Raw genomic sequence first — 142772 nt, 5'->3', positions numbered from 1 at the left:
TGTCCTCTACTCATGATATCCTCTTTCCCTTAATCCCAAAACCTTCGGGTCCCTGAGTCTGAAGGCAGCTGGCGATCTCCCAGAGGACACTTAGGGCAAACTCTCTCTCTGCAGCAGCTGCAGGGGCACCTACAGGATTCACCTAAGACACCAGGGTGGTGCTCGGGATGAGAGCCTGGTACTGACCTTTGCCCTTCACATCCCACCTCCTGCTTTCCTGGGTGCCCTTGGGCTCCAGGGATGAGGACCTGCATCCATGTAAGGAGGAAGAGCCATGTCCTTCAACTATGAGAACCCATTCTAGTTTTCACAAGACAAGGGTGAAGCAAAGCTCTCGGGGTCTGCCTGCCCACCATGCCAGTGTCAGGGAACTGGAAACGTGCACTGTGATGAGGCATTTGCTCCCCAGCCTCCACCTGCAGCTCTGTGGCTCCTCCCAAGGGCAGGGGACACTTCCCACCCTTCAGGCTTAGCTGGGCTGGGTGACCCCCTGGGCAGCCCTGGAGCAGGCAGAGGTCTGAGCAGCCTCTGTGCTCCTGCTGGTGGTCAGTGCTGCCTCTGGAGGCACAGAGCAGAGTGGAGTGGGGTTTGTTCCCATTATATGTCTAATGCTAACAGAAAGATAGTGGGATATAGATGCATTCATATGTAGAGATTATATATCAGACATGATATATGGAGATTATAAATATAAAATCCCCCAGCACATATATAAACATGTCAAGAGGATTTTTGAAGTACCCTGGCATGACCCCAAGACTGCCACCATCCCACATCTGCTGTCTGAGCCACCAGGGACCAGTTCCTCTACTGCCTTTCCCTTCCTCTCATCTGCTTCCAAGTGGAATGTCAGCCCCCACAGCTAGTTCCCCTGCCCCTCCCACCAACGAGCCCAGGACACTTCCTCACAGTCCCGTCCAAGCTGCGTGCCGCATGCCAGGTCTGCCTGGAGAACCCCAGCTGGTGCTGACCCGTTAGCTACCAGTTTTAAGGGAGGTTTTATGCAAACTTTGGACATTCACCAGGCAGACAGAACATGCTTTCAACAAAGCTGCTCACTGTCCAAGCAAAACAGCGCCAGACACTTGACGAGGCAACTGACTCCCGCAGGGAGAGAGAGGCGCCTGTGCAAACGGACTGCACTGTAGCTGGGGAGAACAGAGGAAACTGGGGAGAACAGAGGAAACAAGTGGGCTGTGGGGAGATGGAAAAGCACAGAGCGGATGAGTGGGAATGACTGCAGACTGCTCCGCCAAGTGGGCTGGGACCGAGCGTGTTCTGTGCCTCGGCAGCACTGTGTTTTCTTGAGCAAAGACTCAGCACAGGGGCTGGGGTCACCTTTAGGGGCACAGCCTGGTGTGGGTTGAGGCCCAGCTGAAGCATGGTCCATCTTGCAGAACACTTGGGCAAGCCATCTGCACCGCATGCAAGTTAATAGTTCATGTTACAAACACCAAAACATGCTTGTACTAGTTTCCTATTGTTGCTGTGACAAATTGCCACAGATTCATGGCTTCAAACAACACAAATATTTTACAGAACTGGGGGTCATAAGTCTAAAAAGGTTTATAGGACTGCCTCCTTTTGGAGACTTGGGGACAGTCCCCAGGTGGGACTCTTCTAGCCACTACTCCTTCCTCCATCCTCACAACCAGCAGAAGAGCATCTTCTCCCTCCCCCACTGCTCTGTCCCCCCTCCTGGTCTCTCCCCACTGCTCTGTCCCCCCTCCTGGTCTCTCCCCACTGCTCTGTCCCTGCCTGGTCTGTCTGATTCTGGCCTCCCTCACCTGCCCTCAGAAGGACACATATGGTCAGACTGGGCCCATCAGGGCTGCAAGATGATCTCCCATCTCAAGACCCCCAGTCTAGTCACAAATGCATAGTCCCTTTTGCCATGTGAGGTGACTTACTGAATGTGGGCATCACTGGGGGCATTATCCTGCCTACCATAGTGGTTAAGAAAGCAAGCAAGTGCTAACAGTCCTCAGGTGCAGCCCTACGTAGACCACATCATAATCTCTTGGTGTCGGGGTGCTGTGTTTTACCTCCAGCATCTATGATTGAGAAATAGGGGAACTGTTTCTGGCAGTCTTTCTGGCTCCTACAATAGAGGGAATTTTGAAAGTGTATCTAGCCCCCTGCACAGGGGTGTCTCTCTCGACAAGGGACATGTGTACAGAGACACACAGGGCCCAGAGGGGCTGTGGTTCAAAGTGTCCTACAGTGGGCCATTTCAGGATGACTGTCCTCCAGGCAATTTTGGATTCTTTATGTTTTTATATTCTTAAGATTCCATGTGACTAAACCAGTGATGAACCAGCTATCTATGGTCTCAATAATGCTTAAATAACTTCTAAACTAAATGGTTTAACTGATCTTAATCTCTGATTGCACCCTTTAGCATACAAATTCTGATTAAGCCAAAGCAAATCCAATCCTTGTTGGTGTTTCCATTTCACCTGAGTTTCAGCAGCACAGTTACAGATCCGCTATGGAAACACCTGTGGAAGCTTTCTGGTTAGCAAGCCATCAGCGTGCTTTTCTTTCCTACTAGGTTTTAGAATAGAAATCATTTGGTGTGAGTCATGAGGAATAAAATGCCCTCTGCTTGCATCTCATACATAGCGATTCACAGTGGGAAAGTATTATTTAGGATTTTGAATAAGATTGTAGCATCTCATAATAAGGCAGTTGCATGTAATAGTATCTGAAAATGGAACATAAGTATCCCCTGGTAGACTTGTTTATGTTGCTCTTTAACTATTTAAGGTAAATGAATCAATAGTACTCTGTTCACCGAAACAAAATGCAACGACAACAAAATAGAAAGATAGTGTAGAAAGGGCAAATGGAAGGTTCTAGAGTCAGACATGGGAGCTCAACACCTGGTCCTATCAAAGCAATAGATTTGAGATCTTGGGCAAGGCATGTGGCCTTTCTTAAACTTCTTCCCCTGATTGGCAAAATGGGAGGAATGCCATCTATGCATAGCACTTAGATTCCTGGCGTCTGAGCTCCCTCAGTATTTTGGGGGTCGGCTACACCAGCCTGAGGCCGACCCTCGGACTGCTTTGGGGGCAATTCCTCACTTGCTTCCTGAGTCAGGGAGCCCAGAGGAACCCAAACTCCTCTCACCAGTCAGGCGGCCCAGTTTCCAGGCAGTGATGTGTCCAGGCAGGTGCACAGGCGCTGGGGGCACATCGCTGATTTAGACCCTGGCTCTGTGGCTTCTAGCTGAGGGTGGTGTGTTACTTTACCCAGCTCTCCTTCAGCTGCGTGGGGTAGGAACACATTTTACAGGCTGTTGTGAGGATTAAATAGATTAATAGTGCTAAGAAAGACAAAGCAACCGGTATACCACCTGGTTCAAAGGAGATGCTACATCCTTGTCTGATGAATGGAGGAACTTGTTCTCGTGTTCCTGGATCCGGGCCTCTTGAACGACCCGCCTCAGCTGCTTCTCTGTTGCTCCATCTCTGTTGCTCTGCTTCCGAGTCTTGATACAACCAGCTGGTAGTCCACAGGCTCCCCTCAGGTATGGGACTTGCTTCATGGCACCAGTAAGAAGGGAATGCCAGCGATGACAAGCAAAAACAAAAATCATGGGTCTTCACATAACAAAAGTCCCGTTTCTCACTCACACAGGCAGCGGTGGGTGGGTGGACAGCTTTCCAGCAAAGATCTGTGCTCCCTGCCATACTGCAAGAGTTTGCTGAGAAGCTGCCGCCACCAGGAACTGCGTTCATCAGCCAATCTTGCAAGGCTGAACCTGGGCACCTCACTCCCAGCCGGTGGAGTGTGGGCAGCGTGGCCCCAAAGGCGTCCCTGTTGATCCTCTGTCCACTCTGGCCTTGACCCATGGGCCCCTGGGCATTGATGGGGCTGAACTCCGTGGGTCTCAGGGAGCAACCTGGAGCACAGCTGCATGTCCTTCCAGCCGGGTCCCTGCCCGGGACTCAGCACGAGAAGTCCTCAGCGGCTCCCTCACCGGGAACACACCTGCGCTCGTTTGCTGCGATCAGTTTGATGGTCTCAGCTCAAGTGGGTTCGACCAGAAAATAGGAAGACAGGAATGTGTGTTGGTGTGAACTGTGACATTCTGGGATATTGGTCTACTGTGTCTCTTCTTCTCCCACACCCAGAAATGTCTAAACATGAGACTTGTGCTTCTAGGATTTAGGAATATTTTCATGATTGGTATTTATGTATGATCTTGTCCAGTACATTGTCTGAAGGGAATATCCTATCCCTGGCCTAAGAAATATATCCCTGTATCTAACACATAATTTTTAAAAATAATTATTTTTATTTTTATTTTACACACATGTAAGGAAGTGCATAAAATGTAAATGCGTGGTTTAATGAATTTTTATATGAACACTAATGGGCCACCATTCAGGCCAAGAAATGAAAGCATCTTGTGTGTAACTTGTCCTGATGTCAACATCTTCCAGCCAAACATCACCAGGATACAAGATGGCTTATTATTCATTTAGGGGGAGAACACACCATAGAGGAACAATGGAGTTTTCCAGTTAGACAGACCCTCCTGTAGGGTTTGGTATATTCTGTAATTTTGGGTAGTTTAAAGAAGCAAGGTTTTGCTCTGGGCTGGACACCCAAGGAGTTCAAATTTAGGTGTTTTCTTTTCCTTTTTCAAGTCAATATTGAAACAATTATTTCATTTTCCTCAATTTTTTAATTAACTCAAGAAGCAGACATTTAAAGATAGAAGAAAACAATCAAATAGATTATCACAACCTCTCCAGGATATATGCCTTCACTTTCTTAACAATTCTTTATATATGACTTTTGAAGGGCCACCCACAACTTGATGTGTGGTATGTTGTTGCCTTTAACATTTCTCTGCCTTTAATTCCATGCTAAGTGTATCTAGTCTGTGAAGATATTAAGAAAATGATATGCAATAGACAGTCCTAATACTCAGCTAATTTTCAGCTGGAAATCTGCTTCAAAACCATATAAAACAAATTATCTTTATTTGGCCATATTGTAGCTAATCTATAACTCCTGTGGTCAAAAGACTTGTGTGTAATGTGCTGTGTAACCGTGGGGACATGGTCCCCACCTGTCATGTGGGGTGATAAGAGGGCCTTCAAGGACAGACGAGGTAACAGCTGAGAACACACTATGAGTTCTTCATAATCGCTTCATGTCTTACAGTGTCTCTAACTTACATTTACAGATTTAATCTATGTCATAGTCTTGTAAAGCAGTTATTATTTTAACTAGGATGAGTTCAACCATAAAGTGGTTCAGCAATTTGCCCAACTAGCTGTGTTAAATCCAGGAACCAAACTTCTTCTTTTCTTACCCTAAATCTTTGTGTTCTTGCCCCTGTGCTGCTGAATTTTTACAGCATGACTACTCAAGGCTTTTCTCCTAAAGAAATTATGCTAAACATTCCTTAAGTCTCTCATTTGCATACAGCAAAGCACTGCAGTCCAAAGGTAGAAACACAGCACATCATCCCGTGGCAGGAAGTCTACAGCCTTTGGTCCAAGAACCCCTGCAGTGGGGACAGCAGAGATGGGGATGGAGCAGGTCTCCGGGGACTTGAATGCGGCCTTGCTGGTGCCTGCTTCCCAGGTCAGTACACACTGTCCCTGGTAATCCCTGAGCACCATGCCCACTTTCCCAGCATTTCCCATGAGCAGAGCCACCTATTCTCCTTTTATTATTAGGATTTGGGGACAGTCTGAGGAAATCTGAAGTGGAAAACCATTAGGCACTAATCAAAAAAAAGAGAAAAATATGCATATATTCCAACACTCACCTCAGAAAACATTCACTGTCTGCAGACGCTCTCAGACTACTCCTGGCAAAAATACAAAGAAAAAGTGCATTTTTCTTTCTTCCTATTTTATCTAAAGCTAGATATTCTCATGAATATTATATATGTAGGAAGAGCAAGACCAAACAACATATAACAAGAGACATAGGACAACTAATTCAGGGATGGAGACAGAATTACCGCCAAAGGCAAATGTGACAGACATTTCTTCACTTCAAAATTAATGACTAGAAAGAGGTCGGGTCTTAAGGCCAAAGAACTAAGACTCAGCCCTGGCCCTGCATTTATTAGATGGGACTCTGGGCTAATTACTTAACTCCCAAAGTGTTCATTTCTCATCTACAAATGGTGATTTTATTACCTACTAACTCCAAGGGTGGTTGTGAGGATCAATGGTTACAAACTTTTGTTCTTAATCAATCTTTATTTTTCTCTTACTTGCTGAGAATTCAGTTTAGAAGTGGCTCAGATTATCTTCCTAATCCTAAAACAGAGAAAATGTGTGGCTTTTTGCCTTTCCTATTCTCTAACACAGTTCTTATCCCACAAACCCTAACGACCAGCTGCAGGGAACTGATGATGTCCCAGGCCTTTCCTGTATGTTATCATTGTCCGCATTTTACTTTCTGTGATTCATCTATGGGCCCTTTCTCCAGGAAACACACACACACACCCCTCCTCAATTTAAGAACACTTGTTAACCATTTATGTATATTTATCAAATACTCATTGAGCACATAATATGTACTGGGCACCACATACCACATACTCATTTTCTAGATTTACAAATGAGGAAACTGACTAAACAGCATGAGATTAAATAGCTAGTCAGTTCCAGAGGCAGAATTCAAACTGGGGACTTTCTTATTCCAAAGGCCTGATGTGTTGATCTTTTTCCAAGAATCCTACCCAGTAACAGTGAGTTGTCTTTATATTTTCAGTATAAAGGCAATTGAACAGAATCTTGGGGGAAAAATTCTGTCTGGCTCTGGGAACCACAGTCTGAAAATGTTTTTACTAATGAGTAACACAAGCAAACAATACATATTCTGACCCTCAAATCAGGCACCTAAGACCATCATATTTAAGGTTGGATCCTGTCTTGCACTGTTACTTTAGCCAAGGAAAGAGCTGCCAATGTAGGCTGCTGTGGTTTTATGGCGGAATAAGGCTGGAAGTAAAAGATGGGGACCTGGTCCTTACTCTGTCCATTACTAGCTGTGTGCCTTTGAAGAAATTGTTCAACTCAGAATTTTGGTTCTATTATCTTTAGAACAGATGATGAACCATTGCATGTCTACCTCACAAAGGCATGTGGAAGCATATTGTGAAGTATGATGCTCTTCAAATATTAAGAGTCATCGATCACAGGATAAAAGGCATTGCAAGCACTGATTAAAGCGGAGCTTGAAATCATGACTTAAAGCAAGAAAGTCTGCTCAGCGAGCACAGAAAAAGAGGTCATGGCTTCTGTCACAGCAGGGTTTGGGCGCTGAGGTGGCTGGCGCGGACAGTGCTCTTGAGACCAATGGTTGTTTCATGAGCAGAATCAGCCTGAGGTGGGGGCTAGATCACGAGCAATCAAAGTGAACATCAGCTGTGATGGGACAGACTGGAATCATTCAGCATCCCGTAGGGCGCCCTGAGAAGGACACAGAATCCCTTTTGTGATGTACTTACAGAAGATGCACAATCTAAGTCAAATTAGGAAAAACATCAGAGAACCCCAACTGGGGGACATTCTCCAGACAAGACACGTGAATGGCCATCCCATACATGAAAAGATGCTGATCACCAGGGAAATGAAAATCAGAACATGAGATGTCACTTCACACCTGTTAGGGTGGTCATGATAGCAAAACAAATAAAAGGCGCATGACGGTGAGCATCCGGGAACTGGAGCCCTCATGCGCCTTTGGTAGAAATGTAAAATGGTGCAGCTGCAAAACAGTATGGAGCTTCCTCAAAAGATTAAAAACAGAAGTTACAAAAATAAATGTTGTAGCAATAAATATACTTATAAAAATACATACATTAAGCAAGCAACTCAAACAGCTAGAACGAGAATGCAAAACAAATTAAAAGAAAGTAAAAGAAAGATATTATTAAGGGCAGAAGCAGAAATTAATAAATTAGGAAAATGTGGAACTAAGTATATTAAAAGCTGTGTAGAAAAATATCAACAAAATTAATAAGCCACTAAATAACATATTATAGAAAATTGAAAAGGCTAACGCAAATGCGTAAAGTAAGTTATAAAATTAGTGGGCAATGATAACTCCACTTACAATAGTAAAAGTAAAATAAAATTAAGTAAAATTTGAAATGTAAAACTAACAAATGTTTCAAACCTAATGGAGAAAACTATAAAACTTCTAAAAGACATTATGGTAGCCTAGAACAAATGGAACAAAATACCACCTACTTTTTCAGGGAGATTAAACATTTTAAGATATTAGCTATCCTTAAGGAAGTTTATTGTTTTCATGTGACCCTAATAGAAACTAGACAGGCACCCTAGAGTTAATGACTCTTAATTCATTCTGAAAATCAGTAGCCCGGGTAGACGCAGCTGCATCAGCTTCCACACTGCGGCCGGCGGAGCGCAGGGCCTGGCCGGGAAGCTGCAGGTGTCGCTCACGCCCCTCCCGCGGGGCTTTCTAAGTGAAGGCGGCACAGTCAGCCGTTTTAGGCGTAGGAAATGTGAGGATAATAACATTTGTAGATAGTAAAACCTGTGGAGAGTTTTCATATGCCCCATATCCAGTTTTTCCTATTATAAACATCTTACATTAGTATGTATGTTGCAGGTAATGAACCAATGTTGATACATTATTTACTGAAGTTCATATTTTATTCAGATTTGCTTAGTTTTTCCTTCATGTCTTCAAATCTGTTCCCAGAGCCCTACGGAACATAAGATTACACAGTGGTTACAACCTATTAAACTCCTCTGAGCTGGGACAGTTTCTCAGACTTTTCTTGCTTTCGTGACCTCGGCAGTGCTGAGGAGCGCTGGTCAGGTATTTTGTGCAATGGCTCCTAATGGGATACGTGGCCATTTTCATGACTCGACTGGGTGAGTTGGTTTTGGAGCAAGGCCACAGAGGCATAGAGCTGTGTTCGTCCCACCCCGTGTCGACATGACCTCATGTTACCTTGCATCACCTGTCCCAGGAGTGTTTATCAGGTTCCCTTGCTGTAAAGTTAATTTCCCCCCTCATGAAGAAAGTCATCCTCAGCCCACATCAAAGGAGAGGAGAATTATGTTCCGACTTCTTCAGGGAGAAGCACCCTAATGACCCATAAATCTGAGCCTGTGTGCGCTCCTGCCGTACTGGGGAGTGTAAAGACACGCTGCAGGGTAAGTTTAAGAATTCACAGAAGGCAGGCCCTGCTGTTTGCATGTGGCTGAAGTGTTAATCAGAGGCAGACACTCTGAGGCCAGTGTCGTGTGTCTGCACGAGCCACCTCTTCCAGGATTATAGCAGTGGTTCTGTTCTCCCCACTCCGAATTTTCCCCACTCTATAACCAGCACACAAGGATAGGGAGTTACTAACAGAAGGAAGTGTGCCCGTATTCCTGGTAAGGGAGCCGCTGGGGTATGGAGACCAAAAGATAGCTGGGATTTCTTATACCTTTGTTCTCATTCCCAAAATACAGCATTGTGGACACACAGGAACAGGCTTTCTTTGAACAGGCTCCTGAGTTTAAAACTGGAGTCAAGTTCTTGGATGTTGGCTGGTGTCTGCAAAGCATTCTGTGAGCTACAGGTATTGCTGTAAATCTTACAGCTCGGTCTGGTGAGGAAGACCACCGCACGGCTGTAAGCTCAGAAGGAAGCCCACAGCTGAGGACAAATGACGGGGAGAGAAAGAGGGGAAAAGCAGAGGACAGGCCTCCGGGCATCACCGTGGAGCCAGAGGGCCTCCAGGCAGAACATTTTGAGGGGACATCCACTTCGTGGTCTGGCACCCTAATGACTTAAGAGGCGGCATCTCTCTGGCCCTCCCTGTGAATCTCCTGGGGTGAGATCTAACACGGAGAGCAAAACGACCCCACAAAGCCACAGGCCTGGGGGCCAGAGCACATCGCCCCAGTCTTTCTTTTCAGTAGTTTGGCTCTTGGAACCTGAGCAAACTCCTGACTTTCCCAGGGCCTCAGTTCCTGCATCTGCGATAAGCTGGGCGAGATGAGGGCACGGGACACTAAGCCATGTGATGGCAGCTTCAGGAGGTGCGGCTCCCAGAAGGATGACTCCTCTCCCCCTCAGCAGAGAATCCCTGCGCCAGGAGCCCTGCAGGCAGAGGGAAGATGTCCACTCCTTACAGATGTGGTTTATCAAAATCACATACAAAAGCATAAAAAACTTCCATTTAACTAAACATAGGAACAGCACATAGAAATAGTTGAGACTGTGAGGCATCTGAATCCCAGAAAGCCAAACTAATAAAGCCCCATAAACTGGGCTGTCCTGTTTCTTCACATGGACAGACCAACCCCCAGACCCTTACTTGTTCTTCTCAGGGAACCTGTTTTGGGTATTTGAAGCTCTGTGATCAGCTTGCCATGTTCATATGATCTATTCACTCCAAGTTTCCCTGCCAATTTGTTAGAACATAGTCTTTTTAAATTAAAGCTGTGTTGAAATTATGTTAGCTGCCAACCTGTTTTAACAGTGGGTTGTAAAGCTTCCACTCCTGGGGCACCTACCTTGTTCTGGGAGGGTACATGTGACCTGTCACTTAAGAATTTGCATTTGTAAGCCAGAGGTGATTTCCCATAAACTCCAGGTGGTCATTTTCTTTGAAAGTACCCTGTTGGTCTGCCAACATCCAGCAATGTGGTTTCATTCTCAGTGGGTTAAGTCAGAGCCGAGCCGACACCGCGGGGACATAAGCTCCCAGGGCTGAGGCCTGTGAGGCGAGACGCGACCTGTAGAGGCACAGGGGGCCTGTTCCATCAGAGTCTCCGGGCCTGTCTTCTTTTCTCTCCTTGGCTCCCTCTAAAATACCGAACAGCATGTACTTCCTAACTCACGGGAAGGCGGGCAACTCTGGTGACAAGCAGGCCATGGTGTCGCTCCCCTGGCTGTCCCAGGCTGCTCTCCGGGTTACAGGTTCACAGACCAGATGTTCCTCTACTCCCGTGCTTATTCCTGGGTTACCCCAGCCACGTGGGGCACTGGGGAAAAGGGGGTGATGGAACAGGCCCCCTCTCCCTAAGCAGCCCTCTGGGCCGGCCAGCCTCGTCTCTCAAGCGCGGGCGAGCGCTGTTCCTGGCTGCGGCTCCTCTTTGTCCTTTGGGAAAAAAAAACCTCCACGGACTTGAATATCTTCATGACACCTGTGCCTGCCACTCACGCCCACTGCGATTCCAGTGCAGTTCAGTAGTCTGCTTGCTCAAAGGCCGGGGAAAGTTCTCTTGGCATCTGCGAGGTGGTTTTATTTGCCCAAGATTTCTGTTTACTCAAAGAGACCGAAAGCTGAACTGTAATTTCTAGTCAAAACTAAGCATAGCTAAAGATTGTTTTGATTATGTTCCTCTTTCAACTCTTTATTCATGACATTTTTCTTTTTTAATTAGAAGTTATATTTTCATAGTATATATCTGTATTTTCCTATCTATAAATATAATATATATTAATAAAGAGCAATGCAAGAATTGTAGAGTGGAGCATATAAGGCATCTAAACCCACCACATAAGGGGCAGACATCACTAACATTTTAATGAATAACTTATCTAAATTTTTATTAATTCTTATGTCAAATGTATGATTGGATAAAAGTGAGACTATACCATGAGAAATGTTGGATAATATGCTTTTTAAGTTTTCTTAAGTGTGTAACTGAAAGGTCGCTATCATAAATATAAGTGTAAATCTACTTGGGTACACGTTAGTGGATGTTCCCTCTTCTGCTATGTGTTTGCTTCATGTTTATCATCCAACTTACCGATAAACATTTAGTTATTGGCATTTTTAAGCTGTGATGTTCATAAACTATGTTGTAGTTCTAAAAATGTCAAATATTCATTGAGTAATTACTATGTGACAAGTTCAATTTATTGATTCATTTTATCTTTGCAAATATAATGAATTATTTTAAAGTCCTAGAATTGAAAAACTTGAGTCACACAGAATGTATCTTTAATGGTTTAAATAGTTTCTCTTTTTTCTCAGAATAGTTCCAGCAAGTTCAAATACTTTTTAAAATCTAACAAATTGGTTCTCCTGATCCCACTTCATTACTTTCTAATCTTTTTAGCTACCTTTCCATCATTTGCCTCCATATTTCTAAATCACAAGCCTACACTAAGGTGTGTGCGTGTGGACACCGCTGGTGGGATCCACGCGAGGGTCTGTTGCCACCCACAGTCTTGGGATCACTAAAACCAGCACAGCAAAGACAATGATCTCTGAGCATTAACTAATGGTTTTCTTGCAAAGAAGCTGCTGTATGCTCATGTCCTCCTCTGTGGGCAGTCATCACCTCGGTCCTCCAAGGGTCCAGGCAGAACCTGTCTGCATCCAGTAGCCTAACTGTTGTTAGACTGCAAGGAAAAGTCGGTGGGAAAGGGAATTATTAGAGCAGGCAGACAGGGATTCCCAGCCTTCTGAAACCCCAAACTCTTGCTCACTACAGTTTTCATACATTTTTTTATTCCTATGGTTGTTTCAGTGTGGATTTTCACAGTTTACACCACCTGGAATGAGTCCTGTCCGACAGTAGAATTCTCTTTCCCTTCTTGCACACACATTCTATTCTGATACTACCATCTTCAGAATTTGCTACTGTGAAAATTAATTCAAAGCTGAGAAGTGATTTCAAGTCCTGAAATAATCTGGTACAAGTCAGGTTTCTGGGAACAATTATTTTTATTTCTAATACTGATTGGGGGGAATATCTATTTCAGTTTCAGATATACTGATATTTTCTGTATCATTAATTGTCCCACTAAGAATTAACAACACTTTAGGCCTAGATCAGAACTCTGTTATTGTCTAGTTCATGATTCCTCAGTATGCTACTCATTAATTAGCGATGAGTGTATTTTTGTTTTTTGAGTCCCTCAGGAGATTCACATAAGCACCCAGCTTCGACAGTCACTGAGCAGGACCCCCGTCACAGGGAGGAGACGGCAGGGCAGGGGTCGGAGCTGCGCTGGTGAGCACGAGTAGATGGCCACACGCTCTGCTGCTGGTCATGTCCGGCATCTCTCCCCACTGGCCAGCGGCCATCTGTGCTGTGTCTGCTTTCACGGTCAGTGCCCATGGTTGTTAAAAATTTCAAGTACACTCACATTTTGCAGCTAGTAAATGAGAAAATTGAATTAGCGCCCAGCTCACCCTACCAAGAAAGCAGTAGTGACTGGACGCTGTATTTCGCTGACACCATTTCTATATAAAGTTTTGTTTGCAACCTGATGACTAGAACGCATCTTGTTCGTGTTCACTGAATAGTTACATCTTTAAACAGATGAACATTATTTCACCTTTATCATTCCCAATAATTAAATTTGGTGTTCCTGGCTAGTGTGCCTTATAAACTGGAAGACTAGTAACATGAGGGAAAACTTAATAGCTAAAATGCAGGTCACTTGAGGAGAAATCATTTGGGCGTTACAGAGGCACAGCTTCTTCATCATCAAAACAAAAAGCTGGTAGCTGATCATACATGTTCCTGTTTGCCCAGCAAACCCCAGTATGTCTTCTGTCTAATAATTGTACCTGTTGTCCAATTATTATATCTGTTGTCTAATCATTATAGCTGTTGCTTAACTTAATCTGTTGCCTAATTTTTGTATCTGTTGTCTGAATGTAATTATTGAATGGCCCCTTTCACTCTACGGTCTCCAGACTTAGGTAATAAATTATTTGGTCACACTATTAATAGGATATTTTGTATATGTCAAATGACTCAGAACTATTGTCAGGTCTGGGTGTAAAAGACATTCAGGCAGCCCGAGGGATAGATGTCAAGGGAACTAGGCTCTCTCCATTGACGCCAGAGCCCATTTGGATAACAGGACTGCATAGGTAGGGCTTCCCTGGACTTCTGGCTCCATGCGCTTTCCTACAGAATCATGTGCTTGGGTGAAAAAGAATTTCATGAAATGCAGAGGACTCTTCCCGACAGAGAGTGAATGTGGCTCACGGGACAGCAGAGCCCGCAGGGTCCCCAGCAGCAACTGTGTTGGATTCCTCCGTAGTGGTGACCTGGCATTTAGAACTAACACTTAACTAACACTTGCCTTAGGAACTCGGCGAGTGCGCTACATGCATGGCCTCATTCAGGCCTGAAGAAGATACTGTAAGTTAGGTTTTGTAATTCCCACCCCACATACAAGAAAATAAGGCTCAGAGAAGCAACTTCCCTTAGGTCACAGAACTGGCAAATGGTAACGTCAGGATCTGAGCTGAGATGAGAGAAAGGGAGTGAGAGAGAGATTGGGGAAAGTGGACAGGTCACAGAGACTGAACAGGAGGCTTCCGGAAGGACAGCAGGTGGGGATTTGAACCCTCACTCAGAGAATACGTACTTGCCTTTCACTACATTCCGGAAGCTCTGCTAGGTTCTCGGGCACAGTCTCTGCAGTCAAGGAGGCTCAGCCACGGAGGCGATCCCGGCCTCGCTCAGGAAGTGCCTTGCAAAGGTCAGAGCCGAGGAAGACAGCCCGTTCCTCCCAGAGCCCCAGGTGAGCAGGAGAAGGAAGGAGGCACATGCAAGAGGGAAGGGCCGCCAAGTTCAGAGCCGGCAGAAGGGCGCCCCAGCTCAAGGAGTGCGGGGTCGGAAGGTGGCCCGGGAGGGGCGGCTGAGGGGGCAGCGCCTGCCGGGGCTCATGTTTGCACGGCGCACACAAGGCTCTGTGCCGTGCTGAACAGCCTTCAAGGAGAGTTTGATGAATGAATGGAGGAATGAGGCACCTAGTGGATCATGGAATACATGACCAGAGCTGGTATTCGGATTTTGAGTCATAAGCCTTAAAGGTGAAAGATACATAAACAAAAGTTAAAAAGAAGTACCTGGGGAAAAGCAATCTGGGAGAGTCCACACGCTCAGCAGCCTGCAGGTGTGAGGGTGCACTGTCTTTTTATGATTCCTCCATACCTCTGCCAGTTTTATCAAAACTCCTCTAAAATACCTGATACTTGAGAATTCTGGAATGAGGAGAGAAAATGATTCTCTTTTCTCTCTTTCTGCTCTCAAACCTGCACAAGGCCCTCCTGGATCCTCGTGGGCTTTTTCAAGACTGTTCCTCACTGTGTGAACCTGGGCACGTCCCTAAGTTTCTCCTTGTCTCATGGTTCTCACCAGCGAAATGAGAAGCTGGATAGCTGTTCTGATTAAATCAGCGGTGGGAGGAAAACTGCTCAGTGACTTACATACTCTTTAGTTTTAGCTATTGATGGACATAAACTCAGCTTTCTACATTCTTGTTTTTCTTATAGCTACTGTTACTTCAGTGAATGAAGCCGCATGATATTGATGGTGGCACCAAAGGACAAAAGCCAAATGCCCAAGAACCTATGCCCACTGGTCTCTCGCCAATGACTTGCTGTGCAGTTTCTGAGGGTGTCTGCTTTGGTCAGTGTGTTTATCAATGCTGCTGGTTATTTTGGAAAACAGGTGTTTGCATTTTGTTATTTGCTATCACTGCAACCACTTTCTTTAAATTCAGTGGTAGTTGGAGATGCAAGGTTTTGGAGAAGAATTATGAGAATCTTGACCTCAGGGCTTCATTTCAATACATTAAAAAATAAATCTAATTATTTAATGAATCTAAACGTTGAAAATGTAAATCAAATACTGCCTAAGGATGGTTAGGGTGTTTTTAAACAAATCCTTCACATCCTTGACACTTCAGAAGGCCTGATAATCCCGTCTGTTTTCTCAGGGAGCTGTATTTGCATAGCAATCACCCCTGCTAATTAAATGGAAGATCAAACAGCATAGTTTTAGTAATTCAGAACCTAGGGATTGGCCCTAGGAAGTCCAGTAGCTTTAGGACCGTGCACTGCCTAAGAATCTCTCTGCCTACCATTTGTATATAGAAATATAGGGATAATAAGGGGAGAAAGGACCAGGTCATTCTGGACAAGGAGTGACACCAGGACCTGTACTAGTCAGTTAGGATTTCTATAGATATAACTGCCAAAAATGCATATAAATTAAACACATTTGTCACCTAAACGGTAAATCAAATGTTTATGTGAGGTCAAACCAAAAATGTTTACCAAAGGGTATCGATGATGCAAAGTTTGAGGCCTGAGCCTGTCAGACTCAATGGTGTGTGATGAGTTAATTGCAAACTAATAAATGTATTTCTTAAGTTTTACATCCTCTCAGGTGTCAACGTGTTTTTAATTTCATGAATACTTGAGCATCTTACTCATGTCAGAGTATGCTGGAGGAACACGAATGAACAAAATGCAAAAACCATCAATTGAATTGAGCACATAAACTTCCTAATAGTGCACGTTAGTTTAAGCACTCATGAAAATAAGTGCTAAATTTATTTTTCAATTCTGGTAATGTTCTTCAACACAGGTTGCTCTAGAATGGTGCACACCTAGCAGCATTTGTTTGCTTTTAAGCTTTGGCCCTAAAGAATATTTTATTACTATTACCACTTCAGAAAAATGAACTTTAAAAGCAATTGCTGAAGAGACAATGCCTTGTTCTGCACTTTGTTCCACAGGCTTGACTATGGCCAGAAGTCAATAGGAGTTACAGCCACCGTGCTGCAGGCACAGAGGAGACTGGCCTGCCCAGGGAGCCCAGGCAGAGAGCGGAGGGCGCAGCAGGGCCAGGGCCGCACGGGCCGAGGGGAGCGGTCACAGCATGGAGGAGTGTGACCACACACCCAGCCAAGTGTAAGGAAGGTTACTGGAGTTAGAAAAAAAATTCTGTGTGACGTTCCTTTGGAGAACAGCAATTTTAGCGTGAAACAAAATGTCATGTTAGACTGAGCAACAGAGGTGCGCCTTTGTGCGCGCCGCCGCCTCCCCGCCTCTGCCGGACGCCAGCCATGATTGTGTCATGAGCAGGAGGCTCAGCACATTTAAACTCGCTTAGTTTGCTTTGAGCAGAAATACATCATTTAGCAAGTGTTGACTCTGACAGTTCCCTTTGAAGACTGTCCTGGAACTTTCTCTGCTATTCAGCACTGTGACCGAAACAGGACACTGCAGATTAGGCGATTAGAGAGAAGGAAGTATTCTGATGGAAGATGGTCAAAACCAAGGGAGAACCGTTTGATCTATGATGAATAAAATAAGATCGAATAGGAAATCTTAGTGAGCAAGAAGCACTATTTGCATTGGCAAATCTTCCTCATACCCTATTACTCAAAGTTATCTAGCTGGGCACTCTGCTTGCTTTCAGTGTAAATTATTTCAGGTCCACAGCCACCTTTTGTTCTCTGACTAGACCTACTTCAAGGCAGTATAACAGGGATTAAAGAACATTCAAGTTGTGCCCCTTTCACTTGTTTAAAATCTTGGAGCCTCAGTTTCTTTATCCATAAGATGGGGGTAATAACAGCCCCTACTTCACAGAGTTGATGTGAAGAACAAGGAAGTAAAAATAAGCAGAACACTTGGAAAATGCCCATTAACTGTGTGAGTTCTGGGAAGACGGAAGCTGAGACCATTAATGTAATTTCCCAAAGTAATTCATGAAGAGGAGGCCCAAAGGTGTAGACCCTGCAGTCCGGCTCCAGAGAACTCTCTCAGCCACACAGCTGTCTTGGGAGATGTTTAAAGGTGAACTGAAGTACTTCTAGTCAACAGTTGCCGGCTGGGTGCTGGACTCTCAGCTACCTGAGGTCAGGACGGTCTTACTCAGGCTTCACCTGGGAGCTCTTCATGGATCAGGCACAGAGAGACGACCGGCTCCCTCGCCGTGTGCTGTGCGTTGCGGCAGATGTTACGGGGTGCGGAGAGGGAGCAAAGCGCGGTCCTGGAAGGGTTTCTGACCACAGACCGACCCACTTGCCTGCCAAGACAAACTGAGGGCAATAAAATACCAAGTGTCCACAGGCTGCTGTGACTTGATTCTCCATAGAATTTTTCTGGGAAAGCTTATTTCCCATCAATGACTTTCTTGTTGTTATAAAGAGATTTACTAAATGAAGGAAGGCTTGCCAAGATCCCAGAGACAGGCTCTTGTACCAAGAGATGAAAGTATTTGTTTATCATCCTATTCTTTACTCATATCCATGAAAGTTTCCTTCTAACTGATTTTTGGTTAACATTGTTAAGAGCCTAGAACTTAGAAAATGAGGAAAAAAGAGACCCTGCTAAAGAGTTGCACAAAAGATTTGCTTCTCAAACTCACCTGGATTCCAGGGCAAGCTTGCCTCTGAGGAATCACAGGACTTTGGCAAATCCTTTGACCCCCATATGTGAAAGGAGAGGCTGAATCATATTTTGCACACCTCTTTCTACTTAAGTTTTCTGAAACTATTTGACTGATGGGTTTCAAAGAATACCCATTAAAGTGGTTAAGAGGACTCTGAAGAAAAGGTTTGACCCGGCTGCTAGTGTCAGAGGCAGATGTATCACTGGGCACCACTCTCGGTGTGTCAGAGCGCCAGAGGCCTCCAAGCTGGCAGCTCCGAGTGGCACGGGTGCTTCTGGGGGCTGCGGCTGTAGTAGCTTCACCCCTTTTACGGCTCTGCGACTCAGCAGAATTCCTCTTCTGGTTGTGGCCTCAGTAGAAGGAGAGTTTGAGTATTACCACATCGTCATCAGTTCGAGTTCCAGCACCACTGAGTCCCTGGGTCCCCTTTATCACCCAGAAGAAGCCCAACGGGAGTGTCCCTAGCCCCTCAGGATGAACACACCGGCACAGCAAGCTCGCTCGGTAAGTACAGCACATGGTCTCCCACAACGCTGCCATTCCATTGTCGTCCACAGTGGGCCGACTGAAGGACAGAAGGAAAGCACATAAAAGGGTGAGTGTTCTGAATTCAGTGCTTCAAAATCTTTCTGCCCCCAAAGTCCCTGATAGCTTCATTTGCTCTGTGCATGTACTTGAAGATTTCCACATTTAACTCATGATTTTGCAACAGAAATTTTTAAAGAAATTCTTGATACTATGTTATCATTGAATTTCAATTCCAAGTGTGCCTGCGAAAGAGCCTCATAAGCCTTATTGGGGTCTTAAACATAATCTTCATTCATTACTTAGCTGCAAGAGTAGCCACTACTGGAAATTTACCATGTGTCCTATACTGTGTGAGCTGCTACTACCTTGTGACCTTGTCTATATTTCACAATAGCACTAAACCTGAGTATAATTATTCCCACTTTGCTGCTGAGGAGACAAGCTTCTGTGATCGGCAAGTTTTCTCAGGGTCACATAGCAGTTGTCAGAAGGCAGCACTGGGGTAGTTTTCTAGATTGTCTGACTCCCAGGTCTGGACTTCCCTTCTTTGTACATTGCATTCTGGCTTTTAGGGTTACCTGTTTAGGTCAGGAACATATATGTGACATGGCACTATTCTTTGCAAAGGCTTGCATAGCTTGAGAGGTGACAGATAAGCAGGCCTGAAATGTTAAATTAAAAATGGGTGGTAATGCACATAATATAGGTAGGTCACGGGGAAGGCAGTATAGCACAGAGAAGACAGTAATGACTCTATAGCATCTTACTACGCTGATGGACAGTGACTGCAATGGGGTATGGGAGGGGGACTTGATAATATGAGTGAATGTAGTGACCACAATGCTGCTCATGTGAAACCTTCCTAAGATTGTATATCAATGATACCTTAATAAAAAAAATGGGTGGTAATGTTTAATTAAGAAAAAGATGAAATTTAATTCTGAGGAGGTTGGCATTGCTAGGAGAGGCCATGGTCACGAAGGCCCCATGTGGGAGGATCAAGCTACCCCTGCACCAAGCGTAGGATCTAGACCAGCAGGCAGAAAGGCAAACCTGGGGGAATCTTCAGAGTGATGGGGAGAGGGACCAGGAGGCATACCCCCAGAATGACGAACAAGCACATTTGCCTCGATTCAGAAAGTGTGTTGAGAAGTAGGGGAAATTTGAATAATAATCTAGGGTCACAAACTAACAGCCTGAAGGCTGATCAGGGCCCAGAGAGATGCTCCTCAGGCCCACACAGTGTGTACAAGCAACGTTCAAGATTTGGATTTCTTCAGGTGGGATGTATCCTATCTCCTTTGTTAGAGGTCCTTCTCTCTTGCACACCTGGCCACTTACATGTTACCTCACCTGCTTGCACACCTGGCCACTCACACATTGTCTCACCTGCTTGCACACCTGGCCACTACTTACATGTTACCTCATCTACTTGCACACTTGTCCAATTACACATTACCTCACCTGCTTGCACACCTGCCCCACTTTAATATTACCCGAGGATATTAATTTTGGTCCTGAGGACATTTAATTCTGTGACATCTAACTAACAAAGACATTCATGGCATATTCAGTATTAGTCATCCTAATTAGCAACTGATAGTATAAAAAGGTCATTTTGCTATATCTTTCAGGACACCTAAGAGTCATGAAAATAATAAAAATAATAATCTCTTACATCAGATCAATGTGATTAATGTTTATACAAGATATTTGCACTTATGTTATTTCATTTGCAATATAAAAATTGTTTTTGATGATCAAAAGATATTCCTTTTTTAATGCATTTATGAAATTATAACTTTAATGTACATCTTTTCTCTGCACTTCACTTCTTTTCTTAATTAATATGTAGATTAATATAGAGAACCGAGAATGAAAAAAATCCATTAAATTGGCGGAGGATGTGTCAGTTCCAGGCTTGTACTTAACACTCAGTGAATGATTCTCACATGAATAAACAAATGAATGAACAGATAAATGAACAAATCAGTGAGTGGTTAGAAGGATGGCAGGATTTTAGTTAAACTTCCAGGGAGGGGCTCTTCTCTAGAGAAGAACGTGAAAGGCATTCCAGGTCAGGGAGGCGCGGGCACCGGGGAGGCACGGAGCCAAGAACAAAAGGCTCCCAGACGTGGGCAGCGGCCGCCCTGCGGTCTGGAGCAGGCGCTGAGGAGCTCAGAGCCTGAGGGGAGGGCAGAGTGGAAGAGGCCTCAGCACGGCCAGCACGGCTGCCACTAGGCCTCAGAGACCCCTGAGCAGTGACGAGGGTGATGCTTAAGTGATATTAATATCGACACAACAGCGACAGAGAAAACTGAGGAAGGAAGACTTGAGAAGCAAGTTGGCAGGCTAGACGCATTCAGAATTTTGGGCACAGGTTTGCAAGAACCTAGATGTACGTGATGGCCAGGAGAGAAGGAGAAAAACTGACTTGAACTATTTTAAAGGAAACAATGATTTTTTTTAAGTGGGGAAAACTTAAAGGATAGAGGGAGAAATTCAGAGGAGGATGCCCGTATCTTTCAGTAATCATTTTTGTTTCTTATGGTGATATTTACTAGGGTGCTATTGCAGTTCTGAGTCTCCTACCCTTAGTTTAGAAGAGCTAGGGCCTTGCAAAGCCCAACCTACCAGAAGGCTGGAGAGAGGTGAGTGTCAGCGACAGCAGGGCTCACAGTGACAATGGCAGCAGTGTCTGCACAGGGGTTTATGGCTCCCACAGCATTTTAATGTTTCCCTTTTTGGATTGATGCTCTAGTATGTATTTTTCTTATCATTGAGATTCTGTGCTTCTAGTCACCTGGAATCCTGTCAAAGCACAGAAATGTGTGAGCAGAAATGAGACTTGCTTGCATAGCCATTCACGTGAAGAAATACATCCTGACCTGAGTGGCTTCGGGCTGCACACGTAACGGAAGGTGGGACCCAGTGCTGGCATGGGACTGGCTGTGGCCCCTGGCTCGCACTCTGACACTGAGGGCTTAAAGCTGCATGGCAACAGGCTTCGGACTTGCTTAGGATGGTACAGCTCATTGAAATGAATGGAGCCCAGAGCCATTTACTCCACTTTCCTAGAACCTGGTCACAGGCTTGCAGAGCAAGGCTGGCGCCAACCCTGGCACATCGCCTAGGCAACCTCACAAGGAGGGTTCTGAGCGGGAGCCTTGGGCTCTGGCGTCACTGCCACGCAATGCCCGGTGGTCAGACATGTGCTTCACCCCACTGGCCTCTGTTTCCATATCAGCCTTGCTTTTGGTTCTAAATACCTAGGAATAAGTTCTAGAAGGCTGTATTTTCTGAACTAAGCTGCAGTAATTCCAAATTAGCTACTTACTGAAAGTACCTTTCTAGATGTGAGTGATTAAAAAAACCTCATTGTCTGTCTCGCTGAGGAGCACAAGGAAGGCAACGATGGGAGGCGATGCAGACAAGGACTGACCGGGCGAGCGGGCAGCACAGGGCCTGGACACCTGCTGCGCATGGTGGTCCCCAGGGCTTTGCTGACCACTGCAGCTGGGACATTTCTTCCTCCTCAACATACAAGCACAGGAAAGCACTGCATTGGGCTTATTCTCTAAAGGAAGTGAGGGATTGAACTTGCAACATTTGTAACCTTGTAAGGCCTCAAGATTTTAGACATAAAGTATGTGAATGAAGAATTCTAGCACTGCCTATGAGCTCAGCTCCTGGTGCTGGGCCTCGAGGAGGGCAGTGGGAAGCGTCCAGGGTGGACATACCATCCGCATAACGGCCGTGGCACTCCACACGCCATTCACACCTGAAGGCATGAGCTTACGTTGCACACCCAATTGGGTATCACACAAAAGAAACATGTTGCCAAAGACCAAGCGCCCTGCGGTAGGGCAGCAGAGCAGGGGAAGAGGTGGGAAGCTCAGAGCAGATTCTGGCCACGCCTGTCGGTAGCCGCCACCGTTCCAGGAGGCCAGGGGAGACGTGACTCCCTGGCCTCTGCACACCAGTTGTCACTCCGCGGTGTGCACACGTAGAGATTCATCACCTTTAGACTCCTTATTCAGCTGTTGCCCACAGACACGGGACTTCATAGAAATGGAATATATTTGGTTAAAGAGTGAAATTGACAGTTTTCAAATCAGTACGGAATTATGACTGCAAGAAAGTAAGAAATGTAAGTGTATGAAAGGTAGTGTATGAAAACCCCAGTTACTTTAAGGTGTAAAGAGAGTACATGTTCTTAGAAGTTAGACTTGAACAGATGCTCACATCACTGGGATTTTTATTTTGTCACTGACATGCTACTTGAGCTACTTCCTGGCTCTGACTTGGCCCAGCCAGGGACACATAAACCTGTGACCCTGAGAAGACTCCATCTGCAGGTGAGGACATGGGATGAGGCTTGGTTTGCCTGCCAGTGCTGCACAGATCACGGACATGCCCGTGCTGGGCCAGGTGCCTCCGGACCTAGCCATCTGAATATCAAAAGAATTAAATGTACTACAATTTTATTAATCAGATTCTTAAAATGTAATAAGGAATAACAATAAGATATTGAGCTTAACTTCTTTTCTGCTAGAGTTGTGAGGAAAAATGCATAGGTAGAAAATAAAACTAAGTATTCCAAGTTATTTGAGACATATAATAAATAACAGCTTATGGAACTTTTCAGAGAGTAAGGGAAAAGGGTAGTGGATTTATTTTGGAATGAACTTAAATAAAATCATGACAGTTGCTCAAAAAAAAGGGTGATAGCAGTGATAGACTTCCTTAAGGGAACCAACTTTAAACTCTTCTGAGAAGTAAATCTAAGCACAAATCCTGGGCCAATCAGAGAAATAATCGGACAGGTCCTCATTTTGGTTGAAATCTAAAGGGGCTTGGATCTGATTTTAAAATGCAGACTCACCTTGCCTACTCTTGATTACTCTGCTACCAAGTCCTTGAAATCATAGTAAAGACACAATAAAATGAGAGCAAATTTATGACATAATGACAAATAAAGAATGTGGTCAGCAAACAGTTATAGAACTTTCTGAAAGATAAAAAGCAGATGGGATTTGATTTAAAAAGAAATACAGTGTGAAAAAAGAACAGTAAACGAAATGGCGTATCCTCCAATCTAGGTATTCCTCCTCGTTGATATTTACCTACAGAAATGCTCACACTGATGGCTGCATTATTAGACACAGCAAAAAGCTAGAAACAATCCCAATGTCCACTACCAGTAGAGTGGAAAAGTTGTAATAAATTCACACAATAGAATGTTACATAACAATTACGGTGGAGAGTGCTGGCTAACCAAAACCAGAAAAGAAAGAAAACGTACTTATTTTTCCACCAATACATAGTTGAACAACTGGCAATAGTACTTTGTTCTGACCACATAGAAGCCAGTATGGAGTTACTCTGGGGGAACAACGAAGGGGAAAGCAAGGTTTCTGGGTGCTGCTCGATGTTCTGTTTCTCAGTGTTGGTTCACTTAGAGGTGTGCTCACTCAGTGACCTTTCTTTGAGTTGTACCCTTGAGATTTGTGCAGACTATGTGTGTATGTTACACTTGTGAAAACAGTATTTACTGAACACAAGCAAAGAACAGAGCAGCAGACAAGGTGCAGATGAAGAGTGAGTCAGCAAACTGTAAGACTGAGAGGGCAGATTGTTCCAGAAACCAGCACAAACGAGATAGGAGAGGGGAAGGGTGAGAACACGCTCGGAAACAGGAAGTAATATGTAGTAGTTCCCACGTGCGTGCAAGTAACTCCTAGGAAATGTAGGAAACAGATTTTAAGCCAACATCACTGGGGCATGTTGAAGGACATGACGCGTGTAGGCGCATGGTGCCAGATGGGGGCATGATAAAGAATCACGAAGACAAGCATGCCAGAGTAAGCTCGATGTGATTACAGATGCAAACTGAACATCTTCTAATTGTTCACTTAAAGAAGGATGATGTAGAACTTTAATTCCATATAAATGGAGCTAAATACCCATGGGAGCTTTGTAACCACTGGCTGGATGCCTGCATGTATTCAGTAACTTTTTATCAATAGCAAAAAGCTTTTATTCATAACTGCCAAAATTTGGAAGCAACCATGATGTCCTGCAGTAGGTAATGGATAAATAAACTGTGGTCCACCCAGGAAATGGAGTATTACTCAACACTGACAAGAAATGAGCTACCAGGCTATGGAAAGACAGGAAGAACCTAAAATCCGTGTTACCAAGTGAGAGAAACCAGTCTGAGAAGTCTGCACATCATGTGGCTTCGTCCACATGGTGCATAGGGAAATCAAAACGATGGAGTCGTGGAAAGATCCGTGGGGATCAAGGGTGTCGGAGAGGGAGAGATGTGCCAGTGGAGCACAGGGGGCTTTTAGGGCCATGAAACCACTTAGTGCGTGTGACACCGTAATGGGGGTACATGTCCTTATGCATTTGTCCAAACCCACAGAAGGCAACACACCATGTAACAAAGTGACTTTGGGTGATGGTGGAGAGTCCATGTGGGCTGACTGATGGTGACAAGTGTGCCGTCTGGTGGGGACACTGTGGGGAAGGTGGTGCAGGGTGATAAGTGTCATATGGGAAATCTCGATGTTTTCCCCTCAATTTTGCTGGGGACCTAAAACTGCTCTAAAAAACAATGTCTGTTTTTTATAAAAAGCTAATTCTATATTTATAAAATGGTGCGTTCCTTTGAGTCAAGATTTTTCCCCGAGGATTTGTGATGAGGATGGGCTCTTCAGTGGGTCCTCCCACTGGGCAAATTCACCACAGGGTTTGTACCCATATTAATCAGGTAACAGACTGTTTGCTAAAAAGTCTCCCTGCAACTACTTTGCTCAGCAGGATGGGACTCCAGGGAAAATTCCAGACTTGCATCGTGATGTGAGTTGTTGAGTAGAACTGGATGTGTGGGTGTGTCAGTGAGCCAGGTCAGCTGCGACAAGCCCCGCACGCTGGGGCCTCGCAATCAACCGACACCGGTTCCTCACAGTTCTGGAGGCAGGGGTCCTGGTGTCAGCAGGGCCGTGTCTGCTGAGAGCCCTGCTCTGCTCACAGACTGCGGGGCCTGCCCTCCCCTGGCAGAGGGAAGAAGCAAGCTCTCTCCGGACTCTTCTGCAGCGCCAGTCTCATCACGAGGGCCCACATATAATTCTGATCATTTCCCAAAGGCCCCAGCTCCAAAAATCAGCACATCGTGTGGTAGGGTTTCAACATATGAATTTAGGGGGGACACATAGTTTCAGTCCATAACAGTGGGCTCAACGGCTGATTTTACGTTTGCTTTAATGGTAGAGAAATACGGGAAGCCTGAAATGATGCCATCAGGTCTTTCTCTTGAAAGGCTTCTTTCCCTCTGTCCTGCCCCGTGCTTCAGGAGACTGACCCCTGCCTCTTCCAGCAGCTCAGGCTGCTCCTTGTGCCTTCAAAGCCCAGCGTGAGAGCCTGCTAAGAGCAGTTCTGGACCCTTTTTCCCTGCAGTGAATGCAGGGAGCTGCTGTGTAGCACTACAGACCCTCGGTTTTAGCCAGCAGTTCTCGGGGCTCCCTCTAAACCCAAGGGGACACCTCCAGGCACTACACAGTCTTGTCCTTTCTGCCTCTGTGGCAGCCTCTTCCTGGGATCGAGGTACAAGTGAGGAGAACGCAGTTGGGTAGCAGGAACAGTCCTCATGTAGGGGGCAGCGCTCCAATTTAGCTGAGTTACAGAGAGAAAGAAGACAGAAAGGAACTGAAGCCTGCATGTCAGATAAACCCTCACCTGGGGCCCCCTGGCAGATAGTAGTCCCAGCAATGGACAGCCAAAGTGTCCCCAAACCCATAGAAGGCACCGCACCTTGGAACAAAGGGACTCTGGGGTTAGGAGGCAGGGCCCTGGAAAAGGAATGCCAGACAAGATTCAGGGAGAGCCAAGAGATTTAGACTAATTCTAATGTTTTGCCACTTCTTTCCAAGACAATTTTGTCCCAAGAAATGTAACAGAAGCAATTGGAAAATAGTGGAAAGCAATGAGCAAGACTTAGGAAGTGGGAGAGCCCTGGAGCCCAGCATGGGGACACCCGGGGGCCCTTCCCTGGGAAGGGCCTCCCGACCCCTCTTGTGGGCCCCGAAGCCGAAGCCACCCTGCGACCTCTGCAGACTTCCATCATTTCACCAGAACCCAGGAAAACATCAACGTTTGGGTGTCTCTGAACGGCCTATTTCTCCAAGTAGGTCCTGCGTGCTCTGGATGGAGTGTTTCTGAAGCTGCCAGGAGCTGGTGTGTGTGCCTCCTGCAGTAGAAATGCCCCACCTATGGCTGGAAGGGCACCCAGCTAAGGCAGCCCACGGGCGGAGACGGGCGTAGTAAGAACGGCTGATCCCACCGTTACAGCTGAAACAATAAAAACCTTACAGCCACATGTGAATCAATACTGTCTCACTGTAGCTCAAACACAAGAAATAGAACCTGTAATTAGGAAGCTGGAAAATGGGGCATAATAAAGAAAGATGGCTTGCCTTATAATCTGTGTTGCCTGTGAAACAGGAAGAAAATTGGAAAAGGAATCTGTGTATTCGTACCAGAACTGAGAAGAAAAAATGAACTCCTGATGCCTCATGCACCTAGTATTTTGTAAGGGACTTACCTTCCAATTTACTTTCTGCACCTTTCACTGAGGAGTCAAGGTCCTTCTTTGCATCCACTACGGAAGCGCTCGCAGCGATGGACCCTTGGATTCGCCCGCTTTATTTTCTAGGAATGTACAAAGGGAGCAGAATGATTTTCCCGCCTTGAAGGTCCGTCCTGATTCAGTATGTGGATGATTCACTGGCAGCTGCTGACACTGCACATGCTTGTGAAGAAGATACCTGAGGCTTTCTAGATATTTTAGCCTCTAGATGAACTGCAGTCTCGTAGATAAGCCAGGTATTTGGGACCTCTGTTGTGGGCTGCCGGAGAGACAGTAACTCCATCCTGAACCAGCCCATTTCACATTAAAGCAACCTTCCGGGAGAAAACAAGACACATGAAACAGCTGCCAGTTTTAGGAGCTGGTTTTCAGTAAAAGCTAAGCTTCTCTCCGAAAAGTTGCATGGCAATCAGAGAAACTTTATTGTGGCCAAAAAAAAGCAGAAAGCTTTCAGGCCCCTAAGACAGCCTGTTTCCCACCTGTGGCACAGTGCTGGCACCTGTGGACACGGGGGCGGGAAACGGCTGTGCAGCCGGCTCAGGCTACAGGCATGGAAGTGACTGCAGGCTCACTTCTGTGCTGGGGATGGGAGTGTCTGCAGGCAGCCTTCCCTCTGACCACAAAGGGGAGGTACCACAGCCTTGTCAGGGCACTGCTAGACCAGCTGTGAAAAAGCCAGGTCAATCTAACATTCTCCCCGGCAGGGCTGCCCTTTGGACCAGCTTGTCTGTTGCCAGATCCTGGTCGCCTCACAGCCCTGGAGGGAGAGGCCCGCCCTCTCTGGTTCCTCGGACGTCCTGGTCCCAGGGCTGACTTGACAGGTCTCACTAATGGGTTTTACGTGAGAGACACACAGGGAAGGAGGAAAACATATTGTGCAGAATTCCGACTCCCTGAGATTTCAGGGGCTAAGTTCTCCCTGACGTAAAATAGACACAGATGGCATGCCTCACAGCTGTTATGCAGACTGCTAAATTTGCCACTGGTCTTAAAGTAAAACCTATGCTGGTGGCTAATGCGTGTCTGGGGACCACCATGCCATGGTCCACATTTGGAAGAAGAGAGGCTTTCTAACGGGGATGTGAACTAAAACAGCACTGGGGGAACTGCTGACTTAGTAGAGTCATTGTGATTCCCCAACAGATTCCTGTGACGCTGAGCGGAGAGCAAGCTGAATCTCCACAGCAGGCAACCATGAGGGTTTGAGCTGGGAAACTGGACCCCATCCTCTGCCCCACTGTCAGCAAGATGCAGCTGTCCCCAAGTTAGAAAGCTGGAAATGGAGAAGAGCTATAAACACATAGGAGCACGGGAGGGAATACCCCACGGAATTCTTCCCGCCCCAGGGATGTCGTGTCTTCAGGTGGCTTTCCATGTTACCAACAAACTAATTCAAACAAAAGAATATGCTGAAAATCTCAGAATCTTACCACACTTGTTCTTTAATTTGTAAATTAAGCACTCTGTGCCTACATACTGTATATATTAACTAAACTTTATGATAAACTTTATCATAGGTGTGTATGTATGTATAGGAAAAACACAGTATATGTAAGGTTCTGTACTATCCATGGTGCGAGGCATTAGGGGTCTTAGAACGTGTGCCCCCTGGTTAAGGAGGGAGTACTGTAACCCCCTAATTATCTGGAATCCGATAGGGGAGGCCCTTTTATCTCTATGGTAATTTAGGGGCTTTGTAAAATGCTGTAAATACCTATAACTTACCATATTCCTTATCACGCCAAGCTTATGGACAGTTGGAATGATTAAATCAGACCATAAAGAATTCTTTGATTAATTTACTTCACACAAACAACTTGCAGTGGCCCAGAATTATGCTGTTTGCTCAGTTAAAATAAGGTCAGTTCCTTCTAGAAAGCATGCTATTTTTCCCTCTGAGTCAGTGTTTGGAGATCCGTGAATTTAGAACTCAAGCCTGTTCCTTACTTGACACAAGGGAAAACCCTTGTGTACAATAAGCTTGCTTCTCCCCTAGGTTCCTGATGCCATCATGTGGCCAGTCGCTGGGCAGCGCCCCCAGGAGACGGGCCAGCACCAACCCAGTGACCGGCTGGGCTTGGGGTGACCAGTGAGGCTGTGACTCCACTGTCCAAGTGAGGAGATACAGCTCCGCACATGAGCTCAGCACCTGTGACTGACTCGTTTCACACCCACTGGAAACCTGGAGGCCTATTCCCCAGGCAGCCCTCCAGATCGCACACTTATAATCAGGAATAATCCTTACTGCAAAACTAGGCTGTACAGTGTTTCAAGAATGGAAGCTATCTAGTTATAAAAATTAATAAAAAACCTTACAAATGATGAGCTTTTAAAAATTAGAAAACAATATTGTCACAAGTTAATGATGAATGACACACTGATTGATATAAACTGCCTGAAAAGTAAAGCAGCAATATACATTTGAACTATTAAAAAGTTTATCTTCTTTGACTTATTAATTCCACCTCACAATATCTAAATTCAATGGTCAGATTTGCTTAAACTTATTTATAGAAAGATACACACAACAAAAAAAAAGTAAAAAAGAAATAAAATTATTCAAGGGCCCCCAAATAAAGAGCTGGTCTGAATACATTGTGTTTTGTTAAATGAGATCTGATTTAGTCAATAAGTGTCATTAATATTTTTGATACATGTTAAGCAGGAAAAGCAGGGTTTACAAAGCCCATGCGCCCAGCTCACACATCCCCGGCTCCCGCCTTACCAGACACTGCTGGCTGTGCCCCGTTACGAGGCGTCCCTGCCCTGCCAAGTCCGGTGCTTAGGAAGCAGGTGGCCACTTCCTTCCCTGCAGGCCCTCTGCAGACCGGGTGGTGCCCAGTGGAGAGGCCATCGGCCCCTCTGAGGTGGCCGATGCAAGGGCTAATCTCACCCAGAAACACCCGCACAGACACACCCAGGAAAAATGCTTGATCTGGGCACTTCTCATCAAGTTGACACACAGAATTAACCATCAAAATGACATTAATCAGAGAAGCATTATCCAGATATTATAAGAAAGCAACTGTGGAAAGAAAACGGCGAAGTTTAATTTATATCAGGAAAAGTTGTGGAAATTAACCTAATACCTGCTAAAATATTCAGCACTTTTTTCTTTGGTCTGGAATTACATATTAGACAAGCTGAAAAAGAAAAAGGCCATTAGCCTGATAGCTAAATAGCCACAAAAACACAAACCGAAATCTATAGCAGGTATAGACGTGGAGCAACTCTTCAGCTAATTTCTTTCTCTTATTTATTTCCTATGCAGGAATGAAATTTTGATTGAGAACACGTCCAGAGTGCAAACAGAAGCAAGCCTACCGCTACAACGGAGCCAAGGTCATGAGTGTCCCAGAGTGAGGCCGGCAGACGGGCCACTGTGCCGACACGGGACCCAACACACGGTGCTGGTCATGGCACAGGAAGGGCAACACCAGCCTTTTCCTTCCTAAGCGAGTTTTTGGTTGTGCATCGGCCGGAGATGAAAGGGACTCGGGAGCCAACACAACAGAGAGATGAAGCCACGTCCCCAGACCTCCCAGGCGTCCCTGGGATGGGGCGTGGAACTCCGGACAAAGGATCGGGAGCGTCCGGTGTGGATGGGAAATGAGCAGCAGCCTGAAGACGGCGTGAGTAAGATCCGCACTTAGAATGGTCGATCCCTACACCTGCCTCGCCCTGCCCATAAGAGCATTCCCCCTGCGGCCAGCAGCAGGGACCCGCACTCAGGCACCCGGAAAGTTCTCTGCGGAGAAGGGACACAGCCGGGCCGTCTTGGGAGGCATCTAGGACATGATCAGCTCCCCATCAAATTACCCCAAAGGAACCCGTACAGAAGCCTTACTGATGACAATGCAGATTGTGTTCATCTTCTAATGTGGCACTATTAAATGTAACAGAAAATAAAGGATTGGCGGACATTTAAGGGAAACTACTTCCAGGAAAAGAAATGAAAGTCAGGCAGAAGATGTGATTATCCCGGCGGATTAACCCGAAGCAACATGCGATGCAAATTTTTAGGTAATTGTTTATCTACCAGCTCTGTTTAGGGTTTCAGCCATGCAAATGTACCACTTTGATTTATTTTTAATTAGTAGGATAAACCATATGAAACTGACATTCTTATAGGTAAAAACAATCTAATATCAGCAATTTCATATATTCAACATAGTAGTTTTTAAAAATAGGACGGAACTAATTCAGTATCTGGGCCAGCACCCAAGGAAGAAACAGGGATTTCTTCTACAGTTAAATAATAACGGCAAGAGCAGACTTCTGAAGTTTACAAAACAGGCTGACATAATTATCATTTGATCTTTAAACAATCCTGTAATTAAAATTATTAATATACCTAAAAAATTCAACTGATGAGACATCCAAGACCAAATACATGCAGCTACTTGCTGGGACACAGCTTTAGTTTGTCACGTAATGTGTGGGAAAGGCGCCAGAATCCAGGCTGACTGGATCCATGTCCTCCACTTCCATTACCCAGAAGGAAGCCGAGATGAAATCGGGAAGGACGTGAGACAGAGGCGCTGGGGAGAGCCCGCGAGCAGAGGGTGACGTGTACACAGAGGCAGGAGAAAGGGGCCTTAATCACAAGAACACATGTGCAAAGAGCCAGAACTCACAGGAGCCCGTGTAATTAGAGAAATCATGTTAACAGTAGACTCTTGAACTGACCCAGGGGGAAAAAAACATTCACGACACTGATTCCAGGGATAAACTTGAAATATTCCAGATGCGAAGCTGGAAGGAATGACCCAGATAACCGTGCGAATGTCCCCGCTAAGGAGTTACAATGAATGTGTATCTACCCACATAAAATACAGGAAAGGAAAGGCTTGCACTTGTCAGATTTCTGGAGACTGAATTAGCAAATGTGCTTGCACACACGTGAGGAGACACGCGCACCCACACGCACACACATTTGTACATATCTTTGAGTACACAAACGCGCATGCACACACCCGTGCACACGCACACATGTGCCGTGCCATCCAAGCAAAGGAGAAAACAAGTTGCCTGGCTGTTGGAGGTGTGCCTGGCAGGACTGCCGTCTCCACTGGCAACCTTCCCCTGCGTCCAGGCCTGAACCTGCTCGCACACTACTGTGGTGTGCTCGTTGAATCCAGCTCAGCTCCTGATCCTCAGAGGACAGCTCTGTGACTCACAAAACCTGATTCTCTTTCATTTTCTCCTACAGCCTCTTGGAAAGGAGAGGCACAGAGTGGCCGGTGGATGTGTTTCTGGGAGATCTCCGTTTCAGTCCCAGCAACTCACACACTTCACATGGTGATCAAGGTATCACTGAAAACCGGAAAACACAGCTGAGTCACAGCTTCATGTGGTGGGCAGCGTGCAAAGAGCAGAAGCCAAGATGTCTTCAGAAGAGGCCAAAGGCCGATGTTTTCCCCGGACACAGAACACTCTATTTATATCGAGTCCCCACACCCACCGCTTGTAACTTCTGACAGATCCCCCGCTATAGAGAAAGAACAGTGACCCTTGGGCGGTACCTCCAATAGGCCCCGGCCTCTGCCCAGTGCCCGTGCTGCGCGCCAGGGACTTGTCACTCTTCGCACACATGCCCCAGGGCCCCCCAAAATGTCAGTTTTATGATGCTGTGGCCAATGTTAATGGCTCCTAGAAAAAGGGAAAATGCATGCCTGTCAGTTGTGCACAGCCCAGCGTCTCTGGGCTGAGAGGCACTACTCCTCCCGGTGTGAGCCCCTCACACCCACGGGTGGTCACAGAAACTGTGCTCTGACGTGCAGCCGTCACCCAGTCTCCTCAGAGTCTTCATTCCATGTGCACACAAACCTTCTTGACCTTTCAAATGATCTGTTTTGGAAATGCGTAAAAATAAAACAAGTTGGAACCATGGGACCCACAAGAAAAAACATTCAATTTCAGCAGAGAGCCCTTGTAACCTAGGGTGTGTCGGCTTGCTAATGTCTGATTTCAAATGCTCATACACTGGCAAGTCAGTCAACGTTGTTGTGCAGGCAAAACAGTGGGACCAGCGAGATGCTGTGTGTAGCGCAGCGTCGCCAAGCTTGGAGCCTGGCGTGTAGGTTTATGTGGCACCAGCCCTGCTTTTAGAAATGTGTTTAGATTTTATAAATTTTTCCTAGATTTTGTTATGTAAGCTTTATGTACTAAGAGGTCTTAATTGAAGATTTTAAATGTTGAGTAAAATGTCCACCCGTCTAGTTTGTAATATATATAATAACCCTGTCATATGATTTATTTTCTTTAAAAACATCCTTCTTATACAAATTGCCCATGGAACTTTTATTTAGAATTTAAGGTCATTTGGAGCTTAGTGTCATATAAACAAAAATCTCCAAAATGCTAGGGTACTTTTTGGGGGCTGCATTCCTATGAAATGTGATCCGGCCAGGTTTTGTCAGCTATTGGAAACACAAATCCGTCTTGTGCTGGGACCACAAATGCCTACAGCCACGCTGAACTTTCCCACTGCTGAGTCATAAGTTCCCACATGCAGCGTATTATAGAAAATTGGGCACACCATCAGCTTCAGCATTCTGGTCTGACAAAGGCTTCAGATATTTCTGTTGCTATATAACTTACAGAAAGGCTATCATGCTGGAGAGCTGTGGTTCAGAGAAGAAAGCTGTGGACAATTTGCTTTCTGTGCCCTGAGCTTATGAAGTGATTGGACTTTGAGTGAAGAGGGACAGGGGAACAGTTCCACATGCACGAGGTTTCAGGGCTTAGACATACTTCTCTGACCTTTGACCCAGCCAGAGGAGTCAGTACACTAATTCATGCAATACTGGGTGTGAGAGGGCAAAGGCAGAGACTCTCGGCCTTCAGAGGGCCACCCGGAACTGCACAGCTGGAGAGCCTGCATGAGGAGGGTGGTCAGACCCCAAAGAACCCAGCACTGTTCTGTGCCTCTCTGGGACCATCCGTGCACACTGGCAGCCTGTGGTGCAGTGATCCCCATGTCTGTCACCTCTGCCACCAACCACAGCGCAACTTAAAACACGGGCAGCAGCTTACCCTTCATCCCACCAGGCCTGGCTCAAGACTTCCCTAAAAGCTTTAGGAATAAGAGAACAAATGGAGCAGATACGAAGGGCACCACTCCATCGGCCTTTCCACCTGCCTCCGAAGGGCCACAGTGTTTGTGTGTGAGCCCTGAGGGGCCCTCGCTGCAAGGCAGGCAGGCCCCAGGGGCCCCTGCAGCCCAGCCTGCCTGGTGACCCCTCCCTCACATGGCAGCGTGTAGGTCTCACACACCAAGCTAAGTCAACTGCATCTTATCCAACTGAGGGCGGCCTGTACATCACTTAGATAAACTTTGTGTATCTACAGGGAAACAAACAGGATGCTATGTCTCTTAAAGAAAATATGAAAATTATTCCATGGTTTCCAAATACTGCTCCTTCCAGGGGAAGAGCGACTATTGTATGATCTGCGCCGCGGTTCCTCCAGGAACCTGAATGTGAGCTGTTCTAAGACAGAATAATATTTCAGTTAAACAACTCATCAATAGAAATGTGACTTTATTATAAATATTTGGAAGTATTTTTATTTTAATTTTTGCTTTTGTAACGTAAAACACACATAATCAAACTTATTTGGGAGAATGTGTTGTGGCATTCATGCCCCAAATAGTTATGTAGCTTTTATAGGGAGCTGAGTTGGGTGATTGGAATTGATCGAATCTTTCCTGTGACAGGCAGCCTCTGAGACCGGCCCCCAGTCTGGTCTGGTGTTCACGCCTTTGCGTACATTTCTCCCGTTAGGGTGGGCTGGACCTAGTGCCATGCTGGTAAGTAGGATATGGCAGAAGCGATGGGATGTTTCTTCCAGGCCGAGGCTCCAGAAAAGCTCTGGGTTCCGTCTTGCCCTGCTTTCCCATTCGCTCACTCACCTGCCCTGAGTGAGGCCAGCTGTCATGTTGGGAGCTGCCCACATGGGAGAGGCCCATTGGCAGGGAACTGAAAGGGCCTCCAGCAAATGGCCTCCAGCCCAACAGCCATCGGAACTGAGTCCTGCCAATATCCACAGTGTGAAGGCCAAACCTTCCTCAGCTGAGCCTTCAGGTGAGGTCACAGCCCCAGCTGTCAATACAACTGCAGATTTGTGCAAGGCCTGAGGCAGAAGCTCCCAGTCATGTCACCCCTGGATTCCTAAAGCACAGAGATGTTTGTTGCCTTAATCCACTAAGATCTGGAGTAATTTGGTATGTAACATTGAGTAACAAATATATTCCATCCCCCTGAATTCTTACTTTTAAGAAATATCCTCTGAAGTATCTAGGGATAAAGTTTCCAACTTATTCTCAAATGGTTCAGAAAAAACAACATGTACATATATAGAACTATATAAAGATACATGAAACAGTAAGAAATGGAGCAAAATGTGAACAGTGGTGAAGTGGGCAAAGGACCCTTTTTGCTACCCTTCCACTCATGTACCTTACATCAGAATGAAGTTATCCAATGGTCAACATAAAAGACTGGTTTAGGAAGGGAATGGCTAAAAATTATGAAAGTGGAGCTTAACAAGGTTGTATACATAAACAAAAATACACAGACAATAAAAGCCCTCATCACAAGAATAAAATATGTTTGTGACTGTGGTGACATGCAATAACTAGACTTCCTGTGATGACCCTTTTGCAATGCAAAACAAATATCAAATCATTAAATTGTGCATTGGACAGTAATAATGTTATGTCAATTTAAAATCTCAACAATAAAATTTTTAAAAATAAAAATGAAAGATTTAAAAAGAAAGGAATTATATTAGAACAACCAAATACAAACAGGGGGCTTTTATTTTCCATTAGCTATGAGTGTTACCAGCATGTGGAGTCCTGGGGCCACATATCAAGGGTACAGGATTTTGGAATCCTTATTTCTACTGATTTGTATAACTTGTTAAATAATTTGTATTTATATCAAAAGGTTTAAAATACAGCCTTTGACAGTATTTTAGAAATTTCCCCAGGCAAATACTGTGCTCCAAGAAAAATTTAAACACAATGATGCAGATGACATATACAACAGTGAAAAGTTGGAAATAATCCATATGTATAACAAGAAATGATTTAGCAAGTGGGATAAAGCAGAATGTTAAGAGCAGGAATAACTTTAAACACAGACAAATTTTAACATCTAAAAAGTAATGTATGAAAACAGTACTGCCAAATGCAATCTCAATCACTTTTTAATTCATATAAAGACTTGGAAGAAGCACTATTTTTTACTCCATACAGTTATTTCCAAATGGCTTGTGAAAGTATTGTAGTCATGTGTATAAATGCTAAGAATAAACAGTAGTAGACAATACTCCACTATCTTGTGGGAGAATGAGAACACTTACTGATGTTTTCTTTAATAGTTAAGACAACTAAGAAGATATGTCAGTTGTGTTAGATATCATTTATTTATTTATTTATTTTGGTAAACTATAGACAATTTGCTAAAGTGAACAACAGGCAAATAATTAAAAAGGGTTTTTGTCATTTTTAAAGGTGTGCACATGCCAAAATTCAAGAGCAACTGCAGATGTTTCTTCTTAAGAATAGTTACAAGTGGTCTAGAGAGAGATGTTCTAGCTTTACATTGTTAGAGTTCAGCACGCATGTCAGATGTAACTGAAATAATGCTAAGCTAGTTGTTTTTCATACTAATGTTGGCTCAAACCACTTGCTGATAAGGCTTTTAAGTAGGAAGGGTTTAAATTCCTCTAAAATCTCAACGTTTTCCCTTGGAGTCGCTTGTATCCCAGAAGTCCGGCCAAAGGAGAGTCTTCAGCGGGACAGGTGGTGGGCGGCGGGCCGGGCACGAGAGTCACTCGGGGTCCGGGGCGGTACTGCTGCGTGAGGGCGGCCTCGGCAGCCCAGGTCCTCGGTCCCGGACGGCAGGTAAGAACCCCGGCGCGGCGGCGCGCCCGGGGCTCTGCGCGGCTCCTCGGCCGCCCGGGGGGCTGAGCACGCGCCACACGAGGGCGCGCCTGGCGGGTGGAGGCCCGCGTGCGGCGGGGATCCCGCCGTGCGCTGGGCCCGGGAGGAAGCGCTGCGCTCCGAGCGGCCGCAGAGCCTCCGGACCGTGGGGCCCGGCCGCGCCCTGGGCCCTGATGTCAGTCGCCCCCACCTCGCCCCCCACCCAGGCCGCTGGCCGTGGCCCTGAGCGCCCTCGGCGTTTCTCCCCGGAGCGGGTTGCGGGGCGGCTGTGTTTCAAGGACGCCGACGGGATCCCGCGCTCGGCGGCGGAGGCCGCGCGGCCCGGCGCCCGGCGCCGAGGACCCTCCAGGCAGCTCCCGATGCGGGTGGCTCCCAGCCGGGCTCCGCGCTGGGCACATGTTCTGCGGGAAGTTTGCCCTCTTCCCGGGTGGGGACCTGGGGGCGGCTGTCGGGTCGAGCACCTGCGTGTGTCCTGCTTTAAACAGCCCGGCCCCGCCCCGCCGCGGGGCCACCGCGCCACCGCACACGTGCCACTTCCGGTCTAGGCCCGCGCGGCGCCCGCAGAGAGCGCCCCCTGCAGGTGTCCGCGCTTCCGCGTCCGTGGCCGCCGCCGCCGCCGCGGAGCGTGGATGCGCGCTGCCCACGCCGGAGCGCCCGCTGCGAGCGGCCTGCCTGCGCCTCACGGCACGTGGGCCTCGTGGCGCGTGGACGGCCACGCCCGCCCGCCACCGCGCCCCGGGCAGCTCGGCCTCGGGGCTGCAGCGCAGGACCAGGACCCCGGGCTGCCCTCAGCGTCGTGGTCTGACCTGGGCCCTCAGTTCCCTTCGGAAAATATCTGACTCCTAAAACTTAGCAGCTTTCGGGGACGCCAAAGAGAGGGTTATTTTGGAAAATTTTTTGATCTTCCAGTTTTACATGGTCTTGGCCCTACTGTGGCCCATAGAGGCAGTTTCCCATAGCTAATCACATACCAAAGCCTGAGGAGCAGCAGATCAAAAAAAATGAGCAAGCCTTGAAATAACTTCTTGCTAGCTCACAACCTGTGTGTGATACCAAAGTAAGTGCGACTTATTCCTCGCCGGGCCCCTGTGGCTGCCGTGATCGGCTCTGGGCACGTGGGAGGGCAGGACGGGGCGCCGGAGCCCCTCCGTGGCCAGCGTTTCTGCAGAACTGCGGGCCCCGGGCCCCGCCTCTGGTCGTGCGCACCCCGGTCTGGAGAAGGGAGGAAAGCTGCGCAGACACGGAGGCGCGCGTGGGGAAGCAGGTCCGGAGACCAGCCTGCCTCTCACGCTGAGCGCGCCGCTGACAAGCCACACGGCCGTGCACAGCGCCGAGCTCGCCCGACGCCGATGCGTCAGGCTCGAACCAAGCTCGGAGCCCTTGCTAACGTCCTCTCCACCCTGGCAGGCCGTTCGTATTTTCCCCCACTCGCGTCCGGTTCTTGTTCGTACGTATAAAGCCCACTCGCCTCATTTTAATCATTGCTTAGAAAAAATATCCTTATGGCATTTATTTCACGTTCTGTTATATTGTAAGGACTACAGTGTGTTGCCACATGATTACATTTGATTTGGATTATTGTGCAATACTCTAAAGGATGACTCTGCCTGATTCCCTTACATTTACTGCTGCTGTTGGGCATTTTGGTTATATTATTATAATTCACTTTGCAATGAGCACTTCTTAATGTTTCATTCTCCCTTTAGATTTTCTTGAGATACATTCTGTATGTCCATATATTTCAACAAGTAATATCAGCAGTAGAGCTTTTACTAGCTAATGTATATTTGAAGGGGTTGAAATAACTTGATTTGAACCATCCTCATACCTGAGGTGGAAAAATAAGGGCTACATGATGGTTTCCCTGTTTTTCGATGTGTCTCCTCTTTGGGCATCCTTTCCTTCCTATTCCCTTTGGGAAATATGCACACAGATGATGTCCGTCTGTCTTCAGAACCACAGCAAGGCGTTGGCACCCTGCCCGCCACGTCAGCCCTTTTCTTGGCCACCTTCACAGCTGACTCTTCACTGGCCTCTCTTCTGTGTCTTCTACACCCTTGCCCCATCCTGCCCCACACACACTCCAGGCGCTGACGGTTGTTCCTGTCAATGTTGTCAGTGGCTTGACACCTAGACCTAAGGAATTCCCTCTGTCTTTTCCTTACCTGACATCCAGGGCCAGCTGGCCCTGCTACTACCTCTCATTTTAAACTAGTTTTCTTTCCTGGTTTTTACTTCTTCCGGGCTTTCCCCTACTTCTCTGGCTGCTCATAGCCAGAGTCCTGCTCAGCCCATGGTGGCCTCCCCAGGAGCTGGCACTCTCTATTCCTTTGTATTCTTCTCTGGGCAAATGCATGCATCCCACCCTAACTCTTCCTGGGGTTTGCACATGCACACCTAGTTCTCCACTCGAGAGTCCCCTTGGACGTCTACAGGCACTTGGGACCTCGTATATCCAAAAGAGCTTCTCTGAATGCCCCCTCCCCCCTGAAGCAAATGGCACCCTTTCCTCACACTTGTTAGGTCCCTTCCTCTCATGGGCAGCATTCCATCCATGAGAAAGTCAGCGGTGTCCACAGTCATCCCTCTGGGGCCCTCTGGCCACCCCTACCCCCCACCCCTGCTCCTCCAGCTCTAGAGCACATCAGATCATCCCATACCAGAGATCTTGTGAAGACCTGAGACTTCACATCTTGGTCGTATAGCCCTAAAACCCAGGCCTCTTTAAAGCCTTTTGTCTCAAAGAGGACATGTGTTTGCTCTGCCTGGTAGGGGTCCTTATGTGTTAGGATTAGAGTTTGGGGGCCACAGAGCCATGTGAATTGGAACCCCAGATTGAAGCCCTGTGATTAGGAAGACCCCAGAGTGGTTTTTTTATTCTGTTTACCCCTTTCACTAGGATTCAGAGAGGTACATATTTCTGTGAGGTTGGTTTTCTTTGCAAGCACTGGGGTCATCCCCCTTTGGAGGACCTGAGTTTACAAAGGTCATTTCCACCTCTTGCCTGGGGTTTACACACGCACATGAAGCCCCATGAAAGTCCCTACTTCGGCCACCAAGGATTAACATTTTCTTGAACCAGTTAAGACTTGCCTGTCCTTGCAAATCAGACTTCTACAGCTTATCTTATTTTTCTACATGCTCAGCCATAAAGTTTAAGTGGGTTTTTTTTGTCTCCATTTTTCCTGGAATGTTTGCGTACTCTGTGCAAGAGGGGCCCCCTAATCCAGGTACGTCATGTCCGGGAGTGAGGGCTCCACCACCTGTTGGACATTGTGGTTAAGGATTTAATGAGATCCTCATCCAGGATTCTGTCAAAGAAAACCGAACCCTGGCTAGGTAAGGAGAGTCTTCCTTTGGGAAGCTATGTCAAGAGGAGGGGACTTTGTGGCAACAGGGAGGACTTTCTGACCCCAATCTTCAGCATCTTGTGGTCAGGCACAAGTGGGCTTTGCCTTTCTGAGGAATAAACAAGGCTAAACAGACCACTGTGGACAGCAGACAGGCTGAAGGGCAGGAGGCCAGAGTGCTTTTTACCCCGAGGTCAGCTGTTTCCTGGAGAACAGTGGGGAGGAGTTGTTCCTTATTCCAGTACCAAAGGTCGGGGCCTGGGGAGAACTTTGGCGAACAAGCGTTTTGTTTCATAGATCAGTGGAGACAAAGCAGTTCAGCTGAACCTTTATGGGTCAAAGAACAGAAATTTGGAGGGTCTGTGTCCAGCCTTGTTGCTGGTCAACAAGGGACATCTGTGAGCCTGACCTAAGTATGTGGGGAGGGGGTTCTTTGCAGTCAGCCCTTCTTTGGAACTCAGAGTGGGAAGCCCAACCCTCGCTGTTCAGGAGCCTAGAGCCTGGGCGATGTGTAGCCTTGTCATCGTGGATTGTTACAAAACTTGTTTTTATCCAGGATGGATTTCATTCTGTGTCCAGAATTTAATTTATGTACTTGATCTCTGTGCTACATTTTGTAGAATTCCCTCTCCAGGTCCCATATTACCAACCAGAGTGGCAGTTAGCCCAAAATGTGTCTATAACCCTGCTTGTGGGAGTTTGATCTCAGGGCTGGGCTGTGCTCACCACAGAAGTGTGGGAAGGGCCTCTGTCTTGGGTGGAAATAACACTTCTTGGGGCCTAGATTGAAAATGGCACTTCTGTTTGGGGGCATATGGGAGCCTTAGTGAGACCATTATAATTTGGGAAACAGAAGCTTAAGGATTTTCATCACTTTGTTCCTGGAATTATGTAGTTTGTGCCTGTGTACAAATATCAGGAACCAAATCTTTCCCAACTAAATATTTTAGAGCATTTATAAAGACCTGTATTTATGAAACCCTTCAAATACTGTTGGAAGTCAGGCACCTGGACCAAGCAGACCCACCTCACCACTGAAGCCCCGTGGGGCAGGCCCAGCAGTGTGCCAGCTCCAGAAGAGGGGCCGAGCAAGGGCCCTCCTCCACCCTGACACAGTCGCCGGAGCAGAGAGGAGTTCTGCTGAGTCGAAGACCGACACAGGCTCTTGATGATCTAGAACGCCGGGTATCTGTGACTGCACTTGGAAACGCGCCGTCCAGCGTGTGAGCTAATGTGCACGGCTCGGTTCTCCAGTCGTGCTGTGATTGGTTTGCTTCTAAGGAGCCACAAAGGTCAAGGAAGGTAAGAGGTGAGTTGCTCAAGGGAAGGTCTCTTTTTCAGGGTCTGTGTTACAACTATAATCTCAGAGCTGCTGGGAGAGAAATTCCAGCTAGCTTGGCAAAGAGAAGCCAGAACAAAGCGAGAACAAGAGCATATCCTGGTCATGTTTACTTTTACCTTTTGGAAAAAAAACAACTTCTATTTGAATTATTTCTTTTAGCTGTTATTATTACTAAAAAAATAAGAGGATGTAAACTGTCAGACAAAGAAAAATCTCACTGCACAGCCTCTGCACCTAACACACAACCTACACCTTTATTTTCCCTCCCAGGCTCTGGTCACACACACATCTCGCTCGGCTTCAGCTGAGACGCCCGTGAAGCGGTGTGCCCTGAGTTCTCTCTGAGTGGTATGTCGTGAGCAATTTTCTGTGTTACTATCATAATCATGATTTTAATGGCTGGGTAGTAGTTCAGAGTTTCTCAGTACTGAAAAACACAATGTCAATATGGCTTTGAACAAAATAATATTGACCGTAATGGAAGAAATACAACCTTAAGCTTCAGGCACTTAAAAGTTTAAATGTTATTATTTTCATGGCCAACAAGGGCTGGCTTTTCTCCATGTACTTTGAAATTCACAAAGTATACTCGAATAAAATCAGTTTATCTCATTCCTGAGCCCTTAATTTCTGGCCAATAGACACAACCCCGTGCGTGGGCCATCTTGCCAGGGTCTGTACATTGGAACAGAAACTAAGCTCTCGCTGCCTGTCATCCTCTTTTCTCCAGCAGGGTCCCCACGTTCCCACAGCTTAAAGTCTATTTTAAACTCTATCCTTTCCCATGTTCTTTGTTTCTCTTAGATATCATGTGTGTAATTATGAAAATAAATCCAGACCGAGGCTGCCTTTGGAGGGATGGGAGCATCGCAGAACAGCCACGTCTGTAGGAGCTGTTTCTCCTTGGTGCCGTTCTGTGGAAATGAAGCACTGCGATCAGTTTAGAATAATTAGGGGATAAAAACCCAAAGCACTGAGTAAAAATTAGCTCCGTCAGTCTGTTGTTGGCTTTTGAGTTCCCCCAACACGCACCATTTGTACTCATGACTTCGTCTGCCTCAGCGTGGTTTTCGTAGTCTTTCCAAGAATGCAAGCTTCCAGACTCACATCAGCTCAGCCGAGCGTTCTGCCGACCTTCCCTGTACAGGTGAAGGAGGCACAGCCTCCCCATTGGGCTTCACAGTGGTCAGTGAGACCACTGGGAAGCAGGACGGTACCAGCGGGCTCGTTTATTGGCTGCTGAACACTTGGTATAAGGTGTCCACGGTTGGGGGAGCCGGGCAGGGAGATTTCACGGGGGCTGAGGCCTAACAGAGACCCGGATGAGGCTTGGCTCCATTTCAAGGTATAGTATCACAAAGTATTAGCTTCACCAAATATTGCTTCTAATGAATTCCTGAACTCTTTTTGTAGACCCTGACAAATGACAGGAGTGCTGGCAACTTCTTTTTAGCACCAGGGCTGGAATGCTTTGCCTGCAGTGTCTCCTCAGGAATCCCCACACCACTGAACAAGGACAGGGATGTCTGCCTTGAACAATGTCTGGTGCATAGTAGGTATTTGATAAACCCACGTTGATTGAATGAATAGATGAATTGGCATTTAACATAATAGATTCTTGCATAAAATTCTGATAGGAAGTGGTCTGAATACATATGCAGGTATAAAATATTAGCTTGTGAGATTCCTCAAGGGAGGAACAACCTAAGACAGGCACAGTCGCAGGGGGGCCATCAGGTGAGAAACTGGGGATCAACAGTGGTGAGGCTTAGAACCTCACACCCCCTGTTTTGAGAGAAATCTGCATCCGTGGATGTTTTAATACCCTTGTCTAGCTTGGATTAACACATAGTCTACAGGCACACACCTGATCATCTACATTTGCTCTCTTACAACACTAAACTATGTTTTCTACCTTTATCTTGCATCTATCTACCACTTCAGCACTTTATTAAAAATAAAAATAATAATAATAATAAAGGGAGAAATGTGGGATCCACATATAAATCAAGTATAAAAATCAGACGAATATTCATATTTGACCTGATTGTTTATAGTTCATGATGCGTGATCAAAACCGAAAGTTTCTGTGATGACTGCCCTTGTACTGTTCACCGTGTAAGAACTTATTCACTATGTAAGAATTTGTTCTCCATGTAAGAACTTGTTCGTTATGCTTCAGAAGATTGGAGACTGACAAGAATTAGGCCTGGGGTGGATTAATGATTGTGCATTGAGTATTGACTCCCCTATACAGAATTTCATTGTTGTTAACAACCATTTGATCAATAAATATGAGAGATGCTCTCTCAAAAAAAAAAAAAAATTAGCCTGTGAATGGCAAGCCTTACCCAACTTCCATTTCTAACCAGCATCTGTGGTTCTGCGCTGCCTCACAGGAAGCATGCTGACAGCGCGCAGCAGCCGCCGAGCTCTGATGCGAGGGATGCTTCCATCCTCTGCCTGGTGGGGAGACCAGACCTGGAAACAGGCATAGAAGGCACAGTGCACATCAGAGGTGAGTTCAGTGAGAGCAGACGAGCCCCAAAAGGCTTGGCACAGGGCGGGTCCTCTGTAAACACGTCACAGAAACTACAGTGAGAACCAGAAGGTGCCCCTGAAATCCTTGGTGTAGAGACTCCTGAATCAGCAACCTCGTGTGAGGCTGAGTGGGCTCCCACCTCTATTTCTTGATGGCCATGCTAGCAAGAGGCCATAAATAAAATGCCACAGTCTGACTTGTGGCTGGAATCTGAGTGGCCAGCTATATTTAAGCATGTTGATCAATGTGATCACCAGTTAAAGCTGGAAATATTTTGCAACAATAGTCACGATAATACTTCGATAAGGTCCACTGAGCATTTTCTGGGTGCCCACCATTCAATGAGATTATGCATTATTTTATGCCTATTTTTTAGTGAGAAACCTAAGACTCAAAGATGGTATGTCGCTGGCATAAATCACAGGGTTTGTAGGCAGCAGAGATGGCCTCAAACCAGGCAGTGAATTCCAGGCTGGCAGCTAACCACTGTGCTTGGCAGTCTAATCATAGCATAGTTTGCTGACTTAACATTTAGTGAGTGTACATAAATTACTTCATGTGCATGCAGGGGTATCATGAAGAGCCCCTGGTGGCCAGTGACTGAGAGCCTTCTCAAGCAGAGTCATGCAGGTGACTCACTTCTGAAAGTGAGCATGCTTCTCCCACCCACAGCTGGCTGGAGTCTCCACGTGGGTCTGGGACCAGCACAAACACCACTTGCGGCTCCGGTGGAACCACCTACTGGTGGCGTGACGCTTGGCAGTAAACTGCAGTCCTCCCCCACTGTCTGCACGGTGACACTGTACCCGCTCAGCTGGGAGGGTTAGATGAGAAGGGTTTGAGAGGGCCAGTGAGCCCCGGGGCCCGGAACACACGTGATGTTTCTACTTGGTTTAAATGAAGCGTGCACCTTTTTATACATTAAGGAGAAAACACTGCTCACCACCTTTAATCAACATAAAATCATTACATGAGGTTTAAAGTTTTTGTTTCCTTGTTGTTTTGTTCCAGATTCCTTAATTACTTTCTCCTCAGTATGACAAATCATACTTACTCTGTGATGCATACATACCCACTTATTCTGTAACCCCGGGGATTTTGCTGCATCTGACAGATCGGTCTGTCAGATACTAAAGTGGCCCCACGGAATTTATCTGAACATGAGCCTTAACGAAAGAGGAATGCCAGCTTTTCAAATGTGGAAACCAGATGAAATCTGGAGATAGGGCCAAGAGGAGCTATGTGGTAAAGGAACCCCTCAGGGCTTTGTCCTGGCTGAGGAGGGGGGAGGCCACTGAGGCTCATTTCTTTTTGTTTCAAACTTATGTCAAAGTAGGGGTAGCTTTCCCAGAAATGTCATTTAGTACATGGCCCAATTGCCTAAGGACTGCAGGGAATCTTCATTTCCCTTCAGACCCCCGGAAACTACCCCAACACAGCCCCAAACACGGCCTGACCCAAACTCAGTTTCCACTCTCTGCCCGCTGCTGAGGTGGATGAGAACTTGTGTCTGAAGACAGGCAGCTTTGTTCTAAGACAATAAAAGCACAATTATGAAAAAATATAAACGTGCATATAAAAACATACAGAAAAGCCAAACACAATAGGGACCCAGCCAAGCTCAGCAATTTAGCCATGACCCCCAGGAACACCAAGTACAGACTCAGTCCTTCAGGCAACACTTAAAAGCATGCAAACCTTTTTTAGAAACTCTTTATGCACAAAATTCAATTGCAGTTGTATATTTTTTATTTTGAAATAATTTTAGACTTAGAGAAAATTTGCAAAAATAATAGATTTCCCACATACCCATCTCCTAAGACTAACATCTGATGTAACCATAGTATAATTACCAACCTACTAACTAAACTCCAGACTGTGTGGATTCATGGTTCCCCTCGATGTCCTTTGTTCCAGGAGCCAGCCAGGGCCCCATGTTCCTTTAGGGGTCCCGTGTCCTATGGTGCCTTCAGCTCCTCCGTGTTCTTCGTCACCAGAGGGCCGTTCTGGAGTTTAGGCTGTCTCTCAATACCTCTCTGCTCACCGCTGACACCTGGTCACTTGGCTACAAGCCTGCCCGCTTCTCCGTGTAAGGTTGCCACTTTGCAGTCAATCAGTAACTTGGGGAGACACTTCGAAGCTGTGTCTGTATCTTCTGCCCACCCACCTTCATATGTAAATGATGCTGCCATTGCTGTGATGTTCAAATGGCTATTTTATATTCTTTTACATTTATTAATTGAAATTCTGTTAGGAAGAGCCCTTCTCCCCTATTTATTCAATTACTTAATATCAATTTGGACTCATCAGTCTTTATTTTATGTTATGGGTGATGACAGACTATTTTCCTTATTGTTCTTGCTCAGATTACTATCGCTTAGTCCCTGGGAGCCCTCTGTAGCCCCACATCCCCAGTCCCCAGGTGCTTGCAGCTCTGGTCCCTTCCATTGGCATTTAGATGGCATTTTAAGGGTATTTAGGATCTGGGGGCTACGAATGCACTTTCAGGGCTTGTAGGCAATGCCCACACACACATTTATCTGTGTGGGAACGTTTAGAAGGCTCACTGTGGGTTCACAGTGAGGTGTGTTTCTCCTTGTTCGCAGTGTGTTTTCCTGCGTGTTCAGCCCTGGTACAACCGTACGGTGCATCCCACACCAGCAGACAGCAACTGGCTGACTAGAGTACTTGTGGGCAATTTAAAAATATGTTTGTTTCTCATCAGCCTTGCACCATGTGGTCAAAATACTGTCACAGTTACATAGGTTGGGAGCCAGATCTTTCTCTCCCCACCTCTGCTGTTTGGACATGCCGTTCATTTGTAATGCAGTTCTATTCACTGAGTGTTCTTTCCTCTCGTTTTGTCAGTTTTATGTTCTATACTGTTTAAAATGATACTCTATTTGCATGAGATCTCTCCAAAGCCTGATGGTAAATTGTGGAAAACTGCTCTTTGGAGATGAAGTTAACATTTTGGCATCTTTGGTGTTGGTGTGGATATGGAGGCATTTCCAGAAGTGCTGTGTAACAGAGACTGGATTCCAGGCAGGCAGAGGCTAAGTCCAGACGCTTCCAGGTCAGACACAGTGGTTGTCTCTGATCGTGCCCAGAAACGCCTTAGGGGCCTGTGCTCTTTACCCTGTGGCACTGCCTCCACGTTCCATTAGTCGTTCAAAAACTTCAGCTCCAGGTTCACGTGGAGACTGGAAGGATGAGCGCCAGGCCAGGGAGGCTCCGGCCGGCCAGCTTCTCTCAGCCCCAAGAGGAGAGTGCGTGTGGAGGTGGGTTTCCTCCTGCGCAGCGCTGCACACGGTGCCCCTCCCAGGTCGGCAGCCACACTGCCTCCCTCCCTGGAACCCGGGCATCCCTCTTTGGCGGCTGTGAGGGGGGCGTCCCCCGCGTTTTCCTGTGCCGGGCGGTAGACTCAGGGCTTCCTGCAGGCCTCCAGGAGCTGCGGGAAATCACGCAGAACCCTGCTTTTACCAAGGTTCCATAGTTTTCCTTGAATAGAAGTTTCTCAGCTTAGGCCACTGGTTATTTTTCAGATTTAAGAAATGGCTGTTTTTGACAATTTTGAGAAGCTTTTACATTGCTTCTTGGAGAGAGGATTTGCCGAATTTCTCACTCTGCCTTTCTGCTAATCGCCAGCCAACACAAATAACATTTTCTTTCCTTTGTCAAAGATAGATTTTCACTGAAGATTGTGAGTCAAGAGGATGGAAATTCTTAAATCGCCATGTGTGCTTTTTTAAAACTATTCCTCTGCCACTTGTGTTCGTTCAGTGTAGGGAACAGGCCGCAGGGAAGGCAGAGATGCTGGCTCTTACTTACCCTCCTTGAATTATATCCCATTGGATTTGGCTTTGTGCTCTAGTCTAAAGACATTTAGGTACTTAGATGTCATTTTCCATGTTTTGCAATTCCTGCCAAATTTGCTTAATCTAAGAACATGATCAAGAATAAGTCAAGGCTTTTGTACTGAAACGTTTATACTGAAATTGATAAAATGCTAATGAAATTTTGAGTAGGAATAGGCCCAGGAAAGCCAATTATTATTCTAATCATCCATAACACCAATATTAGTCTGGGCCATTGTGTTTCTCAGATTGTGTTTATTTATAAGGTCCCAGATTTGACTTAAGTGAAATTAAATCTGTCATGTTTTGCTGATTGTTCATGGCTCATTTCCTCTGTGCCTTAGAGAAGATGAGCCAGCCCTGAAGCCGACTTTCAGATGGGTGTCCATGGCTGTGGGACCTCCTTCAGCAGTTCTAGGGCACTGACAGCATCTCTCCTTAACGTCAGCCTCGGGAATCATCTGAATCACACATATGTGCCATATTTTCTTAAAGGCAGGTGTCTGGATCTCCTAAGGGACTGTGTCTCATTCATCATGTGCAAGTCCACATATTTTTTTTTCACCATATTAGGGAACCATCTTCCTTGTTATGTAACACTCCAAAGGGAAACCTTATATTGGTATCTTAAATGGAAAATTGGAATCATTTGACATAAATACAAAACAGCAAATATTTACATGTAAGCTGGAGTACAAAAAAGTACTTTTTTAATAAATAAAAAGATTTTAAAATATTTTAATATATATATATTGGGTTTTACAGAATGAAACTTAAAGATATTTCCCAAATGAGGAAAAGTAGAGATTTACAAAGAGTTAGCAACAGATTTTGAAATGTCATTTACTCTAGGGTAAGGACAAATATGGCTCTATCTCCGAAGAGAATTAAATTGTTTGGTTTGATGTTAAGCCATTCTCCAAGTATCAGTTCATGGTTTTGAAAAGTCACAATTATTTTATCAGTATGTCTTATTAATTTCTTATAAATTTATAACCAAAATTAAGAAAGTAACTATTTCCCAAAATACTTGTTTTCCAAAAGCCTTCCAGAGCAATGGATTGTTCTTTTGTGTATTGAGCTATTTAAGGTATTCAGAGAGAGAGCATGTAAGTTCTGTTTCTCATTCACTACTGCCACCTGGTTTGAGAAAATATTTATGAAGTGCAAATTTGAAATGTTTTATGTGACTTTCTATAAAATTGAGATTGTAATACCTGCTCTTGACATACTAACAATTTTATTTTTACTGCTACAGTAAATCTTCAGCATGATTCCAGTGGCTCGGGTGTCTTTATGCATCCAAAAGCAAGTAGGATTTTGTTGCTGTGGAAGCTTTTCATAGTGAAAACGACCCGCAGCCAGAATCGGTCTTCCCCGTATCGTGGTGCGGATCCCAGGGTGCGCATGGACACGAGACTCAGGAAATACACGTTTTTTTATTATGTTTCATTCATACGACCCAAAATTCAGAACATAAGCAGCGATTTGTTACTGAAGTTTTGAAATATTCGCCTGTATTTAAGCGCGCATCCCCGCCGTTTGTACGGTCTGCATGAAGTAGGTTTTTAAAGACTGCCTTTTACCTTATTCTAACAAATACATCTCTGAAACAATGTGTTTTGGGTGGCATCTATATATTTTTCTTCGAATTCATAATGAATTTTTAGTACTGATAAAATCATAAAAACTGAATTTTTGAAAATTGATGAAAACTCCGTTATCAGCAAAAGAAGGCGGCGTGTACGCGCCCTGTGGCCTCCGCGCGAACTCCGAGGGGCGCCACGCGGGAAGCGGTGGCAGCGAGGAGAGGACCTGAGGGCCAGGGCGCGGGGCCCGAGCCCACCCCCTCCCGGGGAGGAGCCGGCGCCGGGGGCGGGGCCCGGCGGGCACAGGCGCGCGGGGCGGCGGCGTCGCAGCGGGACGGGCGGGTCGGCGCGGGCCAGGAGGCCGCCGCGCGCACAGAGCGGCCCTTCTGCGGCGGAGCAGAGCCGCGGGGCTTCGCGCTCTGGGCGCTACGCGGCGAGCGGTGGCGCCTTCTCCAGCTTCCCTGGAAGCTCCAGAAAACACTCACCGGAAACCCTAGCTCATCCGACGATTAGGAACACAAAAGAGAACGGAGATTCGTAATGAAGAAGGCGAGGAGGAAGGAAGGAGGGAGGAAAATGCAGACTTAACATCTGAAACTGTTTCCGAAAAGCAGATTAATATCGCAACTAAATATTTCACCCATCACCAATATCAGTGAAACAGTTGCTATTTTAAAAGATAACAATTTAGCTCAAAAAGAAATCTGTGCATTGCCTTTGCCTGGAAATCAGTGTGCGCCATTCTACAGAAGCCGAGTGAAGTCTAATGCAGCCCCGGCCAGGAGCCAGGAGCTAGAACTCAGCACCTCTCGGCACCACATGTGCGGCCCCTGCTCTGTACCCTCGGAGTCCGGCCGAGCGTTTTCAGGCGAGACAGCGTGAATGAACTCTGAGCAAGGCCCTGTGCGTAACTTGCAAGCACATGTGTGGTGGCTGAACTCCCCAGCACACTGCCCACAGAACCATGGCCAATATTCACCTCTCAGACTTTTGGCAAGAGTGACCATCTAATAATTCCCTGTGACATATTTAAAATGTGCCCCATTTCCATGCAGAGCAATCCGCCTTCTGGTGTGGAGAGCACACCCTTGGCCTGAGCCCTTGGACGGGCCGCGGCGACCTTCCCAGAGGAGTGCTGGCGGGCACCCGGCTGTCCTCTGCCCCTAACGACCAGGGGAGTTAGTTACTTCGTTGGAAATGTTTTCAGGAAACCCTGCAGCCTGGCCTCCGGAAGCTGTTGGCTGAAGCCACCTTCAAACAGAATCAAGGTGGGTCTGCATAAGGGTGAGGAAGTGCTGGGGGCAGCTGTGCTGGGGCAGCACCGTGGTGGAGTCCCAAACTCCCTCACCGACTCAGTGTGACCCTGGATTAGCTCGGAAATTAAATTCGCAAGAAATCGAGGAAACTGAAATTGAAGAGCAGCATGGGAAAAACATGGTTTGAACTATAGATAGCAAGCACAAAATTAAAATGGTGCCTAAAAGCTTTTTAAAAGTATTTTTAATTCTAAGTGAAACCCTTAAAAAAGTTTCCAAATTGTGGATAATATTGAAGAAATGCTCATGAGCATTTTGGATGAGGAAATATTTCTATTTTTTCACACAAGTCGACTATTCATGAAGTCTAAAGTGTAAAATAAACATCTTACAATATACAAATAATGGTTGGAGGATTTAGTGTGATTCCAATACATTGAATATTTCTGTAAACTCAGAAGAATGTGTTTTTAGTTTTTCTTAAGAGTGTGTGACCCTTGGAAAACTGCTTAATTTTCCTGCCTTCTATTCTAAATTGAAAAATAGAAATTCATTCAGTAACAGCATTTTGCTAGGCACTGAAAACATGAAACCATGAAGTTGAACAAGAATCGGGCCTTCAGGGACCTCTGGTAAAGGGAGGCATGAAGGCAAATGCAGTAAATAGCACCTGCATAAAGGAGGTAGATGGCAAATTAAAATATCCACAAAAATGACAGTGCCAAGATATAAACTTAACAAGAAATATGCAAATTATATGTGAGAAAACTTTAATACACTACTAAAAACAAAAAAATTAGAAGACTTGAACAAATAGAAAGGACGTCCTTTATCCTTGCTTGGACACTGAACATCATAAGGATGCCAATTTTCCTTATGTTAATTTCTGAACGAACACAACCCCACTAAGAAACATTAGGTCTTTTTAATAGTCAAGAGATGGGCAAGTTGCTTATGAAATTCCCATGTTAAAGTAAAGGAATGGACAACCTGCTCAGAACTGCTGGCCTCGCGGGTGGAGGGTGTACCAGTCTCGGATGCACCCACTGCGTTTCGGGACAACGAGCAGACAGACAGATCTCTCCTGTATTCCAACGCCTTCAACTACCTGTGCTTCAGTCCTGCCTTCAGTTCAGGTATTCTCTAGGCTCTGTCTAAATTACTGTCAAATCCACTGTCTTCTTGGCTTATTTTCAATTTGAAAATTTCCATATACTTCTCTCCTACTGCATCAACTTCCTGCTGAAAATCTTCACTTATTTCTTCACATACATCATGAAGACATTAAGGAAATCCGTGGGACCCACAGACAGCAAACTTGAATGATGATTGCCTCTGAGACACCTGCAGCAGTGTGCATGGGCCTTGCAGGCATTATTCTGAGTAAAGCAGTCAGAGAAAGACAAATTCTGTACAGTCTCACTTATATGAGGAATGTTTAAATCGGTCAAAGGACACAAATTTCCATTTATAAGAGGAGAAAGCTTTGGGGACCCTGCTGCAGAGCATGATGACTATGGGTAGTACCATACTGTGTAATTGAAATATTCTGAGAGTAGAATTTAAGCATTCTCACCTGTGAGAAACACACTCACTGGTCCAAACTCAGTAAGTGGACACCGAGACAGAGAACGGTAGAGCAAGGCTTTAATAGTGGTCTTGCAAGATAAGGTGTGTGGTGAGCAGGTAGACCTGGCATAGTTGGCACAAGTTACTTATTCCCTGGCACATGAGTCCCTCCTCTGGTTCCTCATTGGCTGAGCACTACAGGGCTCACATTCTTTCCCTGACATCACCTAAGCAAATTATATCCATATTAGGCTTTCCCTTATGTCCTTACATTTGTCTTAATTTTATTGGCTGGTTTAAAACTTCTTCCGTTTCCCAGAGAGGTACAGCCCATTCCTTATCAATTCCCTGCCCCTCCTCCCTCCACTTGCAGCCCGAGCAACTTCCTGGCATGTATTTTACCACAAAGTGTTTTGTCAATACCACACTGCTAAAATGTTTAAACTTCCTGGTGGGAATAAATCACATACAGGCTTTATGCTTTTTCTAACATCACCAAAGGAAAGAGAATGGTAACTATGTGAGATGATGTTCACTCTGTGGGCATCCCGTCACCATGCACATCAAACTATCACACTGCAGCCTTTAAATATTTTACCATTTTATTTGTCAATAAAACTGAAAAAGAAATTAAAGCTAAGAATCCCAGGCAGAAAGGTGGGTTTTAACCTGCAGACCAGTCAGAAGACCTCTGCTTACGTTACAAAAAGAAACTGAGAAAAACAAAATCAAAACATTAACTTAGCATTTAAGAACATTTATTTAGGGACAACTGAACCATGTCAACAAAAGTTGATTCCATTGCTAGAAATGAGCAAACATAACCTTATAAAGAAGAAAAGTTAACAGAGGTCATCTTTTTAAAATGCATTGTAGTTGAACTTTTTTCTAATAGCATGTTTCTACAATAAGTGTATACATGCAATTTTTGAAGGTATGAAGGTAACTTTTAAGGATTATTATCCTTCTTCTCTAGTCACTTTGCAAATAGTGTATGAATTGGATTCATGCTGTAACCCTTAAGATTCTCCAGTTAAAATACACAGTTGCCATTTATACACCCAAATCAAATATTGAGTGATAATAGAAAGACCACATAAATGGGGAGATATTAACTATTAAAAAGTGTATGTGATAAAATTAGTAAAAGCATTTAAACATATATAAGGTACCCATTTAATATGAAGAGAGAAAAACAAAATCTTGCATTCTGGACAAGAGTTTATGGAATAAACAAGTATTTTAAAACTTAAACACTGCTTAACTGGATAGGAAATCCTGTCAGTGTAGAAATAATTTTTTCTGTAATTCTCAAAGAACATAATATTAACTTTAATTCATGGTAACATAGTTGGCTGGAAAAATGCCAGTTTGACCTCGAAGCTTTCCTTCCCACCAATCAAAATCTGAATCTGTTTTTGATATAACTAAGATTCTGTCTCCAGCTTGAAAATTCAGATCTCCCGGCTGTTGTCCTTTGAAAGAGTACAGTGCTGTCACTTCTATGGGTAGATTCAAACTGCCTAAAACAAGAAAAAGTATTTAAATTACTTTCTTGAATGGGAAAACCTGGGAGTATGTGTAGGTGCGATATAAAGACTCGGGGTGTGGCACTTTCTTGTCTTGGCAGCTGACGAACACACCACAGATGGTCTGTGACTTTCCTCACATTATTAAATTTGTGCTTTTTTTCTATGAAAAGAGCAAATGTTCGGTAATGACATTTCCTAAATGCACACAAGTCAAACTGTGTACTGTATAGTTAGCTGTGTATTTAGCAGCTACTTGTAGTTTTAACTTTGAATTTTGAATGACCTACAAGATCGTGTTATCTACATCTTTAATAGTCATGATGGCTTCCGTAAGTTACAGCTCTTAGAAGCTGACACGCTCACGGCTGTATCATGAAAGGTCCCGTTTGAAGACCGTGTCTGTGGGCCCTGGTTTTGAGGATCCCAGGGCACAGGCATTTTGCTGTTTCATCAGCACGTTTTCCCCAAGGCCTCGTGGCCGTTCATCGGTCTGTGCCTTTGACCGTCAGGCTGGACAGCGTGCCTGGCACGCGGGTGGGAGGCCGGCCTCCCCGTGGGCGTCCCGCGGCGGCGCTTCAGGCTCCCTGCGTGTCGGGGCTTCTCTCTGCAAGGGCGGCCCCAAGCCGGGCCGGGAGGAAGGGCCGGGGGGCGCGCGGGGGACCCGGCTTCTCCCCAGCCCGCCCTTCCCCTTGCCTGGCTTCGGATTCACCGGATTCGTGGGGGAATTTGCTCCGGGAAGGGGACTCCCGTCCCCGCAGAGCTCCGCAGACTTCAGGGCGCAAAACCATCATGTAGAAATGGGGATATAAACATCACTTTTGGCCCCGAAGGTCACACTTCTGACAACCTCGTTGATCCTGACCATGACCGCACAGCCCGCGGCCAGGCCCTCCGAGCTCTCCGGGCCTGCAGGGCACTGCCCCATGCGAGCCGCAGGCCATCCCCTAGCTCGGCACAGGGGCCCCGCCTGGCCTGCGGCTGCCGCCAGAAAACGCCGGCCAGAAAGGGCTCCGAACAGGGGAAGCCAGGGGCTCCACTCACTCCGTCAGTAGAACGCTGGCTTCTGTTCAGGGCACCCTGCTTAAGACGCGTTTTTGAAATACTTCCATAAATTAAAAAAAACGGGTGCCTAGTTACCTTGACATTCTATTTACATAAAACGGGCAATTCCTCAAGAGTTTATTAACCCAATACAAATGCTTCTGTGACTCCAGTGACAAAAGATGTGCAAAGTAGGCAGTTGACAGCTGTTTGACCTTTGCCCTTGGTTTGTGGCCACTCACACATTAAATAATTGCTTGATTCTTTCTAAGAACATTTTCTAAAGAACACTTAAGTAAGACAGGTTGAAGGGCTACTTTTATTATGGGAAATCCTAGTAAGTTTCACAAAGTAGTTCACAATGACAGCAAAGTATTTGAATGTGAAAAATAAAAAATATAAAAATATTCATGGGGCTAAAACCCAAAGAAAAAGCAATGAGGATTAAGTTGTGATTCACAATCAACAAACCCTGCCATTCTATTCCTGGACACAGCCTTTAAAAGGTCCTGTGGTCTGTCTCTGGGGGGCCTGCGGCGCAGCACTGGTCCCTGGGCTCCCACCTCTCTCAGGACCTCAGGGGCAAAGCAAGCAAAGAACAGCAGCTGGGTGTTTTTAAAACGATGTCTCAGGATAATGTGGTTATCCTGTAACTCAAACAAAGGGTGCTGAATACTCCCAGAGATTGTCACGACCTGCCGGGTTAATCAGAGGCTTGCAATTATAAGATGGATGTGAGTCATCCTTAACACATAGATATTTATATTTACCAACGCTCTCATGATAGCTGGAAAGTTCAGGATAGAGCTTAAATTTATTTCTGTTACCTGAAAAAAAAAAAAAAAAGAGGGGAAGGTTTAGAAAACATAATAGCATACAGTACATAAATTACCCAGGAATGCCAAATCTTGCCCTTGTTAAGCAAATATTTTGCATCACTACAATTGATATACATGTCAATATTTTGTCAGGCTTTAAATTAAGAGGAATGCCCCCCAAAAACAGAAAATAACACCAAACAGGACACAGGTGTTTGAGTGTCTGACATCTGTACCATTAACCATACAAACTACAGCTCATCGCCTTGTGGTACACATTCCTGGAAAACACATCTTTTCCAGAAGCAACCATAAAATACCTGCGCACATAAAGCTTATGACCCCCCAGCCGGTGCTTTGCAGACATTTGTGCTGCCTTAACCCTTAAAATAATCTTTAAACAGCAGGCATTCACTTGTGTATGTTTTGACACCTAAACTTGTTCAACATAACTTTAAAAGTTGTAAAGTGTATATTTTTTAGCATATTTCAATATCAACTATTCAAATTACATTATCATCTTTGTCCTTTTGTGGATGAAAGAATCTAAATACAGTGATCTGGAACTCACCATCATTCATTAAAGAAAATCGACAGGCTGTTTCCTAAGAGAAATTATGTAATGCTCATTCTTAGCCTTCAAACTGTATTTCCATTCCATGTATCCCAAAGATTTTATACTAATATATAAATATTATACATTTATGTAATGCTTTCTATACAACAATTTGTACATAAATTTAATTTTGAAATTTTAAGAAAACACAAGTCTATTAATGGTTTCTTGTAGACTGATTACTGAAATGGTTGTTAGTATACAACTGGTAAAAATCTTAGGTACAGTATGAATTTGTTAAATTACTAGACATGAAAGTAAAATGTTATTTGAAATACATTTCAGTATACTGACAAGACTTTTTAAAATTAGTTCAGGTACACAGGACGACTATTTCTAGAAAGACAGAGGTTCAACATCGAAATGTACTTCAGTGTTTTTTAAAAGAAATAGGTGCTAAGACAGCTCGTTATAAAAACTAGAGTGACCTAGAACAAGCTGTTTTATAGCATTGTTGCAGAAGTCTTTTATATTCCTTTTGAGATCGAGATAAAAAAATCACAATAATGTATCATAAAACAATAATATTATTTATAAAATAACACTACTACACATTTTTGTTTTGGTGATAGCTATGTGATTTATTAAAATAATTAATATATAATGATATTATGTACTATTCTTATTATAAACTTAGGCATTTCCATTAGGTTCCTCTTTGGTTTTGCTGAAAGCAAAGAAACAAATACCACCTGACCTATAGAGGCATCTGCTGCTCATCAGAACCCTTTACTGTGACTCCAGTGTCAGCATCCAAATGTCAGACTGAATCTTCGTTCTTACATTTTGGAGACAGTGTAGCACAGTACGATTCAGGACTGGTTTGAGGGTTTGCTTTTCTCATTCAAGTGTGAAAAAGAGCCATTGTGGAAGGATAGGATGCAGGGAGGGTTGTCTGCACGTCACACCCCAGAGGAGGGGTCCAGAGACCTGGAAAGATCTCTTGGATCGTGTCCACCCCACCTCCCTCTGTTCATCTCTGTGCACCACCAGGACAGCTGTGCCCCACGTGAAGGCCGTTGGCCTAAGACGTTTACAAACATGAGGAATAGAAATAAATATGGCAGGGTCGGGGAGAGGGTGCAGATACCACAAGAGAATCTATTTTTTTAAAAACTGACTAGAAATAAGAGATTTGGGGTAGATGACCAGATATAGGACAAATATATACAAGCTAAGACTTTCTAAACTATAAAAATAAGCATTCTGAAATAGAAATGGGGAAGTACATTCCATTCACCACACTAAACCAAAATTACAAAGTATTGAAGAACAAATTTAATAAGAAAAACACAGAAACATGAAATCTTAGGAAAGACATAAAATAATACCTTCACAAATGGAAAGCATAAAGTACAAGCCAAATTAATCTACACATGTAATGTTATTTAATTAATATCCAAAAATAATAGAATTAATATAAACCCCTAACATTATTTTAATTAGAATTTCTCACTGGGGGAAGAAGGCAGTATTAGTAAAACGGTCTTAAAGTATATGAAGAGTAAGTGCTCAGCAACTGCAAGAAAACCCAGGAGACAACGAACACAACCTCACAGAGGAAGTGGAAGACCTTAACCACGACTACAAAATGCAAAACCTATTAGAAATAGATGATGGACATATTTTTACATTAAAAAGTACAACTTTCGTATGGTAAAGTACAGTAGCCCTTCCTTATTTGAGAGTTTGCACAGTTTCCGTCCCTGTGGTGACCTCAGTCCAAAAGCACATGATCCTACCTCTGACCTGTCGTCAGAAGGTTAGTGGCACCTGAACCGAGTTACATGCCCACGTCGTCCGCCTCACTGCACCTCATCTCGGAGGCATGTTACAATTACACACCATCACAAGAAGGGCGAGCACAGTAAATAAAGATATGTTGAGAGAGAGAGAGCCACACCCCTGGAACTTTGGTTACAGTATATTGTTACAATAATTCTATTTTATTATTACTGTTGCTCTTACTGTGCCTGTATTATAAATTGAACTTTATCATAGGTAGATGTTATAGGAGAAAACAGTATGTCGAGAATTTGGTAGGACCCATGGTTTTAGGCATCCAAGGGGTCCTGGGCCATGTCCCCTGCAAGATGAGAGGGGATGGCTGTGCGTGAAAGACAAGATCAACAGACTAATGATACGTGTAGAAAAAAACTACAAACCAAAAAACAGACAAAGCCCTTACTATACAGAGCATTTCTCCATATTGAAAAGGCAGCAACTATCCCAATAGGAAAAAAATGGACAATAGAAATGAAGATGCTTTTCCGAAAAGATCAAATCCAGAACACCAGTAAGGTATGAAAAACTGTTTAATCAGTAATAATAGGCAGGGGCAAACACAATCCAATTAACAAGAAAAAATAACCAACTCTCAGACTTGCAAACACTTCAAAACACTCCAACCCTAGTAGTGGAGGGGAATGTAAGGGTGGGGAGAGTCTATGGCGGGGAATGTACGTGGTGGGGAGTGGCTGATGAGCCTCTGCAGTAGTAAAAGCCTTTAGAGAGCAATCTACCAAATCAGTTAAAACTTTAAAAATATATCCTTTGACCTATCATGTTCATTCCTGGTAATTATCTATAAAAAATAGAAATAGTACCATTTGCAAGTACATTAATTTAGAAAGACATTAACTGTGGCACTGTTAGGCATGGAAAAATAATTGAAGTAAAGTTAATATCTATTAACAGGAGAGTGGCTGAATAAAATATGTTCACCTGCACCACGAAATATTAAATAGCCATTAAAAAAATTAAATAGAGCTATACCAGTTGACTCAGGGATTTCCAAGGAGTGTTATTGAGCAAAACAAACAAAACCCACACACAAAGCATGTATAGTATGACAGCACTTTTGTGAAAAAACAAAATATTCTGCCCACGTGTATATGTGTGTCCAAATACCTGCGTGTGCACTTCGTGGACCGGACACTTTTCTCAGGGGTTTCCAGGAGCGGCGGGGACAAGGGGGCTGCGGAGGGCGGCCCTCAGCACAAGGAAGCAGTGCACGCGAGCCCACCTCCCCGGGCCACATGTGCGTGTATATAAAACCATGTGTGCACATATGCAAAGAAACTAAAAATTAAGGCTTAGTTTTTAATAAGAACTTAGGAATAGGTTAGATATAAAATAAAAGGTGAAAAAGATGCCAGTTTTTCACGGGCACATAGTGTGAACTGGGTTTCAAACTTGGGACGAGACGTGGTAAGGGGAACAAGTGGGCGTGAGAGCGACGCGGGGAACGTTTGCCGACAGCGCGCACGCTGGGCGGGCCTGGGGCGGGAGCATGGGAAGAGGTGGGGACCTGGGGCGCGGGCAGGGACGGACGGGGACATGGGGGACCTGGGGGACACGCAGGGATGGAGGGGACCTGGGGGGCGGGAGGGGCCATGGGGCCCGGGGGATGGGCGGGGACATGGGGGGCCTGGGGGACGGGCGGGGATGGTGTGCAGAAGTTGGGGCTCCTATGGCCAGGATCCTCACTGAACCTAAAGCACCTGATGATGTAACTGGCCTGTTGCTGGGCTGCCGCTCCCACACCTTTAGGCAATTAGCTCTTATCGGCTGTATGGAGAGCTCGGCCCAGCACCCTGGGCGGAGGCAGAGAGAGATGCTAGTGCTGGACCCTCAGCCGGGACAACAAGCCAGGTAATAAACCCTTTCACCCCAGAAAACGTTTTGCTGTCGATTTCTTCGGTCACATTGAATCCATAGCAAACTTGCCTGGGTCTGCAACCCATTGGCAAGACAGATGGGAGGGGACATGGGGGGCCTGGGGGATGGGCGGGGATGGGAGGGGACATGGGGGGCCTGGGGGATGGGCGGGGATGGAGGGGACATGGGGGGCCTGGGGGATGGGAGGGGATGGGAGGGGACATGGGGGGCCTGAGGGATGGGTGGGGACGGGAGGGGACCTGGGGGGCCTGGGGAATGGGAGGGGACATGGGGAGTCTGGGGGATGTGTGGGGATGGGAGGGGACATGGGGGGCCTTGGGGATGGGCAGGGACATAGGGGACATGGGGGCCTGGGGAATGGGTAGGGTTGGAGGGGACATGGGGACCTGGGGGATGGGTGGGGACAGATGGGGACATGGGGGACTTGGGGATGGGCGGGGACGGGTGGGGAGGGGACAGGCAGTGTGCTCGCAGAGCCACGGCACAGGGCCTGCTGCAGAATAGTGACCGTTGTACAAAACGTCACTTATTTTGATAAACTGCTGCTTTCTAGTAACCTCTGTACATGACAAACAGGATCCCAGAGCGACCATCCCAAAAATGGGTGGAGGTGGGTAAAGGTCCAAACCTAGCACTTCATGAATTCGGTCTACTTTGAAACCATGTCATGGAACCCTGAGCGCCCATGAATATGTGGGAAAATTAATATTAGGAAATAAATAAAATGTGTAAGAAAGAGAAATGGGCTTATTCAGTTCCCATTTCAAGTCAGCAGGATAACAGTCTTTGGGAGAAATGACAAAGAAAATAAAAGAAAAACTTTAAATATAAGTATTTTTGTAAACTGGAGACAGCACCTTCTGAATGAGAATATAAATTCACAAACTATAGCAATGAGAATTTGTCTATGTGTTTAGAAGACCGAGCATTTATTTTTCTCTCTTTAAACCTATTATTAGTCCTTCTATTTCACTCTGAAGTTTAACAACGTAGATTGATTTCTTGGTAATATTTAATAATTGCCTAGTTATAATTGTATATGAATTGCAACAAAAGTACTTACTCTGAAAGGCAGAGCTCCGCTGGACTTGTGCAGATGGCTGCTGTGGTCTCAGTGGGTTTGGAGGTGAATCTTTAGCCTGGGAGGATCAAAAAAAAGTACATAATTGTAAAACCCTATTTTTACTGAGGAGCATATAAGGCCTTTTTTTCTTTTAATAAGGCACTTGGGGCAAATTTTATCCTAGGAGCTTATTCATGCAGCCCCCTGAATACTCACGGGTACCGCTTTGGGCCATATTAGCTGACCTGGAGGACACCAGGCAGACGCTGACAGGGCGCCCTGCTGTAGGGACACTGGCCTCATGCAGGTACCTCCCAAGTGGGAGGTCCAGGAATGAGGTGAAGGCTCAGCACCCCCTGGAGCCTGGGGCAGGGCACCTGGACTCTGCCCCGGCTTCCAGCAGTTCCGACAGGTGTGAGCATCTGGCTGAACCAGGTGCCTGGGGAGTTGGTGTTATCCTGAATACTACAAAGTTCTATCCTTGGAGAAATGCAATCATGGAAAACAAGCTGTTGCTCCTTGAAATCTATATAATGACATTTCACAAGAACATTATGTAAATGAGATGACAAGGGAAGTTCAGTGGGTTATTAGGAACCTGGTATCAAAGCCAATATTCTAGATAAAGAGACCTGCGACCACTAAGAAAAGTAAAAAACCAAACATTACAGAAGCCTTCTTCTGTTCCCGAGCTGCTTTTCTTGCATTGATTCGCTGTGCTTCACTTTCATACTTTTCAGTAAAGGAATCAAGAATTTCATAAAGATCTTCTGCTTGAGCAGGCCGTGGTATGTCTCCAAATAAAATGTCATAAGCTCGAATATCTTGGCAGTAAAATCTAATAAGAAATATCCAGTTAAGAACATTTCTTTGAGAAACGCCTTTTTTAGAGTTAGACGTAGGACACACACCTGTGTGTTTACTCATATGTAGCACTTCATATAAACTATTCAAATCCTAACTGAGTCATAACCCATGTATAACCCCCCAAGTACATTCAGCCCCACCAAGCTCACTTCTAGAGGCAGCCACCACAGTCTGGTGTGCACACCCTTCCTGCAAGAGTGTAAAAAGCGCAGCATGTACACAAACACACACATGCACATATATCAACACTTATGCAAATACCATCACATACATTTTTATGTTTTTGCTTTTTAAGCTTCTTATAAAGATGGTGCCAATATATATGGCTTTGTAGTACCTTTAAAATGTTTATTTGTATCAAAATTACATAACAATTTTTCTGACATGTTTGGAAGCCCTGCAGTTAAGAAGTATATTTGTTTTTGTTTATCCAGGATTTGGGTGAACTTTAGTGGGAAAATCTTCCAAAGGCCTAGAATCTGACATTTCTAAAAGTATTCTTAAATTTCTCAAATTAACAAAAGCAGGAATAAGAACATCTCTCAACTTTGGGAGACGATGCGCTCCACAACCCTTTATTCTCCCCATTCCTCCTGCGGTCCAGTTGTTCACGTTTTATATTGTCAGACGTGCTCCTGAGCGTGAGTGAGCTGGTACGGGAGCTCCTGCACCCGTTTCCCTGAGTGCGGGTCTGCCTGGGGCCAACGGCAGGAGTAGTCCATCTTCACTCTTAGCTTTTCAAAACTGTTTCTGGGCCATTAGCCACATTTTAGTGAAAATTTTTGAGAGCGGTTTTGAGGGAAATTAGGAGATGCCTGTTACACATGGAAGCTCCTCTTTGCTTGGTGGGAAACTTGCACATCCTTTTCTACAATCAAAATTGGTCTCTACTTTATGGAAGACAGAGCAAAATAATAGGCAGCCTCTCAAAATAAGGAACATTTTGATTGACCCCGAGTTGTAACTGGTGTGTCTCCCAAATGTTTGGAATACATGCTTGGTGGACATATCCAGTAATAGGGTATATGTAGCCCTTAACTTATGTCTATGACTCTTATAATGCTAGGTGGACAAATAGGATTTACAGCGGAACCTATGTGACTACAATCGTATACAGCAAAACAGGAAAATTATGCTTAGGAAATGCTGTCAGGCAGTAAAGCAAAATGGGAGTGGTGTTCATCCTAAAGGAGTAGAATGCCTTTTTCTTCCTTTTAATTATTTTTGTTGTCTAAATTTTCTCTGTGTACATGTGCACATACTTTATACTGCATTTTTAGGTAAATGTACACTTACAGTCATGTTGTGGCGTTAAAAGGGAACAAACATAAAGGCACTCTGTGAACCCTTAAGAACTATGTGAATCCACGAAACACTGTTTTCTCATCAGTTTCTTCAAGACAATTAAACTGGCACTTACTTCCGATTAGCTTCTTTCCTTTCAATCAAACAGCTGCCCTCTAAAGAGATGCCAGCGAAGAGGCCTCTTGACTTGCAGTACGTAAAGGCGGCAGCAGAGCTTCTCAGCACGACGTTTCCTTCTAGATTCCTACAGAAGGGGAGGTGGCGTGAGAGCCGCCCGAGGCCGCGCACCTCAGACCCTGCACGGCCTGGGCCTCCAGCCACAGTCCGCTCCCCTCCTGGGGGCTTGGGCGGCTCATGGGGAGGACGTGCGGCATAGTACCGAGGTCGCAATGCAGGGAAGCCACGCCACAGACACGTCCAAGTTTGTCTTTCTTTCTTAAAACGGGAACACACCTCAGTAGTTCTAAATAGGACTGGATTCTTTTCACACTGAGTATTTTCAAGGAATTCAGAAACCTTTTCAGATAGTTTTATGGTATAACTTCTACAAGCAGTCTGGGTTTGAAATATTTCTAAATTGTTCAATTAACCCAAGAACAGCTCGTCATTCTTGGAAGGAAAATAGGCTGTAAGGTTTGCAAATGTCATTCCTGTGAGCACTTCAACTATTCACAATTTCGTTTGGAAAAAGCTGCTTTCCTGATTAATGCTTCCTTTATCGGTTAACTGGACGTAACTTGACTGCCCCTTCACAGCTTAGAGGTAAATGTCATGTTCAACTCCAGTGGGTACGGTGTCCTGCATTTCTGAAATATTTACTCTTTGTGTGTGTTAGTTCCAAATTTTCTCATTTTATCACACTGGCTATGTTTTATGAATTTCTTATTTGTAAGCAACCTCAAACTCTCTGGGAGATATATAAATCATAAATTTGTTTAATTTTAATTTGAGTTTCCTCTTAATGCAAGGCAATATCTACTTTCTGCCCGGCAGCTGTTGAGTTTTTTACGGTACTCACCTTCCCAAGGGTCCAACTGCCACAGTAAAATTCCCTCCAAGTGTCAGGTTACCACCTTTGGCAAAAGCTTCTACTGCTCTGTCATAATTCAAAATTATTACCAAATCCGATACCTAAAATGTAGAAACCCATTTATTTAAAAATGATTCTAAGTATCACTCAACACACACGTTGATTAAAACTCAAACATGCTCTATATAATGTAAGAGAACTTCAGTGTAGACAGAGAAAGAAGGAAGGAAGGGTCATGTTTCCTTTACTGAGCTGAGGATAAAAAGCCGCTATTTCCAGTCATCCAGGCACTGTGCGGCCCCTGCGGTCCGGTGCCGGTGGAGACAGAGGGCTGGTGAGAAGGCAGCTGCCATGGTAGCACCGGGAATGCATGAAACACAGGTGGGTGGAAGGACCAAACACTCCCTCAAACTAAGCCCTTCCAGGAAGCCGAGGATTGGGGCCACAAGGTCCAGGCCAGAGGGGCTGTGGTTCCTGATGACACGTCCCATGCTGGTCCCCCAGCAAGGCCATGTGCCCCCTATTAGGCAACTGCACACTGTGCACTTAATTTCAGGTCACAGGAGTCAGAATATCAAGAAGAAAATTGTTACCATTGGTTAATGCCCACTACTGAGTCGATCCTCTAAGTAAAAGCAAAACTTTGAATGAAAGGGTGCTCGAGGCACATCCCTGCAGAGAAAGACCAGTTTTCCACTCACCACTCCTGTGGTAGAACTGGGTGAGGGCACAGGCCTCCCTGGCCCAGCAGACGGGAGGTGCACAGGTCAGGGAGAGGCTGATGCCCGCCAGCCCCTTTTCTTAGCTGGGTGGCTGCGCAGTTGTGCCTGCCTCTGGGTTGCTGATGGTTTTTGCCTAAAGTCTGCTGGATAGGACCTGTCTCACCCCGCTATTGAGAAGATCAAACATAGTGTCAGTGTACCTGGAAAATGAAAGGTGCTGAGAGTTTGGGCTTAAGACTGAAACTAACTGGATGTGAATTCTACTTCTGATGTGTGGATATTGGGTGAGCATGAGCAAATTATTGAGTAGTTTGAAACCTCAGTTTCTTTCTCTGTAAAATGGGTATAACAACGATGACCACATTTATGAGTATATATGTGTGTGTACATGTGTGTGCATAGACAGAAATATTAGGATGTCTGAGGATGGACTGAAATCATTTGCAAAGCCTGGTATGTTTACCACATGTCAATGAAATATGCAAAGGACAAGCACACTGATGTTTAAAAGATGCCTTAATTTACACAGTTCCTTAACTTTTTCTAAGTGTTTTCAAATCAGTGTTTTCATCAGACCCATAGAAGATTTCTATTATTACCAAATGAGATTGTACTTGAAAGGACCTAACAGAGCTACTGATATAAGTAGACGCTTAATGTATGATTAATTTAAATCATTTTCTGAAAAAAATACACTCAGCTTCCATAAGACAAACTAATTATGCCTGTTAACTGACCCATGCAAATCACTTTATCCTGACTCATACCATCTGTTACATATGGACAACTTCTGAGGATCACTGTGTTGATACAGGTTTAAGTAGCATTTCTAATACAAAATGTAAATCAACACACTGTTATATTTAAGAAAGATATGTTTATTCATAGACCTGCTGAGGGCTGTAGTCCCTCAGTGCTCTGATAAACTGCTCCAAAGCCCCTTTGTTTGGAGACATCATCAATACTTTCTCCACAGCAGGGATGCATGCAAAAAAGGTGACATCTCAATATGTCGAGTGGTGTGGCGCTGATGCATGTAGTCGTGTCCTAGGAGCTCACGCCATACACGTTCCTGTGCTGTGAGTGAGAGCAGCGAGGGTCGGAGTCTCGGTAGGTGAATGACCTCATTTTCCTCAAGGGGTGGAGGGGCCATATGCGATTGGAAAATTCCTGATGGCTACATTTCTGGGGAGGTTGAAACTACAACCAGGTTGGGAATTCAGCCCCAGTTTGCTGACTTGGCCCAAATGACCCCATGGTGGGCCTGCATCTCTTTTTAGCAAAAGTTAAACCATTTTGCCAATGATTGTATAGCCTATATCTTACATAGATTTTTAGATCATGGATATAAAATTGCTTTGCATCATGCTTGGCACACAGACCCTCAGCACCGACCTCCAGCCATGACCATGTGCACACTCCAGGTGTCACTCCTCCTGCTTGGCACATCTCAGCGCAGCTAAAGAAACAACGGCCCTTTAATTCTCTGGTTTCAACTCAGCTCTCCTGAAATAAGACTAAGACAGCCCTGTGTCCTCGGGGACACCACTAACTAGATGGAGAACCAAGCTGAGACCCCCCACCCCCCACCCCCCGACCAGCTAAGTGCAGTGGGAGGGCCAACGGCTCTAGTGGCCTCTTATTCTTTGAATGAGAAACTAAACAGATGTGCAGACAGAGGGCTAGAGCGGTGGGGACAGTGGACAGGGTGAGGCGGGCGTCGGAGAATGTGATGAAGGCTCCTTAGGATGTTTGCACTGAGATGTAATTAACTATGAATTAGATGCAAGTTTTGCAACTAAATTCAATTCTTAAATATAAGAATTAAAACAACAACAATTACTGAGAGAGAGCTGGGGGAGAAATGTTCACAGGAACCAGTAGGCTTCTCTTCTCTACAGGGCATCTCCTGGAACCCCACCCTCTGATATGATGCCACCCATCTCTCCCTCTTTCACTTTTAGCCACTTTAAACCCAGACAAAGTCCCACATGTGTCGTCCTGTAATGAGGAGTAGACTCCACTTTGGAAGTCTCGCTGATGACAGCTTTTGAACCCCACGTCTGGGTCACCTGGTAAAAAAGCCCAGGTTCCCTCCTGTGGTTCTGGTGGGAACCTTCGCCCCTGCCTCACCCCACCCACCTGAAGTGAGAGAATCTTCTGTGCCTGCTCTCCTGAGCCACCGTGGGACCCCAGGAAGCTGGAGCTGCTGTTACCCACAGTCCCGACAGGGGCGCTCCATCTAACAGGAGGTGTGCGGATGGTCAGGGCAGGAGAGCCGCACTCTCCGCGGCAGGTGTGCCTAGCGGGATGCAAGTTCACGAGAGGAGGCGGTGTCCTGGGAATCAATCCCTCCGGCCTCCCCGCCCTGCCGGCACGGGCCAGAGCAGCATCTTTGTGGGAAGAAGGCAAACATGCTCCCGGTACACCCGAGGCCGCGTCATGAGGAGCAGCGCCATCCTGCTGACGCTGACTGACCGCCTCAGCATGAGTCCCACTCACAGGGGCATCCGGGGAGCCTCCTCTAAGGGAGACCCGGGGACGCATGGAACCAGCTTCCCACGAGGGGCCCATGTTTTTGAAGACTTTGGTTTGGTCGAATCACAACAGAAAGGCAGCCATGACGAGCAAGCTGAAATACGCCCCTCTTTTTACAGCACGGATGTACGGAGTAGCAGGAAAGAGGACGAAACACAGACGAAAAAAGAGGGGTGCGAACACTTCTCATAAGGCCGAGGGGATCCACCACTCGGGCATGAAAGGGCAGCTCAGGAGGAAATGGGCTGAAACTGGAGAAGACAAGGGTTTGAGAATATCAGGAGACCTGATTTATGAATCACCTTGCAACAAAGTAACACAGATGGGGGGCGGGGCAGGAGGGCGTGTGGTGAGCACGACCCCTACGCCACAGGCCCCTGCAGACCATACTTCCCGGCAGACCTTCCACCTCGACAGAAGCCTAACGATTAGCAGCGAGGTCACGCAAGGACACAGCACAGCCACTCTGCTAAAGAACTGAAGTACGTTCTGCATCACATGTACAAAGGCAGAGCTTTTAAAAGCTCTTTAATAAGCATATATAGTGTTTTAAGTTATAAATACTTGAAAGGTATTAGCGCCGCAAGTGATGACACGGCGCCCTAAGCCGTCAATCCCACTCTGAGCTCCTCCCTGACAGCCCGCTGAGGGGCTTGGCGGGCCACAAACCGCCGACAGCAGCTCCTCAGATTTGACACGTTAGTTCTACTGCTGGCTAAACATGGAAACAGATGAAACAGTGAAAGAAAGAAATTCTACTCTCAGGGAAAGAAAAAGAAAGAAAATTGGTAAACATTAGATACTTTTAGTTAGAGACTCACCAAGGAAATTAAGGGCAACAGTTTCCATAAGTGGTAAAATAAGGACACTGGGGAATCACTCAGCTTTCACTTATGGTTGATCCTTGAACAATTCAGGACTAAATTGTGTGAATCCACCTGCACACAGATATTTTTCAAGGAATATATTGGAAAATTTTTTGGAGTTTTGTGACAATTCGAAAAAAACTTTTTCTCTAGTTTACTGTATTGTAAGAATACAGTATAAAATACACACAACATACAACATACATGTTAACTGTTTATGTTACTGGTAAGTCAACGGGTAGTGGTTAAGATTTTGGGAAAGCTGAAGTTATACATGGATTTTTGACTATGTGGAGGTCAGGGACCCCAGCCCCTGCATTGCTCAAGGTTTCGGTTGCCATGGCAATAGCATGTACACATGTCATCTGCTTACCTCAATACCTATTTCAAAACCTCCACCAAGCCCAGCTATGCCGATGGCTGAAGGTGCAGACCATCCTAATGAAAGCAAACAGATATGTTAAAACCACTTGGCACTTAACTGTGGGAAGGAAAATGCTAAGATATGAATGAATAGTATATCTTTTAACGAGACTTTGGCATATCCCCTGTGTTTTTAAAAGCTCTTTAATAAGCATATAGTGTTTTAAGTTATAGATACTTGAAAGGTATTAGATATTTACAGTGAGTCTCAAAGACTTGCACACCATGTTCTCCAACCTTCTCTATAAACATGCATAATGCCCAACTCCTGAATTCTCATCAGCTATCTGCATGTAGCATTTGATCATTTCAACTATCTGTGTTTTTAATGTTTTATAAAATAATTGAGCTGTAATCATAGCCTTTGGTTAGAATTTTATCATAGATATAAGAGGGCAGAAGGATCTAAAAGAGCTCATGGTAATCATCCCTAAGAGTAACAGAATACTAAACTGTTTCTGGTATAATTTTCTGAGGATGAAACTGTTTTGATGCGCTTTGTGCCTAATAGAAGCACACGAAATAGGCTATAAGTTCCAGTTAAAATTCTAGCAGGATACATGTCCTTATATTTGGAAACTAAGTATGATAATTCCATTTGCATGATCATTATTGTTATGCTTATTCTTCCTGACACAGAAACAATTCTGTGAAATGAGTCTAAAAAAAATTGATTTGGGGGAGGAGGTGGTTAGGCAAGTACTTCTGGAAAGACCTATTAGCTTCCCGACCCTAAGTGTCCTTGCTATCATGTGTCCTAGATACAGGGCAGTTTTAATTATTTCCAGAAGCAAACTGCCTCAGTCTAGCATGTGGGTCACAGCAATTGTCGGAGTCCCACCGTGGTGTTCAAGCTTCCTGTGTGAGGACTGGCCCTCTCTGAAGGCCCTGCACCTGGACAGGCCTGGGGGTCAGCTCAGCTTATGTGGGGGTTCCTAAATACCCCCTGTAGAGGGGGCAACACCACTCAGGACAGTGAGAAAGAAATTTAGCATTTAATGCATCCTGTGGGAAGCCCCAGAGGCCGCCTCCTCCACCTTCCTGGCCGGTCCCCCTGCCATGAGCGTGGGCACCACCTAGGACTTGGAGCCCAGGCCGCAGAGGCTCTCAGTGCTCCTGGGTCTGCTTGTACAGCTAAGAAGTCTCCCACGGAAATTCGTGTCATGTTGAGAAGAGAACTCGGCCATTTTTGTTTCATAGCCAAGCACCAAGCTGTGAAACACGCCTGGCCTCAAGGGAGATGCATTCACTGGGGGTTCTCCTCACAGGAAACGGCGGGCCTGGTTGTTCAAGGGCATGTGCTCCTCAAACGTCTGGAGGCACCTGCTGCCAGTGTCCCCTGCTTGCTCTCAAGGTAAAATTAAATTGTCTGTGCTAAAATATAGCTATTAACAGAAAAATGTGTTCAATTGTATGAGCAGCAAATGTTAAATGGTATAAAAAGCATTTTAGTTGGTTACAACACACAAATATACATTTTAAATATTACTCTAAATGTTGTTTCTTGGAATTCAAGGCAAATATATTTTAATTTCATCTATGAAAAATCAAATATAGATTTCATCCCAAAGTAAAAGCAAATTATATTGATCTTGATATGATTTTGCCTTGGGTATATTCTTTAAAATATTTCAGTTCATACATTCTCCCATAGGAACAGTAGAAAAGCTTACAGATTGCCCTTATTTTCTTATCAACTTCATGAAGCAAAAGAAAACAGTTTGTATTATGAAGTTGAGGAACAAGAATTCATATTTAACAATAGAAAGGCAAATAATGTCATGTTTAATATTTTCTCCATGAAGAATTACAAAATATATACAAGACAAAGCCAATCTACCCACTGAGACTTGCCTGATACTTTAAGAGGAGAGAAATGGGAAGGTTCACGGCCTTGGTGAGCTGACAGCCCAGCGAGCAGCCCTCGGGAAGACAGCTCTGGGTGGCATGGGGAACCCTGTCATGCTGCCTACGAAGTGCGCTCAAAATGGGAACAGTACAATTAGGATTCCCTACTCCTCAGGTGAAGAAACAGCCACTTACTTCCATCTGGAAGCCGCGCCAGCACGATCCCACTGCCTCCTCTGGCAGTCACCAGAAACCCGGCTTTTATCACAGACAGGACTGCAAGGCCCTGGGCTTTAGCAATCACGTGGGCTGCAAAAGGTGGAGACGGCAGGGAGTCAGCACTGTCAGCGCACCTGCCCGACAGGTAAGCAAGGCTGACCATCCCTGCGCACAGGGCTCTGCCCACGGGCTTACAGGGTCTCAGGAGAAGGCTCGGTGGGCCTTCGTGACGTGACATGGGCCGCAGGCCTCTCTCCTGCCTTTCCCTTCATGTCATTTATGTATGGCTAAAGAGACATTGTAATAAATGAGGCCCTTGGATGAGGTTTTATCGGTATTAATAGAGGACAAATGATTTGAAGATTTCAATCAATTTAAGACATAATTTGTAACTTAAACAAGTTGGCTGTTTTCAAAGAAGGTAAGATCCATACAGCATTAAGGAGGAACTTTAAAAAATGGCCAACGTGCAGCACATGGCAGAACTTTGATCTTAAAACCATATAGTTAAGTTCACTCTTTATTAATATGGAAATCTGGATTCAAAAGCAGAAAAATCAAGTGACCTTGCCACACTAAGTTTATTAACTTTATAAAAAGATGTGTTATATTATTCAAAGGACACATAACTACTAGTGCACAGAAAATGTAACTCTATTCATAAAATCACATTTCAGGAAAATTCATTACATAAAATGAAGGTCATTAATATATAATAATACCACTAAACATGGTGCCTCACAGTTCTGTGGACTTAGTTACACAACTGTTATTTCAAAATAACCAGGGAAGCTTAAACTTTGGAAATTATTCTTGGACCCTGATATCTTTTTAAGGTAGTTTAATTTATCATCACTTCAGTCAAATACTCTGTCAAGGAAGTCAAACTAGAAACTGTACTCAAACATACAAAGAAGGTTTTATAGGTGTCCCTAGGAAAAAAACACTAAATTTCTAATATAATTATGTACATCATTTCAAAATTTAAATTAATAGCAGAGTCTCAGAAATAAGGAAGTTAACATTTGTAAAGTTGTTCATAATTAAGCAAGGTATAGAAAATAAGGTTGAAAAAAAAAAAAAGGAAAGAAAACAAGGTCGGCCTCAGATGGCAGGTAGCCCGCTGAGCTGCCTCTGTTCCCCAGAGGTCCGCACATGAGGTCGGATGCTGCAGTAAGGCTGAAAGCTGTATTATGTGGCAGCTGGGTTTGTTTTTACCGCCACATGTTGGCAGAATATCTTCCTCACCATCTCACATTCCCTTCTCACTGGACGCTTTTTAGAATCAAAATTCTTTTTACCTCTGTTTAGAAACATTAGATACAATGAAAGCATGTCTTAAAATGAACATATTTCAAATGTCAAGTATGTCCTTATAGATTACCCACCCGAATCTGGGGACACTAAAATACCAGTAATCCCTAAATAATTTGCCAGTTAGCTTTTCATTTGTAACTAGAATGTCCTGACTGCAGATTTACACTCTTAATCTAGTTTCACTTTTATCTCATGGCCCTTAACCCAGAGAGTGGTGAGCTCACATCACCAGGTCTACAGATCTTGGCATTTTATTCTAGAATGGTTGGTAGAATTTACCTTCTATGACAACAGATCACCGTAGTTTAATATGAACATGTTGCTCTTTCACCTCACCCCAAGGCAGGCTCTAGATAGGGTGAGGCCGGCTGTCGCCTCCCTAAAACACACAGCCTGGACACCCCAGGGGAGGTGCTTACGCAGGCCGCTATGTGAACTGATTCTCATTTTCTGAGCTACACCCACTGAAAGGGTGTCACTGGCATTTGTCTGGAGGCAGAAGGAAGATGGAATGTTGCTGTACAAAATCTGAGAGTGATTCACTCAGATGTTATGTTAGTAAACACATTTATCCATAAATTGGGCAAGCCTGACAGGTTTATAGATGCTGATATCTAGCAAGAAATGCATTCTATCTCCTGATTCAGAATATTGCTACTGGAAATTCAGTTTTTCTGGCTGGATTTTCTTCAATTTCTATAGCACATCTTTTCAAACTTGTATACACACAGCTCACTGGAACTCTTGCAAAACTTACAGGCTCTGACCCCCCAGGCCCGAGGGGGCCTGAGCTCTGTGCCATCCAACTCATGTGGAGAAGCAAAGGCCCATGAAGACGGAGCTGCTGGGCCAAAAAGGACACACTATAACAACAAACTGAAATGCCTAAAATATTTAAAGTTCTGTTAAATGACCCCAGAAAATATGGTTTAAGACATTAGATTGGTTTCTTTAATGCAGGATCAGAGAGGTACGTTAGACTAAGAGGGACATTAGTCCGCAACATTACTCGTTTGCATACAGGTCCTCTTGGCATGGGGTGAGCACTCCAGGAAAGTCCCTTCAGAAACATCTGTGTGGTGGTGAATAGAGGGCAGCCCCCCTCCTGACCAGGGCTTATGTGGTCAGCCTGACTGCAGAAGAGTCACGAGAGAAACGTGTTGAATCTGCACTCCTGGCCTCCCTGCACCCTGTCTGATTCAACAGTCTGGGGGAGTTTAGGGACTGTTTTTAATGGCCCAGGGATACTGATGTGCAGCTGTGTTGGGAATCAGTGATGAATGTCTTCTGAAATGACTATAAAATGTAAATAAGTAGAAGGAGAGTACAAAAAATTAAAATTTATTTATGAGATTAGCTAGTGAGTTTGTAAGATGGACTTGCACAGCCCCCAGAGGTTGAGGACAGGCTGTGAGGAGAGCCGCAGGGAGAGGGCCTCAGCGGGGACGGAGGGGCGCACGGGGTGTGAGGCCGCCCAGGCTCTGCTGGGAAGGTCGGTGGGGACTTGAGGGCTGAGCGCTCGGCTCCCAGGGCTGCCACCCGCCGGAGGGCAGGGAATGGGAAAAGTAATTCAGAAAACAAGAATCTGGACACCAACAGTTATGTATTTTATTTACCTACCAGGAATGATCTTATCAGGTCCGTTTCTGGAAGTAATTTCTGTGAATTCTCTCAGAATTTTAGCAGCCTTTTTTGCTTCTGATTTCAAATTGGAAGGTATAGGGTTATTCACTGAAAGATTAAGAAAGATTTTAATGAAATAAATCTACTATTTATTGTAATTTCTCTTTTCACATATATGATCAAGCATTAACAAATTGTATCCTACCAGATAAAATAAACGAATCAGAAATCTTTAATTATTGATTATTTCATCTCTATTTTCCTAGTAAATTAAATTCACTCTGAGACTGGGAAAACCTAAATTCTCAGAATCCCAGAAATAATAAAATCATGGGATTCTAAAGGATCTTAAACAAAAAATCTGGCCCAGTCCCTCAATTATATGTCTTTTCCCTGTACTTCTTAATTAACCTCAATACTAATAAAAACACTAAAATTTTAAGAATTAAAAAAAGATGCATTTTACTTCATTCTGTAATAGATTATGTAAAATTTAATATTTTTGGCTATTTTGGTCAAAATGTATGAACTATTTGGATTTCCCTCACTGGTTAGATTCCAGGAGTCAGGACCCGAGTGGTCACTCCAGGTGACAGAGGTGACCTACCATCCCTTATCCTCTAGACTGGAAGAAATTTAAAAAGCTGTCAGTGAGCATGGGCAGGGCTGTGGCACAAGGGGGACTTGGGTTCTGTCGATGGGGCGTGTGAATCACAGCCGCTTTGGAGGCTGTGCTGGGGCAGAAAGACGCACTCAGCAACTGTGGGTACCATTCACAGGTGTGCTTGCTGAGGCACTGTCTGCTGGGTGAAGGGTGGCCCCCAATCCGTGTCCACCTGGCCCTGTGAAAGGGACCTTATTTGGAAAAAGGATCTTTGCAGAATGTGATTACGTCAAGGTTGAGGTCACCCTGGATTCCCTGGGTCCTGAATCCAATGGTAGGAGAGACACAGAGAGTGGAAGCAGAGACTGGAGGTAGCAGCCCCAAGGCAGGGAGCACCTGGGGCCCCCAGAATCCGGAGGTGGAAGGGAGTACGGCCTTGACCCCTGACAGCCTGTCACAGGTTGTGACAGTGGCCTGGAAACGAGTACAGCTCGCAGAATGTTCGTAGGGCGGTGCTTTTGAGACAGAATGGAGGACCTGGTCCTGCCCCTAGCTCCCTCCATTCCCATCACCCCAACCCCAGAGTCCAGGGCTCCTTGGCTGCTGGCCCCCTGAGTCTCCTACAGGAACACAGAGCAGGGCGTCATTTCCAGCCTGACCTCTTAGGGCACAGACATGCCTCGGATGAAGAGGCACACGCAAAGCGCTGTCCTTGAGTTCACGCAGACAGGCGCACACATGAGGTCCATGAGGGGCCAGCCCGGCAGCCTGCGTGCCATGAGCAGCTTGGCTTCCTCTCCTGCCCAGGAGCCTGGCTTTGAAGCTGGAGCACACAACGACCCCCACAAAGAATCACACTCTGCTCATCAAAAGTTCTCGCTTATTATGATAATTCCGTTTCATCAGCGGGGAAGCTTGTGGAAGCCTGCCTCACGGGTGCTCCTTGGTCCACAAAGCCCAGCATGAGCACCAACTGGCCCTTTAAGGAAACAAATCCCTAGCCTCTGACCTCCTGGAATACAACTCATCCTCCAAGACCAACAGGAAAGGCCGCTTCTGCAGGAACCATTCGGCAGGGCCCTTGGGACCGCTGAAGCCCGCCAGGGCTTGACCAGTGGGGCTATGGCACAGCTTCAGCACACAGCTGCTCCTGGCTCCTGGGCGCCACCCCTCCCTCTCCCGCCCACAGCAATCAGTGGCCTGAGCAGCAGCAGCAGATCTGCCCTCCTGGAGGTGGCCAGCACTGCCCCCAGGTCCTGCTTGGCCCCTTCCAGGGCCCTCCCCTCCTCGCCGAGGCCCCACCTTCTCTAGTTACCCTCAGACACCATGACCCTGGGCACCACACTATCTGTTAATGCTCCAAGTTTTGCCTATTCCTTAAGCTTCCCCTAAGTCCCAGGCTCTATACCCATTACCTACTCGATCTCAGTATCAAGCATCCAGTGAGCCGTCAGTTATGGGTCTGCTGATGCCCATCTCCTCCCCAGGCCTCCAGGAGCACATGCTCAAAACCAGAGCCCTGGGGCCTCTGTCTCTCAAGCCCTGGGCCAACCTCAGTACAAACCCCTCCCGTACACTCAGAACCCGAGCACGTCTGCCGCTGCCTCTGTGCCAGCTGGGCGCACAGTGCCTATCCTCATGCCGTGTCGGTTTCTCTGCTCCATCTTGAACGTGGGGTAACTTCTCCAAGGAACTGCTGCAAGTAACATCTCAGGGACTGTTATTCCTTTGCTCGCATCTCCCCAAGTTTTCCCATCAGATTTAGTCTGTACCATGGCCTGTATCACCACTGCCTCCCCTCCATCCCTCATTCTGTCTGTCTGTACCTGTGTCTGTCTGACCTTTCTTGTACGTCTTCTTCGCTGGAATGTAAACACAGTGGGGGTAGCACATTGACGGTTCTACTAACTCTGGTGTCTCTGACACACGCCAGAATGACACACTTATTGGGATTAAGTGCCCAATAAATATTTATTAAATGGTTCAGGTATCTGTGTGGCTTTGGGGAACTCAAGGTCAAATCCCTGTGAGGGCTAGAAAATGTTCACTTACACAGACCCCCCAATGGATTTAGAAGAAACCGTCATAGTTTTCCTGCCTCTCACTCAGACCGTAGCACCTCCCTGAGGAGGCTCAGAGGGAAGCCAGGTACAAGCTGATAGCACAATGCCCTGAAAAAAACCAGGAGAGAGAGGGCCACACAGACAGACAGACAGACAAAGAAACCCTTAACGACATCACTGTGCAATGAGGCCAGCAGGGGCAGGCCCCAAGAAGCCTTGGACTCACCCAGTGCCAAGGGTGCCCCACCCCACAAAGCTCGCTGTAGCCCAGAGGGCACAGGAGAGCCAGAGGCTCCACACGCAGGACCCGACTGCTGTCCAGCCAGGACCTTGTGCTTAAACAAAGGTCAGGGCTGCAGTACCCTCAGACAGGACAAGCACAAACCCCAGAGACAGTGAGGCACAGACCTGGTGCCCCCAGGGTGACTGCCTCCAGGGAGAAAGGGGGGCCAGGGGCACTTTACATTCCTGGCACCTATTCGGATGAGGCCCTACCCAACCCCTGTCTTTTCTCCCACTTCCTTTCTGCTCTCACCTTTTCCAACACTGAATGACTGTCCTTAGCAGACGCAGCACTTTTTTTTTTTTTTGAGAGGGCATCTCTCATATTTATTGATCAAATGGTTGTTAACAACAATAAAATTCTGTATAGGGGAGTCAATGCTCAATGCACAATCATTAATCCACCCCCAGCCTAATTCTCGTCAGTCTTCAATCTTCTGAAGCATAACGAACAAGTTCTTTCTTACATGTTGAACAAATTCTTACATAGTGAATAAGTTCTTACATGGTGAACAGTACAAGGGCAGTCATCACAAAAACTTTCGGTTTTGATCACTCATTATGAACTAACTATAAACAATCAGGTCAAATATGAATATTCGTTTGATTTTTACAGAGGCAGCACTTTTTACTAATCTTTGTGCCCCGAGAGTGCCCTGTTCATACATTAAGATGCCCAACACATCTTACTGAATTAGTGAACTATGGGGGAACACTGTTCTTTTTGGAATAACAGCACAGTCTGTTTTACTAACGCTGTGCCTGGAGCAGAGCGGGTGACCCACGTCAGCACCTGGGACTGTCTCCTGGAGCCACTGCAGAGCACCTTAACCAGAGCTGATCCACTACCAGCAGACTGGGGACTTGGGTGGGAGCTGCCGGATGAACTCTTTCCCAGGTACTTCCGTTTGGACCTGCTAAATATTTTGTCACTACAGAGGGGGAACCTGAGAACAAAGTCATGCAGAGGAACATTTGAGAAAAGTTGTAGGGAGAACCTGGCTCTGCTGGCACTGCAGGAGCCCAGGATGGGGCCACAGGTGAGGCCAGAGGAGCTCTGAACTGCTGAGTCACAAGGACCAGTAAAATCATTCTCTGCTAAAGCTATTTTGGACCAATTATTTGACACATGCAACTACAGCACAGCAAATAACATGTAAATCTTACCCCCAAGAGACTTTCTACTTTGAACTCCATCAACCAAGGAGAATTACGCCAGACAAATAAGCAAATTCCACAGCTGAGAGTTGCTACTGCAAACATCCTGCTGTTAGGGGAGGTCATAGCCTCTTCTGTAAACATGAGAGGAAAAACTCTTAAGACTTGGTAATTCAGATACAGCCTGGGATGCCTGCAGACCACAGAGCTCAGGTTACTGAGCGTGAGTTGTGTCCGGACACAGTCCTTTGTGGCTGCAAGCTGGGAGTTGACAATGCCAGTCAGCAAGCATACCTTTGTGTTCAGCTACAGAAAAGCCTGGTGAATCTGTTTCAATAGTACAGATTCTACTAAATTTCTGATGAAATCATATTCCTGGCCATAGTTATATATAGTGAATTTCTCTGTCAGAGACAATGAACAACAACTTAGATACGACCCTCCACTCCTGTCCTCGGCTCGCCCACATTTCCTCTTCTGTACAGTAATGAGAGCACGGTCTGTCAGAATGTTGGTATCACTATCTTGCTGAAGTTATGAAGACACAGGCCATTATTAAAGAAGTCTTTTAAATTTTAAATCATGGCTGACATCTGAACATTCATGAAAGTCTTTAGTCTCTTGAATTATCAAGCAAACCAAATTCTCTTGTAAATATTTGAGTTTCCTCCTCAGTAGAGGATGGTTGCCAAACCTAAGCAAAGAAACTTGGATGTAAAATTTTGTTTAGAAGTAATTAAAATATTTTAAAATTTCCATACTAAGACAATTTTTTTTTTTTAATTTAAGAAGAATTTACAAAATACTGGAGAGAAAATTTTTACTTTGGAAACTTCAAAAGCTTGAAATGAGTTTAAGATGTGGAAATAATTTACATATTGATCACAGCGCAATAAACTCAGGGCTGGAGGGGAGGTGTGAAAAGAGCCACATCAGAGTCCTACCCAGAGTGCATTGCCACACCAGGGGAGAAAGTGACCAGTGTCCACCGGACGCTCTACCTAGGTCTGGGGTGCAAGCAAGCACGGGGGACAGGCAGGCCCTCCCACCTCATGGCCAGGGTGCAGGGGACTCCCACACTGCACTTCCATCAACAAGCACCCTTTATATTACTTTCCTCAGAAGACTCTTAGGTATGGGAAGTGTATCATTAGGAACATTTACAAGCAAGGAACAGTTTCCAAATTTCTATTACAATTACACTGATAATTAAATATTAATCAAATTATTAAGCCTTATAATTTATATGAAAGAGGTTGTTAGTAAACTGATAAAATACCAACCATAATCAAAGGAACTAGAATGCTAAGGGAACATTTAGAATACATTAAATCTTAACCAAAAAAAAATAAACCTTATATATGTAATCTTTCTAAAATATTGCCTTTAGCTCAGAACCCTTACTAGAACATTATCATCTTGAAAACCCCTGACTGATAACAACTGCCATTGTTTCTTACACCAAATCTAATCTTGCTGTGTGGCCTCGATTTCATTACTTGCTTGAGGCAAAGCTTTCAATTCTACAAACCAAAACCGGTCTCCCTGGTCAGATCACTAAACTTCCAAATCCAAACTTTAATCCAGACTGACCAGACTGACCATTTGAACCCCAAACATTAGTGTAACCTTCTAGTTCCCCTGACCTCAGGCTGCAGAGAGGGAACGAGTGATGAGAAGTCTTGAACTTTAGGAGTACTAGGGCACGCTTGGCTCACAGCTTTACCACTTCTCAGACTGCAGGGTGATCCCGGCTCAGACTACACATGCCACTCTGGTTTAATCATGTAGGGTGAAAAATGGACTCTTCTTGAAGGAAATGAACAATTCAGTGTGTGAGGCCTTAAACTGCACAGGATTACTGTTTTATCATGATTCATTTGCAAATGAGGCAATGTGTGGAAGGGCTTCTGTGGCCACCAGTCAACCCAGAAACACAGTCGCTATGACCTGGACCACCTTTTTTTTTCTTTTGAAACACCACATCTTTTTTCCTCAGTTGTGAGATATCTCCTGCAGATAAAGATTCTCTAATTGGAATAAAAGTATGGAATCATTCTCAATGAGCAAAGAATCTCACAAATGATGATGGGTGGCATTTATTCATTTTATAGAAATTTTGTTTAAATGGTACATTAGTAAACCAAAGAATTCTCTTTAAACATGATAAACAGTATGGAGGTTGTAACTTATTCTGATCACTCTAACCTCCAACATATGAACTGCAAGCACCCCCAGCCAGGCAGGGCCAAGGGTGAGCGGCACCTGACAGTCAGCTATTTGTGCACAGATTCTCAGTCATTATTAACTGAGGCATGTCCCACATCCCAGGGAAAACAGAACAGGCACGCAAGGCGCGCATGCCAGCAGGCGGATGAAAGCCGAAAGCCTCCCCGCTGCTGGTGGCACATTCTGGGCCCCTCGGAATCCAGCTGTCTGTGGGCAGGGGTCCCAGGTCTGTGTCATCCTTCCCAACTCAGCCTCAGCAGCAGCACTGATAACGCTGGACAATCGGTTGAAATGACTGAAATGACACATTTCCAGCCATCAAGGTAAATCTCCTTTCATTTAGGTCGCCTACCACCCCAGGCAGTTTCATACTTCAAACCAGGGCAAACCGCCCTCGCAGCGCCATCCACAAGCCTGAGCCCGCTACCGGCTCTCGGCGCCCTCTGACCCCAGGCAAGGGGCCACACCTGTACCGCCCAGAGCGCTCTAGGATGTCACCTGCTAAGACAAATGGGACTGAAAAGGACGGCCACCAATACGTGGCTTTTCGAATATCAGATCTTCACAAATAACATAAAATGAATCGCAGTCGTTAAGACCAGGAGCTTGGGATGGCTTTCTGGGCTGACCCCAGGCAGCCGGCCGTGACCCGACGGTCTCTATACGCGCGGCTGCGGCCTCCTCCACCAACCGCCTACCCTCCAGCCGAACTTTCAAAAGAAGTGGGTGGGGGTCCCGAAGCCAGGTGAGGCTCGGGTGTTCCACCTGTACTCACTTGTGACCCGAGCCTGGTCTGCAGCGACGCCCCGGGAGCTGCCCCCACCCACCCAGGAAGAGGAAGGGCGCTCCGCGTAGGCTCCTCCTCCCCAAGCTGGCCCGGCTAGGTGCACACCTGGGACAGGTAAGGGGCAGGTACACGCCCCGCAGGCGTCCAGTGCAAAGCACTTACTTTAAACTTCTTCGCGGGACAAAAGCTGCGCAGCCCTTGTTGGGGCGGCGAGGAAAGGCCTAAGCTCAAGCGCGAGCCCCCAGAGGGGCCCCATCTTTTCAGGGTCAGGCCGTTCTGTGCGGAGGTTCCGGCCCGGCGCGGGATGCCCGATCCCGTGCGGACCCCGCGCCCAGATCGCGGCCTAGCCTCCCGGCCACGCGGCCCCTGCCAGGGGGGCTTCCACCTGAAGCCGAGCAGGGCGCGTTCAGGCCGGCCCCTCGGTCAGCGCGCCGCGGCGTCACAGCCCCACCACGCGCTCCCGGTTCTCCGGCAGCCCCGGGAGGGCCGTGCGAGCAGGGCTCCGCTCCAAGTGACAGCGCCCTCGCGGGGCCCCCAGGTGCCTCCGCCCCGCACACCCGGCCCCTTCCCCAAGCCCCTCCCCGACGCTAGGTGACTCGCTACCTCACCTGCACTTGGGCCCGCCCCACGCCTCTCCCGAGCCCGGGCCCTCCGCCACGCCGCCACCCTCTCCCCGAAGCCCCGCCCCCGGTCGGCCCGGTAGTTCGACGCTGCCTCCTGCCATTGCCGCCAGGGTCGAATTGCGCAGGCGCGGGGCCCGCATTTCCGCCCCGGAGGGCTGGGGCCGAACTGCGCAGGCGTTTGGGGTGGGACGCTCGAGGGCGCTTGCGCCGCTCCAGAAACGTTCGAACGCTGTCGGTGGGCGCCTGCGCGTGGGAAGATGGCGGAGCGCGTACCGAAGTCCGTGCTCTTCGTGTGTCTGGGTGAGAGGCGCCTATATGGTCCACTCCGATTTTCCCAGAGGGTCGGGTGGGCCTCGGTGCTGTCCTGTGCCGCTGAGCCGGAACGCCGAGGGTGGGATGGGTGCCCCGTCTCGGTCCGCGCTGCCCACCTGCAGGCTGGTCCTTCCTTCGCACCTGCCCAGAAGCCTTGATTTCCTTCACCGGGCGGACTCCAGGCCGCTGGGCTGATGCAGTCGCGGGAGAGTCCTGATTCCCCAGCACCTGTGACAGCACTGGTTTGCTGGCTCGTTTCCTCGGTCCACGCTTACGAAGGGAGCTGAAGGCGGGTGGAGGGCAAGGGCTTCCGTTCCCTGGTCGTAAAAGCCCAACCAGGACGCCTGGTTTTCGAGGTCTGTATGTGACCCAGTCCGATGCCCCAGTGTTCTAGTTCCTCCATGTTATAGTGAAGGTATTTTTGCATTTAATCCTTTAAGTACCTAGCAGCTCAGAATTATTTTCATTCTTAGAATTTCAGCAGTTAGCCTATCTTATTTAAAGTAGAATTAATATTTTCTTTAGTTTTCAGGGTTCTTCTTTTGGTAGCACCACAGGTTATATTACTCAGCGTTTCCACCTTAATCTCCTTAACACCCAAAGAGGAAGGCGTAAAATGTCAGTGGTCTAATTAATTTAAATCTCCTGAAGTCTGCATTTCCTAAGGAATGAAGTTTCCGCTTTTCACAGTATGCCTTTCAAGGAATGACTGAAGTCTCTTAACTTTTCCACTTTGTCTCCATTGTCTTCTCCTACCCACACCCCATGAACACTGCCTTTCGTAATATAATGACTTGCTTTTCCTAGCACTTCAGATGCTCAGTGTGCCTCTGATTGTGTGGCTATTTCTGAGCACCCTTTGAATTTTGCCTGGAAAGCCTTTCTGTAAGATTAGGCCCAAATATTCTCTTTACTTTTCGTAGATCCTTTAAATGGAGGTAGTTATTCATAATCCATTATAGACATTTATTACTCAGGTTTTATTATAACTACTTGAGATCACAGCTTGGTTAAGCCCTCTTGAGGACAGTGACTGTGGCTTCTTTTCCTTTGTATTTGCAGGGTTACACTAATATATGACAGTCACTTGGTATTTACAGAATTGAGTTTCTATGAGGGGAAAAGTAAAAGGGCCACCCCATTGTTTCGTGCTGGTAGCAGGCATCGTTTGTTCTTTAAGCTCTCTGGTGAAGGCTAACTACTGGAATCTTGTTTATTAAAGGGCAGTTCAGTTCAGGTTGGGCATCTAACAGGATTCCATTGCCTCGTTTATTTTACTAAGTGTTGTTGATTGTGCTGACATAATGTACGTGGAGGCTGTTAATGGGAGTTGTATGATTGTACATACTTGTCTTCCATACAATTTTTTTTACCAGGCACAGTTCTGAGCACTAGGGGGATAGTGAGCAGAACAGACTAAAACCCTGCCTCTCCGGAGCTCACGTCCAGTCACCAGTCAAGTACTGGGTGACTCGGTGGTGTGTGAGAACAATAAAGCTAGGGACAGGGATGGGAGGGGAGTGCAGTTTTCACTGGGGTGCTCAGGGAAGGCCTCACCTACAAGGCGACATTTGAGCAAAGACTTGAAAGAGCTGAGGAAGCAAGTCAAAGGTATTTTGAAAAAGCGTTCTGGGTCCTGAGGGGTTTTAGAGTGAGAGTGCTGGCCGTGTTCTAGAAACAGCCAGGGAGCCACGGTGGCCAGGCCCAGTGACCATGTGGCCCTTCTCAGCCAGGACCCTCATCTTACCTGACGACTTGAAGATAAATCTGAGTGGCCGTTTCTGAGTCCTCCCGTGGATTCATTACCAGTACCATTCCCAAAGTACAGGGAAGTCAGTTCGCTATGTACAGTGCATGTGCTCGGGCAGGAGTCTCTCAGCTGTGTAAGGAGCCACAGTAAATGGCAAACTCTGCAGGCCGTGCTAACGGTGTCGTGCGAAGGTGCCCCCGCAGAACAGGCAGCCCCACTTGGCTCTGTTCCGCCAGAGCTTCCTCCATGGATGTGGGATCTGAACTCTATAAAATTCCCTCACATCGCAAGATGTTCTGCTTTTTGAGTTTTTTCCACTGTTTAAAAATGTAAAACTTCTTCCTAGTTGTGTGGGCTGTACAGTAAGGTTGTGGGCCATGAGCCACAGTTCGTGGCCCCTGTTTTAGGGCCTGAGGACAGTCTGCTGAGGCCAGTGAGCCCTTGGGTTTCTTCTGAACGAGGCAGGCCTTTTGGAGGATTTGGAACAGAGGCGGGAAGTTTAAAACAAACTGCTCAGCTGTGGTGTTGAGATTGGACCCAGGAGGGGTGAGGGCCCCAGGAGGCCAGCATGCAGAGAGGAGCATGTGCTGGACCAGAGCGTCCCTAGTGCAGGTGCTGAGTAGATGAACTCTGGAGGTTTGAGAGGTCGACGTGTGCCATTTCACATGGCAGCCTGTACATAGGACAGTAAGAGTGGTGTGTTTTTGAAATGCAAAAATTTTATTCCTCCAGGCATTTTCTTTGGACCCTTTTCAGACTGAATTGTAGAGTGTTTTCCATTGGTAAGGCTGCTGGCAGAAGCCTGAACTCCTTATTTTGGCAAGACTGTTAGGTGTTTTATATTTCTGTAAGGTAGAGACATACTGTGGAATGTGTGCCGCTCATCAGCCCTTCTGCTGGCGCTGCTGGAGATGACAGGGTACCAGGGGTGTTACATCGCCTTCGTCCTACAGCTGATGAGTTTATTGAGCACTTGATAGATGCCACATGCCGTGTTAGGTGTTGGGCATGCATGCTTGGCAATGACAGATCCCCTACCCTGTGCGGACATGATTTATGAGTTTCCAACCTTGGGATGAAGGTGTTGAGTAAGAGGATTATGCTGCCTAATTTGGGAAAAGCAAACTTGAGACTTCAAATTTGAAACTTTTTTCTAAAGAAATCTGAAGATAACACTTCAAGCTTTTAGAACTTTTCCAGAGATGAAACCTGAAATACTGTGCTTTTCTGATGCACTGCTTTTTAAAATTATGTGATAATTTGGGGATACCAACTTTTGAAGTCAGGAGGGCTAGGGATAAGCAGGCAGGGATCTTACCCTGTTGATCTTACAGGTGCTGTGACTTCACCTCTCATGTTTGTAGTAGGGAGTTTTCTTTCTGTCTACATGTATACACACATCCTGCTGGAAATATATCTGGGAAAAAATAAATGTGATGAATATGCTGTAACTCTAAGACAGTAAATAATGCAGGCTTTTGTCTTGTGGGAAGACTGCATTCTTATTTCATAGTTAATCGTAATTATTTGTGCAGGGGTGAGGCCTCTTTTAGCTCTGCACCAACATAACAGCTGTCTTCGTTGGTGTGGAGTGACTGCTCCCATAGTGTATTGCTTGTCTATCAGCATTTGTTTTCTTGTTTTGTTAGAGCTAATTCTGTGTCACCCATAAATACATTGCTTGGCACGTGGTAGAAATATTCTGAGAGAAGAATTTTCTTGTCTTGCCTTTTCCCTTGAGGACTCTGTCTACCTAATGGAAGGTCTGCCCTTTACCCTGGCCCCTGGGGGGTAACCTCCTTACCCCTTGGAGTTCCCTAGGAGTGATAGGAGAGGCTCATGCCAGGAAGGCCCTTACAGGCTGGATGCTGAGATGGCTGGTGCTGGAGGTTGATTGGACTATGGGCCTGCTGTCAAATGCAGTCATGCCTAGTTAGTAACCCAGTAAACCCAGGCCACTGGGGCTCCGGTGAGCCTCCAAGCTTTTAGGGCTCTGAGTATAGTCACATGTGGATGACAGGAGGTGAGGCATCCTTGAGGACCAGAAAGCTTCTTGTTTGGAGCTCTTCTAGCATCTGCCCTTCTTGTTTAGAGCCCTCCTAGCATTTATCCTTACTTGCAGTATGCTTGAAAATTCATATTTGTACCTCTTGAAGTGATCTGGTGGCAACCCTGTTCATTGATTTCATGACTCACTTCTGGGTCATTGCTAACAACCTCAAAAAGCATGATTTGGTCAGTATTTGGTTCATGTTTATCTGATGTCTTTGTTTTTTGTACTTTGGACTCAAGGTGTTGAACTTGGATTTGGGGGACTGTGGTCCATGGGTGCTCCATGTCCTGATGGGACAATAACGTGCCTTCCCAGGGGAGCACTAGCACAGTGCCAGGGGTGCCAAGCAGTTTGTGGATCGCAGGTGCAGCCCCTTCCATTGGCCCTGACACTCACTTTCTGCCCTCCCTCCCCTTTTTTCAAGGTAACATCTGTCGATCACCTATTGCAGAAGCAGTTTTCAGAAAACTTGTAACTGACCAAAATGTCTCAGATAACGTAAGTACTGTTCACTGTCTTAAAGAGGCCGCCCAAAAGCCTTTGGGGCAGGAAATTGTGAAAAAACTTCTTTTTTTCTCCTGCAGTGGAGGATAGACAGTGCAGCGACATCCACGTATGAAATAGGAAACCCTCCAGATTACCGAGGGCAGGATTGCATGAGGAAGCATGGCATTCCCATGAATCACGTTGCCCGGCAGGTACTGTGCTTGAACTTGAAGGCGCACGCGTGTGTTTTGTGTTGCAGTGGGTCATTGACAGCGGCGCTGTTTCTGACTGGAACGTGGGCCGGTCCCCAGATCCAAGAGCTGTGAGCTGCCTAAGAAATCATGGCATTAACACAGCCCATAAAGCAAGACAGGTAGAAGAGATCTTGTTCAATTTCTAATATGTCTAGTCCTGTAACTTGAGAAATAGAGAGAGGCTTAATCAGATATGCATGTTAGGAGTGTGTTTATTTAGGGTCACCTTAACTAGCCACGGTTTTTTGTTTTCATGTTTTGTTTCACTACTGGCTCCGCAATTCTGAGTGACTTGCAATAAGAAATTTACTTATTAAAATGTACATATAATTACATAAACTGTAGTGGAGAGAGTCTGGCTAAAAGCCGGAAGACCTGAGTTGTAGTCTCCTTTGTATTTCTGTCTGTGTGCCTTTTACACATTTAAACCATGGTGACCAGTTTGCTTACATTACAACCTTGTTGCTAGAATAAAGTTCTGTAATATATACAAAATGTATTTTCATCTGCAAAGTGCCTTAGAAATATATGGCTAGCCTGCACCCAGCAGTCGTCATTCTGGGGTTGGATTCTGGAGTGCTGCCAGGGGCACATGCTGTGTGGTATCTGCTCATGGCGCCTGGCTCTTGCACACTTGAAATAAGGTCAGTGTTACCAAGGGACTGAATTTTAAATTTTATCTCATTTATGTAGTCCCGCCAGCACTGTGGGCACCTTACTGGATGCAGGGTTCTAGGCTCCTGTACAACCACAGGGGATGGAGGGGTTTTTGGCCCAACATTCTTAATGAGATATGGGAGCCCATGGGCAGGTGCATGCTCTGGAACCTTCCACAGCCACAGGGAGTAACTTCTAAAGAAACTGGCTTTGTTTCTGATACAGAAGCCCTCATATATTGTTATTTTGATCGATGTGATTATTCTATGGAGATTCAGTTGGATTTTGTAAAGATGGGGCTAAAAGCTTCTAACTAACTTTTGTATCTAACCTAAGGAAATGTACACTGTAAGCCAAGCAAGGCCATGGAGTAGCCTGAGCAGCAGGCCATGTCCAGAGATGAGTTTCTGTGGCCCCCGAATCGAGAAGCTCAATATTTTGAAAACCAGTTGTCAAATACATGACACATTTATAATGGGTGGTATATGTAAGGTGATTGTAGTTGATGATGTGGATGGCAGTGGGAGACCTGTGGTGGTGGTGCCTGACTCAGGACTTGTACACCTGGAAGAAGATGCTGTAATTATCACTGTACTAAATCTTATCCTTCCGTAAAACTTTCAGATTGCTTTGCCACACAGTGTCACATTTTTAATTTTGATCATCTCAGTTTTTATCCTCTCCGTTACTTTAGGAGGGAGTTAGTTGGTAAGGGAGTTAGGCAAGGAAGTAGTTGGTAAACCCATTTTGCAAATCAAGAAACTAAATTCTGGGGAGAAAATAAATAACTTCCCAAAGATTAGCCAGCTTCAGAATGGTAGAATTTGGATTTGATCAGAGGTTTGTTTGTCTTAATAAAAATGTATAGAGGTGTGAGTCAGAAAATTCACAAAACAAAATTGCCAGACGCTTTAAATATATGCCTCAAATGAGTAATACACGTTTTTTTGACTTAGATAAACTTACTCTGAGATCTATGAACTTCTGATTTATGGCTACGTGAGTCAACTCTTCATGTTAACAATTTATTATTTAAATTAACTACCTTAAGGACCTGATCCTTTGTTAAATGGAATTTTCATTGGACAGAATACTGAACATTTTTTATATCATTTGTCCATTTTAATTTTGGTGGGGTTTTGCATACCTTGCCAATTTCTGCTTTCTATTTTTTAAGAAATGTAGATATATTTTAAATAGTCCTTCAGTTTTGAGCAATCATGTGTTTTCTGTTTTTAAGATCATTTTTCATACACTAAGTGTATAATAAAGTGAGTACAAATGAAGTATATTAAATGCATATGCCTTAAGAAAACCAAAGCTAGAAACTTAGTGTTTTTTAAGATCATTTGTAATTACCAGTTTTAGAAGTAGTATTTCCACATAATCTGTGTTTGCTTTTTCCTTTTCTGTGCTGCTTTTAAGAAATTTTCCACAACTTTTTTTTTTCAAAGTACTAGTAAGATAAGGTTATACATGAGATCATGTGAGATCTTTGTTATTGTAGCATCTTGCAAATGCTTAGAAGTCTTCTTTTTTGTAATTGTCACAATTTGTATGAGAACTATCCTATTTATTTCTTAAAATTTTAGTTTTCCCAATGCTTTCAAACTGGGTTTAATAAGTAAATTACGGTTAGGATGCTTCTTCTCTCTAACGCATGCATTTGGTTCTCTGGAGTCTGAACTCTCACCCTGGTTAGTCCTGTAGGGTTCCTCACGCATTCTTCTCCTTTTCACTGCATGTCCTTTGATGTGGGCATGGCTGTCAGTGTGCTCTCAGCACATTTTCACAGCGTGCCGAGCACCACCACTCCTCTGCTCTGGAGGTCACCACTAAAAACCCTTCTCCCTTTTTAGCTCTGTGACAGTGGAACCATGCAGTCTGCACTCCTCCCGTCAGCCCTGTTCCAGGGTGAGATGCTCCGTGTTGTTGCTCGTAGCAGAGGCTCACTCATTTTCATTGCTGGATTCAGGACCATTTCACAGACTACAGCTTATTTATCCAGCCTGCTCCTGACGGACATTTGGGTTGTTTCTAGTTTGAGGCTGAATGCCACTGTGACTATTTGGGTATGTGTCATTTGTGAACACTTGTGTATGGTTCCACTGGATATACACGTCCAGCATCACACAGTGTCAGGCCGTACGCACCCTGGGTTCCAGGGCGTTGGGTCCCAGGGCGTCGGGCCGTACACACCCCGGGTCCTAGGGCATCGGGCCGTACGCACCCCAGTTCCCAGGGCGTCGGGCCGTATGCACCCCCGGGTCCCAGGGCATCAGGTCCCAGGGCGTCGGGCCGTACGCACCCCGGGTCCCAGGGCGTTGGGCTGCGTAGCCCTCATGCAGCAGGTGGAGCAGCGCTCCTCTTTATTCTGGTCTCTTGGAAAGCTTACCCATAAGGGTAGTATTTCTGCTTCAGTCATTTGGAAGCGTTCATCCGATCAGTTGTCTTTTCATCGTCCTTATACATTTTCTGTCATTTTCTCTGGTTGTCTTTAGATGTTTCTTTTTGTATTTAGTTTTCAGTGGTTTTACTGTGGTAGGCCAAAGTTTGCTTCCTGAATTTGTGCCTTTTTCAGAAGTTTTGGAAAATTCTGGACTGCTCTCTGTTCATATTTCCTTCTCATTCTCTTCTGAGATTCAGCTTAATGTATTTCGAGCATAAATTTCTTAAACTTTTTTACCTGTTTTCCATCCTTTTGACTGGCTGGTCCTGGCTTTATGAGGCTTGGGCTGTGTGGGTCTGGGCCCCCTCTTGGGTGACCCTCGAGGACTCCTGCCCGATGCCCAGGCTGTGGAGTAGACAGGGCCCCTCCTGCAGGGCAGCATCTGAATAGGATTTTTGTTTCTTCCTCACCGAGTCAGGCAGCCTTCCTCTTTGGCTTCTCAGTTTCCTCCCCAAGTAATTTAAGCCCTTGGTAAATGCTTTAAGGAGAAATGTGTGGGTGCCAGGCTCCCTTCCTCGTCTTTCCTCTCCCAGTTCTGGCTGTCTCGCCAGCCTTACCTCCAGTTTTTCTCTCCAGCGTCAGGAGTGGCCGTAGCCTCTGGTGCCCCTGGTGCCTCTGCACTGCGGGCACTGGAGTCCAGATCGTTCATTGCCTGGGGCATCCTGTGCCTGTGGGATGTGGAGCAGCATCCGTGGTCTCCACCCACCAGATGCCGGACGGCCCCCTGCACCATGGCAGTCCCTGCCCCTTTCTGTGGGATTGGCTGCCCTGGACCCTGAAGTGCAGTTCCCAGGGGGTCCATGCAGTTGAAGTCGTGTGGGGTAAGGGATCCATTCAAAGTGTCTGCCTGCCCAGCAGCTTGAACTGTGCCTCTTTTGGGATTTTGGCCCCACGTCCACCTCTCACAAGTTTTCATGGGCATTTCTACTTGTTTCTGGCAGGAGGGTTGGTGTGCCACAAGCTATTTCATTGCTAGCTACAATGGAAATCCTTTGCTGTGCATCCTTTCTAAGATGTTAATTATAACTTCCTATCCTTTGCCAATTACTTTAACATCTAAACATCATCATGGTTTCATAGATAGCATCACTGTCTTTAAGATCCATAATTGTAGTCATTCCAAAATTAAAAACAATGTTTAATTTTTAATCCAGTTTTAATTTTTAGGATATTTCTTGTGCAACTAATTTGGGGAAATAGTTCGTAATATTTGTTCTAATGGATTTTAAAATAAGCTAGTCCTTTGGGATCATTAACAAAATTTAGCTCAATGCTCTCTAAGTTAATACACACCAAGAGCGAGAGCCACTCGTTTCTAACCGAACAGTGAGGACGTCTGTTTTCCCTTTGCCACACTGGGTGTTATACACAACGACGCGAATCTGTGCGAGTAGGTTTTCAGTATCTTTGTAGTTTTATTATACGGCCATATTTCAGAGGGTTTTTAATGAGGAAGATTATAAATTACGTTCTTAGAAATGATTTCCATCTGCATTCTGTGGCATGTTTCCATTCTTCTCTTAGTTATAATTGTCAAAAATCATAAAATAATTTTTCATTTGTATTGTAGTGGGTTTATATTTGTAAATTATGATTTCAGAGAACAATGATAAGGTTTTGGGTTAGAATCAGTAACAGTGAGTGACACCGTCTTCTGTGTCATATTCAAATTTGGGATATTCCATAAAGAAGGAAGAGCCACAGACTCAGTCACTCATAGTTTCCTTCTTAGTAAACCCTCCCTGAGCCCCTACTTGGAGCCTCCCCTTCCTCTTTCCCCCACAACTCCCGTCCCCTGCTTTACTTCCCACTGCAGCCGCTCTACGTAGGGGGAAAGCCTTCTCCGTCTGTTTAGTTTAGGGTATGTTACCAGGGGCTGAATATTAAGTGATTGGAGAGTAAAATAATAAAAGGTAGTAAATGTGTGACATTTTAAGGTGCTAACTGAATTATACTTTGTTACTAAGAAATTGCAGATGAAGTATAAACTTTGCATCTATGCATTATACCATTTTTATGATTATTCCAAGTAGCTTTATAGTATAAAAATATCTTTGCAATAGTTTTAGGAAATAGGTTGCCTTTGTCTTAACTTTGAAGTATCCTAAATCGTTTAATTAATTAGTGATTAACAGATTAAAATATAGCTGATTTGGTTTTTCTTTAAGTATTACTTCTGATCCTGTAGGCTTGATTGGTATGAATATATACACTGTTTTCACTTCCCGTATCATTTTAGGTTACCAAAGAAGACTTTGCTACATTTGATTATATACTATGTATGGATGAAAGCAATCTGAGGTAATCACAATTTTTAAAGGGAATATTTCTGTGTGATTCTTAGTTCAGTAGTGAAAGTAGTAGTCAAGTACTTGGTTGTCAAAATGACTCTATCATCTTGAAGTTTTAGTAGATAGTAACGATCCCAATATACAGAACTGTTGATTTGGAATAGTAAGCAGTCCGGGGAGTAGCCTGGAGTTGTTTTATGGGGGTGCTTACGAAGAGGCGTGCTGAGGAACGGCCGTCTGCGGAGTGTGGCCCCGTCTGGGGCGAGGTGGTCGTGGGCAGCACCCGGCAGGGCAGCAGCTGACGCATGCGGTTTGGCAATGCACGGCCAGCAGGTGCTCATCATGACTCCACATTCCTGCTGCCCCTTCCCCCGAAAACACGAAGACTGACCAGAAAGAAACCTTTTCACTCCATTTAAATTGTGGATTCCCTTAACTGATGGAAAGACAGAACTGACAGATGAGGACATTGGCTGAGAGCAGCCGACCTCTGTGCACTGTGGCCACTGGTCCTGCTTCTGTGAGTTTGCCTGTCACCCCGTCTGTCGGAGGAATAGGAGGCGCAGAGCTGTGCGCCCACATCCACAGGGTTAGTGGGTGTGCCGTGGGATTTTAGCTGTGGCTCCACAGGGACATCAAGCCTCACTCACCCCTGTCCTCTCACGTCACATGTGCTTTGAGCCCAGGGCACATGGACATGGTGGCCGCACATCAGTGATGTCACTGTCTCCATGCTGCCTACCCCCACAGCATTTGCGGTCCGGTGGGGACTAGGCGACTAAAAGAGCACCAGACCTCAGAAAGAAACAGTGTGCTACAATGTGATCATGCCGAAAACGAGGGAATACAATGCATGTCACAAATTTAGAGGCTGACTCAGCTCATGTGACCAAGTGGAAGCTGAGATGATGTCCCAGTTGTAAGACCAGGACACCGGCTGCTCACCACACAGTTCACTGCTCAGTATGTGGGGAGCGCATCTGGGGGGCCGTCAGCACCCGCACGACATCCATGTGTCTGATGAACAGAAGCGTTTGGTTTCGGTTGCCTTTCTAGGGGAGGATGGTGTGGATGCAGCAGCTTTACTTTTGCTTTTGTTAGTCAGGAACTTCAGTAAAATACACACATTTGCTCTTTTTGTTCTTTCGTTGCTGTTCTGTGCTCACCTTTCTCACTAATTGCAGGAATTACCAGCACCGTCTTGTTGGGAAGCTCTGTGGCACTCTGGTCATTAGTGGGGGGTCTCTGACCCAGTTGGCCCTTGGGGCTGTGTTCTTGTGTGTGGCCCTCGGGGAGCACCCTGCTCCTCAGTCCCTCCTGCTTGGCCCTGAGGCCCAGCCAGGTTTCCGTCAGGCTCTCCCACCCCCACCAAGCATGATGCCCAACCCATCGTGCTGCTTAGATTGGTTAACTGAGTGGACGGGTGGCCAAGTTAAGCTAAAGTGGCTTAGTGAGGTTTGCTTTTCCTTTTGTGGCAGCATGAGAGCTGAAGGTGGGAGAGGCCAGGAACGTGGGGCCCTCGGCCTGGGGCAGGGCTCGGGGGTCAGAAGCAGGGAAACAGTTGGATCGCAAGGTCCACCGCGTGAGGTGCTGTCAGGACGCCACAGGGTGGGGTAGGTAGCCCCTCGGGACTTGGCTCACTGGGCTTCTGAACTCCATTCCGTCACCTTTGTTGAAACCCTAAAACAGGACCTTTTTGATTGGATTGTTCCAACATGTATTTCACAGAAGTAAACCTAGTTATTGTCTGACTTAAGGATGCATATTTTGTGTAAAGTTTGTGAGGTTGTGTCCCTGTTGCAAGTTCTCTTGCCTGAGACAGTCCGTGGTGCAGCTGCGTGGAGGGCACGCAGGCCTGCAGAGTGTCTGTCGGATTTCCTCTCAAAGCAGGTCACTTTTGTGGGATTTTGATATGGAAGTTTAATAAAATCCTAGATGTCCTCATTTACCTTGAAACCATAGATCGGAAAACTAAGTTCGTGTTTCAATTTTACAGAGATTTGAATAGGAAGTGTAATCAAGTTAAAAACTGCAAAGCTAAAATCGAACTGCTTGGGAGCTACGATCCACAGCGGCAGCTCACCATCGAGGACCCCTATTATGTGAGTACTGCCGTCCCTTCCAAGCGGGACTCGGGTTGTCCTGGCGCGGGATGCGAGGAAGGTGCTCCGGGGCGTCTCCTCATGCAGGTCTGCGTCTCCCTGTCCCGTCCTTCCAGGGCAGCGACTCCGACTTTGAGATGGTGTACCAGCAGTGTGCGAGGTGCTGCAGAGCCTTCCTGGAGAAGGCCCTCTAGGCGGCCCCACAGCTGTGCGTCCGGTCCTGCGTCCGAGTGTAGTGACTTCTGTGGCTCAGGGTCACAGCTGTTCCTTCAGTGACAGTGTTTCTTCTTTTAAAACATGATTGTAGATGGAAGTCAGTTATATTTGTCAGAAGAATAAATAAACATTTTTGATTCAGACAGTTTATGGGGGTGTTAAATGTTCTTAGATTAGCTGAGCATCCCACTTTGCCACAGTCACAAAAATAATGGAACACGTGAAATAGAGCAACAAAATAGAACATAATGAAGTAAAATGTTGCCGTCAGGCCCAGGTCAGCACCTGGGCCCATGGAGACTTGTGGAGAGCTGCCACCCCTCTTCCCTCAGTCTGTGGCCGTGTCAAGGAGACGCGCCTCCTGCTCGCTGCCTCCCTCCGTGCCAGGCCCGTCCTGGGGCCGCGGCAGGAAGCGCTCACCAGCACGGTGTACACGCGAGTGCTGAGGTGGGGCCTCGGGCTGCTCCAGCCGCCATGCTCCCTCTTTGGTCTGTCTGATCCTGTCTCAGAAGTGGGCTTATTTGCTCCCATTGGAACCAGGAATTTTATTACATCCAGAAAGAAGGACCCTTGTGAGCAGTTTATGGTCAGTCTGCCTTTATGTGCATATACAGCCTGGATGTCAAATACAGATGAGCCTTGGTGGGAAGAAAATGAAAAGTCGGAAGTTCTTTCATGTTGGAATGCTTAAATGTTAGCATGTTAAATATTCCTATATCAGGCTTAATTTATGGGCAGATACTGTACACTGTGAGATGACTAATCAAAAATTCACATGGATGTGTGTCAGGAAAGATTGTTTTCAGAATAAGCTGGGGAAACTATAAAAATTCAACCAAGATATAAGTCTGGTTTCTGTCTGCTTTTTACTGACGAGTGAAGAGCAATTAGAAAGCAGTGCCCCCATTGTCCCTTTGAAATGGTCTGGGCTGCTGCGCGTGCATGTCTGTCTCCAGTGTAAGGAAGCGAGAAGTAGAGGCTTCCCCGTACGGTGATGTCCACGTGAAGGAGCCCGCCTGCCTGCCGCCTGGGGAGCAGCCGTCTCCTTGGCGCAGGCTCCCCAGTCGCTCCGTGCTCTGCGGCTGCGTGAGTGACAGCTTGCTTGACCCCGTCTTTACCCCATTCGTACTTAGTGACCTGAAATCTGGGGAGGACTGTCAGTCACAGATCGGCTTTCACCCACGGTCCAAGTGGGTCACTACCCAGAAACAGGGTACCCTTAGAGCAGCGGCTGCCCCGTCAGGGCACCTTCCCCGCTGTCATGGGCTCTGGTCCTCCACGGCGTGTGGGTCTCAGGTTGGGGTGTTGAGTCCTGACCCCCTGTGCCTGAAGGATGAGCGCGGCAGCTTCCCCACCACCCGCCACCCCAAGAGGGATGGCAGCGGCAGGAGCTGGGGAAGCTTTTTCCTTATGTTAACAAGTAAATCCCTATAGTTTGTTGTCCTTAATGTTTACATACATATCTTAAATACCAGTCCTCAAACATGTCCTGATGGCCCTATCCAGACTAGGGGTCATAGGAACAGAGAAATGCATTGCTGAATTGGCTTGTCTTTTTCAATTGGATCCAGTCAAATCGTTCACAGTGTATATGTCCGTAAAAGTCTGCTTAGAAGTCTTCATGAGTTTCCTCATAGGATTTTCATGATCACAGTCGTAGGGAAGTATGGGTGCGACCTTACTTGAAATACTCGCCACCAAATCAGGTCTACAGATACTATGTCACCAGTGTATAGTAGCTTCTCCTTTTAAAAAATGCTGATTTATTGTCTTTTATGAGAGTTCATTGTGTTTGCATTTCATTTATTTATGCCTTTTATATTCTGGGACATTCTGCCATAATTACCATCTCTTCATAGATTTATAAATCATGAGTTTTCAGTGATGAACTTGTTATGAGGTAGAGTCACCTTGAAGACTTGATTTTATAACAAATACTTTATTACTTGTGCTTTATGTACAGTATCTACATATTACACAATATCGGGATACTATTTTACACTTATTATACAAAGGACAAATGAAATCAGCCCGGGTGTGCTCACACACTTACAGTCCACTGGCTCTAAAACATGATTGAAGTTGTTTTTTGTTTTGTTTTTTAAATTTTTCATGCAGTTCCAAATAATACCCTGGGAGTTGTAAAAGTAATAAAAAATATTAAATCATACCGTATGCTATATGAAAATATAATTTCAGATTCTGCTTATGTTTCTAAAGAAATATTCTTTGTGACTTCACCTACTGAGGAAATGCAGTCTCTTCCTGTGGCCTCATGAAACGCTACATGTCCGCTGTGGAGCATTCTCTTGAGTTTCTCTAATTAATGGGTGGCGGACATTGCTGTCAGGCATGCCGATTTACTGAATGTGCACCCACAAACGGTGTCAACACCATACAAAACTCAAAGGGATTGTAGAAGAGGCTGTCTGCAAATACACATCTGTTCACAGGGAACATGAAGGTAGTAGGTTCAGTTTCGCTGTTGGTTTCCAAGGCACTTCTCATGGTTATCGGGCCGTTGATCGCCACAGTTCTGCTCACTGCTGAAAATAAATGTGTTTGATTTCATATACCTCTTCACACTTCCTTACCAAGTCTAGGCCTAGACACTAAATGGTGCAAGATAATGTGATGATGGACATAAGGCGTCTCAGTCTGCATGTGTATTTCTCTGTGTTCTGAGAAGCATAGTCTGCTATGGAAGATAGCTTAGTCCCGCAGTGACTTCATGCCTGCTGTGCGAAAGGAGCGGACACGATAACTACAGGTGACTGCGTGACCGCCTAAGAAAGTCTGAAGAAAAGAGTGTAGTCTTGGTGTGTGCTGTCAGACCCTCAGTGACATGGGCCACGCGGACTTGTAGTTCGTGTCACCCTGGGAAATAGCTCATTGGCCTTACTCCTCGATGTTGACGAGGGTTTGCAAAACCAATAATCAGGAATAAGCACTTTTTTTCTAGTACTCCCTATATTCCTGAACCACTGGTATACTATTAATTAATTTAAAAAATAATGATGGGCTTAAGGGTTACTAAGATTCGGGTGCATTGTGAGGAGTGAGCTAGGTACTTGTTATCAAAACTCTGTTTCTTTGAAAATACTCCAGAGCTCAGGCTTGTGGCTTACCTGACTTCAGGTCTGGGCAGTGAGATGGGGTGTGTGTGAGGGCACCTCGCAGCATCTCTGGCTAAAGGAGGGGAGCTGGGAGAGTACAGTTTTTCTTTGGCCAGAGGAGACTAGGTAATGAGCTTCAGGAGGAAGGAGGCGAGGGTCTGCTCTGAGGTCACAGAGGTGGAGAAGCCTGTGCTCAGGCCCTTTTAGAGAGACCTGCTTCTTTCAGACTCAGCCTTTACAAATTCAAAGCATGTCTGGACTTGGAGGAAGAATCTTATCCTGCTATCTTTCAGGACAATGAGAAAAGCACTTGGGCAGCTTCCTGCCTTATACCGGAGGCTGCTGCCAGCCAGTGGAGTGTGTGCTGAGCGCTGGTGCTGGGTGAGTGCCCTTCCCCCCCCCCCACAATGCACACACACTGGTGTCCTAAGTCTGCCTGCAGGGTGGAGAACCTCTGCTGCAGTGGTGGGGCCAGCTAGAGTTTTCACTGCGGGTTCTGACTTCCGGAATCAGAAAGTAAGCTTCTAAAAATGTTATGAAATTATTTTAGTTAGCAAATTTTAAACTTCAAGTTTTAAAATAAAGCCATTTGTTGGCCAGTCTGGGCACAGCTGCTGACAGTTGCGGTAAGTGTGACGGAGGAGTGGTGGTGGGCTTTGGGGAGTAGGCACTTGTGGGCACACACCTGCTCCTTTTCCTCTCCGTCATCGTGCAATGAGATTCTGACCTGTGGCTCAAGGTGGGGGAGGCACCCAGGCAGTGTCGGTCGTGAGCCGCATTCCCATGAGCCCCTGCGTGGCAGGCTCCTTTCCTTTTTGGCTTTCACGTAAGTATCTGTGTTGAGTTTGGCAAAGCCCTGGCATGCTTGCCCTGCACTGATAGGGAAGGAGCCTGGTGCTCTGTCGTTCCCATAAGCGTGTGTCCCTTGGGAATGACGCTGCTCTCGCCTTTTTAAGGACAGCTGGCTGTCTGTAGGGGCAGTCAGCTGCTAAGGGGCAGAGAGGAAGCACAGCCTGAGCAGCTTTCAGTGGGGGCGCCGTAAGGCATCCGGTCTCCCGACGGGCTTATGAGTGAGTGGAGGTTGTCCTCTAAGGAGATTGCCTGGTTGATCTCTAGCAGTGGTGATGCTTTAACTATAAAGAAATGCTTCATAAAAATAACATCATCTCCCCTAGCATGTCACCTTGGGAGACTTAACAAGCATCCATTCTGCTTTAAATAAAAAGATGCGTGTGCCATGTGGACAGTATGGACAGTGAAAGAGACAGTATTCAGATGAGAAGTGACCGGGAGACAGTTTAATGCACAGCATCTCTCAGCTGGGCATTAAGAACATGCCTCCCTCCCCGGGGAGCCAGGAATCTCAGTGAGGCCGTGCGAGATGTGTCAGCCCTCCAGCCCTCCGTAGCTGCCTGTTTCCCTGACTGATGCCCCTCACTCACTAACGGGCCTGGGATGGGTGGGTGGTTCCTGGGACACCTCACGCCCCCACAGTCACTCCACATGCCCGGCTCCAGCCCTTTGGCTTGGCCCTTGGCAGCTGCCAGGGCACTTGGGGGCACTGCCTGTTCCACAGTGACCTCATCCCAGTCTACCTCCTCCTCCTTCCACGACATGAGGCATAGGAGAGGTAGCCCTGGAAAAGTACAGTAGTCCCTTTTTGTAAATGAACTGGGAGCAGCCACCCGAGGCCCGGAAGCATGCCCTCTCTGTGGGGGTAGACTGGGCATCTAGCAGGCCCAGCGCACATGACACGGAAGAATAAGATAATGAAATCACAGCTTTGCGACTGAAACTTGGTGCTTGTGTCCGGAAAACAAGACTTTCCAGTCCGTCTGTTGGCTGCATAGCTGACAGTGGGTTATGTTACGTACCAGCCTCAAAAGGCCAGTGTAAAAGGTTAACATCATCAACTCTCTGTATGCATTTATATTTTTGCCATTAGAGGGTCTGAAAAAAATAGCTGTGATAGAAACATTTAAAGAAGATACCTCTTAGTGACTTAAAAGCTTGTTGGCATAATGACAGACCACCTCAGACACTGGCCAGATGTTTCTGGAAAATATGCATGTGTGGTTGGCCCCTTACCTGTGAGTGCTAGCAAATGAGTGCAAGCCTGCAGTGAACAGGCATGATTCTAGATACAGACCCTAATTTATGTATTTATGCAGTCCTGTGCTGAGATTAGTTAAATAATGGGCTGTGTTTCAGATGAACACGTCCTGGGTGCCAACCATGTCATCCTGGAGTGATGTATAATGGCTGTGGGGACACTGTGCGTAAGCTAGGAGGAGCTCCTTTTATTGGTGGCCAGTACTTGGAGATATTTTGAGGGTGGTCACCCTCACTTGAAGTAAGGATACTTTAGCCAAAGAGTGAATGTTTCTAAACTGCCATGAGTTTTTCATGTCCGGGACAGGATTCTGGTCTCTGGTGTGTGTGCCGGTGTGATCTGTCAGCTTACCTTATCCCTCCATGCACAGTGGACTGACAGCGAGCCGGGTAAGAAGCCTGGCACATCTTTTATAGTCTATGGTGAAAATAAATCACAGATCTTGGTCAGTTATCTCAACAGCTCTTAAATAAGCATTTTTTAAACAAGTATATCAACTGCTAAAGCCATTTATTTCTTTAAATACTCTGAATTCCCTGGAAGTGACACGAGACTGCCCTCTGCAGTCCTGGGCTCTAAGTTATTGATTTAATAATTTAAGGCACTTCAGGGCCATTAGTGGCACACGCAAAAGTTGGAATGATGGGATGGGGGCCGTGGGGGCTGCCCTCCTGGTCAGTCGCCCCACCTCTCCTCTTGGGCTGCAAGGGCGCATCAGACTAGCTGTAGTCTGCTTCCCGCCCTGTGTCACTTCATGTACAGGCTGAGCACCCCGAGTAGATCTTAACAGAAAGCCTTGTGCAAGAAATCTAAAGAAAGAGGGTCAGCAGTCGTGTAGCAGAGCCGAAAGACCTGGGCTGGACGCCGAAGCCGCTGAGCTAGTTCCTGAGCACCCCGATTTTCCTTGCTGCCTCACATGACTTACTGTTTCATTCAGTAGATGCTCCCTCCGAAAGAAGTGAGGTTTAGTCCTCACGGCCACAAAGGAATTTACTCAGAACGTGAGTTCTGGGGAAAGCTGCAGCAGTTTGTAAGTTCGTAAAGTCTACCTCTCAAAGAGCTGGGAAATTCTGCTTAAAACGGAAGAATTCATAGTCTTAACTGAAATCCTGAATGAATAAGCTGATGGGTATTATGCAGCGTTAGTCTACTCCGCTCCTAACAACACTCTCCCTAAATATTTCAAGGACATATGGTTTGAGCTCAAAGCAGAAACAGTCTAACAGCTGAAAGCTGGGTCCTAGGGATCCTAGCTTTTTGCTCTTCATCAGCTGCACCCATGTTTCAGAGTGTAGTTTCCTATATGGATCATGTGGACGCACTGGTTTGGGTGAGCTTGGGGTAAATATTTCCATCTGCAGCAGTGGACAGAATCCCACGTGGCCCGAGTGTCCAGCCTTCGCGCACATGCAGATCTCATTTGGGTACAGGTGTTCAGGTCTGGTAGATGTAAGGATCTGCACTTGGAAGGACCTCTCCTCGGAGCCACATGGGAGGAAGGCTGGTTCCTTTCAGGGCTGACCCAAGATGCTAGGGACTGTCTTTGATGCAGCCCAGAGCTGCACAGATGTGGTCCACTTCAGCTCTGGTTCTCCATGGGTGCAGGTGGGCCCACATAAGTGAAAGTAAGCACTCAGCCAGGGCACAGGTCTGGGCCTTCTGCCCCTGAGGCCTGCAAGGCTTCTGAACAATGCCTCATTCCTGGGTGACTGGGAGTCTCGGTGGCATGAGGCTGAGTTCTGTGAGCAAAAGGTGGCTGCATTTGTGGGCACAAGCAGTGCCCTGGAGAAGGACGTGCATGTGTGTGTCACGGCACAAGGGGTGAAGGAGTAACTTTCAAATTTAGGATCTGTGGCCCTGTTATTGTAAGACAGCATTCAATGTAAAAATGTATACACACTTAAACAGTCAAAATGAGAAAGTTCTGTGGTTCCAGGAAACAAGTTAATTCTCAAACAAGGTGATTCCATCTCAGAGGGAGGAATGTGCCAGGTCCATGTGGCACACGTGGGAGGGTGGACTGGAGAACAGTGCTCGAGAAGCAACCAGCAGCCGCGGGGCATGTGCGCTGCCTGCCTCCCGTGTGGCTCTGAGAGCAAGCAGCCTGGCCGGGACCTGGGCCCTTGCTTCGCACCACTTAACACAGTTAACATGGGAGGTATTTGGCTTCCCCCCAGGCGTATTGCCACTGTGCCTTCAGGAGCTCCACAAATGAAAACTGTTACATTTAGGGTGACTTTGCTGCCTAAGCAGAAAAACTTGCATTTCATGGAAAGTGGTTTATGTCTTTTGAAGGCAGAACAGGCAGGTCTGGTCGGCTGTCCCATGGATAGTCTGAAAACAGCTGGGTAGATGCCTAGCATATCCACACGACTTTCCTCCCAGGAACCTTAAATCAGAGAAGTTGTAGTCCCTACAGAAAAAATTGTTTCAGGGTTCAAACAGATGTCACTCTGGCTCATAAGTCACTTGCCATCATTATATGTTTTGTGAGGAGCACAAAGAACGACTTGTGGGGAAGTAAAATACATCCTGTTGTTGATAAATAGAAAGTCAGAGCCGCAGGATGGAGCGGAGCAGCTCAGCACTTCTGACTCAGTGGCGGCCCCGGCAGGAAGGCAGGTGGGGGGGCAGAGCAGTTCCTGGGGGAAGAGGTCAGTCACCGATGGAAACAAAGTCTCTGGTCGGGACAGTGGGACGGTCAAGAGAGTTGGACCAGGACGGCCCAGGTCCATTCATGTTCTCTGCAGCGGCCACTTACCACTGGTTCTTAGCATTTGCTTTATCGGCATGGTGGAGCAGACACAAACACAGTTATCTGCCCAAATTCATAAACAGGACCAGAGTGTGAATGGACAAGCTCAGCCCATTCCACGAGTGGACTAATTCTAGGGAATGTAAATTTCAGCTTGTCACCAGCTGCTGCAGAATGCAGCTATCTCCTCAATGGCCTGGTCCCGCACCCCTAATTCCATAGTTAAGAGGGAACATACGTTAGCAAATAAGAGGATCAGAAGACAGGGTCCTGTTGAAGTGGAAGGACATGAAGTCACATCTACGTTGTATTTCCAAAGCAATCCAGACACTGTCACTTACATGCGGGGATGGTGCAGTCTCTGGTGTTGTGGTAAAGCCTGTGGAAGTGTTTGCTGCACTTTGCACTGAAATAAAGAGGACCTGGAACATAGAGGAAGAAGCGAGGTGAGAGCCCACAGGATGCAAGCACCTAGGGAGGGGTGGGCGGCGAGTACAGAGAAAACTTACCTGTGAGATGCTTCAAAAACTTGTCCTTCATCCTCAGATCTCGAGGGACAATTTCTGCTTGAGGAGAAAGAAGTTATTATATTGCCTGAAAGAAACATTTTTTTTTCATGTGATCTTAAGAGAATGTTGAAGAACGTTGCTGGAAACTGCATTAGCCATAGTACATTGCAGTATATAAAACAGATTGGATGTTGTATATGACAATGTGAAGACTGGTAACCAGGGACATTTTTTTATTCGAATAGTATTAGTACTCACAAAGCTCCAGTATTATCAGTGGTCTCTACCACTATGATAGGGGCAGGGGCCTTAATGGCATAGGGCATGTGTGTATGGCAGTTTTCAGTGAACAAAACATGCTTACTTTCATTTTGAAGAATTTGGGAATCAAATCCCACAACCTCTCAAAGTTCTAGGAAGAAAACCTAATTCTCTGAACAAGGAATTTATTGTAAAACATTACTTTTTCTAAGTATATTTTTAGAAAAAGATTAAATGCCTTCAAAACCACCTGTTACGTCAAAGGCTGCTGTAAATGCATGGAAATAGGTATTAACCTGGTGTATAAGATGGAAGTGAAATTCCTGGGGAGGGTAGTGCTCCCGGGCAGGGGGTGGGGCTCCCCGGCTGTGGGGCCTTTCCAGCAGGGGGCAGCTGCCCCACAAACCCTTCCGAGGCAGTAGCGTTGACTTGCCTGCGAGAACCAGCCTCGATTCTACAGGCAACCTTTCTGATTTTACTTGTTTGGTCGTCTGTAACCAGTTTACAGTCACCTGTTCTGGTCTAGTAACTTAGCTTGTCCGTGGCCACACTATTTTACCACAAATACTCCCCATCTAAAGGGTCGTTTCCACCCCATCTTGCTTGCAAGGTTTACAGGTATGCCGAATGTTAATGTTCATTTGCCCCAAACTTTACTCAGTCTATATAAAACTGACCTTATCATATTTGACCTAATTGTGTCACAAAAGCATTAAAAGCTTGCATGCTTTCCTCGGAAAGTCCCAAGGGGCAGCCACTCCGGGAAGGCTGTGCCGGCGTGAGGGAGCTCTGAAACGTTCCTGTCTAAGCGAAAATGCTTTGCTCAGAGTATGTCCATTTCCAAAATAACATGACAGCTCTGCCGAAATCACTGACCTAGGCTGCAGCTCAGGTCTGCGAGACATCATCCACCGGCCTCTCATTTTCCTTTTAAAACAATGTTGCCTAGCTTTTTAAAAACAATCGAAATGGATTTATCTTTTAAAAATACGTGTGTTCTCACCAGTTCTATTGCTAAGCGCACAGAGATTGTTCTCGGGCCGCGGAGACCCGCCATACAGGGACACGGAGCCCGGCCGCGGGGCCCCGCAGCGCGCCGCGCACTCACCCGCTCGCTGCTCCTCGGCGCCCGCCGCGCCCGCCCCACCTCGCAGGGGGTCCTGCTGCGGGCCCAGCAGCTGCAGCCGCTTGGACTCTCCCGCGTGGAACTTCTTCAGCTCCTGGACGACCTCGGCGATGAGCCGCAGCAGGGTCTGTGTTTCCGCGGCCTCGCGGGGCTGCGCAAACCCCCGGCCGGGCCCGGCCGCGCTCAGCACCAGCAACAGCCCCAGGAGGAGCGGACGCCCGGGCGCACGCATGCTGCGCTCGGTGGGCGCGGCTGGAGGGGCCGACGTTCCGGAGCTGGGCTGGCTGCGGGGACAGGGAGGGGGCCAGGATAGGTAGGCGGGCTGGCGGGGACCCGAGCGCCCCCCCCGCCCAGACCGCGGCCCCCTGCGGGCCACCTCCATCCTCTCAACCCCGGGATCCCCGTGAACCCCACTAATCCCCGCGGACACCCAGGAATCCCCGCTAACCCCGTAGGAGGGGCGCCTGGCACAGATCCGGGACCCACCGAAGCGCCACCCGCGGGGCACTGGGAGCAGAGTTTCGGGGGCTGCGCCCTCTGCGCGCGTCCCGCCCTGCCGGGGGCCTCCCAACTTCCCTGGGAAAGCGCGTCCGTCCGACTTCGCAGAGCGGGGCATCCGCGGAACTTTCTTTAACCTCTAGGAAGCGCGCGGAGCCGCGGCGGTTAACTCCCCGAGGGGCGGGCAAGTCTGGAGGGTCCGGCTGGCGCGCCCACCTCCCCCCCGGAGAGCAACGCCGCGCGCTCGGGTGAGTGGGGGCCGCGCGCCCAGCTCGGGCTGTTGGGCTCAAGTTTCCCGCAGCGCCTTTGTAAGGGGGTCGCCCCCTTTCCCCAGCCCGGTGTCCCCGAGCCCCACCGTGAAGTCCCCGCGCGGGGATCTTCGCTCCGGCCTCCTGCTGTGCGGGTTCTGGAAACCCCTGGGTCCTCGGCCACCTACGCGTCGGATCCTGGCCGTTACCTGTCCCCGCGCTCCGGAGCCGCTGGCGTCCTCCGGCGTGTGTCCCCGCGCCCCGAGCCGCCGTGCGTCCCGCTACTCCATGCCCGGCGGCGCCCCGGCCCGCGGAGCGCTCAGGACGCGCGGGGACAGGGACGCGTGGCTGCGTCTGGAGCGGGACCGCGGCCGCCAGGGGTGCGCGCCTCTTATCCCCCCGCGCGCCGACGTCAGGCGGGTCCCCGAGGGCTCCGCGGGTCTTTAATTAGGAGCCCGAGCGTAGATGCGGGGCGGCCCTCCGTCAGGCCCCCGCCCCCCTTCCCCTCCCGTCGCCACGGGCCCCCCGGCCACCCCCCGCCCCGCTCCGCCCCCTCCCTCCGCCCTCCCCCACCCCTCCCCCTCTCCGCCCTCGGCCCCCCACCCCCCGCGCTCCTCCCTGCACCTCCCCCTCTCTCCTTCAGTCTGTTTCCCTCCGTTCCTGTCACTTGTGACAGGATGAGAAGAAACGCCTTTACCAGGAACTCAGATCTGTTTTTGTCTAAATGTAGATCTTGGGCTATTAAAAAAGGAGCTACGTGATTGCCTCGACTTTAATAAGTCAATTAGAGCCTGCCCGTTTCGGAGGTCTCTGCGGCGCGTCTGGGGGCCACTCTCAGGACCCGAGCCCAGGCCGCCCCAGGGCGAGGGCCAGGCGAGGAAAACCCGCGAGGCCCCACCACGTCCGGGCCCACCGCTGCGGGGCAGGAGGTGCCGCGGCACCCAGACCGCAGACGCACCCATTTCCCGGACGGACCCCCTCCCAGGTTCAACTCCCTCCCCGGACGCACTCCCTTCCCGGACGCACCCCTTCCCCAGGCGCACTCCCTTCCCGGACGCACCCCCTCCCCAGGCGCACTCCTTCCCCGGAAGCACCCCCTCCACAGGAGTACTCCCTTCTCAGACGCGCCCCCTCCCCGGACCCCACGCGTAGGGACGAGCGGTGGTCCCCGGCCGGACCGCCCTGTGCACCAAGGGACTCTAGGCTCCTCCTCCGAGACCCCAGAGCCCTCCCGGACCCCTCCCTCCAGGCCCAAGCCCTTCGGAAAGTTTTGGTTCTTGAGATGGATGTAGATAGGCACACTTGCGGGAGTTCAACAATTTATCTCCTTTATTATTATTATTTTTCTTGTGAAATGTATTATCAATCAATTGCGCACTTTCCCATTTCATTGGTGCTTTCTGGGCAAGAGCTGGACATCCTCCAAGCCTGGGATCTGGTTGGGAAGGTGCTCTAAGAACACCAGGAGGGGGAGTGAAAGCCTCCGCCCGTATGGCTGTCACCCCGTGGGATGCTGCAGGCGGTGTCCGAGCAGGCTCCCCGCGCAGCAGGGACCCGGGGTGGCTGGCCAGGGACTCCCGGGCATCCTCTCTCTCTGTGCCTCTCTTCACTAGGTCTGTTTCCTTGGGAAGACGGTTTGGCCGAGTGAGGAGTAAATAGGACAGAGACAGAGGATTCTGAAATGTGACCATCTAATCCCCCCCCACCACACACCTTTGCGGGGTATGTGTTTACACTCTGCCCTCTTGAAAGCAAATGGTTTAATTTCTTAGTAAGCATTTTCTTTTGCAAGCAATATGACTAAAATGTGAACATTTCTGTTCAGCTATACTAAGAAAAAGTAAAATTTCCTATCAGACAGGTCTTAGGCAGATAAAATTAGGTATTTTTCCATTTTACCTTTCCCCTTTCTGTGCGTTAAAAAGAAATTTAAGCTCCTCTTGCAAGAGCGCCGCCTGGTGACAACTTTCCTCCGCGGGCACCCGCTCCACCCACGCACCTGCTTGTCCCTTGTAGGGTTAGGGGTGAGGACGTGGTTTCCCGCATAGTAGGATATGAAGCGTCTATTGTAAAATATGTTGGTGTAAATTTTTTTTGGAAAAAATCTTGCTGTGGTAAAAAAAAAAAAAAAACTCAAGAAATTAACCCAATCACATATTTTTAATTTATATAGAGTCTTTCATTTTAAATAATATTTTACAAAATCAAAAGCTTGATTTTTTTCTGAAAAGTACTAGTAAGAACTACCCCACTCAAATTCTACCGAGCAAGGAAGACTTCCAGTAATTAATAGGATGGTTTCTTTTTTTGCTCTTTTTAAAGGGACAAATGGATTCCTTGAATGACTCCTTCCCACTGCCCAGAGGTTTATGCCTGTCCTTCAGTCTAACACTGAAAAAGTGGTACTTGGTGGGTGTTTAGACTCAAGAGATTTGGCAATTAAGGATCAGACAATTCTTGTATCGATTCATTCATTTTTTAAAAAACGTTTGCTGAAATGAGTCTATGTGCCCCTCATTTTGTATATAACACTTTTACAGACTTTTTCCAATTAATGAAGAGTACACTGATCTATAATCTCTACTGAGTTTTTCTGTTTGTGGTGTTGTCAGGACGGACTCCTTGGAATTCTCCAGTCACTGAAAATACTTGCATTTTACCTATTTTGTTAACACAATCTTGTTGACTAAATTGTGCTGGTTAAGGCAAAGCAAAATATACATAAACTGACTTATGTGAAAGTGTGAGGTTGTGTTTGGCAAGTTACTAAGTATCGCTACTACTTTTGTGTAAAATGAGGTAGGTGGACTGGATGGCCTTGAAGTCTAAAGCTGTATAATTCTATGATTGTTGTAAAAAACATCTGAAAACAAGAAAATGCAATATTTCTACAAAGAGCTAAAGATAATTAACTGAAATAATCAATATGAGTTTCCATATTTGTTTTTAGGCAAGAAGAGGTGGTATATATATATTAAATAATTAATTCCCTCCTTTAGTCAGTGAACAACTTTCTACAATGAAATGTCCAAAAAAGGTAAGAGAAAATTTAGGAACAGACTATATTCTAGAATTACTGGCAAAAATAGTTAAAATTTTCTAGGTTTGATTTTGTTTTATTCCCTTTCTCGAAAAACTATATTGGATCGTTATCTAATTCCAGAAAGAAAATTAACCAGAGTGGGAAAAGTTGTGTCAAACCTACTGTTACTAGAGATCTATGTTGTGAGATGGGCAAGTTCTTTTTTCAATTTGTAGCAGCACAAAACTCCAGTGTTTAAACCAGAATCAGTTTTCTCTTTTCCCAAGAATTTATTTGTTTTATTTGGGACAGATATTTATTTGAGATGAATTGCTTTATTTGTTGATTTATTTGTTATTTTTATGCTGTTTTATGTTTATTTTTTATTTTTTATGTTGTTATATTATTTTTTTTTGATGTTGGTCATTTAACAATCTAAACTCTCTCTAGAGAAAAAAACAATTTCTCTCATAAAGGGTACTATGTGCTAAAAAGAAATATTGCTTAGTGTTTAACTCCTACCGGTTTTGTTATTTTCTCTTTATACATCAGTATGTTACTAGTGTGCAGGAATGTACTAGAAACTGTATAAAGCATTTAGACAGGATTCCCAACAGGATCCATCTTCCTAGTATAAATGTAATAAGTGTAACCCTTTGAAGAACACGGGCGTGCTGTCCTGCAGTCTATTCTGGGTCAGTGAGGCATAGCCTTCTACCTAATAACGTCCTTCAGATGTAGAGGTCATCTGCCTCCTCATTCCTCGATACACATTTCCACATCCTCAAAACCACGTTGCAGAGAAGTCCAGACAAGATAGCAGCCAAAGGTCTCACATAAAGGCTGCAGAACAGCTCGGCCGAGTCTCCGCCTCTCGGTGTTCCTGTCCTGTGACCAAGGGAGGGGCTCAAGGCGTGGGCCTTCCCTTTGCTCCTTGGGACTGGTTTGGGTGTAAAATCCAGAGAGAGGGTCTTCAAGCTTGGTGACTCTCATGTACTCTTTGCGACTCCAACCTTGCACGTTTTAATGGCAATAATGAACAAATTTAAATGTACACCCCCCACATCAATGTGTTAGACAAAGCTCCCTCCCATTGGGTAAAAATCCCATCTCAAATTTCGAACGGTGTATTTGTCCATGGGACGTCCGAACAGAATACAGTCACATATGCTGAAGAACACCCCCCATACATCCACTTTCTGTGCTATTTTTCTGGATATTTTTCTGCAGGAGATCAGATATCCTGATCAAAAGAGGCACATGCAGTTCCTGAGGTAATGCAGGTGCTTCTGAATCCCGCAGGTACCCTTGGTCCAGCAAACAGTCTGTATTCTGCGGCTTGGCGCCACGTCCCTGCCCCACGAGTGGCGGCGGCCTGCCCCCGGTGTCACCCAGCTCGCCCTTCTGAGGACCTGGCGGGCCCACATCTTCCTAAGGGGAGTGGCCTGGAGGTGGCCCGGTCCCCCGGGGCGGCACTGGGTCCCGCTTGTCCTTACGATTCACAGCGGTGGGCGCGGATGAGCCGCACAAGATGAACGTCTCTTCAGAGACCTTGTGGTGCCGCACCCCGCTTACTCTGCGACTGCTGTCCCGGGGCTTTCTCCTCCTTTAAGCCATTAGGAAGAAGCGATTCCTAAGTCCAGGCGAGAGTCTGGGACACTGGCCCATCTCACGGAGCCCTGGGCAGAGAGGAGTGCCCACCCGCAGGGACCCTTTCAGGTGGTGATGTGGGCACCTCCTCTGCACGTTCTTTCACCTCCAGAAAGCAGTCGGGGTGCCATGCTCAGGACAGAGTGCTGGGTTCCAGGCTGGCTTGCCTCTGAGAAGCCAGCCCTTGTCTCAAGATCTGTGCCCCATAAATTCTCGCCTCCAAGACCCTTCCCCAAATTGCTCCTTTGCTCTGGGACAGCTTTCCTTCCTTTTGCTCTGACTGAGTGACGTCCTCATCCTCCCCTCGGGCTCCTGACCTTCTGGGGCCAGCGGCCTCCCTGACCCTGTGCCCTGTGCTCCTCTGATCCTCGTACTGAGCCCACCACCCCTTTAGTGTCTAAGCACACCCTGGGCCACTCTTCCATGTCTTCCCTTGGACTACCCTGTTCTTGTAGCCAGAAACTACCTCTTTTTGACCATTTTCGCCAATGTTTAGTATCATGTAGGGAACATTGTACACACAGATACTTTTGAAAAAAAGAATAATCATACCATTGATATGCACTTTTATTGACAGATGGTCACAAAGCATTACTTAAACAGATATTTATTGGGCACCTATTCTATGAAAACCAGAGTTGTAGAATTACAGAGGTAATTTGAGCATCTCCTTAGGAAGTGTGTGATCATATAGTGAAGACATGACGGATATGCTGTTAGTAATAAAAGATGGCATCCAGTTAGAGCTATCTTGGAAGACTTGGTGGGAAAAGTGATATTCGAAATGCTTTGGAGTGATGGGGGACTCATCAGGTTGGGATGTGGGCAGAGCGTCCAGCACAGTGGGAAGGCGTATGCAGGAGCCTCAGGCAAGGTAGGAGCCTCAGGGCATCAGAGAGCCTGGCAGATGGGTGGGACCCTCCAAAGGGGGTGGGAGGCTTGCTGCAGAGGCAGCCTTATGGCCTCTGCTTCCTTTCGGGAAAACAGCTCTAGTGGACAAGCCCAGATTCTCACGTGTCTTGCCAGCTGTGTAGACGTGGACAAGACCCCCCTCTCAGAGCTCAGGTTCTTCATGTCTAAGAGGGAAATGACAACAGTGTATATGACTCAGAAATTATATCAACATTACATAAGATAATGTTTGCTAACCTTTTAGTACAGTGTCTAAAAATTTTTAAAAACTGATCAAAATTTCTGTCCCTAGAACTTTTATAGTGTGTACTGCTAAACATCTTTTTTTCCCCTTTATTTCCTCATTTGTTATAATGTATCATGATGACAGCATCATCCAAATCCTATAGAGAGTTTGGGTGGCATAATCTCATGACTGTGTCCCAGCTGCACAGAAATCTATAGTTAGGAAAAGGACTAAAATACTCTGAGTTATTAAGTGTTCATGTGACCAGCCAGCACTCAGCCCAGAGGATGGGGGCTCAGGCCAGGGGATGGGGGCTCAGGCCAGGGGATGGGGGCTCAGGTCAGGGAATGGGGCTCAGGCCAGGGAATGGGGGCTCAGGCCAGGGGATGGGGGCTCAGGCCAGGTGAGGACAGGTCAGAGAAATAAGAGCTATTGCTGTAATGTGGGGCAGCTCACACCTGATCCTATGTGAGATGGTATGTATTTATAGTTTCCTAGGGGTGTGAATTAATAAGAATGGTCTATTTCCTGCTCACCTGACTCTTACTTATAACCATGGGACATTTCAACATGCAATACTGCTCCCCTGTTATTTTTGCCACTGTTATAATGGTGCCTATTAGACAGACCATTTGAGTTCTCAGTGCCCTCCCAGTTCAGGCTGATGCTGGTCCTGATAGAATTTAAAGTTCAAGTGGGCATCGAACAGAAGCAGTTCTGCACCTCCACCAGGGGAAGGAGAATTCATACTGAGAAACTGATTCTCTGGCGTTCAGCTGTGGCTGTTTCTGTCCCCTGGAATGCAGGACGCACCGGTGAGGACTCTGCCCTATAAGATCTGTGCTGGTTGGTATGCCCGGCCAGGCGGTGAGCCCTGGGCGTGTGTGTTGGGCAGGAGTTGAGGTGGTTTGTGGATGGGATGGGAGGGTAAGGGAGGACAGGTATGGAAGTATAAAGATCATAGCAAATGTGGAAAATTTGGGAGCTCCTCTGTGGAGCAGAGTGTGAGGAAGAAAATGAAACATGAAGTAGCCATTTTGAGTCCCTGGAGCTTTCTCCTTACGTCTGTGAGCAGTGCCTGTGGAGCTCCGAGCCAGGGGTGGGCTTGATGGGGTTATATTTCACCTTGATTACTCTGGGGTTGGGTTTGGGGAATGTGCCCGAGGTTGTGTGACCAGTAGCAGGTCTCAGTGGAGTGGCCTCCTCAGCGCGATGCCCCCACAGCATGCAGCCTGCATGCAGCGCTCACAGGGGCTGTGGATGGACCGTCCCCACCTGTGAGCTCTCACCCCGGAGAGCCAGCGAACACCAGCACAGAGGGGGCTGAGCGAGACGCCGACAAGTCACAGAAAGTGCAAAGACAGGAGGGGAGATGGAGATGGAGGCCAGGTGGCCTGGGCGTAGGGAACCCCCATTTCTTGAGGTGGTTGGAGACATCATCTCTGAAGAGGTGGCATTTGGCTGAGGTGGGAGGGAGGGGAGCCCAGAGTTGGGCTGGCGTGAGCTGGGGAGGGGGTTTCTGGCTTCCTAAGAGAACTCTTTTCTTTTGTGTTTCCTCCTGGGACAGCTTTCCCAGTGACGTGGCTCTGTGTGTGCCTTTAAAAGTGCCGTAGAAAGGGAGGGCGAACTTGAGCGGGAGCTGGTATGACCCCGGAAGTCAATTCATTCATCCATTCAGCGAATGTCTGTCACGTGCCCCCCACCCCCACCCCCTAGACATGATTCTAGGCAGGTTTAGGAACACCTACCGCAGCGGCAAAGTAAGGGTCTGTTTTTGGCTTAGTTAAGATGTAACCTCAGCCTAGTTAGAAACATAAAGGGCATTAGAAAGCATAGAAACAAATCCAGCACAAATAAAACTTTAAATCAGAGCAGAACACCATTGCACTTTGCTTGGGGTCCGGGGACTAAGGTCATGCAGCCTGACCCCTTTGGCCTGCTACGCAGGTGGGTGTAGTCATCTCTGACGTGACAGTTCTCTGGGGAGTTTTAGGAGACTGTGCGCAGGCAGAGGGGCAGCACAGCCCCTGGGTGCCCCATGCAGACCTCTGTGCCCTGCGCCCCGAGGACACCCATCCAGCCCCAGGCCCTGGAGAACCGCTTGCAGAAGCCCAGCTGAGCCGGCACATCTTAGGTGGGAACATCTGAGTGACCCCTCACATACCTTTGGATATGTTCATGTCCATAGCCTGGGCCACCTCTAATGCAATGAGTTCTGCGAGTTTACTTCTCATTAAAGGACTTTCTTTAGTTTGCCCAGAGCTTGATTCAGAGATTCCTAAACACGGCTCTGTCCTTGTCTGCTGGGATCTAGCACCAAATCCCAGAGGAAGCGACGTGGTATGTGCTGGCCTCAGAATGAAGGGAAATACCTTTGAGTCAGAGGAAATCAGGCTGGTAGAGCCTCATTCTCACTCTGACAGTTACTGTCACTGAGGCAATGGGGCCTTCAAAGCGGGGTTGCTGCCAATCCCTTTCATGGAGACACAGTGGTCCTACAGGAGCAGACAGATCATAGCAATGTTCCTGATGCCCCGAGCGCAGGACCACACCTCACATCTGCGGCTGCCTGGGAGAGAGCGTACTCCTGGCCTGGCCCTGCTGAGCCCCGCCCTTCAGTTGGCTGGTTTCTGGCTGTCCTGGCACCAGCCATGCTGGAGTGGCCGTGGCAGCTTTTCAGGTGTCACCGTGGCATGGACCAGCCTCTTTGGGGCTGAGATGCTGGCCGCATCCAGGCATCGCCTGTGTTCCACAGGCTGTGGGCTGATCTCCAGGACCCAGGCTGCTGCCCAGGGTCCAACTGGGTACCTGCATCGGTCGTGTCTCAGATTATTTCTCTCCACACATGTTCAAACTGAATTCGCTTGCTCCTCCTCACAGTTTTGAGGGACTTGGGCGGCTTCTTGGATAGTTACTGCTGTGCAGTCCGAGGCAGTCGGGGCGCTGGCAGGCTTTGCTTGTAAGCCTGCTCTGTCCCGCGGCTCACAGACTCCATGCCCCGGGCGGTGTGCTGCGGTAACCCTCGCCATCACGGGGTATTCAGGAAAGAGGCATCTTACATCTGCTTTCCCCCGCCTGCAACAAATGACCACAGTCTTGTGGTGATTCTGATGCCCTGTTAGGGATCCTTTCCTGGCCTTGAAGTTCTAATGAGGCTTAACGGTCTGAGCACTGGCCCTGCCACTGGCTGAGCCCTCTCTGCTTGTCCCAAATAGATTTACTGAGCATTAATGTTGCCATCGTGAGTCTAGTCAATGTGTTGTATTGTTTTCACTTCATATGTGGGCATTACTAGGTATTTTTGAACACATCCATTACAAATATCGGAGCGGGAATAAGAAGAGCCCCTCTAACAGTGTCACGGCAAAGATCCGAACAGCGCTTTGCACAGCAGGTCATTGGCAGGTGGTGATGGTGACTGTTTTCTCGCCGCAGAGAGGGGGAGCATTTGGGCTTCAGGTGAGAACCCATCTTTAAAAGGGGCACTTAATTTTTTTTGTCTTTAAATTGCTATGATTTTATTAATATCAAAATATATTTTAATGGCCTTGCATATTTTAATAATTGATATTATATTGCATTTATATTATAAAATAAGTGGATTTACCTAGCAGAAAGTAAATACAATTGCATTATTCAGAATCTGTGATGTTTTACTCCTTCAGATAGGGCCCCTACTAAATGTCATCGACAACCACGGTGTTAATGAAGATATAACTGATCTAATGAAGGTCGGGATCCTTTACTTCCACAGCTGGAATCGACTGGTGTGATTTTAAAGGCATTTCTAGTTGACGTTTTGACAATAAATGGTTCTTAAGGGATTTTTTTCTCAAAGTATCAGGTGCTTTTTAAAGTGGTTGATAGTTCTTACTTCCTATGACTGTGCCCTTATTTAAATCCTGATGAATATTTCTAATGATGAGTTTCATGTACATACCTCAACATGAATAAATTCTATTTTTATTGTCAGCAGGTTGGAATGGCAGAGTGATGGAAAATAGTGAAAACGAATTAAATCAATCTCAAAGTTGCAGCTCTCACTGCACCCAGCTTTCCTCTCATATAAGTTGTATGTTCAGGAAGTAAAAGAGCTCTTTACATTTTGACTTTTATTTGAACCCTTAAGATCTGTGAGTTTGTGAAAGAATAGTCCCATATTTAGAGGGTAATTATAATCCCCTCCATCTTTTAAAATGCATTCAGTTTTGAGAAACTGATGTAGACTATGACAATATCTACTCTAGAAAAGGCAAGAACATTCAGATGAAAAATGAAAAATAGGATCAATCATTCACGTACTTCCAAATGTTGGCATCTGTAGAAATTCCGCCTGAATGACTGACTCAGTTTTTTACCAGGTATTTTTGCAGAGCTGACTCTGAGAATGTGCTTGTAATTACTTATCTACAGCTCTGAGAACATGGGTGAAGCTTAAGTTGAATTGAATTTTAAATATGTAAGGATGTTTGTTATTGAAATTATCTGTGGTTAATTTATTTATAAAGCAAATAAACACTTCATAAGGAAATCGTTATTTTTAGGTACTTATTATAAGTTTGTATTTATGTCACTATGTTGAAATAGATTTTTAAAGCAACCGTGGATGTTTCAGAATCACTTTACCTTTTTACATTTTCCAGTGGTTACTTTAATATTAATATTTAAGTTAATTAATATTAAGTTATTCATATTAATATGACACATATGTATATATAATAAACACCTATACACACTGTAAGAACATTGTGATATTTGCAGATCAATGAAGGTGTTGTTTTTACTGCTGTGAAATTCTGCATCCCGGCCTCATTGCCCTGAGCAGACTTCAGTAAACTTGATGTGGGGCTTTGCGGAGTGAGGGCAGGGGCCCCGGGTATGTGCGGGTCTGCACAACCCCTCTTTGTCACTCAGGAAAGAGCTCTCTTCTTCATCATCGCCACTGCTTTCTGTAAAATCTCCTTTGAGGAGGGAGAGGCTACTTTCCTGTTACAATGCCCTTTGTGTCACACTGGGCTTCCCAAACACTGTGAGTTACATGGGCTGATCCAGTGAACGAGCCCGAGGGGCCTGAGCCCACCCACCCTGATTCTCCACACCCACCCGGGACGTACGGGCTGCTCAGCTGCTGCGACTCCGTTCCTACCACATCGTGGCGGCCACCAGGCACTGGTACGGCCTGTGGGGACTTGGCTCCTCAAAGTCATGGACCAGTTTGGCATTTTCGGGGCAGCTAGAAGGACACTTACCCCACCCACCTGGAGAGCCCCAAGCTGCGGTTTCCTAAGATGCCCAGAGAATTCTCCTGCACATTAGAGGTGAGAAGCACTACTTTAAGGTAATTCAAACATGCCAGACAATTTTAAGGAATGTCAGTTGATTTCTGGGTGTGGGAAAGACCTAGCTCCCTACCAACTCTCCTCCCCTCGCTCCAACACACACTTTTTCTTCCCCAGTGTTTTTCCCGGAAATTTCATAATACATATGCCTACCTTACATTTAGTATAGATGATGCCACCAAGACCGTCCACTTCATAATTTCTTTCCTTTCAGTCCCCCCAACTTCTGCATCTAGGCCTCCTTTTATCGTCAAGTTCATGACTCTCACGTGCTGTTCAAACCACCAAAAAGCCTATCATGCTCTGGCTGCAGCTGACCTAAAGTTGAGAATGAGTGATTTAGCAATTTTTGTAGTAAGTAACAGAAAACTCAGAAGTGGCTTAAAAGTATATACATAGAATATGTACACATATGCACACACACATATTAGCATACACTTGCATGCACAGATGTAACATACAATGATATATAACAGACACATACATACACATAAATATGCATATATAATATATGCATACATGTATACACCTATATGTACATATATACACACATGTATATATAGTATACACATGAATGTATAACATACATATGTAATATACATGTGTATATATGCACATAGGCATATATACATAATATACAAAAACACAGAAGGTATACTCACATATATAAGACATGTATATATAATAAACACACATAATATACACAGGTATACATAATATAAACATACAGACATACATATAATATGCACACATAATATACACATGTATATATAATACATACGTGTATGTAATACACACACACACACAAAATCGGACTAGGAGCATCTGGGGTAGTTAGCGGCTCAAGGACTTCAGGTCATCCCTCTGCCATTCTCTTGGGCATTTCCCCGTGGTCACAGCGGGCTTCCTAGACTGAAGGCTTTGCTGGCCCCCTGCTCTGGGGACTCTTCTCGGGTGGGATTTGGTATGTGCCAGGCCCGCGTCTGCAGCACGGCTGTGTGGTTAGAGCTGGTTCTGGTCCTTCCCGTGGGATATGTTCTGCCTTTGAAGCTAGCGGGTTAGTGGGCTGCAGGGACCACCTGCCGTCCTCACAGGGGGGATGTTGTGTCACCGGAAACGCTGGATCTTGAACTGGAAGCGCTGTGTGAGCAAAAGGCCTGTAAGGCGCTGAGGGAAGCGTCCGGCTGGCTCTGGGACACCAGGCAAGAGGCAGTCTGGACACTCTCTGTCTCACTTGCCACTAGAATAAGCAGGGGAAGTTCAGTGATAGGATCACTGCGAAAGTCATGGACCAGCCGCGGGAAAGCACAGGGCCTCCCCCCGTCCCAGACCCAAAGGGATGTGCGAGGGGGAGGTGGTCTTCGGTGGGGAGACAGATGGGCTTGGGCAACTTCCTGGGGAGGGCGCCGGGCACGGTGACTAGCATGTGTCTCCCTCCTGGCCCAGACGTTCGCCGGGAGGCCCATGGCCGACCTCCCTGGAGGCCGGGAGGAAGGGCCATGAGGAGGTTCATAGGCGGCCCAGCGGAACGGACACAGAGAAGAGGGCGCGGAGCCCACCGGCAGGCGCTCCCAGAAGCCCGGTGGTGAGGGGCTCAGCCCCACACATCATTTCTTATCCTCCAGGCAAGAGGCACGTCGAGGCTGTGAAGTCCACACCTGCCCCGGGATGTACGGCGCAGCCAGCTGGCGGGACTCTGGGGGCGCCGGGCCGGGCGGGTGGGTACCGTGATTCTCCGTGTGGTCGTGCCCTGCAGGCCGGGTTTCTGGTCCATGTGAGCAGCCTGAGCAGGCACTTCAGCGCATCAGCGACCTGCCCGCTCTGCTTGCTGCTACCGCGCTGCCCCGGGAAAGCCTGGCCTGGCTCGCTCCCTGTACGAAGTGCCACTCGCTCTTACCGTCTGTGTCCCTCATCAAGTGCCAGGGCATCGCTGTTCCCCGGAGATCAGGGCTTCCGCGCTCAGCTCGTCTCTGTGTGAAACCCCCCTCGGTTCCTCTGGCCGTCGGGAGGCCATGGGGTCAGAGGCTGGAGCCGATGCCACCGTTCCAGAGCCGGGGAGCCCCAGCACTGGAGGGGGACCTGGGCGTTCCGGCCCGGGCTGAGTCCCCAGCAACTCTGCAGAGCCAGGTTGGGCTTCTGCTTAATTTTCCACTGAAAACAATTAGAAGAGCTTCACTGCTTAATCAAACTTGAAAATCACCCTTCTGCTCACACGCACTCACATTTGCAGGCTCAGGGAAGTCAGGTTTCTCAAGATCACAGGCTTCAGCGCCCCTGCCCCGGGCTTGGCAGTTTCCCGTGGGGATGCCTAAGAGGTGCCTGTGTGACGGGCCTGTTCTGCAAGAAGACCAGAGCTGGTATCGGGTGGCTAAGGGTGTTCCTGGGGACCAAGTGGGTAAGGTGCTGAGAGCTGCATGCCTCCCAGACCAGCACAGGAGGAGAGGGAGCCTGGCCGAGGGCAGGAGGGATGGAGGCGGGCCACCCAGAACGCCGCCCGGCCCCACCAGGCCCAGGTCTCCTGGGTCCCCAGAGCTCCCTCGAGGTGGCCCGCCCCGACCTTGGGGCTGAGTCAGTGTTCACGCTGAGAGAGCCTGGCAAATCTCGGGGCCAGTTACTGGCCAACAAAGTTAATTGTATTCCATGCATTTAGTATTTTCTGTTAGTTTACTTCTGCATGTAATTATGAAAAGTGCTGGTCCTGTTTGGCGCGGTCTTTCAGAGAGGGCAACATGCGTCTGGCGAGTGTCTGTGTGATGAGTTTTCAGGATACATTCACTCAACAAATACATCAGCGGCGGGCTTTCCGCTTCAACTGGGAAACTGATTCTCTGAAATGCCCTTGGTTGCTATGGCAACCACTCTGTTAATTTATCCTTCCCGTTCAATGGAGCTTTAATTAACATTCGATTTTAGTCTTTCTGCTGACCATGGGACTTCGATCTGGAGATTTTAGTTATTCCTTTGCTTAGTAGCATTTTCTTCCCTCCTGAATCTTTTTTTACAGTTATTGTGCGTGTCAGTCGCTAACCTTCACTAATATATATCGAAAAGTACAGTAAGATACAGAAGTTCTTTTTTGCATTTTGTTAAATAATACCAGTGACATGAAGATACGTTTTCACTCTAAAAGAAATGCACAATAGGAAAAAGAAAAGAAATGCGTAACTTGTATTTATATAGAATAAATCAGGGCTCTCCTTGCAGTCCGCTCACTTGTAAATGGTTCGGAGTCCGTTTTTACACACTTCACATAAATGGAAAGATAGATGCAGCTGTCTCTCTCTCTTTCTCTCTCTCTCTGGCATAAACTCCTGAACCTTTTATATATTTTAAAATATAACACAACTCATTTATTTTGCCTGTAGGTTTCAACCAAAAATTTCTTGCTTATCTAGAGATCAGTATTTTTCCTTGGTAGGCAGTGACTCAGAATCTGATTGGAAATCTAGGCTGAATGAGATTGACTGTTTAACTGAAGACATATCTTTGATGTACAAGATTTTCCTCTACTAGTGGCTAAAATATCTCTTAAATGATTCCATAACAATCTCAAAACAGTAAAATGAAAAGTGCATTAATTATTCTCAGTAAGAATGGACTAGACATAATTCTGTGGGTCTGACACAGTGAATTGACTGCTTCAAAATAGGACGATGTTCAGCGTTTCAGGAATGAGGCTTTAGTTCCCAGTTTTAGCTCAGTCAGTAGCTACAGAAAGCGTTTTGCTATCAGCAGGACTGTCACCCTCCTCCCACATAATGAGAGGAGGGGAAGGCTTCCTCAAAGTGGATCAGCAACACCCAACATTAGTCTTAAGAACTGACCAGACGGTCAGTTCAGCAGGACCAGCTCCAATTCAAATGCGAAAATCTCGGGCCTATGACATAAAATCTCAGCTTCAGCCTTGGTGGGACAACTATGTTTGAGGACTCCATATTTTAAATTATAATTTCCACATTGCAAAGTGACTGTCTTCCTGATTTCACAGCACTTCTGTAACTGCTGATATGTCCAGCTTCTGTGCTGTAGCTTTGTATATTTTCAGTACAACTCCCATGACTATTAATGACCTAAAGTTATTGAAACCATGAAGGGAAATATGCCTCTAAAAAGATATTTTATATTTTTATCCAAGTTGTAACCACCCCAAGCATGCAGCTGCATTTTGTTCGATCCCAGCAGGATGCCGGTGCAGAGACTGTAAATCCAGCCTCAGCACAACTGACTGGCTGGGCTTATTCCTGGACCACCCAGTACTCATGCAATTCCGGCCGGTGGCTGTTTCTTGACTGATACGTTTCTGGCTGTGATGGATGCGATCCATGGACTGTACTCCTTTAGGAGAACCACCGACTCACCCGAACTCACTTCAGTCGGATGAGGTGGCTCATGACCTGGAAGACGGAGATTCACAGCATGTCATGGAGACCCCTGGGCCTTCGCCACCTGTGGTGAGGCATACGCCCCCTGCTTGTGTGTGCAGGTGCAAACCGGCTCTCAGTTGCCGGGGACCCACCTGCTCATCCTCCCAGGCCTGTGGCCGGCGGCTGTGGCACCTGAAAGGTGACTGCTTCCCATGCAGTCAGGGCCTGGCTCTCTGTTTCTGTATCTACACCCGTACCTGTCTGTCTGGAGAGAATGAAAGAGTGAGAGCAGAGAATCATTTAGTGATAATGCAGTTCAGAGAATCAAAGTGTGTGGCTTGGTTTAAGCTGCAAGATGAACATATATGTTTAGCTTGTTTTTGCTGGTTTCTCCTCAGGTGATAGTGGAGGGATTCACTTAGAATAAGCCACCAAGCCACAGAGATGTTTCGTCAGAGGCCTGGGAGGTATTGGGAAGTAGGGGCCCCGCGTGGACACAGCTGGGCCAGGTGGGTTGGGTGGGTGTTCAGGGCTCTGGAGAGGCGCCAGCTCCCTGGGGCAGAAGGAAGCCAGTGGGGTGGGCTCAGAGGGGGTGGCCAAAGGTGTGTGATGGCCCTCCACTCCTCTGCCCACACCCACAGGGCCAGCAGCCCTGGTGACGCCTGCACAGAGAGCCACATGGTCCTTCCCTCAATAAAGGGGCAGCACACATGGGGCTGCAGGTGTAGCTCCAGACTGAAGGTCCCTTATTCAGTCTGAGGACCCGCCTTCCTCTGGCCTCATGAACTCAGGGTGAGCCTCAGGGACATGGTCCTGAGCAGCCAGGGGCCAGGGGACCTTGGTCTCCCAGGGTGTTGGCCTGACTCTGTGACTGATGCAGGAGGTGTATCTAGATTCAAAGAATAAATACAGATTGGCCCAGCTAGACAGTAGTTTGCAAGGCTAGGTGTCATAGGCACAAAGTGAGTGACAGACTCCAAGCATAAGGGGCTCGGGGGACCGAGTGCTCAGCGCCCTGAGCCCCACCTTCCCTGCCAAGACAGGCCTCCGACTTGCCCTCTCGTGCTGCACACTGACACCTACCAGACATGGCCTCTTCTCCCTCCTTCATCCCACAGCTGTGTCCCAACTGCCTCTTGCGTGCAGCCCTGTGTGGGAACTCAGCTCTGAGCGATTGGAGGAAACCCTCTTCTTGCGGGGCCTCTGTTCTAGGGTGAGGTGGAGGGGAACGAGCAGTAATAAAATAGAATGTGTCATGAGTCCGACAATGAAATGCTAGACGGAAGAGCACGGGAACTGGGAACAGACCACAGGGTCTGCCTTACAGCCCCTGCGTTACCGTGGGGACTGACCCAGCACAGGACTTCCAGGCCTAGAGGCTCTGGAACATCCTCAGGGTACATTAAGGAGTAGGCGGTGGGATCGAAATTGATCCTGTGAGATGTACAAGAAACTCATTTGTGTTTGAAAATATTCCATGAAAAGGTCTGAGATGTCAAGGAAGGTGTCGCAGGGAATGGTTTACACGCATGCTCACAACTGCGTTTTAAAGCGAGGCGGCTTTTACGCAGAGTCGAGTCGGCCGCCAGTGGTGCATCTCAGCTCCGCCTGGGCTTTTGCGCCACCAGGGACATCACTGTTCCAACCAGAGGACAGGACAGGTCCTCTGTGCTCGTAAAACGTCTGGAATTTAACTCAGGTGGAAAAACAAGGGTGGGGGAGGGCAGCCCACCTTTAGGTGTGTTCCGTTTAGGGCTTTGTGAGCGTTTGGCCACCCTAGGAGACTTGTCACAGAGAGCAGGTCAAATGTGCATAACAATGCCTCACTTCCTCAAGTCCGGGGAGACAGGTGACAACGTACTGCTGAGGCCCGGCCCTGGCAGAGGACAGATGTGTGTGTGTGTGTGTGTTATGATGGGAGCTGTGTGTGACCCCGACCTCCTGACACCAGGTTTACGCTACCGAAAGTTCAGGCTGTCATTTCCCTGGCCTGTAGCTGCAGTCAAACCTGTTTCCCCTGGAAATCTCTTGAAACAGCCGCTGTTTACCGTGAAGGCTGTCCAGAGGCGTGGTCTGCTGTACTGAGAGGGCAACGCCGTATATATTTATAGCTTTTATGGAGCATTTCTGTTCCCCAGATGGAAAACACATTGAGGGCTCTGTCTGCAGCCCTAGAGCAGGCCACCCACTGTGCTGGCAGGCCCAGCCCCACCCTTGTCTTCTCCCCGGGGTCCTGGCCACCGCGCCCCCCACCCAGCCCCTTCCTGCCCACACGCTGCAGCTTCTCCAGGGTCTGGGCAGCAGACACCTGAGGCTGCTGCTTCCCCCAAGACAGCTCACCTGAGTCACACTTGCATGGCACTTGGCTTCTGGTCCTTAGCTTTTATTCTGAGTGCATTTGTTTAACACTTACTTGATTTTCCCCCCTTGGGCTTTATAGCTTGAAAGGAAATGGTTATTTTTGCACATAAAACTGAGGCCATCCACTGCCTTACAAGTTTCAGTGCCAAGTGGCTAATGAAAGTGCATTGGGCACTTGGTAGCACAGGGTGGCTCTGCTGACACTCGGCCTCCCAGGCCACGGTCAGGAGGCAGGGTGGGGCCCTTGGGGAGGACCCTGGGGGTCTGTGTTGTGGGCCAGTCTGCATGCACTTCTGGCTCGGCACTCATTGTCTCTGCTTGGCATGTGTTTCCCAGTGGACATGCCACTGTAGCTCACAGAGTGCCTGGGGGCAGTAGTAAGTGCCTGCAGGCTGCGATGGCTTCATGCAAACATCTGAGCACTGTCCCCTGCCCGTTGTCTCTCCAGATGCCAGCATGTCAGGAGCAGAGATGTGTCTGGTTTGCCCCTGTAGACTACTCCATGGGCAGCGTTTTTGGAAAAAAGAGGATTTGAAACCTAGCAGACACTCCTCTCATGTCTCCAGTGCTTGAACCCGTGCCTGCACTCAGCCTAGTGACCAAGGGTGGGCATGTTTAGGCTTTGAGTTCTTTTCCAACCATAACCACTTGCATAGGTGGTACACAAAGCACCAGCCCAGTGTGAGCCATTTCACTAGGGCTGTGCTGTGCATAGCTGAGAGGTGCTCCGGAGGCCTGGCACCAACACAGCAGGGACTATTCCCAGGCAAAGGTTCGCTCTGATGGGGCCTATCGGCAGGCGCTTACCAAAACCATACTGTGTCCCCAAGTTTTATATTGCCATGGAGGGTCAGGCGAGGTTTCCTGAACCAGTATTCAACAAATGCTTAACATCTAAATTAGGCATATGCTTTTAATATTATTTAGTAGAGTCCAGTGGATTTTTTATTCATTGATGAACAGATATTATTTGTAGAGAGGGAGCTGTTGGTGCTCAAAGAGCGCTGACCCTTACCGCCCACCCAGGGCTGACAGCATCACAGGAAACTTAAATGTGTTGGCTGAGGAAGCAATATTCCTAAACCACCCAGCATGGGCCAGTCCAGCTGAAAGGAGTGAAAGAAAATTCACCTCTAATCCCGAACAGTGAAAAATGAGCACGTTCAGCGGAGCCCAGTCAGGTGAGAGGACCACGGGGGCCGGGGCTCTGGGAACTGGAGGGGGAGACAGGGGCAGTTTTCTGAGCTGGGCCGCCTCATGTTCGGCCGGCCACCGAGGGGACCACCCCACTCAGGATGGGGCTTTGGTCACAGCTGCCAATAACTAGCTTATGAGCCTGGATGAGGGACTCACCCTCTTTGACCTCTGGGCCCTCAACTATGAAATAAAAAGGTGAAATTAGATCTCCCAGGACCCATTTGTAGCTTATGCAAACTCAGCGTGGTGTCATTTGATGACTCACTAGTCACCCAAGTAAATGGTATTTTTCATTTTTCGACTAAACTGCTTTTTGTTGGATAGTCAGAGCTGTCAGCCCACACAGGAGAGGAGAGTTTGAGGCCCTCGCTTAATGAACACGTGGCCGTGATGGGGTAAATCAGAGCTGCAGGCCCGCTGCAGCAGGGGTCTTGCAGGCACTGTCCTCCTGGTCATGGGGGCCCCGAGGCTGGCAGCCAGGAGTCTGGCCCCTCCTTCCACCCTGGCTGGGGCGGGGGCCTGTTTGTGCAAGTGGCCAGTGAGGAAGGGACCCCAGCAGAGAAGCCGCGGCTCTGGGGCTGGAGGTGCTGCCCCGCTGCTCCAGCCCACTTGCGCCCCCCTGGTGGGGCTCCTCTGAACCCCCCCCATCCCTCCTTGGCGCCAGCAGGTTGTCCCATCATGCTTCGTATCCGAGATGATGCGCATCACATTAGATTGGCACCCATGCCCGTCAGCTTCAGAACTTGTCTGTCATTTGGGCAAGAAGCTTCCTATCTTTGTGAAAAAACACTTTTGTTTGGCTTCTCCTCCTCTCAGATGCAGGTTTCCTATTGCCTTGCAAATTACCAGCTTTGTTTTATAAGAGATAAAGCTTCAAGTTTAGTAGTGAATACATTTGAAATCTAAGCCATGGCTATAATAGTGATGAGGGAAAAAAGACTAGGAAACCTAATTTTTATATTGTTTTCAGAATAGAACTACAACCAGATGTCTTTAGAATCTAATGTCAGCCAAAAAAGGGAGCCTGTTTCAAGGAGCAGAAATAATAAAAATTGACCCTGCACCTCCTTTTTAAAAAGGAACTGACCAGTTACCCAACAATATTCGGACATGTGTCCTCCCTTTATGAGGCCAAGTGTGCATAACTCGGCCTGAGAGAGGGATGGGCGGCCAAGTGTCTGCACCCCTTATATGTCCATGTTTAATGAACGCTGACCAGACAAGCTTCTGCGCACAAGCGCTCTGTTCATAACATGAGACATCTGTTGAACGTGTTTGCACACACAGGCCAGGGTGCTGGGGGACTGACAGCACTTTCCTTTCACCAGCACTGAAATGGAGCAATACGGTCCTGAGCCACCAAATGCAGAATTCAAAAAGAAATTTGAGTTTTTCATCCAGAGGGATATGCCAAGCTTCCCTCTGTCTTGCTTGCCCGCTTTCTTTCTTCCTCCAATACCCAAATAAAGGCAAAATCCAGGATTGTTTCGCGTGGCCATCCACAGGCCACTTGCTGGTGTCTGTCCAAGTCGCATATGTCCTGGCAGTGCTAGTTCCTCATCTTCCCTGGCCCGTGGCGGCTCAGTAAGTGGCAGGACAAAACACCAGGATGTGGACAGTCAGTGCTCGTTCGCAGGGGGCCACGTGGACCCGCATGCTGAGGCCTGTCCCGGTCACTCTGCTCTCGGACGCATCGCCCAGGACGGAACATGTAACTGGATGGATGACTCCAATGTGGGGCTCCGTTTCACACTGGGCCGGGACTGCTCAAGGGCAACGAGAACACTCAGGTGTCTCGTTCAGTAGCCCCCACCGCACGCACGGGGAGGGGAGATCTCAGAGAACAAAATCGCACAGGCTTTTAGAGGCGGCGCGCGGTGGGGTGGCGGGAGGCTGATCCTGCTGCTTGGCCAGCCGTGGTTCTGAAGACGTCCCTACTGCACTTCAGCTCCCCTGAACAGACCAGGTGGCAGGAGGGTGCTGGCGCCCCACCCAGGCACCGGGAGCTTCTTTTACTGCACTGCCCTGTACCTTTTGAATTCCACAGCAAGGCATCTTTTAAAGCTTGATTAATTTTTTATAAAAGAAAGAAAAGAATTTGTAGATCCTTGAGTAAAGGGAGTCCTAAGCCTTTTCTGTAAACCTGGGCAGCTCTTCCTCTTTTCCAGTTTGCAATTATATAAAATAAAGAAACAAACACTGAAAGTGCTTGAAAATTTCCTGTTTGTCGGCTCCGATCCATTTTGTCCTGTGGGGCCGGGCTGCTGCCTGCCTGTCCCTGGTGAACAGACACTTCTGGGCTTCACTGAGTGAAGGGAACCCCCACGCCTTCTCATCTTCTGTCCATCCCAGACTGTTTTTCTAGGTGGGGCTTCACGGGGATCAAGCTTTGGCCGTCGAGGCCCCCACTGAGCCTGCTACGGGTCCCGTCTGTAGAGCAAAGTCTGGACCCATCTGCCTCTGGGTGCGTTTCAAGGAGTGGCTTTCTGATCCCTCAGGCCTATTGTTGGACGCCCCTTTCTCGAAGGTGGGGAAATTGCCATGTTGAAACGTCAGAAGCTTCCTTCCCGGGTGGTTCCAGCAGGACTTGACAAGTGAATGTAGTCAGACTTTTAAGAAGAGGCAGATGAGGTGAGGTTCGTGCCCATGCAGCTTGGGGTTCTCCTGTTGCACCAGCTGGTCAGGAGATTGGCATGTGGCCGAGAAAGGGTCAGGGCAGGACTGGACGTGGATGGGGCCCTTCTGAAGGCCTCACCTCCCCCTGACGGTGAATTTCAGCTGTTTCTTCACTCTCTTGAGATGATACATAGGAAGAGCTCTGAGCCTTTGTGGATATGGTCTGGGCTGGATTCCCAGTGCTTGGCGCTGGGCACAAGATGCCCTTCAAGGCTGAATTCAGCCTGGGGCACAGCTTTTAGAGCCAAAGGGCTCTACACACCTGAGCTTACCTGTCCGTGAAGCTGTAGGCAAGGGAGGCCGTGGGCCATGCAATGTGTATACTTTCAGTAGAATATTCTCTTGTATTTATATACAATATTTAAACAGATAATGTAAAAGAAATTTTACAAGAGTTTCATTCAGGTAGTACATAAAGAGCTCATACCATTTACAAAGACAGGGTGTTAAGGTGTCTGGCTGTCTTTGTGTGGAGGCATGACCTAGCTATGGGTGATCACAGAGGGGGTTGAACATACACAAGTCACTGGTTCTCTGGCTGCTGAGTCCCACTTGGGAACTGGCAGTGCCTGGGCACAGCTGCACGCTGTGAGCCGGACAAAGGCAGGGGTGATGTGCTGGGTCATCCCCGAAGCTCATTTCTGGGGAGTCTGGCCAGGGCAGAGGGGTGGGCATCCCCAGGTCAAAGGCAGCTGGGCACCTGAGGGCATGAAGCAGGCATCCAGTGGGGCCCGGGGAGCAAAGGCGGCAACAGTGGGCCGTGGGCTGTGGCTCCCCAATCTTGGGGCTAGTCCAGCTGGGTGACCTCAGGAAACCATGTCTAGTTTCCTCATCTGTGAGCAGGAATGACCACGCAGCGGGAATGTGTGGTGCAGTTAGGTCATAAATGAAATATGATGAACACATTTATATGGTGTCTCATCTAAGGAGGACATTTAATGGCAATTTGTCCTCTGTTCCAACATAGCTCATAGAGTGGTGTTTTTTAGGAAGGCTGATAACTGTGTCATAAAAGAAGTTTAAAAATATAAAAAGCATCTAAACCAGCCTTAATTTTCAGATATTGAAAAATAATTGGTTTGGGAACTGGAATAAGATTAGTGTAAAAACTGGGCCTTTAAAGGGAGTGTTTGCCCACTTGTTCTCCTGTGGGAAGCAGCCAGACGGCTGGAGGTGGGGATGGTGTGCCTAGCAATCTGGGGAGAAGTGGGCCATTTGGGGGTTGACTTCTCACGAGCTTCTTCGAAGGCTGAGCAGATGCTGACAGCAGTGGTCTGAGTGCCCCAGGCCAGGCACAGCAGGTGGAACGCACCTGACCCCCCGGAGGCCGCGGAGCGAAGAGGAAGGGGGGGCTGCGGCCGCTGCGGGATGTCGGCGAGGACCCGAGAATCCTGGCAGAGGGAGCCGCCTTCCCAGCGTCGTGAAGGGGATCATCAGCTGGACCATGTGGTGCGGCTGGGTGTCCTCCGTGGGTGTCCTCTTCTGGCGGCCATGCCCGTGCGTGCAGACGCCCGCCGCTCACCCCCGCAGGCCTCAGGGGTCCCTCAGGTCCCCACTGGACGCTGGTCCTCTGAGGTGTCACCTCCAGCTGTGGGGGCTCCCCTCTGCCCCCAGGTTATCCCAGCGCAGGGCTTCCTAGGTCACCTGGGCAATGCCAGCAGGGTTCTCGGGTTCTCCGCAGACTGTCCTGGGCTCCCCAGGAAGAGGCCGTAGTCTTCCCGGGGAGGGTCAGGATGGTGGAGGTGTCCCGGCCGGCCTGTGGGGGGCCGCACGGTTCTTGGGCTGGGAGCGCGGGGCCCCGCCTGCCTGCAGGGTGCAGCCCTGGTCCCCCCAGCAGCTCCTGCTCCCTGGGGCACGGGGACTGGGACGGCCGGAAGGAAGCCCGAGCCTCTGACCTCTCCGCTCACTGGGACCAGGGGCTTGGCGCCCTGCGGTCCGAGGCTTTGGTGGGGTGGCCAGGCCACTGCCTCGTTCGGATCCCTGGCCTCGGGTGCCGTTCTGGTGCTGACGGGTGCCAGGGTCAGGAACACGCGCCAGTGTGAAGATCCGATGCGTTTCAGGAATTCGAGGACATTTGTGTGAGGAATAAAGCGTGTTTGCTTCTATTGCCTACATTTCCTGTCATCCACACCTAATATTATGCCCGCTCCTCTTCCCTGAATGTTCACAGGAAATGGGGGCAGAGAGGGGTGTTCAGAGGAGGTGAGCTGTGTGGCCCAGGCTTGGACCGTGGCAGGGGGCCCCGTGGGAAACCTCTGCTGTGAAATGAGCATTTGCTCTCCCTGTGGGATCTGTTCTTGGCGGACCGTGCGTTCTCCTGCTCCCCAGGCGTCTTGCGCTTGGCCCTGTGCTCTCAACATGAGACTCTAAAACTGGTGCAAACTGACTGCACACCGACAGGAAATTGTGAGGACTTTTGGTCCTCGCACTGGTGCCTGCAGACCTTCCAGGGCTGCATGAATAATTAATAACCTCCAGAACAGAATCCCCCAAGGCAGATAGGAAAACCACTCTCTGGTTGCTAACTCTGGCTTAAGTCCCGGGGTTGTATGGCTGTGCCCGGCAGCTATAGGGCATGGAAGATGGGTGGAGAGAGCTCTTCCTACAGCCAAACTGGCCCCAAGGGTCGCTCACACGCCTCCGACAGCTCCTCCGTCTCGCTCTTGCAATACGCAGTTCAATGTTCCCAGATGTTCTAAGTTTCATGGTTGTAGATTCAGGAACTAGAAGCCAGAAGTCTTATTTTCCACACCCTTGGAATGCCTCCTGCGGAACCTGGAACCTGTTCTAAGTATATCTGTTCCAGGACAACAACTTTATGACTCAAAAGAGGACAGATGGGGGTGCGTGCTGCCCCTCTTGGCCGTGTCCACCCCTATGTTTCAGAAGGTCTGGTGAACGCATCGCTGAACTGCTAAGTTTTGAACTCTTGTGACGCAAAAGGCAAAACATATCTGTTTGTTTTTGTTCAATTTCCCAAGTTTTATATAGAGTTCCCATAAATAAAGCATTGTGCTTTGAGCATGTGAGGGCATGAAAATAAATACAGTTTAGCCAATAGCTGTACCTAATATTCTCGTCTCCTGGGTTGTTTCTCAGAAACCCTTAATTTTATATTAGAAAATTATGCTGGGGCTCCAAAAGGTTACTAAATTGAAAATTTAATATATTTCTTATTTATAAATGAAAATATTTATGTGCAAAATCTTGTTCCATATCGTGATCAGTAAGGTCTTGGGAACTCCTGGAAGTATTGATAACATATGGCAACTTAGAGCCCTCTTCAGAGGTTTTGGCAAAGTTTGGGTAACAGTAATAAAACAATCAGTTTTCTGGAAGAATAGTAATCATTAATGTGGATGTATCTATATTTACAGCCTCAAATTCATGAAAAGAAAACTTATAAACTGAAAAGATGAATAGAAAAAAATCAAAATTATAGTTGGAAAATTTTAACACTCCTTTCTAAGTAATTAATAAAACAACTAGATGAAAAATCAGTGAGGATATGGAAAATCTGAACAATGCTGTGAACTAACTTGACTCATTCCTACAGAACATCCCACAGGACCGGAGACTGGTGCCTACTGAACGCTCACCAAGGTGGGCCCACTGCGGGCCACATGGCCGGCCCGTCTTAAAGACGTTCAATAGCCTGAAATCTTACAGTTTCTCTTCTCTGTTCGAAACAGAATGAAATGAAAAATCAGCTACAAAAAAAGTAGATTTACTTGGAAATTAAAGATCACACTTCTAAATAACTCATGAGTCAAAGATGAAATACAAGGAAAATTAGAGAATATTTGAACTTTATGAAAATAAGCACAGTAGTAATATTTTAAGGGAAATTTGCAGCTTTTAATGATGACTTTAGAAAAGAACAATGGTTTAAGCTTGTTCTATGTTTCTACATAAGAAAGTGGAAAAAGAGAAGCAAATTAAAACCAAAGAAATAGGGTGAAAGAAATTAATAAAGAACTGAAACAAGTAAAATAGAGACAGGCAAACACTAAAGACAAAATACTATTAGTTTGTTCTTTGAAAAGAATAATAAAACTGATTAATCTGTAGTGAAGCTAATCAAGAAAAAATAATGAAAACAAATTATCAGAAATGAAAGAGTGAATATCACTGCAATTTCTACATAACTCAAGAAGATTATATTATAAAGTTATTCCAATAAATTTGAAAATTTTTAGTTGAAATGTGCAAAATCTTTCACAGAGACAGCTTACCAAAATAGACACAAAAAGAAAGTGAAAAAATTTTTTTTATTAAGGTATCATTGATATACACTCTTACGTATATTTCTTATGAAGGTTTCACAAGAAAAACAATGTGCTTATTACATTCACCCTTATTATCGAGTATCCCCCCCATACCCCACTGCAGTCACTGTCCATCAGTGTAGTAAGATGCCACAGGGTGCCTATTTGTCTTCTCTGAGCTACACTGTCCTCCCCATGACCCCACACACACCATGTGCACCAATCATGATACCCCACAATCCCCTTTCCCTTCCTCCCCACCTGCCCTTCCCCACCCATCCCCTTTGGTAACCACTAGTCCCTTCTTGGAGTCTGTGACTCTGCTGCTGTTCTGTTCCTTCAGTTTTGCTTCTTTGTTATACTCCACAAATGAGGGAAATCATTTGGTATTTGTCTTTCTCCACCTGGCTTATTTCACTGAGCATAATACCCTCTAGCTCCATCCATGTTGTTGCAAATGGTAGGATTTGTTTTCTTCTTATAGCTGAATAATATTCCATTGTATACATGTACCACATCTTCTTTATCCATTCATCTACTGAAGGACACTTAGGTTGCTTCCATATCTTGGCTATCGTAAATAGTGCTGCGATCAACATAGGGGTGCATCTGTCTCTTTGAATCTGCAAAGTTGTTTTCTTTTGAGTGGAATTCCTGGGTCAAATGGTATTTCTATTTTTAATTTTTTGAGGAACCTCCATATTGCTTTCCACAATGGTTGAACTAGTTTACATTCCCACCAGCAGTGTAAGAGTGTTCCCTGAAAGCGAAAATTTTAATAGCCATGTATCTAATTTAAAAATTTTGACTTTTGTATTGAGGGTTATCATAAAACCTTAGCACAAGTAGAGCTTTGGGCCCAAGTGGTGAATCCTAGGATGATGGAAGAAATAATAGAAATGCACACAAACTCTTCCAGAGAGTAGGGCATGGAGGAATATTTCCCCACATGTTTTATCCATATGGTCCTCAAGGCCCAGATACCCAAACAGGACAAAGACACTCCAAAAAGAGATATATAGGCTAGTATTCCTTATGAGCATAACCCTAAAGATCTTTAAGAGAATACTGTTCAATGAAAAGATGATGTATATAGCACTACCAAGTGGAATGTCTACCAGGAAGCCCAGGGCTGCTATAACATTTGAAAATCAATCAACATAAGCCAACATATTAATGAAATATAGAAGAAAAATCCTATGATTGTTTCAATAAACACAGAAAAATATTTGACAAAATTAAACATTTATTCATGATAAAAGTTTTAGCAAATGCAAACAAAAAATAAAAAGGAGCCTCTTCAATCTGATGAAGGGTATCTACAAAGAACCTGCAGCTCACTTAATGGTGAAATTTTGATGGCTTTTCCCTTAAAACCAGGAACAAGAAAGAATGTGAAGAAATGAAAAGGCATACAAATTGGAAAATAAGAAATAAAATTGTGCTTTTTCATACATTGCACAGTTGTTTATACAGAAAATTCTAAGGCATATACAAAATAGTACAAGAACATAATTGTATATTCTTGCTAAGAAATGAAATTGAAAGGCCATAAGATATAAAATAAATGTAAAAATTGTATTTTTATTTCTGTATGCTAGTATCAAGGAAGTGGAAATTGAAATAAAACTTTAGTTATAGGGAATTAAGAAGGAATATAAAATATTCAAGAACATATTTCACAAAAGTGGACAAGAATTGCACAGTGAAATTGAAGATCTATGTAAATTATACTTTCATTAACTTGGAGACCCAATTTGTTAAGAATTCAACTATCAACAAAGCAATATTTAGATTCAACACAACCCCAAAATCAGTATCAACAGGTTGTTTTTCTAAAAACTGCCACGTTAATTCTAAAATTCACATGGAAATGTGGAGGACCTGAAATAGCCCAAATAATCTTGATAAGGAAGAATAGAGAAGAGGGTCTGTCTTGATTCCAAGACTTAGCATAAACCTACAGAAATAAAGACAGGGTGGTGGTACTGGCACACATATAGACAATTCCATCAATGCCACAGATACATAGTTCAGAAATAGACACACACATATGTAGTGTGTCATATACATATATGATAAATATGCATATCATATACATATGTCATAAACTGATTTTTGACAAAAGTTCTAAAATAATTAAATAGAGAAAGGAATGTTTTCTTAAATGGTGCTGGAACAACAGAATACACATACAGAAAGAATTAACCTCTATCCCTGCCTCTTACTACACATATGAATAAATTGTGGTTCATATACCAAATCAAAGCTAAGCTTTGAAGCTCCTAAAAGAAAACACAGCGGAATATACTGGCAACCTCAGAGAAGTCAAAGATTTCTTAAAGAAAACAAAAAAGGCAATAGCCTATAAAGAACAAATTGGAAAGTCAAGCTACATCAAAAATGTTAAGTCTCTTTAAAACATAATATTAAGAAAATAAAAGGCAAGTCATAGTCTGGGAGCAGACGTTCATAACTCATATATCTGACAAAGGACTCGTAAATGGAATCTATAAACAACTCCAACTAATCAATAAAAAACAAGTAACCAAATAAAAATGATTCAATGACTTACATAGACATTCCACTGAAGAAATATACAAATGCCCAATGGAAACATGAAAAGGTGGTCAGAAACATTAAGTGCCCTGTGATGTAAATTAATGCCACATTGTGATACCACTTGCTAAAATTAAAGATTCAAACACACCCAGTGTGCATGTGGTTGGGGGTGACTTTAGTGCTCACGTGTCCTGAGGGAGTGTGAAATGGCTCCACCACTTTGGAAAAGGTAAAAATGCACCTACTGTGTGCTGTCTGATACCCCTCCGGCATTTACCCAGGATGAATGAAAAAATCTGTGCACAGAACCAGGCGCTTTGCCCGCTGTCCCCAAAGACCGTGACAACCACATGCCCAGCAGGAGGAAAACAGATTTTCAGAAGATGACAAATCACACAGTGGACACCACTCAGCGATACAAAGGAACGAGCAGCTGAGCCCACGGGGCGCAGGAGGGCCCCAGCTCCGTCTGCCTGGCTTCTCCGGCGACCGTGTGGGTTGAAGCCGCCGCGGTTTGGCCTCCATTCCTCTGCGATGACGGACTGTTTCTGTGTCTCGCTGGGCAGGCTGAGAGGTGCCCCCAAGGATGTCCAGGTGCTGCCCCTGGACCTGTGGGTGTTATTTATGTGGAAGAGGGACTTCGTGGAAGGGATTAAGTCAGGGATCTTGAAATGTGGCAACCCCTCCCTGGATCACCCCCGAGGGCCTTGAGTGCCAACACAGGTGTCCTGTGGGAGGAGCAGAGGGAGGCCCACGACGGCAGGGAGGTGGCAGGTGCGGGGCGGTGCCTCCCAGGAGCTGGAGGGGCGAGGGGTGGCTTCCGCCCTGCACCGCGGAAGGGCGAGACCCTCGCCTATCTGTCTGGGCAAAGGGAAGCCCATTCAGGATTCTCGGCCCCCAAACCGAGACAGAATGCATGAGCGTCGGGTTCAACCACCAAGTCCATGGTGATTCGTCCGAGCAGTCCCAGGAAGGTGGCGCAGCGGCGTGGTTTCCAATTGTATATTTGTACCTTTAACGTGACTATGAAAACGTAGAGGCCAGGGATTGCCAGGGTCGGGAGGTAGCAGGCGATGAAAGGTGGATCTGGGGGCCGTGAAATGCTCTGTGTGCTACCCCAGGGTGGTGCATGTCCTGGCACATCTGTCCAGACCCACAGGAGCCTGAGCTGTCCTGTGGACTGTGGGCCCTGGGGCAAGATGACATGTCAGTGCGGGTTTGTCCTCAGTGACACGGGTTGTCTTGGGGGGGGACATTGATAACGGGGGTCCCAGAGTGGTGGGACTGGGCATGTGATGCTCTGTACCTCCCTCCCAATTTTGTTGTAAATCTAGAACTGCTGTAGAAAAATAATTTAAAAAAAAATACCCTTAAGATCTGTTCATTTGAATGCATGAATATTTTACCTCAATTTAAAAAAGTTCTTGACACAGAAAAATAAAAATACCTATTGTATACTTAGACAAAAATATGCAAGCACACAAAACGGGAGCTCACCACCCTCGAGGCGCTGTTGCGGAGGAAACTCAGACGCCATGTTTTTGTGTGGTTCTCTTCCTTAGAGTCCAAAAGTCCTCCTCTGAGCCTGCCAGACGCACTTCCTCCAGGTCACAGCAACTTGTGCTCAGTTTTGTCACCTCCTCCTGCTGACCTTCCCTCTGAGTCCGTCACCCCCAAATGTGACCCGACTAAATGAGATGATGGGCCTTCCCTGTGGAGTCACCAGGAGAAGATGCCTCCTTGGCGTTAGGGAGAGAGTGGGTCGGGAAGGGGCACAGGCAGGGGTCCCGAGTATCGCCACAGCACAGTCAGGCCCCTTCCCTGGTCTACTCACTGTAGGTGGGATGAAAGTGTTGCTGAGACAAGTGGAAACAGGATGCCATGGGGGACACAGCGTGGGGGGACATCCAGGCCAGGACAGCCAAGGCCAGGAGCCTGCCTGGCTCAGGTGGTGCCCTCCCACTGGGGAGCCCACGGGCTTCTCTCCTTTCTTTCATTCACAATTTGCAGCAAGGGTCCTTGTCTGCATTTCCAAATTTAATGAAGAAAGAAAAGGTTTAAAATAGTCTGAACAGTGAAAACCAGAAAGGACTATAAAAGGTTAAAAATAACCTTGAACATGTATGAAAATATAATTGCTTTGGATACAAAATCTGTAGCTCTCAGCTGGCTTTGTTAAGTGCCAGCACTTCAGTGCTGACACTCCTCCACTGCTCTAACTCTGAACAGAGGGGAAGCACAGTTATTGCCAATCCTCAGTCAAAACAATCACCAGATAGCATACAATTTTTGCTGCCTGACCCACACTTCACCTAGTCGTGATTCCAGAGCCCCTCATGTTTTTGTGCACATGCATATTGAATTTTACATAAAATTAAGCAGTTTTTTACTTTATTTCCTTGGAAGTGGACTGGGCATCTAAGCCTTACCACTGGCAGCATCTCCTTGCTGGTGCTGCCTGGTGGCTAGTGTGAGCGTAAGGGAGACTGTCCGGCTCGTCCTCTAGGAGGAGGTGGGAACGTGGAGAAGCCAGTGCTCCCCTTCCTGGAGGTACTGGCCCTCCTCTGAGATGTCCAGGCCCTCAGGCTCCCTCCTTGCTGCCACTGCCCACTCTCTCTGTAGAGGTCAAACTTGAACTTTTTCCTTCTTTATCAAGAGGAGCTGCAAGGATATCATATTGCCCGGGAGTAGGAGACTCCTGCAGCCATTGATGGTGGCTTTAGCTGGCAGGGCAGCCCCAGGGGAAGCCCACTGTCACTGGGGCAGGTTTAATGGTAGGCCGCTTACCACCCTGGGCATGTTCACGTCCCCTCAGCTAATCCTAGAGATGCCCTGAGAGAAACAACGTTCCTAGAGTTCAGAATCCTGTTGACAAAAGTCCTGTGGTCTACATCTGAGGGGCTGAATAGGACCGGGGCCACTGCAGGGGTGGTAAATGGCATGGGGTGGGGCATTCTTTGCTCTTAACTATGAAAGGACACCACCAATTACCAGGCACATGAGGAAGTTTTCTGGCAGGAAAAGTAGAGAACAGATAAACCAACAAATACACAAACTTGAAGACTTTGCAAGCAGAAGAAAACAGAAAATAATATCATCTGGAGGGACATTAGAGAGGGTATGGGAACCATCAAGTAAGAATAAGATGTTACTGACACATTCAGAGGACAATGAACCCTTAGAAATTTTTTAAAAATATGTAACAAAAAGTTAAAACTCAGTGAAAGACTTTAAAAATACTGTTGAAGACTTAAAGACAAAGCTGGAAAAGATGACAAAAAAATATAGTGTAGGCAGTAAGTCTTAGAGATTTGCTATGTTACTGAATCAGAAACCCAGGGTAAGAGTGTAAGGGAATTAGAAGTCATTGAAGTAGTTATAGAACAAATTTCAGGACTAAAAGGCATGACTTTCTAAATTGAAAGAAAAAAACAAAGGGCCCAGAATGACAGATGAGAATCCCCCCAAACCACTGGGGATGTCAGGATGGCGGGGAAGCCACGACCCGAAGACAGAGCTTGCAAGATCAGCAATACCATGTCTGCATTCCACAAAGCAGCTCTGAAGCCACAGAGCAACCCAAGTTTTGATTAAGTAACCATTTCCACCTTAAGATGCCATCTCCAGTCAAACTATCAATCAATATTTAAGGTAGAATATAGGTGTTTTTAGATATTATCTGACACTGCCAAACAAAGATTTTGCCTCCTAATTGCCCTTCCTGAGCAGGCCACTGGACCATGTCCTTCACCAGACTGGGAGAGAAAACCAGGGAAGAGAAAGGGACTGCATTCAATCTACAGATCACTTTGGGTTATTGTCCTGTAGCAATATTAAGTCCTCTAGTCCATGAACACGGGATGTCTTCCCATTTATTTAGGTCCTTTGATTTCTTTCAGCAATGCTTCATAGTTTCTGTGTACAAGCCTTGTACTTCCTAGGTTGAATTTCTTTCTAGGTATTTTATTGTTTCAGATGCTATTGTAAATCAAACTGTTTTCTCAATTCCCTTTCAAATTATTTAGTGCTGATATATAGAAACACAACTGATTTTTTGCATTGATTTTGTACCCTACAACTTTGTTGGATTTCTTTATTAGTTCTAGCAGTTACTTTGCTTTTGGTGTAGATTCTATGGGATTTTCTCTATATAGAATCATGTTATCTGTAAGTAGAGATAGTTTTACTTCTTTTCCGATCTGAATGCCTTTATTTGTTTAGTTTCGTTGCCTAATTGCTCCCAGTGCTGTTGGACAGCAGTGTGAAAGTCGGCAGCTTTGTTTGCTCCTGATTTCAGGGGGAGATTTTAATCTTTTACCGTTAAGTAATGGGTTTTTTCAACTGTCCTTTTTTATCTTAAAAAATTTATCTTTTATTCCTAGTTTGCTGAGTTGTTTTTTTTTTTTTAAGTCATGAAAGGGTGTTGAATTTTATCAGATGCTTTTTCTGTGTCTATTAAGGTGATCACTTTCTTTTCCCCTTCATTCCACCAGTGTGGTATATACACTGATTGAGTTTCTTATATTGAGCTACCTTTGCATTTATGGAATAAATACTACTTTGTAGAATCCTTGTACAGTGTATAATCCCCTTAATGTGCTATGGGACTCAGCATGCTGAAAGGCAGTGCTTATCTGTAAGAAGGCTCCCCCTTTGTTATGTAGTCTAGACACAGCTTTGTTTGATGAGCCTGGGTCAAGGCCAGAAGCTGCCTTAACTGTTGGTTAATCACTGGTGGTCACACCTTCACTGGCTGGACATTTCAGAGAAGTAGAAATGAATCATATTATGGTAAATGTACAAAAAGTATATTTCTATTTCTAGAAATTTTCAGTTTTTCAGATTATTTACTATACCTGGTCAGCAAGTTCGCAATGCTGAAACTAATTCATTCTAAATTTATCTAGGTTTTAAAAACAAGAATAGTAAAATATTTGTCCGTTATCAACCTCATACATAGAACATAACAGACTTAAGAAATCTGATTCAATACAAACTCAGTGTCACTCTTTCTACCATTAGGGATTTGTAGCTTTGGAATGGTTTTCTGTAGTTTTTATCATCCTGGTTTACTATTATGCTTTCGTTTGATATGTGCCAAAGGAGCATTCACTGACTTGCTTTTTCTCTGTAATACCGCTACTGAGTTACCTTTCCTTTTGGTACTAGTTTCTATTTTTCATTTGTATTATGAAAGTAATGATTTCCCATAGGTATGTCTTTGTTAATAACGTATAGGATTTTTATAAAAAATGGCATCATTCTTGAAATAGTTGTTTTTCCAAGATGTTCTTTAAGAAATTGGGGTACATGCATAAGAATTTATATCCATTTTCTTAAATTCAGGTCTTACTCCCCTTATATACTCTTGAAGATAGTAGAGGGTAAAAATCTTATTTCACATTTAAAAAAATTATCTCTTCTAATAAATGATGAAAAACCCAGGTAGATGAAAATTCACTTTTAAATTTCATTTTCGATAATCACATATAAAATTTTGATTTATCATGGTACACAGCTTTCACTGTTTGCTGTTAAAATAATTATAGTAATTAAAATTAAATGTGCATGTTTATGGAGTCTGTGTTTAGGCTTTTTCCTTTTTTCTCATTGCTGTCACCACATTGCACTGCGGTCACTCCCGCGCCGCGGGCTCCGTCGGTGCGGCCAGGGTCTCCCCGTGTCTGCCCCTTCCTTTCTTCCTCACTTCTTTCTGCTTTTTGTTCATTTCTCCTACTCTCTGCCTTTCCTTCCTTCTGTATGCTTGTTGAATGAAAAACTACGCTTTGAGCAGTGGTTTTACATCTCCTGTGTCCGGATAACCACCTTAAAAGCCGCCTTTGGCCCTGTCCTGAAGGGCAGCGCCGGCGGCTGGCCGGGCCCGGGAGGGGGAGACCTTAAATTCCGCAGGACCCTGAAGGCAGCTCCAGATAGTTTGAAATGCTTTCCTTTTCACATGACCCACACGTGCCTAGCACAGTGTTTTTGCAAGGAAAATAATTAGCATAATTGAGTCATAATAAGTGCGCTGTGATCATCCTGATTTACCACCAGAAGCGAAGCTGACAGCTGTTTTACATTTTGGTGCATGATTAAGCTCCGTCTTGTTTTGACGACTGAGGTACAGCTGCTTTGGTGTTAGAAATAGTAAAAGCGCCCGTCCCGAGGGGGCGCTCAGGATGGACAGACCGTCTCAAACAGAACTTACTCCCCGCAATTGTATCGCTTTTCCAGAGGTGAGTGAAACCCAGAGGCAGCGTCTCCTCCAGGGCATTTCCCTCGCCACCATTCGGTGCCCGACGACTGTCCGACCTCGCGAGCCCCGTGATGCCCCCCTTTTTCCCAGTCACTGTCGTAGCACAAGGAAATCATGAGAATCCGGGAATCCAGGCCTCGCATGTGGGAGGTCAGGCTGAAACTTAGCAGGGCGGCGTTTGCCCCCCGGCCAAGCCAGCTCCCCGCCCGTCCGCCGCACACTTCCTCCCAGGACTCAGGCTCCATGGCCTCATTATTTTGTCAGGTGCGATTTGTGAAAGGCACAGAAACACACACCACTCGTGTGTCTTTTGAATAGGCTCAAATCACTTCGCGACAACACGCTCTCCGAAATGGGGTCCAAGTGTCCAGATTCCACCACTCACTCTAAGCAGGAAAGAGTCTTTTTCCAAAAGCCCGGAAAAGCCTGAGGGAAAGAAATTATCTGATTAATCAAGACTATAATAACAATTCTTTCTGAGGAAGAATAGATTTGATTTGAATTCTGACAGGACAGTGGCGGATGGAGCAAGGCAGAGAGACCAGTGGCGAGGCCAGTTAGCCCATCGTGGCCAGTTTGTAAAGAGTTCAAATAAAATACAGAGATTGTAAATTATGGTGCACATAAATTAATCTTGCTTTGGTGATTGAAGCAGCTCAGAATGGCTAACATTATGATACCGGTTGACATTTCATGTTCTGCATGTAGAGAAACTTGGGTTGTCAGCACTAACTGCCTAAAAGCCCAGGAGACTCTGCCTCATCTAAAATCCCAGTATCAGCTCATTTACTTAGCATTTTACCCTTCAGTGGTCGAAAGGTACAAACTTCCAGTTACAAAATAAGTAAGCGCTGGGGACATCAGTACAGCATGGCCACTGTAGTTAATAATACTATATTGCATATTTTGAAGCTGCTAAGAGAGTAAATCTTAAAAGTTCCTATCACAAGAAAACAAACTCTCAACTATATAAGGTGACAGATGGTAGCAGACTCTGGTGATCATTTGGCAATACATACAAATACCAAATTATTAAAACTAATATAATGAATGTCAATTATGACTCAATAAAAAATAAGCAGATGAAACAATTTTAGAAGTTCTTTGTTTATCACAATGCTTTAATTCACGTCACTTATTGGAAAAAGATACTTAATATGTAAAGAGCATGTTTATATTTCTTGCGTCTACTTTTAGTGTGTTCCTTTTATATATTCATTAGTTGTGGGACCATTGCAATACTTTTTCAATTATCAAAACTTTAAAATACACTTTAATGTCAATTGTACAACAGTTATCTTATTGTACTTTAAATATTTTTAAAATTAATTGCCCTCTATTCGTTTCTGTAAATAAGTATAGATTTGTTCTGTCAGATTATATGGGAAGAATTAATACTATAATTTATTTTTTATTCAAGCCTTATCCTTTCATCTATTTAGGACTTTTTAGAATTTTCCCCTTGACAGATGACAGATTCTGCTGCATGTATGGGTGTGTATTCCCAGGCATCCCATAATTTTTGTTGCCATTACAAATGGAACCCTTTGTCATCATGTTTTCTAATACTGCCACTGTGATTTCTCCCATTTCTTTTTTTATTTATAAATTTTTTCCGTATTTATTATTGGTGTCTGAATACCTTATCTCATTGCTAACTTTCAATTGTCTCGCTTGGACTTTGCTTGTAAATAGTCGTATGATCTCAAACACTTTTGTCTCCTACTTTCTCCATATTTGTCTCATTTCTTCCTTTTGTCTTACTGCCTTAGGTAAATTACCCAGAACAAGGAAATCGGTGACAGGAGGTCATGCTTGGACGGAGTCCTGCCAGGTTTCAATCCCAGACCTTCTATTCACTTCTGAGCAACTTTCCCTGAGTTATGTGTCTGTCAATGCCACTTTATCTTCATTAAACTTGGAAAATAAAATTGCCTTTGTGGGTTGATGAAAGGCTTAGAGATAAATTTTGTTATTACCTTGGTTTAGAACCCCAAATGTTGTAAATACACATTTTATTATAGTTGTTGTTTATAGTAAATATTGTGATGTTACTGGGGATCCTTGCTTATTTGTTTTTTAGAAATGAATTTCTTATATTAACCTGACATTAAGATTTTTGACAATGACTTGCAATTGATTAAAGTCCAATTTTTGTATAAACAGGAGATTTTTTCCCATAAATAGATGTTGGAATTTTTTACAAGGCAGTTTTATGATATATAAAAATGATTATTTTTTATTTGACCAAGTGGCATGATGAATTATGATATGGTTATGTTAATCTTAAACTATCCTTTTTTTGATATGATACTATTTGTTCAAAATATATAATCATGTTATTATGCCTATTATTAAATTAGTAAATATATAATATATGGGGTTTATATCTCTAAAATAGAAAATATTCTTCTCCATAAATGTATTTTAATGTGATTCTGTGCTTTCTGTTCTTGAATAGTCTTATGGAATATGCTTGAATACTCTTATGTTTATTTTTATAGAATTGGCATTTGAATTGTGTAATTATATTATTTTTCAGCTCAAAGTCCAAGACCCAGGTACTGTCTTCTAATTCTCTATTTTTTGTTTTTACTTTTTTTCTGACTATTGTCCTTATTTCCCCCCATAACTCATGATTTCATGCTTGCTTTATTTCTACTTT

At 46.3% G+C, this 142772-nt stretch overlaps 3 protein-coding genes and 1 long non-coding RNA gene across 20 annotated transcripts; 2 read left to right on the top strand and 2 right to left on the bottom strand.

Annotated features, from left to right (window-relative positions):
- The first annotated feature begins 37678 nt into the window (after nt 1-37678).
- On the top strand, nt 37679-51663 carry LOC140844565 (uncharacterized). Of its 7 annotated transcripts, none has more exons than XR_012123096.1 (7): nt 37679-40657; nt 41673-41977; nt 42281-42358; nt 42815-43562; nt 44410-44528; nt 48754-48904; nt 49668-51663. It is a non-coding gene; the product is annotated as an uncharacterized lncRNA (long non-coding RNA). The 7 variants fall into 7 exon arrangements; XR_012123095.1 differs by having other exon boundaries at nt 41669-41977; XR_012123094.1 differs by having other exon boundaries at nt 41619-41977.
- Nucleotides 51664-53564: 1901 nt separating this feature from the next.
- Nucleotides 53565-82140, bottom strand: SH3YL1 (SH3 and SYLF domain containing 1). 4 transcript variants are annotated; one of them, XM_073217397.1, is made up of 13 exons: nt 82064-82140; nt 78449-78573; nt 76989-77107; nt 76541-76632; nt 74330-74440; nt 71369-71482; nt 69276-69340; nt 64765-64877; nt 63862-63990; nt 62244-62412; nt 61575-61650; nt 56167-56223; nt 53565-54346 (listed from the first exon to the last, which is right to left on the bottom strand). In XM_073217397.1, the coding sequence occupies exons 3-13, from the start codon at nt 77021-77023 to the stop codon at nt 54156-54158; spliced, it is 1152 nt and encodes a 383-aa protein (XP_073073498.1). In that variant the 5' UTR covers nt 77024-77107; nt 78449-78573; nt 82064-82140; the 3' UTR covers nt 53565-54155. The 4 variants fall into 4 exon arrangements, with proteins under 4 accessions (XP_073073498.1, XP_036882335.2, XP_073073510.1 ...); XM_037026440.2 differs by lacking the exon at nt 82064-82140 and adding an exon at nt 81618-82015; XM_073217409.1 differs by lacking the exons at nt 76541-76632; nt 76989-77107; nt 78449-78573; nt 82064-82140 and adding an exon at nt 81618-82013.
- Nucleotides 82141-82220: 80 nt separating this feature from the next.
- ACP1 (acid phosphatase 1) lies at nt 82221-94796 on the top strand. Of its 4 annotated transcripts, XM_037026436.2 has the most exons (7): nt 82221-82378; nt 86618-86691; nt 86778-86891; nt 89450-89662; nt 92279-92340; nt 94327-94432; nt 94549-94796. In XM_037026436.2, exons 1-7 carry the CDS (start codon nt 82336-82338, stop codon nt 94624-94626), a joined length of 690 nt encoding a protein of 229 aa, XP_036882331.1. In that variant the 5' UTR covers nt 82221-82335; the 3' UTR covers nt 94627-94796. The 4 variants fall into 4 exon arrangements, 3 of the variants coding, with proteins under 3 accessions (XP_036882331.1, XP_017497418.1, XP_017497417.1); XM_017641929.3 differs by lacking the exons at nt 86778-86891; nt 89450-89662 and adding an exon at nt 86939-87052 and having other exon boundaries at nt 82222-82378; XM_017641928.3 differs by lacking the exon at nt 89450-89662 and having other exon boundaries at nt 82222-82378.
- A 1842-nt stretch (nt 94797-96638) lies between these two features.
- Nucleotides 96639-105771, bottom strand: ALKAL2 (ALK and LTK ligand 2). 5 transcript variants are annotated; one of them, XM_073217435.1, is made up of 7 exons: nt 105484-105771; nt 105015-105165; nt 104511-104812; nt 103142-103195; nt 102974-103054; nt 100229-100294; nt 96639-97194 (listed from the first exon to the last, which is right to left on the bottom strand). In XM_073217435.1, the coding sequence occupies exons 3-6, from the start codon at nt 104758-104760 to the stop codon at nt 100230-100232; spliced, it is 450 nt and encodes a 149-aa protein (XP_073073536.1). In that variant the 5' UTR covers nt 104761-104812; nt 105015-105165; nt 105484-105771; the 3' UTR covers nt 96639-97194; nt 100229. The 5 variants fall into 5 exon arrangements, with proteins under 5 accessions (XP_073073536.1, XP_073073545.1, XP_036882334.1 ...); XM_073217444.1 differs by having other exon boundaries at nt 105382-105704; XM_037026439.2 differs by lacking the exon at nt 105015-105165.
- Nucleotides 105772-142772: the final 37001 nt, after the last annotated feature.

Source organism: Manis javanica, chromosome 1 (assembly GCF_040802235.1).
Source record: "Manis javanica isolate MJ-LG chromosome 1, MJ_LKY, whole genome shotgun sequence".
NCBI lineage: Eukaryota > Metazoa > Chordata > Mammalia > Pholidota > Manidae > Manis > Manis javanica.
This window is presented reverse-complemented; position numbering and strand designations above follow the sequence as displayed.

Coding starts and splice junctions, on each gene's coding strand:
- SH3YL1 (XM_073217397.1), bottom strand. CDS start 77,023: ATGACGGTTTCTTCTAAATCCATTGGGGGGTCTGT. Junction 61,651..62,243: donor GGGAACAGAAGAAGGCTTCT/GTAATGTTTGGT, acceptor TGATCCTCCCAG/GCTAAAGATTCACCTCCAAA. Junction 56,224..61,574: donor GCGGAGCTCTGCCTTTCAGA/GTAAGTACTTTT, acceptor TTTTTTTTTCAG/GTAACAGAAATAAATTTAAG.
- ACP1 (XM_037026436.2), top strand. CDS start 82,336: ATGGCGGAGCGCGTACCGAAGTCCGTGCTCTTCGTGTGTCTGG. Junction 86,692..86,777: donor ACCAAAATGTCTCAGATAAC/GTAAGTACTGTT, acceptor TTTCTCCTGCAG/TGGAGGATAGACAGTGCAGC. Junction 89,663..92,278: donor ATGCCACTGTGACTATTTGG/GTATGTGTCATT, acceptor GTATCATTTTAG/GTTACCAAAGAAGACTTTGC.
- ALKAL2 (XM_073217435.1), bottom strand. CDS start 104,760: ATGCGTGCGCCCGGGCGTCCGCTCCTCCTGGGGCTGTTGCTGGTGCTG. Junction 103,196..104,510: donor CGCCGAGGAGCAGCGAGCGG/GTGAGTGCGCGG, acceptor CTCCTCAAGCAG/AAATTGTCCCTCGAGATCTG. Junction 100,295..102,973: donor AGACTGCACCATCCCCGCAT/GTAAGTGACAGT, acceptor TTTTCACCATAG/ACTATAAAAGATGTGCCAGG.